The following is a 121,896-nucleotide window of genomic DNA, read 5'->3' on the forward strand; positions in this document are numbered from 1 at the left end:
GAGCGTGTGAAGGCATGACAGTCAATGTCATGCCGTGTGTCCACAAATTTTAGCTCGCCTATATATCGCCATGTATCATCACCAAAACGCCTCATTTTCATCAATCACCCATCGCAAAGCATCGTGAGCTGTAGTGTGACCGTAGCTTTAATTAACATGCGTACTCTGTGCATTTCAGATCATCACTGCCTTAGAAGAGGACACCACAGCTCAGAAGATGCAGCTTGGTTATCGACTTCAACAGATCGCAGCCGCGGTGGAAAACAAAGTGACAGACTTGTAATTAAGAGGTCATGATGAGTTGATTGATAGGAGGGAAAAGAAATAAGGAGAAGGTGAATGACATGGGTTGCACTGAAGAATGGACCTACTGTATGTAGTTACTGCAGAGAGTTGTGTAGAAGCAGCAAGTGAGAACCACAGCACTGTGGCTGTTGACTTCAGCGACGGAGTAAACACACTGCCACTTTACATAGGAAACGAGGACTCTGTGTGTGATAAGACTACATAGTTTGTGTCATTATTTGAGAGATTAGTGAATCGGAGGCTCTTCGGCATCCTCACAATGAGGTTCAGGAGGCAGATCTCTGACGGTCCTTCAGGAGAAAACGAGGAGGGCGTGGACCGCTTTGGTGGGACATGAGTGAAGTCACTGCAACAGGAACAGCCGCGTTGTCCGTCTCCTCCGCTACTCGATCAGGTGACTACTGCAAGTTTCCCAACACAAAGAGCGATTGTGGTCTCGCCAGTTCCAGCCGCTTACACCATTCAAAGTCAGTCCTGCAAGTTAATGCAGTTTTGTTCCACGTAGGCAGATATATACTGAGGAGGAACACGATACCTGTCGAATTAGAGACAAGTAAGGCTTTAAAAAGCCTGAAAATGACTTCTACAGGTCAAAAACTAAATCTGTGCCTCACAGAACATTTTCTTCTTCCTGCCGTTCTCTACCTCCTCGTGTGTTTCTCTTTCCGATTCTCTCGACGTCTTTCGTTCTGTGCGTGTTGCCAATATCCAGACTGCACCCTTCCATGCAGCAGTTACTGTGTGTACTAATATAATGAAGTGAGGGTTTTGTCTATGGTCATTGTATTTCTCCTGCCTGTTGGGAGCGAAAGACAAAATTTTCATGGTGTAAAACATCAATGCGGAATCTTGTCATTTTAGATTATTATTTATTTAACGTGTAACATGCGTCTTCTGTTTCTTCCACAACTGTATATATCATCCGTCCAGGTCATTAAAAGGCGCTCTGATACTAAAGGAAAAATGCAGTACAGGCAAAAGCTGTCAGTCATCTCTAATCGAGCACTCGGACACATTTCAACATTTTGTTTTAATGTATTTTCCATGTATGGCACTAAAGAAATAGCTGGTGATCGCACCACGTTTCACCCCACCCACCACCACATTTTAATTCATTTATTATTGTTTCTCGTACTTTTTTCATTGTATAAGAATCACTGGAAGGGCAGTATGCAGGAACACGACGCTGTAAACGTGTAAGGTGTAATGACTGAAGTATGCTCTGTTTTTGGACATTGTCGGTTCTGCTCTAACATTCCTTTTATGTGGTATGAGAGAAGCTGATCTCCAAATAATTAGCCTTTTAAAAGTATTTTTGCTTGTGTGGGTGTGTGTGTGACATGTTCGATTCATACTTAAGTATAGATTTAATATTTTGTTTTGCTGCATCGCTTCACATGCACACTAGATAGAACATGTTCAGTTTATGGAGCCGAGTTTTTGGTAACCTTCAGCTTATCATTTTCAGCAAGCGCATTGATCACTAGCCATTTTAATTTTAGTGGAGGTTTTTTTTTTTTTTTTTAACAAAAGCTGATTAGCATCCATCCTGAAACAGATGCATAGAAAGGGAGAGAAAACTTCAGGAACACAGTTGATTTAAAAAGAGGCTAATATGCAGAAATCTGGAACTAATGATACATAAATGGTTCAATGGTCCATTAAATGTAAGATACATGGACCACACATGTAATTAGTGGTGTGATGTAACGTGCAGAAGTTTCAGAAGGAAGTATAAAGCTGTAACTATCATTAGGTTCTGTAAATTATGTGTAGACTAGAGCAGGCTCTGTACGTTTTACAATATGTTGTTAATATCATCGTATGTAATGATTGTCTTTCGGCTGTAGCTTCTTACCAACAGTATGTGAAAAATTTTACAAATTATATGGAGATTTAATAAAATATTCTAAATGAAGTTGACTGAATTTCTAATCTGAAACATGAATTCAAATACTGTAGTTCTTTCGAGGTGTAACTTCATCTCATCTCATCTCATTATCTCTAGCCGCTTTATCCTGTTCTACAGGGTCGCAGGCAAGCTGGAGCCTATCCCAGCTGACTACGGGCGAAAGGCGGGGTACACCCTGGACAAGTCGCCAGGTCATCACAGGGCTGACACATAGACACAGACAACCATTCACACTCACATTCACACCTACGGTCAATTTAGAGCCACCAGTTAACCTAACCTGCATGTCTTTGGACTGTGGGGGAAACCGGAGCACCCGGAGGAAACCCACGCAGACACAGGGAGAACATGCAAACTCCGCACAGAAAGGCCCTCGCCGGCCACGGGGCTCGAACCCGGACCTTCTTGCTGTGAGACGACAGCGCTCACCACTACACCACCGTGCCGCCCGAGGTGTAACTTCTCTAGACTAAACATTACAATATTTATATAACACTTCAGTTTTTACGGCTGGTTCCCTTTTCTGCAGCTATACGTCATACTTTTGTAAAATATGGAAATCTCCTCGAATTACAATCATCCACTTCTGTGGGAAGCAGCTCATTATGGCTCCTCAACTAATCTTTTGTGTTGAGTGTTTAATTCATTTTATTTCCATCATAGGAGATGATTTTACATGCAAGAAGCTGAGAGTTAAGTTAGAAACCTGCATCCAGATGTTCTGTGAAAGGTGGGAAAGTGATCACTTTTGAGTCAGTTGAGGGGAAAAATGCTTCAAAATAATGTTCCCGAGCTCTGTGTGTTCGCACAAGTTGTCCTTCCTATCAAGACATCCAAAATATACAACGTACGGCCAAAAATATGTAGACAATTGGCCATCACGCACATGTGCTTGTTGAACATCCCATTTCAAAACCATGGACATTAATGTGTATTTTAATCCCCTTTGGTGTTATAATAACCTCCACTCTTTTAGGATGTCTTTCCACAAGATTCTGGATAGTGGCTGTGGGGATTTTCCATTCAGCATGTAGTGAAGTCCGGCACTGATGTCGAGTGAGGAGATCTGGTGTGTAGTCAGTTTTCCAGTTCATTCCAAATACGTTCAGTGGGGTTGAGGTCAGGGCCCTGTGCAGGACACTCGAGTTCTTCCACTCCAGCTTTGGCAAACCATGTCTTAATGAACTTCACTTTGTGCACAGGAGCATTGTCATGCTGGAACAGGTTTGGGCTCTTTGGTTCCAGGGAAGGGAAATTGTAAATCTACAGCATGAAGACATTATAGACGATTGTATGCTTCCAAATTTGTGGCAACAATTTGGCGAAGAACCATATATAGGTGTGATGGTGAGATGTCCACATACATTTGGCCATGTAGTGTAAATGCTACCTGCTATAGTTTTGTGCTGAAGGCATTTTCGGATAAGGTCACAGTAATAAAGTAGCACTAAATACTTGTGGTATTGTTTTATGAAGTATTATAAAACGCATGCTGTGGCAGGACAGTTTGATAAGGTAGAACAAACTGTTAGAGCCCCGGCAGTCTACCGTGTCAAGATGTAACGCCACCTTTTCCATGTACGCCGCCTCTGACTGCAGTGGTCTCAGTGCACCACCTGGTGCCAGTCGGTAATACTGTGCTTACATTGTGTTTAGGAAGAGAGATGACATCACCAGATGAAAACGGTATGGTTGATTTTAATCCCATTTAATTCAATTTTATTTGTACAGAACTTTTAACAATAGGCATTGTCACAAAGCAGCTTTACGAAAATTTGAATATGGATTTTGATCCCTAATGAGGAAGTCCGAGGCGACAGCGGTGAGGAAAAACTCCCTGAGATGACATGAATAAAACCTCGAGAGGAACCAGACTCAAAAGAGAACCTCTTCTGGGTGACACAGGATAGTGCGATTATAAACCATTACCTTCCACAGCTGCATAATATAAAGTGGAAAAAGTACTCGGTGTTTTGAAGAGATGTTCATTAAGAGCGTCAGGGTCTTTTATGATTGCATTACATTAATGGCATTTAGCAGACGCTCTTATCCAGAGCGACGTGCAACATGCCCAGAGCAGTCTGGGGAGCAGTTGGGGGTTAGGTGATTTGCTCAGGGGCACGTCAGCCGTTCCTGCTGGTCCAGGTAATTGGACCAGCAACCTTTTGGTCCCAAAGCTGCATGTCTAACCGTTAGGCCATGGCTTCCCCAGTAGATTGCAGTAGAGTTTTTAGCATTAGCGGCTCATGACCATAGATTTTGGTGTGGCAGGCCTGTGTTTTCAATAACATAGCCTCAAACAAAATTTGATAGGCTATTACACTTGACTTATGCTGTAGGCTACTATCTAGTAAATAACCCCTTAATAGCCAGTTGAGAGTCAACAACATGCAGTCACAACTCCGTACAATTTATTCCCATACAGTTCCATTTTAATATCAAGTACATACCTCTTTTGAGTGACCAATGATTTTAAACAGAATGTGATTTGACAGATATCATCTGACTTTTGCTTCCATTTCTAGATGGAGCACAGTCATGGAGCACTCTACTCACTGCCGCAATTAGCTTTCATAGAGTTTTTGTCATAATTGCATCTAGTGGTCCTATGATTGTGCAACTAAAGACCCATTGTGGTTTGTGCTGCCCAGCCCTTACATTGTTTCCCAAAGCAAAGGCTGAGGAAATGAAGAAACATGCCTCGCTTTTCCAGTGCTAACATTTTTGAGGGCTAGTTTCAGATCTTTTGTGTGTTTTTTAGATGTAGCTGGGCTGGAAATTTCACTGAAACCTGTCAGTGTTGGTTAATCATATCATGTCAAATAGTTGAATGAAGGAACATCATCCTCAAAAACCTCCTCTCTGTGTTCAGACACAAATATGTATTAATGCAGAAATATAAACCAGGCCATACACTTTTGACAATAGACTTTCAAAATATTATACGATTTATCGAGTGAAACAGGTCTTAGAAAAATGTACTGTGCTTTTACTGGAATGCTTTGGATTGTTGTTTCAAATGTATTGGGTTGTTTTACAATCAGGGTACGCAAGCTAAAAATCACATTTAACACTTATTATCTTCAATATCAAAAGGCTTGACTAAATATACTTGGTTGTTTATTGTAGCCCTGTGATAGCTCTATTTACCATGCAAAAAAAAAATTTTGGTGATAACGTTATTTTTGGTGAATGTATGGCAATATGTCATATTTAGCAAAATTACTCGTGTCATTTAGAAAAAGTGCTTTTTTGACCACAGGTAACTCCAAAAAGGATGCACTTAAATCATTCTTTATACCATAAAACACATATTTGGTTCCATATCATTGGAAACATAGTTAAGTTTTAATGTTGAATCCCAGTAAGTTTTCAGACTATTTTGATCAAATTAGTATGTAATTGTGCCAAAAAAAGTCCTCTCCGAGACAGCTAATTTTTCAATAACATATCTAAAATGATTATTTTCATCCTAAAATGTGGTCAAGATATTGGGACATAAATATTAGAGACAACTAACACAAAGCTTACAGCCTTATATTTAAAAGCCCTATGGAAGTAGTGGATTCTGAATTGTCAAAAAAAAAAAAAAAGTCCTCTCCGAGAATCACTTCATTTGTTTCTCCCAGCCCTGCTTAAAGCTACACTTAATCTTCTTTATCTTATAGCAGATTACACAAAACTACCATACACACATGTCAAAAAATTACCTGAAATCTGTTCTTTAACTTGTCCTTCACTTAAAAACTGGTACAAGAACCAGTTTGAATCAATTTGAATTTTGGACCCCTGTGGCACAAACTTTGTACCCTGATTGTAAAACAACCCTTGGCAGCAGCTGAAGTCGAGTTATTTGATGTCATGTATCTTTGCATACCAGTCAAAAATATCCGTTTTCTAATATGTGTATTTATTCTAATGGGTCAATTTCATATCCGTAAGGCAAAGTGATCTAAGAGTAGGCCAAACTATTACTGTGCTGAAACCGTGCAACACCCTGGTATAGTCGTCTAAAAATCTAAATGTATTCAGAACATTTCAATTCATACAATAATAACATACAGTAATTTTTTGTTTTAGTTACTACCCCGGAATAAAGTTATTTTTATGTGTCTGATGGATTTGTTAAACAGCTTTGTATGTACACTTGTAATAAATGATGTAATAAAGTTTAATTAAAATTACTTGACAATGGGTATAAATTTATTAACAATTTGAGTGGAAAGTGTACGGTAATAATGAATGTGCTCTGCACAAACCTCCATGCGGTGGGATTGAATAAAACTGCCAGTTGTATGAACCATACTGTCGAATCCATGTTTATTTGGTAAGATAACATGACTGTAGTTAGCCTGCTAGTTGTAGAGAATCCAAGCTATTATGTATTGCTTTGCTAACCACTTAACATTAGTTTACTGCAGCTAAACCACCTTCTTCTTCTTTTGGCTGCTCCTGATTAGGGATCTTTCGTCTCCATCACTCCCTGTCTTCCGCATCCTTCTCTACCACACCTGCCACTTTCATGTCCTCTCTCACCACATCCATGTATCTCCTCTTTGGCCTTCCTTGTTTTTGTGTGCCTGGCAGCTCCATCCTCAACATGCTCTGCATCTGTTCTCAGGATGTGCCCATACCATCTCAGTCTCATCTCTCTTAGCTTAATTCCCAAGCTCTCCACATGTGCTGTCCCTCTGATGTGCTCGTTCCTTATCCTGTCCAACCTTGTCACTCCCATCGCAAACCTTAACATCCTCAACTCCACCACCTCCAACTTTGCCTCCTGTCTCTTCGTTAAGGGTACGGTCTCCAATCCATCCATCACAGCTGGTCTCACTACTGTCTTATACATCTTACCTTTCACTTTTGCTGGGACTTTCCTATCACAAATGACTCCCGAAATCCTTCTCCAACTGCTCCACCCTGCCTGCACTCTCTTTCTCACCTCACTATCGCAGCCCCCATTTTCTTGCACAGTTGACCCCAAGTACTTGAATTCACCAACTTTCTTTACGTCTACTCCTTGCATCTTCACTACACTCTCATCCCCATTCTCATTGATGCACGTATTCTGTTTTGCTACCGCTCACCTTCATTCCTCTTCGTTCCAATGCATCCCTCCATCTCTCCAAACCCAACTCAACCTCCTTTCTACTTTCACCACTCAACCTCATTTCTACTAAATACGCTACAATAAAACACACTGAAATATGAGTATGTACTAAAATACAAAACTTATTGTAGTCATGTATTTTAACTGAAATGCATTACTTCCAGTAGTACCCTAGTTGCACAAAATGATTTACAGTATGTGGCCAAACATATGTGGACACTTCCACTGGACCTATGGGGCTGAAACCTGTTTCAGCATGGCAGTGCCCCGTACACACAGTGAGCTCCATGAAGACATGGTTTGCCAAGGTTGGAGTTGAAGAACTCAAGTGGCCTGCACAGACCCCTGACCTCAACCCCAGTGAACACCTTTGAGATGAACTGGAACAGCACTTGTGCCTCAGGCCTCCTCACTTGACCTCAGTGCCTAATGCTCTTGTGGCTGAATGAGCACAAATCCCCATGAAAATGTCCAAATTCTAGAGAAAAGCCAGTCCAGAACAGTCGAGGTTATAATAACACTGAAGGGGACTAAAATCTGGAATGGGATATTAAAAAAAGCAGGAGTGCATTGTTCCTATCAGCCAGGAACAAGAATCCGAGGCTACCATGGACAATGGTTAGCGAAACTGGACAGCTGAAGATTAGAAAAAATCGCCTGGTCTTAAATTCTTCAGGTGTTTAGTTTCAGTGAATCTGTGCCCATGCCAACTGTGCCCCAGTGAGTCTGTTGATAAGCTGGAGCCTATCCCAGCTGACTATGGGCGAGAGGTGGGGTACATCCTGGACAAGTCGCCAGGTCATCACAGGGCTGACACATAGAGACAATCATTCACACTCACGGTCAATTTAGAGTCACCAATTAGCCTAAACTGCATGTCTTTGGACTGTGGGGGAAACCGGAGCACCCAGAGGAAACCCACACAGACACGGGGAGAACATGCAAACTCCACACAGAAAGGCCCCCGTTGGCCACTGGGGTCGAACTCAGAACCTTCTTGCTGTGAGGCAACAGTGCTAACCACTACACCACCGTGCCACCTAAGTTGTAACTAGTAATTATTTTAGTTACTGTATCCTTCATTGCACTTCAAACCAATCTATTACCAGCAGGGTGTTTCCACAGAACTGTCGCTCACTCTGTGTTTTTTGTTTTTCACACCATTCTGAGTAAACTTGAGCGACTGTGGTGTGTGAAAATCCCAGGAGATCCACAGTTTCTGAAATACTCAAACCAGCCCAACAACCATGACACAGAGATGACATTTTTCCCCATTCTGATGCTTGATGTGAACATTAACTGAAACTCTTGACCTGTATCTGTCTGATTTTATACATTGTGCTGCTGTCACATTATTGGTTGATTGGATAACTGTATAAATGAGCAGGTTTACAGGTGTTCCTATTATAAAGTGACCAGGGAATGTATATATCTACTTAAATTACATTGTGCATGGGTTGAGGAACTTCTAAATAAATTAAATAAATCAATACCATATGCATACAGTCCAGAGGCGACTGTTCTAAGACTACAAGGGAAGCTCAGCTTCCTGTCAAATGTCATGAAAAAGTTTGTCTGTTAAATATGTATTTACATTACTTAGCTCTCTTATTCCAACTCGATATTTTATGCTAGAAAGTGCTCAGCTTTACGGCAAGTTCGTTCAGCAGTTATTTCTCGCTGATCGTCATAATCTGATCACGTGATTTTTCTCCATAGAAGCCTGTGGAAGCACGAGCCATTGAAAACCCATTGGTGCTCAGCATCTCTAGTTTAATGTCACTATGCTTTGATCTTAGTGCAGCAAAGCTAGACATTTATTGGACAATATGTTTTTAAAAAGTAATTTCTGGATACCCATCTTCACTGGGGGGCTGTAGAGAGTCGGCGACAGTAAGGCAGGACTGGATGCTGGGCTTCTGTATACTGATTGGAGGAACTCTCAAGTCTCTTTTGAATGTCATGTGACTGACAGCGTTTTAAAATTCTACGTCACATCGGAGGGATTCAAGCTCAGTCCATGCGGAGTGTTGACAAGTGAAGTAATGAGACTAACTGCTGCTCATTCTCGTTCTTTTCCTACTTGTTTGTGTATACTGTAAATAAAATTGTAAATATCAAGTTCATGAGTTTGTTACTTGCTTTCATTTCAGTTCAGTAAAGGCTGTTTATTTTACACACAATGAGAGGGAAATCTAACCAGCTAGCTAGCTGTGTGAAATAGCAAACATTGCTAATGTTGTCGACCTGATTTTGGAGAAGACGTTTGATGCTCTTCTTTACAAGGAGAGGCTCAAAGTTAAACAACAGGGCAGATCAATGCCCAAGATCAATTTAATTCGAAAGTCAGGGAGACACAATCATTCATTTCAGCTGTCTTGGTATGACAAAGTAAACTGGTAGTGCTTTGACCAAGAGAATGAACTGCTGGCCATCTCAGGGATGTGTTATTTGGTCAAAGCTGGGTTTTAAGTCAAGTCAAGTTTGTTTGTATAGTGCTTTTAACAATAGACATTGTCCCAAAGCACCTTTACAGAATCTGAATGACCCAAGGCATGAGTCAATTTTATTTCTAATCGATCCCCAATGAGCAAGCCTGTGGCGATGGTGGCAAGGAACAACTCCCTCAGATGACATGAGGAAGAAACCTCGAGAGGAACCAGACTCAAAAGGGAACCCATCCTCATTTAGGTGATAACAGACAACGTGACTAAAACATTAACATTAACAGTTTTAACATGAAGTCAGTTTCATTGACGTTATAAACTCTTCATTAATGGAAACTTGAGTGCAAAACTGTTCATGACAACTGCAGTCCTAAAGTTAGCAAGTCAACTGTAGTCCTCAGCCATAAAAGCATTACTGTAAGTGTCCAGAGCGTCTTCCAAGTGTGACTTTCAACATGGGGCCGTCCTCCACAGGAGCGATGTGATGAGACTCCGACCAGACGTAGGGCATCAGGATGGATCAGGCAGGTCCGAGGAGCAGAAGAGGTCAGCATCTCGATCTCAGGATTGACATGTAACTCAGAGGGACAGATTTTTTTTTGGGGGGGGGGGGAAGAGAGAGAAAACACAGGTTGTTAGGTATGCCTAATGTCACCTGAATAAGTAGGAACAGTATACATTTTGCGCTGAGTACAAGTAGGGACTCCGGCAAAACTAACTATGACAGCATAACTAAAAGGGGAGAGCCAGAAGGTAACACAGACATGAGGGAGCCCCAGGACATAAAGCAGCCAGCCACTACACCGTCAAGTAACTCAAGTGAGCAAGCAAGTGGGGACTGACAGCATCCATACATCCCAGTTTACCAAAACACTCTATGTCTGACGACCCTCCAGATCTACTCCTTTACCTCATAAACACATTAACAAAAGGCTTGACTAAACAGATATGTTTTCAGCCTAGACTTAAATGCTGAGACTGTGTCTGATTCCCGAACACTACTTGGAAGGCTGTTCCATAACTGTGGGGCTTTGTAAGAAAAGGCTCTGCCCCCTGATGTAGCCTTTACTATATGAGGAACCAGCAGATAGCCTGCACCTTTTGATTTAAGTAGGCGTGGCGGGTCATAAAGGACCAGAAGTTCACTCAGGTACTGTGGTGCGAGACCATTCAGTGCTTTAAAGGTCAATAGTAGTATTTTATAATCAATACGAAATTTGATTGGGAGCCAATGCAGTGTGGATAAGACAGGGGTGATGTGGTCATATTTTCTAGTTCTAGTAAGGACTCTTGCTGCTGCATTTTGAACTAACTGGAGCTTGTTTATGCACTTATTGGAACATCCAGGGGTGGCACGGTGGTGTAGTGGTTAGCGCTGTCGCCTCACAGCAAGAAGGTCCTGGGTTCGAGCCCCATGGCCGGCGAGGGCCTTTCTGTGTGGAGTTTGCATGTTCTCCCCGTGTCCGCGTGGGTTTCCTCCGGGTGCTCCGGTTTCCCCCACAGTCCAAAGACATGCAGGTTAGGTTAACTGGTGACTCTAAATTGACCGTAGGTGTGAATGTGAGTGTGAGTGGTTGTCTGTGTCTATGTGTCAGCCCTGTGATGACCTGGCGACTTGTCCAGGGTGTACCCCGCCTTTCGCCCGTAGTCAGCTGGGATAGGCTCCAGCTTGCCTGCGACCCTGTAGAAGGATAAAGCGGCTAGAGATAATGAGATGAGATGAGATGAGATGGAACATCCAGACAGTAAGGCATTACAGTAATCCAACCTGGAGGTAACGAAAGCATGAACTAGTTTTTCTGTGTTGTGTAGTGACATTAAATTTCTTATCTTAGCAATATTTCTGAGATGAAAGAAAGCTATCCGGATGATGTTATCGATATGCGTTTCGAATGAAAGACTGGGGTCAATAATCACTCCGAGGTCTTTTACTGCTGCACATGAAGAAATAGAAAGGCCATCCAGAGTTACTGTGTAATCAGAAAACTTACTTCTAGCTGCATGTGGTCCTAGTACAAGTACTTCAGTCTTGTCAGAGTTAAGCAGAAGGAAGTTAATAAGCATCCAGTGTCTAATGTCCTTTACACATTCCTCAATTCTATTAAGCTGGTGTCTCTCATCAGGTTTTGCAGAAACATACAACTGTGTGTCATCAGCATAACAGTGGAAACTAATACAATGTTTACGAATAATATCACCCAGAGGTAACATATATAAAGAAAAAAGCAGTGGACCCAAGACAGAACCTTGTGGAACACCAAACTTTACCTCAGTATGTCAAGAAAAATCACCATTTACATCAACATACTGATAGCGATCAGTTAAATAAGAGCTGAGCCAGGAGAGGGCCGTTTCCTTAACTCCCACAACATTTTCTAGTCTATCCAGAAGGATGGAATGATCAATGGCATCAAATGCTGCACTAAGGTCAAGCAACACAAGCAGTGAGACACAGCCCTGATCAGACGCCAACAGTAGGTCATTTACTACTTTAACCAGAGCTGTCTCTGTGCTATGATGAGGTCTAAATCCTGACTGATACATTTCATGGATGTTATTCCTATGTAAATATGAGCATAACTGCTGTGCCACAGCTTTTTCAAGGATCTTGGAGATAAAGGGGAGGCTTATTCAAAGGGTCTTAGGTCATTCAAAGTTGGTTTTAGAGATTTGGCCAACTTTGACAGGGCATACAAAGAGCATAAGAAAAGCAAGGAACACTTGAGTTCATGTGCATGCTTGACTTGGCAGATTCAGAGTTGAACATGGCAGAATTCACATGTAAATAACAACAAATTGACAAATAATTGAAAAAAATTATTACATAGACCTAAAACTGAGCTTCCCCTATTTCAAAGACCACCAGCCACCACTGATACAAACAACAGCAAAGGACTGAGCACACTTGGGGGAAAATGGCTCCTTAATAGTTAAGGATTCTATTCTTCTGGGCTCTCTTTCTGATGAGGAAACACTAGAACCTGCAGGGTTTCCCCAGAGTTGCAAGGAAGCTCAAGAACCTGTAAGGGTTCTAGATTAAACCTTTTCCATCCCAAGAGGGTAGCTCATGTGTAGTTTGTCTGGCAGGGTTGGCAGATTCAACACCCTTTTGAATTTCTGTCTTCTCATCTGTAGCAAATTCATGTTCAGACTTTTGGTTCACTCTGATGAGGCTGGTGCTCTCAGGGTCTTCTGGATCACTGGTTCATATAATGTATTATTCACTTCTGATAGATAGATGGATGGATGGATGGATGGATGGATGGATGGATGGATGATCCCGAAGAAAATTAAGGCACCCAGTAGCTTATCTGACACACATACAAATGCAAAAAAATAAAAAAACCTCACAGAAGACAACTGTGAGATTACAGATTCTTGGTAGAGCGGCAGCTACAATTATTGACAGTCCATAATTATCGACAACTTTTCAGATTTACCAATAAAAAACAATTTTACAAAGGTAAGTTTCAGTTACAACAATTATTATTGGTTAATTAATCAACCGGAAGACCCCCCTCACTCTTTGATCTTGTCATCTGATGACACAGCTCGTTACCTGAAATGCAATTTTTTTAGCATGATCAGCAATTTGAGGAAAACCCAGACGTTATCACCGCAGGTAAGCATGGTGGAAAGATCATGGACATGTTTTTACTGATCAAATTCATTGATATTTCATGATCTCCTTGTCAAAACCTACTTTGTTTCTTACTCTTTCCTTTGACAGCCGCCATTTTGTATCTAAACGTGCGTTTGAGAAGTCACGTGAGGTGTCGATAATAGTGATCACTTTCACCGGTGTCCACCATTATCGACACCCTGTGGAATTAAGTGACATTTACAACTGTTATGGATCGATCTTTGTGTGACATTGTTGAAGTAGATGAAGTACTTTCAAAAATAAAAGTGCTGTGATTTATAATATTTTTTTTTCTGATTCATAACAGAATGGAATGTTTTTAGAGTATTTGGAATCCTACTGCAATAAATAGAATTAGACCATAATTAAATTCCTAGCATATAAAACATTACATGCTTGAAATATTCAGATTTTTCTATTCCAGTCAGAAAATATTTTTTGCAGTTTGTTGTAAATACAGTATCTACCGTGTATTACAATATCAGCAGACATTTTATATTTTTAGATATAAAAATATAAAGTTTTGGTTTGAGGAATGACATGCGACCTTTGACCTGGATTTTCTTGTGGTTACAATATCAATTGCCTGTTGACATTTATTGGTAAACTACAAATGAATACAACAATGAATGAATAACAAAATGTGATCTATGAAAATACTTAGAAAGTGAAACAAAAAGATTTTATGACACAGGTTAAACATTATCAGTTCATTTGTTTACAAATATTAGAATTACTTCCTCATTTACGGAAACACCCACATCGATATATTTACAGTGGTGCTCGAAAGTTTGTGAACCCTTTAGAATTTTCTATATTTCTGCATAAATATGACCTAAAACATCATCAGATTTTCACACAAGTCCTAAAAGTAGATAAAGAGAACCCAGTTAAACAAATGAGACAAAAATATTATACTTGGTCATTTATTTATTGAGGAAAATGATCCAATATTACATATCTGTGAGTGGCAAAAGTATGTGAACCTTTGCTTTCAGTATCTGGTGTGACCCCCTTGTGCAGCAATAACTGCAACTAAACGTTTCCGGTAACTGTTGATCAGTCCTACACACCGGCTTGGAGGAATTTTAGCCCATTCCTCCGTACAGAACAGCTTCAACTCTGGGATGTTGGTGGGTTTCCTCACACGAACTGCTCGCTTCAGGTCCTTCCACAACATTTCCATTGTATTAAGGTCAGGACTTTGTCTTGGCCATTCCAAAACATTAACTTTATTCTTCTTTAACCATTCTTTGGTAGAACGACTTGTGAGCTTAGAGTCGTTGTCTTGCTGCATGACCCACCTTCTCTTGAGATTCAGTTCATGGACAGATGTCCTGACATTTTCCTTTAGAATTCACTGGTATAATTCAGAATTCATTGTTCCATCAATGATGGCAAGCCGTCCTGGCCCAGATGCAGCAAAACAGGCCCAAACCATGATACTACCACCACCATGTTCCACAGATGGGCTAAGGTTCTTATGCTGGAATGCAGTGTTTTCCTTTCTCCAAACATAACGCTTCTCATTTAAACCAAAAAGTTCTATTTTGGTCTCATCTGTCCACAAAACATTTTTCCAGTAGCCTTCTGGCTTGTCCACGTGATCTTTAGCAAACTGCAGACGAGCAGCAATCTTCTTTTGGGAGAGCAGTGGCTTTCTCCTTGCAACCCTTTCATGCACACCATTGTTGTTCAGTGTTCTCCTGATGGTGGACTCATGAACATGAACATTAGCCAATGTGAGAGAGGCCTTCAGTTGCTTAGAAGTTACCCTGGGGTCCTTTGTGAACTTGCCGACTATTACACGTCTTGCTCTTGGAGTGATCTTTGTTGGTCGACCACTCCTGGGGAGGGTAACAATGGTCTTGAGTTTCCTCCATTTGTACACAATCTGTCTGACTGTGGATTGGTGGAGTCCAAACTCTTTAGAGATGGCTTTGTAACCTTTTCCAGCCTGATAAGCATCAACAACGCTTTTTCTAAGGTCCTCAGAAATCTCCTTTGTTCGTGCCATGATACACTTCCACAAACATGTGTTGTGAAGATCAGACTTTGATTGATCCCTGATCTTTAAATAAAACCGGGTGCCCACTCACACCTGATCATCATCCCATTGATTGAAAACACCTGACTCTAATTTCACCTTCAAATTAACTGCTAATCCTAGAGGTTCACATACTTTTGCCACTCACAGATATGTAATACTGGATCATTTTCCTCAATAAATAAATCTCATCTCATTATCTCTAGCCGCTTTATGCTTCTACAGGGTCGCAGGCAAGCTGGAGTCTATCCCAGCTGACTACGGGTGAAAGGCGGGGTACACCCTGGACAAGTCGCCAGGTCATCACAGGGCTGGCACATAGACACAGACAACCATTCACACTCACAGTCAATTTAGAGTCACCAGTTAACCTAACCTGCATGTCTTTGGACTGTGGGGGAAACCGGAGCACCCGGAGGAAACCCACGCGGACACGGGGAGAACATGCAAACTCCGCACAGAAAGGCCCTCGTCCGCCACGGGGCTCGAACCCGGACTTTCTTGCTGTGAGGCGACACCGCTAACCACTACACCACCGTGCCGCCCTCAATAAATAAATGACTAAGTATAATATTTTTGTCTCATTTGTTTAACTGGGTTCTCTTTATCTACTTTTAGGACTCGTGTGAAAATCTGATGATGTTTTAGGTCATATTTATGCAGAAATATAGAAAATTCTAAAGGGTTCACAAACTTTCAAGCACCACTGTATATAAAAGATATTTTGTACTCAATATAAATCTATGTAAAATAAAATTTAAATAAAGACTATGTTTTGTTAACTTAATACCACATACTGATCTTTTTAATATAAATAATCATTTGGGTGTCGATAACTGTGGACAAAAGTGTCAATAATTGTGGAATGGTGTCATGTGCTCTAATATGCTAAGTAATCGGGAATCAACTCATTTTTTTTCCAGTGGAAGTTTGAGTAATTATTCATGCACAATTTACGTATTGAAAGTCTTTTCTACTTTTGCAATGGCCAAAAGATCGTTAAGGTGTTGATAATTGTAGCTGCCGCTCTAGTATGCATAGGCCTACTGGAAGCGGTGCAAGAGAATGCTATAGTAGAACAGAATGCGTATTATGGCGGTCGTGCAAAAAGTGAACAATGCAGGAATATACAGTGGTGCTTGAAAGTTTGTGAACCCTTTAGAATTTTCTATATTTCTGCATAAATATGACCTAAAACATCATTAGATTTTCACACAAGTCCTAAAAGTAGATAAAGAGAACCCAGTTAAACAAATGAGAGAAAAATATTATATTTGGTCATTTATTTATTAAAGAAAATGATCCAATATTACATATCTGTGAGTGGCAAAAGTATGTGAACCACTAGGATTAGCAGTTAATTTGAAGGTGAAATTAGAGTCAGGTGATTTCAATCAATGGGATGACAATCAGGTGTGAATGGGCACCCTGTTTTATTTAAAGAACAGGGATCTATCAAAGTCTGATCTTCACAACACATATTTGTGGAAGTGGATCATGGCACGAACAAAGGAGATTTCTGAGGACCTCAGAAAAAGTGTTATTGATGCTCATCAGGCTGGAAAAGGTTACAAAACCATCTCTAAAGAGTTTGGACTCCACCAATCCGCAGTCAGACAGATTGTGTACAAATGGAGGAAATTCAAGACCATTGTTACCCTCCCCAGGAGTGGTCGACCAACAAAGATCACTCCAAGAGCAAGGCGTGTAATAGTCGGTGAAGTCACAAAGGACCCCAGGGTAACTTCTAAGCAACTGAAGGCCTTTCTCACATTGGCTAATGTTAATATTCATGAGTCCACCATCAGAAGAACACTGAACAACAATGGTGTACATGGCAGCGTTGCAAGGAGAAAGCCACTGCTCTCCAAAAAGAGCATTGCTGCTCATCTGCACTTTGCTAAAGATCATGTGGACAAGCCAGAAGGCTATTGGAAAAATGTTTTGTGGATGGATGAGACCAAAATAGAACTTTTTGGTTTAAATGAGAAACGTTATGTTTGGAGAAAGTAAAACACTGCATTCCAGCATAAGAACCTTATCCCATCTGTGAAACATGGTGGTGGTAGTATCATGGTTTGGGCCTGTTTTGCTGCATCTGGGCCAGGACGGCTTGCCATCGTTGATGGAACAATGAATTCTGAATTATACCAGTAAATTCTAAAGGAAAATGTCAGGACATCTGTCCATGAACTGAATCTCAAGAGAAGGTGGGTCATGCAGCAAGACAACGACCCTAAGCACACAAGTCGGTCTACCAAAGAATGGTTAAAGAAGAATAAAGTTAATGTTTTGGAATGGCCAAGTCAAAGTCCTGAGCTTAATCCAATCGAAATGTTGTGGAAGGACCTGAAGCGAGCAGTTCGTGTGAGGAAACCCACCAACATCCCAGAGTTTAAGCTGTTCTGTATGGAGGAATGGGCTAAAATTCCTCCAAGCTGGTGTGCAGGACTGATCAACAGTTACCGCAAATGTTTAGTTGCAGTTATTGCTGCACAAGGGGGTCACACCAGATACTGAAAGCAAAGGTTCACATACTTTTGCCACTCACAGATATGTAATATTGGATCATTTTCCTCAATCAATAAATGACCAAGTATAATATTCTTGTCTCATTTGTTTAACTGGGTTCTCTTTATCTATTTTTAGGACTTGTGTGAAAATCTGATGATGTTTTAGGTCATATTTATGCAGAAATATAGAAAATTCTAAAGGGTTCACAAACTTTCAAGCACCACTGTACCAGTGCAATTACTCTATCTGATACAAAATACAAATGCACAATATACCAATACAAAAATGTAAACAGCAATAGAAATTAACTATACAAATCCTTTAATACTCTGTAAAAAAAAGAGAGAGAGAATTAAAAGATAAAAACAACAGGTTCAAATTTAGGACAATACAGACAGTCATAATTTATAGTTATCTGACTGTTTGACTGGTTGCTCGAATTTAATCCAAACTTCAGCCATTAAATAAATAAATTGTCAATTAAAAACCAGAGGTGGACAAAGTACCCAACTTCATTACTTAAGTCAAAGTACAGATCCCACTGGTCAAATGTTACTCCAATACAAGTGAAAGTTGTACAGTCAAATTTTTACTTAAGTTAAAGTGCTGAAGTATTTGCTTTTAAAAATACTTAAGTATTAAAAGTACAGTTTCTGTCAACGCATTATTGTATTATTGCCACAACACTTACAAAACCTAATGCCTCTGAAGCAACCGACTGGATTTACTGACTAACTTGTAGAACCTGTAGAATAAACACCTGGTAGAACGTTACGAAATGAAACACAACTTACAACCAAGCAGAATCATCAATAAGATGCTAGCTATTTTTTCTCTTTGGCTACTGGTAAAAAAACCCAAAACGTAGTAGCTATAGTAATTAAGCAAGGTCACAAAAGCTACAATGTTAACATTACCAAAGACCAAAATGAACGCATGCTGTGCCATCATGGTGGTTTAACGTTAAGCTAGCTCGTCGGTGTAACTCCACCTGACATGCGAGCAAACTCTTTTCAAACTCGAAATCATATTGAGTAGCTAACGCTACTAGAAAAGAAAGATTTCTACATTCTGTGTATTTGGCAAGATTATGCTAAACCATATTTCTGAAAGGACTTCAGATAAGTTAACGTTATTCATTTTAGCGCAAGTCCATTTTTACATGCTAACTAACAGTGTCCAAGTTAATTAGCTATAAGTTAACGTTAGCTGAGGACAAGGCGATGGCAACTTGGCGGGCAAATCCATAGAAAGTCATTTGACTAACCAGACTGCATAGCTATTGCAACGTTATCACTCGCTTTAAAAGCAGATACAACCTCATTGCAAGCTTTCTCTTGGAATAAAATGTTTACATATGTTTCTATAGGTTAGACGGCGAGTTTTTGGAGGCCATGATGTGGTTCATTTTAAGCAAACATTTAAAACAAAACAAATCTTTAATCCTTTCCCCAGAGCATTCCCCAGAAGAACCGCCTCCTTCCATTCAGCCATCAACTGATCGTGTTAAATAAAGCTGCTGAGCAGAGGTGGACAGTAACAAAGCACATTTACTTGAGTACTGTACTTAAGTACACCTTTTGAGTACTTTACTTGAGTATAATTTTTTTGAAAACTTCTGACTTTAACTTCACTACATTTGAAAGGCAAATATCGTACTTTTTACTCCACTACATTTCTATCAAGGTCCTCGTTACTATGAAGCAGCTTTGAAAGTGGATGGTTTTTCTTTTCTTTTCTAAAACGTGATGGTTTTTTCGCAGGTGACACTGAGACAGTCTACCAGTAATCACTAGGGTTACATCACGTCCATAGACTGGATAAAATCAAGTTCAATGATTTCTCAGCAGCATTATTTAACACGATCAGTTGATGGCAGAATGGAAGGAGGCAGTTCTTCTGGGTAACGCACGCACCCAGGGCTATAGCTAGAATCCATGTTTCAGTTTTCTGAAACAATTAAAGATTCGTTTAGTTTTAAATGTTTGCTTTGTTTGCTGAAAATGAACCACATCACAGCCTACAAAAACTCGCTGTCCAACCTGCGGAAGCATATTGAGGTGTGTAAACGTTTTATTCCAAGAGAAAGCTTGCAATGAAGTTGTCTGTGCTTTTAGAGCTAGCGATAACGTTGCAATAGCTATGCAGTCTGGTTAGTCACATGACTTTCTATGGATTTGCCCGCCAAGTTGCCATCACCTTGTCCATGGCTAACGTTAACTCATAACTAGTTAAATTGGACACTGTTAGTTAGTATGCAAACACAGAGTTATGCTAACATGAATAACGTTAACTTATCTGAAGTCCTTTCAGAAATATGTTTTCGCATAATCTTGCCAAATAAACAATGTAGAAATCTTTCTTTTCTAGTAGCGTTAGCTACCCAATATGATTTCGAGTTTGAAAAGAGTTTGCGAGCATGTCAGGTGGAGTTTCACTGACTAGCGAGCTTAACGTTAAACCACCATGATGGCACAGCATGCGCTCATTTTATGAAGTCACATTTCTGTCTTTGGTAACGGCGTTAAGTTTTGTAAGCGTTGTGGCAATAATACAACGATGCGTTGACAGAAAATGTACTTTTAATACTTAGGCATTTTTAAAAACAAGTGCTTCAGTACTTTAATTTAAGTCAAAATTTGATTGGACAACTTTCATTTGTATCGGAGTAACATTTGACCAGCGGGATCTGTACTTTGACTTAAGTAATGAACTTGGGTACTTTGTCCACCTCTGCTGCTGAGAAATCATTGAACTTGATTTTATCCAGTCTATGGATGTGACCTGACCCTAGTGATTACTGATTGGCTGTCTCAGTGTCACCTACGAAAAAACCATCACGTTTTAGAAAAGGAAATACATTTTTATATATATAAAAGAGAGAGAGAGAGAGAGAGAGAGATAGGGACAGAGACAACATTTTTCTAATTTTGGTTCTGTACATTACCACAATGAATTTTGAACAAAACAATTCAGATGCAGTTGAAGTTCAGACTTTCAGCTTTAATTCAGTGGGTTGAATAAAATGATTGCATAAAAATGTGAGGAACTAAAGCATTTTTTAAACACAATCCCTTCATTTCAGGGGCTCAAAAGTAATTGGACAAATTAAATAATTGTAAATAAAATGTTCATTTCTAATACTTGGCTGAAAAGCCTTTGTTGGCAATGACTGCCTGAAGTCTTGAACTCATGGACATCACCAGACGCTGTGTTTCCTCCTTTTTAATGCTGTGCCAGGCCTTTACTGCAGCGGTTTTCAGTTGCTGTTTGTTTGTGGGCCTTTCTGTCTGAAGTTTAATCTTTAACAAGTGAAATGCATGCTCAACTGGGTTGAGATCAGGTGACTGACTTGGCCATTCAAGAATATTCCACTTCTTTGCTTTAATAAACTCCTGGGTTGCTTTGGCTTTATGTTTTGGGTCATTGTCCATCTGTATTATGAAACACCGACCAATCAGTTTGGCTGCATTTGAGGACACAGTATGTCTCTGAATACCTCAGAATTCATCCGGCTGCTTCTGTCCTGTGTCACATCATCAATAAACACTAGTGACCCAGTGCCACTGGCAGCCATGCATGCCCAAGCCATCACACTGCCTCCGCCGTGTTTCACAGATGATGTGGTATGCTTTGGATCATGAGCTGCACCACGCCTTTGCCATACTTTTTTCTTTCCATCATTCTGGTAGAGGTTGATCTTGGTTTCATCTGGACAAAGAATGTTCTTCCAGAACTGTGCTGGCTTTTTTTAGATGTTTTTTAGCAAAGTCCAATCTAGCCTTTTTATTCTTGAGGCTTATGAGTGGCTTGCACCGTGCAGTGAACCCTCTGTATTTACTTTCATGCAGTCTTCTCTTTATGGTAGATTTGGATATTGATACGCCTACCTCCTGGAGAGTGTTGTTCACTTGGTTGGCTGTTGTGAAGGGGTTTCTCTTCACCATGGAAATTATTCTGCAATCATCCACCACTGTTGTCTTCTGTGAGCATCCAGATCTTTTGCATTGATGAGTTCACCAGTGCTTTCTTTCTTTCTCAGGATGTACCAAACTGTAGATTTTGCCACTCCTAATATTGTAGCAATTTCTCGGATGGTTTTTTTCTGTTTTCGCAGCTTAAGGATGGCTTGTTTCACCTGCATGGAGAGCTCCTTTGACTGCATGTTTTCTTCACAGCAAAATCTTCCAAATGCAAGCACCACACGTCAAATCAACTCCAGGCCTTTTATCTGCTTAACTGAGAATGACATAACGAAGGAATTTCCCACACCTGCCCATGAAATAGCCTTTGAGTCAATTGTCCAATTACTTTTGGTCCCTTTAAAAACAGGGTGGCACATGTTAAGGAACTGAAACTCCTAAACCCTTCATCCAATTTTAATGTGGATACCCTTAAATGAAAGCTGAAAGTCTGGACTTTATGTCCATTATATAACTATAACCTGAATATGTTTCAGTAAACAGGTAAAAAAAAAATTGTGTCAGTGTCCAAATATATATGGACCTAACTGTGTGTATATATATATATATATATATATATATATATATATATATATATATATATATATATATATATACTTTCAAAGCTGCTTCATAGTACCAAGGACCTTGATAGAAATGTAGTGGAGTAAGAAGTATGATATTTGTCTTTCAAATGTAGTGAATGTAGTCATAAGTTTCAAAAAAATAAAATAAAAATACTCAAGTATTTAAGTACAGCTATTCAAAAAGTGTACTTAAGTACAGTACTCAAGTAAATGTACTTCATTACTGTCCACCTCTGTTAAAAAGTCAATATCACTGTGTACAGTGTACTCATACGCTATAACAGGGGTATTCAATTAAAAGTCACTGAGGTCCAGTTATTAAATTTCGTCCAAGTAGAAGGTCCGACCCGAAGTCCAGCTTGTGTCTTATAGCCTTCCCCTATGTCCACATTTTCATATGGTTTCAACAATATTTATTGTTAATTTCCAATGCAGGAAATGAACTGAGTGCACAACTATCTCTTTTACCATAAATAAAAGTAGTCCCAGGAAAATAAATTCAAGGCCTTCATTTCAGATTAAAGAAAACAGAAACCTCAGAATAAAATAAATAAAAAAGTGCAAACAGAGTGGAATAACTCCTTTTTCTCTTAAATTAAAGCGGTCCCAACCTGAAGAATTGAAGGCCTACACTTCAAGTAAAAAAGTCAACTCAGAAAACATTAACTAAAAAGTGCAAACAGAGCATTGACTTCACATTTTCTCTTCTTTGTTCTTAAAATAAGGAGGTCCCAGCCTAAAAAAATGAGGGCCTACTTTTCAAGAAAAAAAAAGTCCACATCTTCAGAAAACAAGTGGCTTTTTTTGGGGGGGGGAATGCAAACAGAACATTTTTCTTTGAACTTTTCTCTTTTAATTCTTCTTTTACTTTTCTTAATGAGAAAAATGGGCATGTGGCTGACCTGCCAGTAATTTAAATCTTGGTTGGAGTGTCATTCTCATGCAGATATGTAGATGTTCATTGTTGAGCCTAGAACGGTACTTGGTTTTGACAATGTTCATAGTGGAAAAAGCTGACTCACAGCTGTAAGTTGATCCAAACATAGTCAAGGTGTGCAGTGCTACTTTGGTTAGACTAGGGAACACACTCTCAGGGTGTTTTCACACTTGGTCCCTTTCAGCCATCTAACCGAACTCAGATCGATGACTCAGCATTTTTTGCGCATATGTGAACACTCCAACCGTACCCAGACCCCTTTAAAGTGAACCAAACTGAGACCACCTCAGGAGGTGATCTCAGTACGGTTCGCCTAATCTGCGCATTGTGAACAAAAAGCACACCGGGTTCACTTCGCCTTTTTCACTGTAGTTTTAACCTTCTTCGTTTGCCGTAGTTGGTCACGTGACTGCAGCAGGAAAACTCAACTTCCTTTTGGAACTTACCACAGCCGCTTTACAGTTCTCTGAACTTACTGACTGATGAGTTGGCCACAATAATATAACTATATTATAAATAAATAAATACATACATTTATTTTCCTTAATCCACACTATTTTGATCAAAGAATACAGCAGGGCAAGCATGGCAGCAGACATTTTGATTTAAGAGAAAATTACCCAGAATTCCGTGCACTGGGGGTCTGAGGGCTCTAGAGGACCTGGTGTGAACAGAAAGAGGACTGAGGCCCCATCAAAGCTTAACTGGACCAGAAAGAGAACCCAGTCCTCTTTGTAATAAATTCACAGTGTGAACACAAAAAGAACTGAGTTCTTTTTCTGTTGGTCCACTTTTTGGTCCACTTAAAGAGGACTGAGTCTGGTTCCTTTAAAGGGGACCAGGTGTGAAAACACCCTCAGAAACAGTCTGTAACCAGAAAGTAGCAGGGTCAGTTGTCTCAAAATGCTCTCTTAAAGGAACAGTCCACCGTACTTCCATAATGAAATATGCTCTTATCTGAATTGAGACGAGCTGCTCCGTACCTGTCCGAGCTTTGCGCGACCTCCCAGTCAGTCAGACGCAGTCAGACGCGCTGTCACTCCTGTTAGCAATGTAGCTAGGCTCAGCATGGCCAACGGTATTTTTTGGGGCTGTAGTTAGAGGCGACCAAACTCTTCCGCGTTTTTCCTGTTTACATGGGTTTATATGACCAGTGACATGAAACAAGTTCAGTTACACAAATTGAAACGTAGCGATTTTCTATGCTATGGAAAGTCCGCACTATAATGACAGGCATACTAACACCTTCTGCGCGCTTCGGCAGCGCATTGATACGGAGCTCAGATATCAATGCGCTGCCGAAGCGCGCAGAAGGTGTTACGTAGTACGCCTGTTAATGTTAATGCTATTATGCTGAGAAATGCTGGCAAAAATGTATAAGATTTTTGATAAAAATCTTAAATCTTATAAAAAAGATAAATGTTGACAAAAATTGCTACATTTGTTGTTGTGAATGAGCAAGTCACCAGAGGTCCGTACGGTAGGATACAGACCCACTTGCCAGCCAATCAGAGCGCAGGATTTGATGGAAACCAGACCGTGAAAAAAATAAACGGAATCATGTGGTAAACAAAAATAAAAAATTAAAAAAAAAATTTTAAAAAAGGGTTGAAACAAAATGTTTCATATTTTAGATTCTTCACTGTCGCCACCGTTTTCCTTGATGACGCTTTGCACACTATTGGCATTCTCTTAACCAGCTTCGTGAGGTCGTCACCTGGAATGCTTTTCAGTTAACAGGTACCTCGTCAAAAGTTAATTAGTGCAATTTCTTGCCTTCTTAATGTGTTGATCAAACAGTAAATAGTCCGATTCCACAACTGTAATAATCCATATCATGTCAAGAACCGCTCAACTCAGTAAAGAGAAACAACATCCATCATTACTTTAAGACATGAAGTGACTTAATTAATAAAAATAAAAACACTGAATTAGAAGGCGTGTTCAAACTTGACTGGTACTGTATTCAACATTTCATTAATAAGCCAAATGTAAACACAATGAGCACTTTATTAGGAACACTTGTCATCAGGCCAGGATCATCACACAGGTCATCACAGGGCTGACACATAGACACAGACAACCATTCACACTCACATTCACACCTACGGTCAATTTAGAGTCACCAGTTAACCTAACCTGCATGTCTTTGGACTGTGGGGGAAACCGGAGCACCCGGACACGGGGAGAACATGCAAACTCCGCACAGAAAGGCCCTCGCCGACCACGGGGCTCGAACCCGGACCTTCTTGCTGTGAGGCGACAGCGCTAACCACTACACCACCGTGCTGCCCTGAAAATTACTTAATCTCGTGAATTTACCATTGGTCACGGGTCTGGACAGAACCATCACTGGGTCCGGATCCGGACTGAGGTCCGCCATTTGGTGATGCCTGCGCTCAGTGCTTGAAGTTGAAAAAAAGAAGTGCAGGAACCCTGATTTTCTGACAGTGCCATCCCGGTCATTCAAATAAGTTCAAATCAAGTTCAAATGTTTGAATTGAAAACTTCACAGTTTTTGTATTGCCTTCACGCATTTTGCAAAACTTGGCTCATAAGGACAATGCTCTACTCTTTTCATCTGTTGTTGTGCTACAGTATTTGTTGTTTGAACAGATGTGTTTTCACAATGACTCTCTGAGATATTATTTTTGAACGAAGTGTCTTAGTTTGTAGACAGCTGGAGTAAAAACAAATCAGAACTAAGAACCACAACCATATTGTCAAGTTGTGTATGATTTTCCCCAGTTTTGTGCCCCAACTTCTGTCTTTCTTGCTCTGTCATGTGAACAAGCGTGCAGTGCATTCAATGTGAGGTTGCAGCAGCATAGCATCCTGGAAGCCACGGCCTTGTCGTAGCGCAGACAACACATCGGGCAGTCGGTCAGCTCTTCCCCTGCCCCACCAGCCAGGTAACACGTGAATCGAGTGAAAATGTATTGTTTGCCCTCTAAGCCCAAGCTGTAATTATTTTTGTCGTGAAGTAGCCCGTCGCATACATAAACAACTGCACATAAGTATTATATTTTTTGCTAGACCATTTTCAGATTTAGGAAAACAAAAATTTCTTTTTCTATTTTGTTCAACTAGAGATTCCTGGCAAAGTCAAAAAGCCTTAATGTAATAAATTAACATTAAGTGGTTGTTTTACACCTTTAAAAACTAAAACGGGTCAGTGGCGACCCGAACACAAGAGGAGGGTTAAATCTCAGACTTTTATAATAAGGTGTTCCGCATGCGCAAAAAAGTGCCCTTTTTCCACCCAGAGCACTTGCCCCCCAAAATGTCTGTGCACGCCACTGATGCTTATGTTTGGTTTATGCTTATATTGAAACAAACAATTCAAATAGTTTGAACTACAGGAAGACTCAAACAGAATGTGTGTGTGTGTGTGTGTGTGTGTGTGTGTGTGTGTGTGTGTGTGTGTGAAAGAATTAGAGTTTATGTGTGTGTTTAAAAATATTAGATTGTGTGTGCATGAGTGCTTGCATAACTGTACAGTGTGTGTGTGTGTGTGTGTGTGTGTGTGTGCATATGTAAGAATATTAGATTTTATGTGTATGTGTGCATAGTAAGGCAAGGCAAGTTTATTTATATAGCACATTTCATACACAGTGGCAGTTCAATGTGCTTTACAGAAGTAAAAGCAAAACAGTAAACAACAGAGAATAAAATTACATAAAATAAATGGGAAAATATAATAAGAATTAAACAATAGTAGAAATAAAATAATAAAATGAAGTAGAAGTTCAAATAGGGGGAGAAAAAAAACAGCAGAATAAAATAGAATAAAGTTAAGTAAAATTTGAAACATGCAGGGCGGCACGGTGGTGTAGTGGTTAGCGCTGTCGCCTCACAGCAAGAAGGTCCTGGGTTCGGGGGCCGGCGAGGGCCTTTCTGTGTGGAGTTTGCATGTTCTCCCCGTGTCCGTGTGGGTTTCCTCCGGGTGCTCCGGTTTCCCCCACAGTCCAAAGACATGCAGGTTAGGTTAACTGGTGACTCTAAATTGACCGTAGGTGTGAGTGTGAATGGTTGTCTGTGTCTATGTGTCAGCCCTGTGATGACCTGGCAACTTGTCCTGGGTGTACCCCGCCTTTCGCCCGTAGTCAGCTGGGATAGGCTCCAGCTTGCCTGCGACCCTGTAAAACAGGATAAAGCGGCTAGAGATAATGAGATGAAACATGCAGAAACTGTAAAAGTACAGATTATAAAACATGTAAAGAAGACAATATTAATTATTTAACAGAAAGCATCTGAAAACAGCTTGGTCTTTAGTTTAGATTTGAAGCTGCCAACAGCAGGAGCATTTTTGATGTCCTCTGGCAGTTGGTTCCATAGCTGTACTGCACAGTAGCTAAAAGCTGCTTCACCACACTTTGTTTTAACAACAGGTTTTAACAGTAAATTTTTCTGCTGCGATCTGGTAGATCTGATCGGGTTAGGCCGCTGCAACATATCAGAGAGGTAATTGGGCCCTGTACCATTTAGAGATTTGTGCACCAGCAGCAATGCTTTAAAGTCAATTCTGTAGCTTACTGGAAGCCAGTGGAGGGACCTTAGAAAGTGGTGTGTGTGTGTGTGTGCGCACACATTTGGTATGGGGCATGTCCAGTCAACAGGTCAAGAGATGCTCCATTTCCCAGAGGGCTCTGGCATGTTCTCCACCTGAGTACACATAATAACCAAAAGAAAAGACAATGGATTTTAGTCAGCCACAGGCTGGTGTTGCAATGTATGGCAAAATGCCCAAGAGTTGGCACTGTTGGAGAAGTTATTTTATTGGAAATTATTTCCACTTGCAAGAAATAAAATGATAAAATACGACTTCACTTGTTTGCAGGCTGCGCTAGAACAACACATTTGTAAAAGAGGTTCTTTTACAGTTAAAAGGAAACTAAATACTTCCGGTCTGACCCGGAAGTCGAACAGGAGTTTAGCAGTATGGCGTGTCTGGAGATGCGCATTCGTATAAAAATATGCTGTAGCTAACAGAATAAACTCTTCAGTCAAAAGCTAGAAGATAATTAGAGCAGATATTTGGTTTTAATGTCACCGTATGCTTTGTTTGTTTTGGTTTTTTGGACAAAGTAAAAACGAGCAAAGCGCGTGACGGTGCTCGGGTTCAGTGTTAGCTGTAGCAGGTGTGTACCGTTAGCTCAAACAAAAATACGGTTCATTGCTCGTGTTTTATTGATGTGAAGCTTTTACGCAGAGGCAGAACCTGGTCCATGATCGCATCCCGTCTCACTAGTGGAGTGTGTAACATGAGCGTGACTCAGTGGTAGTGATTAGAGAGAAGTGCTAATAGCGCATGCGTGCTGTTTGCCGAAGCGAATTAAACAGGCTGGCATATAACTGGGCTTTTATTTATGCATGATTGTGATTTTCAGGCTTTATGCAGCTGTGTTTCTTTCTTGTATTTGTCACACATCCTTCTAGCTCCGATGCATGGTGAGTGTTGGCCAGGCCATCCCTTTAACTCCTAGTCGTGTGTTTTGTGCAGAGAAGTGAAGTGATGGAGTCATCTGAGCAATGTCCTCCGGACTCCGTCCATCAGGAGGTGAACCCGGTCTTCCTCCAGCAGCTCAGAGAACTGGATATCCCTGAGGAGGCAGCCAGACAGGTCTGCATCAGCCACCTGTCTGACAGCTCACCAGTACTGCAGCTGTGCACGCTATCACAAGTACACAGCATCGACAGCTTGTGTAGACTTCATTCATTCGTTCATCTTCAGGAACCACTTTATCCTGGCCAAGATTGTGCTGGATCAGGATCTTATTCCTGGGACACACCCTGGATGGGGCACCGTGCGCGCACACATTCACATTTAGGGAGAACTTGGCACAGCCAAACCAAACCAGGGATCCTGGAGCTATGAGAGGCGAATGCTAGATAAAATAGGATCAGAAAAATTCAGTTAAGACTGCATTATAAAATCCTCCAAGTCGTAGCCTTGATGTCATATTTTTGTGCTATTCGGTTTATAGTAAATGATAAATATGCATTTTATTTTAAACATTAGATGGTCTTGGTCCATTCTTCTTGGATTAATAGCATAATATTGCATGGGGAGAAAAGTTTTCAGGTGCGTAGTGGTCATCACTGTCGCCTCACAGCAGGAAGGTTCCGGGTTTGAGCTTCGTGGCCGACAGGAGCCTTTCTGTGTGGAGTTTGCGTGTTCTGCCCGGGTTTCCTCCAGATGCTCTGGTTTCCCCCACAGTACAATGGGGCCACTGTAATTGGTGCAAGCTGTAGTGGTTTCCCAGCCATTGTGTGTGTGTGTGTGTGTGTATATATATATATATATATATATATATATATATATATACACACACACACACATAGCTTTGCTATAGCAAGATTGATTGATATACATCTTGCTATATAGCAAAGCTAATACATCAAATAAGAAAAAATCAAAAGAATATCAGTTCATGTTTCAATTCTAAGAAAGTCTTTTTAAACAGTTAGTCACAAGAAAATAACAGACTTTCATTGTGGTGCCATTCTGCTTTTTTGTTTACTGGTGTGTGTGTGTGTGTGTGTGTGTTATCTGCTTCTCTTAGGCACTCCTACACACAAGGAATGTGTCTGCTGAGGAGGCGGCAATGTACTACTTCAACAAACTAGAAAATGAGGTCTGTTGTTGATTACACACTTATACAGCCACATTAATGCAAATTGCCCTCGTCTGTCTGTTTCTGAGTGCATTTGTCTTGTCCATCGTCTCAGGAAGAAGGGGATGAAGATATGATGTTCAAGATGGTTTTTGTTGTGAATATGGAATTGTCCATGGGAGTTGGGAAGGTGTATATATATATATTTTGTTTTAAATAAAGTGTTGAGTTGCCTAAATGGCCTAATGTACAATGCAAAGTGAGCTGAAATGCTGAGAGTTTCATTGCGCCCCCTCCAGATGGCAGCGCAGGTAGGCCATGCAGCTGTGGCTCTGTACCAGGCCATGCAGGAGAAGAATACTTGGAGAGAGATGGCCTGGAAGTGGGACCGTACTGGGTGAGGCAGCATCAATCAATCCTGAATAACTCTTGAAATATCTACAAAGTCCTTAACTCTTACAGAGACTGTTGATCAAACAAGTTCAATAGTCTCTTTGCAGGCAAAGAGATCAATCTGTCTGTTTTCATGAGTGAAGTTGAAGTCTCTCGAAAATTCTCAAATATTTATGGCCATGTTTAAAGCTCAAGACAGCTGAAAATAACCTTAATAATTTAACCAAGGGATTTTGTCCTTTTTAAATGGGTATATCTATAAGATTGTGCTCGTTTGTGTATATCCTTTTTGTCCTCCTGGGGAAATATGACCGAACGCCCTGTCCGAGTGATACTGTATGGCATTACCGGAACTAAAGATAATTGAATTATTAAGGTGAAACATACAGGGCAGAACTAGTTATAACCTTGATATTCACTAGTCCTGTGGTTAAAAAAAACCCCAAACACAACAAAATAAGGGATGAACATCATAAATGTAAATTAAGTAACATATCTATAAAATAACAAAAGGAGTAATAGATAATCAGGGGATTAAATAAATGTATCACACAGCAAAAATGCAGTAAAGCTTAAGGCCCCGTCACACTTATTCGGAATTAGCAGGAATCAAGCAGAACCAGCCGGAATGAAAAAATTTTTCAAAACTCGTGCCACATTCGGGCGGGAATTTCAAACTGACCAACATTCTAACAGCTTTGTAAGAATGCCGTTCGAATACGTTTCGAACCCGCCTCGAATGATTCTTGCGCATTCTGGGTGTATTAGCTTTCGAATGCAGTTCAAATGTAGTGGGAACACAGTAGGAATACCTAGAATGCAGTAAGAATATTAAGAATGCACTTCGAATGCCGTACGAGTGCGTTTCAATTGCTGCCTGAATACCACCCGAAGTCTGGTCGGAAGGTGCCTCGAATGCTGTACGAATTCACCTCAAATGCAGTCAGAACGCTCCCGGAATAGCCGCCGAATATGTTTCGAACGTGTAAGAATTCAAAGAGAATGTAGCTCGAATACTTAGAATGTACTTCGAATATCTTGGAATATGTGAAGAATTTTCATTCTGACTAGGGATGGCGAAAACTAAAAAAAAAAAATCTTGACTGACCACCGAGCCTCATTAGCCGGTTAAAGTCGGTTAACCTATGAAATTCTAGAATTGGAATTATTAGAATCTATTCTAAATCTAACCGCGAACATCCGCACATTCAGTCCCAGTCGCTGCCCTCCACTCACATTACCTTTTCTACAGCGCGAAACATTTAGTCAAACGCGGCACTGATGTCGAGGGGTTTGTATTGGAGCGGAGGACAAATGGCTCCAGCTTAGAGACCGTTTCAGTTGGCCATGATGGCGTTGAAAATAAAGGCCCTGTCCACACGGCAACGGATTCAGGTGACTCCGATACAATTGCTTATCGTTTAGGCCTGGCGTCCACACGGCACCGGCGTTTTGGGTGCCCAAAACGCAGTCTTTTTGAGAACGGGTTCCAGAGTGGAAAGATCTGGCAACGTTGCCGTTGTGAAGTCGTCTGGATGAATAGAACGGATTTGTTTACGATGACGTCACAACCACATGCCTGTGAGTGCTTCACGCCGGGTAGAAGTGTAACGAATATCACCAGGAAAAAGCCTTACAGAGCACTAGTGAGAGTGAAACACGAGCTTGGATATTATTATTATTATTATTATTATTATTATTATTATTATTATTATGTTCAGTGTTAGTTCACAGTAGTAATGCAAGAAGCAGAATAGTGACAGTAATAGTGAAGCAAAAACATGCAATTGTACAAACACTGCAGCTCTACAGCAAAATATTCATTTATGAAATGGTCTGATTCTTAACACCAGTAGTGCCAATGATCTCTTTGCGATGCGAGTTGTCAACAAATCTTATAACTTGGTTCATGAAACGCACTTACAAAATATTTTCACTGTGAATATTTATTGTGTAATGGTGCAATCCCGCCAGCAAAAATAGGGAAAAAAAGGAGCGATCTCACCTCTTCAGATGTTGATTTAAGTCCGACAATACATTCCTCAAAAAGGGCGTAGAGGAGCAAATTAATCCAATTTATTCCGGACCATTAAAGACGCCGCCTTCCGCGTAGAATCATACGTCATCCTCGCTGCCATATTGGATAGGTCAAAGCGGAGAATAAAGATTCATGTGCTGCCTTTAACTGTACCAACAGGTTTACCGTCCAAACGAGATCACATGGGATTACCTTTCACAGGTGAGAAACAAATTAATCCATCAACGTGTAGCATTCAATTTATTCCGGACCATTAAAGACGCCGCCTTCCGCGTAGAATCATACGTCATCCTCGCCGCCATATTGGAGAGGTCAAAGTGGAGAATAAAGATTAGCTGCGTTTAACTGTACCAACAGGTTTGCCGTCCAAACGAGATCACATGGGATTACCTTTCACAGGTGAGACTGGAAAAATACTTTTCATTGTATTTGGTCATTATAACGTAATTTTACAAACAGATTTTCCTGACTTTGTGGCTAATATGAAGTCTCGCGCATTATGCGCATGCGTCCTTACTACTTCTATTGTTCTGGTCTCTCCGAAGGGACCGTCTTACAGCGCCCCTAGAGGTGTGGCATGTGTATTGCATCGTTTTCAGCAAGCGTTGCGTTGCCATATGGACCTGACATTTTACTGATTGTTGCCCATGTGGACGCGATATATTTTTAAATAACATCTCGTTGCCGTTGTCGTGTGGATGTAGCCAAAGTCAAGTGCTAGAAGAAGTACATAACATTCAGTGATGGGAATAACGGCGTTAAAATAAAGGCTGTTATAACGCCGGGTAATCTAATTAATTAGCTACAATCGTTATAACGCCGTTCCCAATATCAACACGCCATTACTGCATGGTATTGAAGTTGCTCTGAAGCCGTCACCGACTTGGCTCACAGACATAAAAGCTGCGTTTGTCACTCCCCCTCAGACACCGCTGTCATTTCATTCTCTCCCCTTCCCTCCAAAAGTCGGCATCTGCGCCTTTAGTTTGTGTGGAGAGATATGATCTGCAATAACATGCATTGTTGGCTACAGACCGAAACATACTTTCAGAATGCACTGGCCAAGGCAGGACTAAACTCCATGTGCCTTCTAATAATAATTAAAAAAAACAGAATAGTAATTTGTAAGCTAAAAAGCCTGTGTCTACACTTTTCTTTCGCCGAGTGGCGGCAGGAGGGCGGGACATGACTGAATGGGTGTTTCTGATTTGTCAGCTGTCGTCCTTACACCGCATGGCATGCCCCAAGCATTTACAACACAGAATTCCAGGTTCTCCGCTCCAAAATCGGCAGCTTCAAAACGATTTATTTTTTTTTTTAACCGACAACCAAAAAAAAATTAACCGGTTGACGTTGATTCGGTCAAACGGTCATCGGTTAACATCCCTAATTCCGACGGCATTTCTGCTCATTCGAGGCACATTCGGGACATTCTGACAGGATTTGAAGTGGCTTGCCATTTCAATTTTTCCCTCGAACATGATCAGAATGTTTGGAATGCTGCAAGAATATTTAGAATGCAGTTAGAATACACTCTGAATGCCGTTTGATATTTCTCCTCTTTGAGTGCACCTCGAATGTTTTGAGCATGAGCAAAACATTCGGGCCAGCCACAAGAATGGGCCCGAATGTTTGGAATGCAGTCAGAATTTTTAGAATGCACTTTGAATATCCCGGAATATACGAAGAATTTTCATTCTGACGGCATTCCGGCTCATTCCACCTCTAGTGTGGATACCCTTAAGGAACTGAAATAGACTTCCAGGGCAAATAACTTTGTGACTTTGGGATCATTGTGTCAAGGACACAGCTGAATGTCATGGATAAAGGGAAAAAACCAGCATGATGTAGTGGTTCAATTAAATACTCTAACTCACTGACCTCCATATTTATCTCAGTGGTGGTGATGGATATGGCTTTCTTGTTGTGTTTGTTTACACCTTCAGAGCTAAGAAGATTGTGCTACAGGGCACCAACATGGCGCACCTCTTGGAGTTGCAGGCTCTCGCTATGAGTCTGAGCCTTCCGACAAAACTGATACAGGATGCCGGACTCACACAGGTAGAACCAACTTATCAATGACATTTGAAAACAAATAAATAAATTGCAGAGACACGGGAACTAATCAAATTCCAAGACAATGTTGGTTTTTCTTGAATGAAAATTGACACAGTCTGAGATATTTAAGATAACTAGAAGGCTATATATTATAATACACATTCACCAAACACTTTATTAGGAACACTATGCTGCTGCTACTACTACTACTGCTAATAATAATAATACTTTGTCACATATAGATATTACAGCACAGTGAAGTTGTTTTTGTTAGGAAGTTGGGTTCAGAGCGCAGGGTCAGCCGTGGTATGGCTCCCTTGGAGCAGAGAGGATTAAGGGCCTTGTTCAAGGACCCAGTAGTGGCAGCTTGGCGGTGCTGAGGCTTGAACCCCTGACCTTTTCATCAGTAACCCAAAGCGTAAATCTTTGAGCCACCACTGCCCAGATCAGCCAAGCCACCCCTGCTCTACCCATACTGGATTTTGCCTCCTTTTCCATTCAGAACGGCCTCAATTATTCATGGCATAGAGATGATGTTTCCACAAGATGTTGGAAGCATCTGTTGGGGATTCTGGTCCAAGTTGACATGATTCCATCACAGTTCCAGCCCAAAGTGTGCCAAAAATTATTCCCCGCACCATTACACTGTTGGCACATTGCGGTTTGGGTCCATGGATTCATGGTGTTGGTGCTGAATTCTGACCCTACTATCTGTGTGCCTCAGCAGAAATCGAGATTCATTAGACTGGCTACGTTTTTTCTAGCCTTTATCTGTCCAGTTTTGGTGAGTCTGTGTACACTGCAGTCTTTCTGTTCTTGGCTGACAGAAGTGCAACCCAATGTGGTCTTCTGCTGTTGTAGCCTGTCCATCTCAAGTTTCAATGTGTTGTGCTTTCTGAGATACTTTTCTGCTCAGCACAATTGCACAGAGTGATTGAGTTACTGTAGCCTTTCTGTCAGCTTGAACCATTCTGGCCATTCTCTGCTGACTTCTCTCATCGACAAGGCATTTTCATGCGTGGAACTGCTGCTCACTGGATGTTTATTGCACCATTCTGAGCAAATTCGACACACTGTTGTGTGAAAATCTCAGGAGATCAGCAATTATAGGAAAAACTCAAACCAACCCATCTAGCGCTAACAACCACGCCATAGTCAAAATCACGGACACCCATATCTGCATGATTTTATACATTGCACCGTTGCCACACGATTGGCTGGTTGGATAATTTGCATGAATGGTGTACAAGTGTTCTTAATAAAGTGCTCATTGTGTTTACATTTGGCTTATTAATGAAATGTTGAATACAGTACCAGTCAAGTTTGAACACGCCTTCTAATTCAGTGTTTTTATTTTTATTAATTAAGTCACTTCATGTCTTAAAGTAATGATGGATGTTGTTTCTCTTTACTGAGTTGAGCGGTTCTTGACATATGGATTATTACAGTTGTGGAATCTGACTATTTACTGTTTGATCAACACATTAAGAAGGCAAGAAATTGCACTAATTAACTTTTGACGAGGTACCTGTTAACTGAAAAGCATTCCAGGTGACGACCTCACGAAGCTGGTTAAGAGAATGCCAATAGTGTGCAAAGCGTCATCAAGGAAAACGGTGGCGACAGTGAAGAATCTAAAATATGAAACATTTTGTTTCAACCCTTTTTAAAAATTTTTTTTTTTTATTTTTGTTTACCACATAATTCCGTTTATTTTTTCACGGTCTGGTTTCCATCAAATCCTGCGCTCTGATTGGCTGGCAAGCGGGTCTGTATCCTACTGTACGGACCTCTGGCGACTTGCTCATTCACAACAACAAATGTAGCAATTTTTGTCAACATTTAACTTTTTTATAAGATTTTTATCAAAAATCTTATACATTTTTGCCAGCATTTCTCAGCATAATAGCATTAATTCTACAGCATGGATAGTGATAACGGGGCGGCACGGTGGTGTAGTGGTTAGCACTGTCGCCTCACAGCAAGAAGGTCCGGGTTCGAGCCCCGGGGCCGGCGAGGGCCTTTCTGTGCGGAGTTTGCATGTTCTCCTCGTGTCCGCGTGGGTTTCCTTCGGGTGCTCCGGTTTCCCCCACAGTCCAAAGACATGCAGGTTAGGTTAACTGGTGACTCTAAATTGACCGTAGGTGTGAATGTGTGTGAGAATGGTTGTCTGTGTCTATGTGTCAGCCCTGCGATGACCTGGCGACTTGTCCAGGGTGTACCCCGCCTTTCGCCCGTAGTCAGCTGGGATAGGCTCCAGCTTGCCTGTGACCCTGTAGAACAGGATAAAGCGGCTAGAGATAATGAGATGAGATAGTGATGACGACAGTGTTCACAGCGAAAGCGAGTTTTACTACCCTGAGGAAGAAGAAATAAAAGAAAACATTTCAGGAGAAAGCTAAAAACCTGTAACGGTTGCTAACGCCGAGCAAAAACCCCAATTTTGTATAAATAGGGGACTACATAGGCGGCAAAATGTAGTTTTTTTTTCCCTGCCATGGAAGTGCACTTTTATACCGAGGAGGAAGCAATTTGCATTACAGCTGTGAATGAGGATTCAAAATGGCGGCTTGGCTCGGCTTTCCCTTTCGGGCGCTCCCGTTTTCTATTAGAATTTGGGAAAGAAAGAAAGAAATGTATTATTTACCAGCTTAAGGTCGGTCCTTAAGGAGAAATACCTTGACCTCGGCCTTGAATACTGACCTCGGCCCAGAGGGCCTCGCTCAGTACTTTCAAGACCTCGGTCACGGTTTTTCACGATACGGCCCTCCCAGCTGGTAAACAACATATATATGTGTGTGTGTGTATGTATATGTATGTTCCATATGTTATTTCATGGTTGTGATGTCTTCAGTATTGTTCTGCAATGCAGAAAATAGCCAACATACAGAAAAACCTATGAATGAGTAGGGGTGTCCAAACTTTTGACTGGTACTGTATGTTCAGATGACGTGACAAAACTGTGAATAATCACTTTCCATTTGAAGTTATTTAAGCACGATGGTAACCATCAGCCCCCTGGTTTTAGGTGGAGCCTGGCTCTAGCACTGTGCTGGCCATCATGGGAGAGGAAGAAATGGTCAATAATGTTACAGGAAGCCTGAAACTGCTTTGAGTACTGAAAAAAAGCGACAATGGAAATGCAGATGTGTAAGGTGCCACTGTGTGTCCACAGGGGGGCAGAACAGTCCTACAGCAGCAAGACTGCACGAAAACCACAGCATAATCTATGGCGTTCACATACTTCTACTGACACATTCTTTTACACACACACACACACACTTAACAGTAATGATATCTGAAGTAGGAGAAGAGCTGCGCATGTGGGTGGGTGCCTGGATGTATCAGTTCTGTTTCATTTAACATTTAAAATGTATCTGCATTCATTCAGTTATATAAGGGTCTTTGAGTCTATAGAAAAACATGAAAATGTGTGAAACCACATTATACATTTAAATAATAGATCAAATGGGTTTAGGGTTATGATGCCAACTTGTGTCCTATTACATAAATAAATATAGCCCTTAGAATATATATTGTTTTGGTGATTGTTGGACCAAATGTCATTGTAAAAGAATTAAATGAAATGTAACACTACATGTAAAGCATCCTCTTCAGATGTAAGCACTCCTGTGGTGAGTTTATTGATCTACAAAGAGCCTTCCTTTGTTGAGTTGTGATGTACAAATCTACGTTTGTCTCGACTTATGTAAGTGTGATGATGCCCCTTTCTATCAAGCCTTGTTACAGAACATGAAAGCATACTGATAAAGAAGGGGGGGGGGACGCAAAATCTTAAAGCCATATGTTTATCGTGGAGTGCCATTGTTAACAATTTCTGCTACTTTTTGACTATTTATTTTTTATGCATCTGCTTGTTGTGTCTACTATATATTGACTGTGGGTTCTAGGACTAAAGTTGGCTATTTGCAATAATATTGACATGCTTTCTGTCTGCCTCAATTAAAATTTCATTATAGTGGTACAAGATCAGAGCTTTGTGTTTAGACCATGATGCATTACTTTTGAAAAGAAAATGAATATTGTTTACGATGTTAAATATGGCTACAACGTGTCTCAAGAGTTAGAAACTCTACCATCACCATGTCTTTTTTTCCCCCATTATGTTTTTAGCTGAAGTAATTGGACGTGTAGTTCATTGGTCAGTAATAATCACAAACTTGAGAAAATTTGATTGATAATTGGGACTGGTATTTTCTTTGAGATTTCTGAATCATGGATCAGTGTCAGATGGAAGCTATGGCCTAAGGGTTAGAGAAGCAGCTTTGGGATTAAAAGGTTGCTGGTTTGATTCCCTGCACCAGCAGGAATGACTCGAGTGTCCTTGAGCGAGGCCCCGAACCCCCAGCTGCTCTGGATAAGTGTGTCTGTCTGCTAAATGCCTGTAATGGAGGATTTGGGGAGGAAACACATGCATGTTTGGGAATAGTTTATGATCTGTGCTCCAACTATTTCTAATACTACTTCAGTATTCTCTGAATCTGCTCTATTTTTTTTTTATCACATAAAAATGATTGGCCACTGAGCTGCAACTTCCCACTGAGTAAATGCACCCACGTTTTGAGACGCAGACCAACAACCTGATGTTGAGAGGAAGCCGCCATTATCATAAGGAGATTTACAGGCCGCCATTTTTGTTTTGGTGCTCGGTGGAACGACTCAGCAAATCTGAGCGCTGGAAAATGCAAGAGAGTTCACTATCACCCATGGTGAGGTAAACGAGTCTTCATCACGTAACGACTCGTGAGAACAATCACGTTCATTCTTCTCTCTCTCTCCCGGTGACTTGGCGTTCTCTTGGCCGGGTATCACGTGAGCTGAATGTGGGGCTGAAGGCTGTGCGGCGGCGGTACAATAGCAGCGCTGTAAAAGCGGCCTCGGCCTGCCGCTGCTGGACTCAGGGAAATTCCGACTCTTTCCAGTGAGTCGGATCATTGAGCCGACTCTTTCATCTCCCAAAATGTTCATTGCTGGCTTTTTCCCCTCTAAAACGGACAAAGCGTTGGATAATTTGACTAGTGGTGGTTTTTCTTTGAATAACTATGGCTGTAATTCTCTCTCTCTCATATATATACTACATAACATTACCGTGCATTCTCATCTCATCGTATTTCATAAAATCCATTTAAATTATATACATATTTTATATATTGTACTGTATTTGCACTACTGCTATTTTGTACATTGATTTTAGAGTGTATTTTTACATATATATTAATCTGTTTTACAAGTAAGGTGAGAGAGAAACGGCATTTTGATTCTCCTATATGTCCTGGATATATAGTGAATTGACAAATCTTTGAAGCTTGAAAAAAAAAAAAAAAATATATATATATATATATATATATATATATATATATATATATATATATATATATATATATAATATTACACACACACACGCATATACTATTTTATTATATATTAGATTGAACTTTATTGATCCCTTTGGGAGGATTCCCTCAGGGAAATTAAGATATATAAATTTTTTTCAAGTTTCAAAGATTTTTGTCAATTCACTATATATTCAGGACATAGGAGAATCAAAATGCCGTTTCTCTCTCACCTTACTTGTAAAAACAGATTTATAAACATATATATATATATATATATATATATATATATATATATATATATATATGTATATGTGTGTGTGTGTAAAAATACACTCTAAAATCAATGTACAAAATAGCAGTAGTGCAAATACGGTACAATACTGTATATAAAATATGTATATAATTTAAATGGATTTTATGAAATACAATGAGATGATGAGATGAGACAATGCACGGTAATGTTATGTAGTGTGTGTATATATATATATATATATATATAATTTTTTTTTTTACAAGTAAGGTGAGAGAGAAACGGCATTTTGATTCTCCTATATGTCCTGGATATATAGTGAATTGACTAAAAAAATCTGAATCTTGAAAAAAATATATAGATATGTGTATATTACATATTACTACCATAACATTACCGTGCATTTCATAAAATCATTTAAATAATTGGCACATTTACAAGGTACTGCGAATATGAGAATCCTTGCATTGCGCTTGATTAAGTAGATTCATTCGACCTTGACTCCAGCTGGGGAGGGGAAACCACGAGAACCGATTCAAAGATACCGAGTTGTTCATTCGTTGCTGGGAAACAGACGATCACGTGCTTTCCATCCGACCTGAGCGCGCACGAGCAGCTCTTTTGTGCTGACGTGGGAGTCAGTGATTGGCCAGTTCCTTTCTTCCACCACTAAACCCCGGAAACACGTCTTGTGTCATGGAAAAAACGGCAGCTTTTATAAGAATCAGCCAAGTGTGTGTGTGTGTATATATATATATAGTGGTGTTTGTATGGGAATGTGAGAAGTCGTCAGTCATAAAGCTCCATGATTACGTGGAGTTGATTACAGCGTAATGAAGTCGTGTCGCTCGGAGGTTACGTGCGCTCCTGCTTTCGCACTATGGCGGTTACTCCGGTCACGAGCTTTTCCTGCAACAAGGTGCGGTTGTTGGACCTGAACACTGTCCCAAATCAAACAAACAACCACTAGCATTACGTATCAGAGCGAGTAGCTACTAATTTTAAAACACGCTTTCATATACCAGTGGCAGGAAAGGCAAGGTCCTTGGTTTAAACCCTTAATACTCTCCAACAGCCCACATGACTATAAAATACATTATCATTGCTCAAATTCATTTATTTATTGACCATATTTTTTTGAAGGAATCAAATGGTTCGATCTGAATAAATCAGGAGCTAAGTCAATTTTCCAATTTGAGTTTAAATATCTAACTCACAGATCTAAATTCAAATGCATTTTTTTTTTTGGTTAAATAATCCTGTAAAAATAAGCCTGCCTTCCATTTCCGGCCTGAGTACAGTACAGTACAGCTCACTGACTGTGTAACCACACCTCCTCAGAAATCATTGCAACAAATGACGTAACGAAACTGATTCAGCCAATCCGTGCGCGCCTATCATCCCACGTGACCTGGAACAGAAATACCAGCCCAATCGCATATTCTGTTGTTCATGTGCAGAGACATTTCACAGCTGTGCTGCCTCAGAGCAAACTGAGATAGAGAGACGCTCATCGTTTCTGAAACACTGCGCATTTCATGGTACCATATTGCAGGTTTTACCGGTTGTTTGTTCACATTTATGGTACGGCGATTAAAAAAAACCAAACAAAAACAGACACGTAGTTAGTAAAATTGTAACTTGTTTAATAATATATCCATCATGGTGTATGAATTCACTCATCCCTCTTGTGAAAGAATCAAAACCTGCGCCGTCTGAACGGAAATGTTGCCTTTTGTATGAAGTGAACACAGTCAGGAAATGTATAGACAAGTCGATATCCCTGTCCAATCCCATGCCAGGTCCCATAAGACCGACACTTCATATTCCATTCATACCGGGGTTAAGGTGGGGCTGACCCTACCTCTAATGCCGTAGTCCCTGGTAAGGGGCCCCGGAGACCCCGTGCTATGGACAAACAGCTGCTCTATGTCTAACCCAGGCTGAGGGTATTCCCTTTAGCGCTGAATAGATTTTGTTTACAAGAATACAAGAAAAAAGAATAATCCCTTTCTGAAAAGAATTGAATATTCCACGGCGTGTGTATTTAATAACGTGACCACTGTTCCCATAATATCCACATTTACTTCTTTCGAATATCCGTTTAGCTACTAGGTCTTTTCTCGTCGTCTGCGTTATTCACTCCGTCCACCCTTTCACCGAGCGGTGCACAAGTGACTACTCGTTCCACCCCTCCCAAAAGCCAAGTCCTGCCCCTGTTTCGGTCAACCAACACGTTTCACTTTTCTTATCCAATCAGATCGCTGTGTTTGTTTGAGCACAGAGATCGACATATTTCCAGCCAATAGGAGTTTAGCGGGCTGCACCTCGACGCTGGGAACGCCTCGTTATCGCGCCCCTGCACGAGCTGCACAGAAACCCCGTGTTATGGTTGTGTGTCAGTTTCGCTGGCAGCCACGGTCGATGCCGGTGAGGAGGGGGGGATGGGCGCCGCTGCAAATGTTGAAGACCTGAGCTAGAATCACAGCCTTGTAACACACAGAGCTGTACCTACCCCAAATAAATAACGACTATAATTATTATAAAACATTATAAATGGATGCAACCAGCCGGGATTCAAAATAACACTTGAAGGAAGTGCTATGACCCAAACAGAAAAGGGTATGAAACTTTCACCCACTGCGTGAGGGACATTGAGAAGTTTGGAAGGTACCCCGGGAGAGGGAGCTGCCTCTCGGCTTACAGCTCGCAGGAAACGCCGAGGTCACAAGAAGAGGCCTTGTAGTCTGATTCGTTTTGATGTGGGAATATTTAAATACAGCCACTTATCTCAGTAGGATATTTTACCTGAACTGAGCTGGCATGAAGGGCTGGGTAAGTTTACATGATTTACCGGGGGGTATTTTGGAGATAACAGCATGTTATGAGTCTCTAAAGGCAAAAGTTGCAGCATAGCCTAACTTGGCAGCTAGCTATGCTAGCTAGCTTTCTATTTCTGTCTGTGTTGTAGTGTCTCATCAGATATTGTTATTGACATTTATCTGGGATATCATTATAAATCAAATGTTTTCAGTGTAACCTTAGTTTATGCTCACTTAACTAACTGTACAAGTTAACTACTTGGTTAGCTCCATGGCTAGTAAATTGCTATAACCAGTACTCAATATTGAGAGCAGTTCCTCGTGCTGCGAAGCCTGCATTTTTTCACAAGAGCTGGCGATGTAAACATTTGCTGTTTGGACTAATTATGTGCTTATTTGTGATTTTTATATCGGTACATAATGTTTACAACACCATGGTGGTTCAACACGATGAACTGTGCTCATATACATGGGCTTTCGGTAATTGATTAAAGGTTTTATTGCTACTGATAGTGTGATACTGGGCAGTTTCCTTTTACTTGGCGAGGTTAGCTGGATGGAGAATGCTGGCTCATTCTTTGCTCCAAAGACTCGTGTGTGTGTGTGTGTGTGTGTGTCAGCGGTGTAACATTCAAATTGGACATTTTTTTGCCACACAGTGGGTTTTATAAACCGAGGAAAGACCGTGCTGAACATATTCATACTGGCTTGAGATTCTGGGGCATCTGAGAGTGTCTGCTTGGTTTTTACACCGGTCTTCACTCATGTGGTTACAAGTAGGTTAGCTCATACTCAAGGAGTTTGTAAGGCTAGTTAGCCATTAACCTTAGCGTCCAGGTCAGCAGAGTTGTACACAAGGCTGTATTTCCAGTTGGAAGTCGTGTTAAGTTTGAAAGGGTTTTCTGGACTCGATGAAGCACTGTCTTCCAGACAGAAGTGTGTGTGTGTGTGTGGGGGGGGGGGGGTTATTTATTATTTTTTAAAATAATTATTTTCTGCAACTACTACCATTTTATATCATATGCGTTATCGTTTTGTTTTAATACACGTCTTCTGTTTGGAGATTTGGTTGCATAATTGTTTCCGGAAGTATTCCTGTTTTGTATTTTTAGCATTGTGTTGGACTGATGCAGTTAAGATCTATTTTCATTTTGGTTCGCTGAACTTTTCAGGGAGGTTAAAGGACTCGTAGGTTTTTGTGTGTGTTGAACTTTCTCTCTTTCGTGAGCTAACATTGCCAACTCTTTGAAGGGTGACTTGCTTTTCTCAATCTTCCCCCCCACCTTCCCCATGAACCAACCCCCGAGCTCTTCGGCGGCCATGAGAAATGGGTGGTATTTCTGAGGGGAGCTCGCGTTTCCTTTTTTAGCCTCCATTTTTATTTCAACAACAAGTGAGTCGGAGAGAGAGAGAGAAGGGGCAGGCTGCAATGGCTGGCTAACGATTTGCTGCCGCTGTTTCCGTCCAGCGGGGAATTTCCCGTTTAATTATTACTTGCGTCGACATTTTTAGTCAGTTTCGAGGGAAAAAACCCCCTGCTGTCCCAGAATATCTCGGCGTCCAAACGCCTTGTCGTGTGTTTATTCGACACACGGTCTGTTGTGTGTCCACATATCACCTTTGTTAGCCTGTGGTGTGAGGCAGTTGTTTTCTGGTAATATTTCACGGATGATAAACACACTGAGGAATGAGTGATCTCATGCCATTATGGAGGAAGCCAGCGTTGCTAGTCGCTCTTGAGTAGCTAATTAACAGGACCCCTGCTTCCCTTGACCGTGAACAAAGGGGTGTCCAGAACAGTGCCTGAAATATTTGTTGTGTAACACGAACAAAATAAACATGTCTCCCCGAGCCGTGCAACATCAGCACAGCGCCACTGCGTTTAGACAAGACCGGGGGATGGAGGGTGTTTGTGGTGTTCAGCAATCACTTACAGTATGGCTCCTGGCAAATAGAGGAGCTAGTGTTTCCCGTTTTCCTGGGAGGCCTTGCTTACATTCAGTTTTCCCATTTTTAGGGGGAAATTTGGCGGGTTTTTTTCCGGTTGAATTGTTGAAGTGGTCCTGGATTATCAGCCCGTCTGTTTTGTAAATTCACACAAGCCCGTTTTAATGCTTGAACATACAGCACGAGAAGTCAGGGCTGAACTCTGTGTGTGTGTGAGAGAGAGATGGTAATAAGGCCAGTGTAAGCAGTCATCTAAAGCCTAATCTGAAAACATGCAGTATACAGACAGTGTCTGTCTGTCTGTCTCTCTCTCTCACATGCTACAGCAAGAGAAGTCAGGGCTGAACTGTGTGTGTGAGATAGAGAGATGGTAATAAGGCCAGTGTAAGCAGTCATCTAAAGCCCAATCTGAAAACATGCAGGTTACAACTGCAGTATACAGACAGTGTCTGTCTCTCTCACACACACACACACACACACACACACGCTACAGCAAGAGAAGTCAGGGCTGAATTGTGTGTGTGTGTGTGTGTGTGTGTGTGTGTGAGAGAGAGAGAGAGAGAGATGGCAATAAGGCCAGTAAAAGCAGTCATCTAAAGCCTAATCTGAAAACATGCAGGTTACAACTGCAGTATACAGACAGTGTCTCTCTCTCTCTCTCTCTCTCTCTCTCTCTCTCTCTCTCTCTCTCACGCGTGCTACAGCAAGAGAAGTCAGGGCTGAACTCTGTGTGTGTGAGAGAGAGAGAGAGATGGTAATAAGGCCAGTGTAAGCAATCATCTAAAGCCTAATCTGAAAACATGCAGGTTACGACTGCAGTATACAGAGAGTGTCTGTCTCTCTCTCTCTCTCTCTCTCACACACGCTACAGCAAGAGAAGTCAGGGCTGAATTGTGTGTGTGTGTGTGAGAGAGAGAGAGAGAGAGAGAGAGAGATGGCAATAAGGCCAGTAAAAGCAGTCATCTAAAGCCTAATCTGAAAACATGCAGGTTACAACTGCAGTATACAGACAGTGTCTCTCTCTCTCTCTCTCTCTCTCTCTCTCTCTCACGCGTGCTACAGCAAGAGAAGTCAGGGCTGAACTCTGTGTGTGTGAGAGAGAGAGAGAGATGGTAATAAGGCCAGTGTAAGCAATCATCTAAAGCCTAATCTGAAAACATGCAGGTTACGACTGCAGTATACAGAGAGTGTCTGTCTCTCTCTCTCTCTCTCTCTCACACACGCTACAGCAAGAGAAGTCAGGGCTGAATTGTGTGTGTGTGTGTGAGAGAGAGAGAGAGAGAGAGAGAGATGGCAATAAGGCCAGTAAAAGCAGTCATCTAAAGCCTAATCTGAAAACATGCAGGTTACAACTGCAGTATACAGACAGTGTCTCTCTCTCTCTCTCTCTCTCTCTCTCTCTCTCTCTCTCACATGCGTGCTACAGCAAGAGAAGTCAGGGCTGAACTGTGTGTGAGAGAGAGAGATGACAAAAAGCAGTCTGACAAAAGCAGAAATGCTTAAACTTAAATCAGGATATTCTATTAAATGTGGTTCTGTAAAAGAGTAAATGTTGAGTGTTTCTCAGTGTGTCCTCTAGATTTGAGAATTTGTCATTCAGTTGTTTTTGGTTTTTTTGATAGAAATGAACTTGTACGCTTTGGAATGAACGATAGTATTCTGTAATATATATTTAAAAATGCTGTTCAGCTTAATAAACTACTGTTTGCCTCTGCAACTAAGGCCAGTGTAAGCAATCATCTAAAGCCTAATCTGAAAACATGCAGTATACAGACAGTGTCTGTCTGTCTGTCTGTCTGTCTGTCTGTCTCTCTCTCTCACATGCTACAGCAAGAGAAGTCAGGGCTGAACTGTGTGTGTGAGAGAGAGAGATGGTAATAAGGCCAGTGTAAGCAGTCATCTAAAGCCCAATCTGAAAACATGCAGGTTACAACTGCAGTATACAGACAGTGTCTCTCTGACACTCTGTGTGTGTGTGTGTGTGTGTGTGTGTGTGTGTGTGTGTGGTTATACGCCACACATTTTCTGAATGTTTCCGTGTTATTTTAGTCACTCTGCTTTTCTGGCCATCTTTAACTATGTGAAATTTGAGCTCTAATCCCCACTCACCCAACTCGCTCGTCTCAGTAAACCATAATGCTTTATGAAGTGTCAAAAGCTGAAGCAGTCTGACAAAAGCAGAAACGCTTAAACTTAAATCAGGATATTCTATTAAATGTGGTTCTGTAAAAGAGTAAATGTTGAGTGTTTCTCAGTGTGTCCTCTAGATTTGAGAATTTGTCATTCAGTTGTTTGTTTGTTTTTTTTGATAGAAATGAACTTGTACGCTTTGGAATGAACGATAGTATTCTGTAATATATATTTAAAAATGCTGTTCAGCTTAATAAACTACTGTTTTACACTGCCTCTGTAACTTTTATTGAGAGGGAAAAAACTGCTCAAAATATCAAGGTCATTAGTTTTATCCTCCAGGATAACGACCTCTTGACAAAAGGGTATGTGGAGGCAGGTGTTGCTGTCAGTAAGGGTTACAGACATTTTCTCAGAATAATTGAGGAAGGTTGGTGGTGTTGGGGTATTATAGCTGGCGTGTTAGCAAAACAAAAATGAAAGCTTTGAGTTTTTTTTCACAAGGCTTTCAAACATCAGCCACTGCATAGATTGTTCTGAATTTATTCATGTCTGTTGTTGCCCCAAGTGCGGGCCTCCCTTTTTTTTTTTTCTTCTCTCTCCACTGAAACATGATGATCTGAAGGAATGTTCAGTCAGAGCAGATAGTTTTCAGTTCTTTCACATTCTCACTCTTATTCCCTTGTTCTCTCACTCACTTACGTTGCTTCTGCGCCCTTTGATATGCGTGCTTGTGCCGTTTCCTGTCCTTTCCGGAGGAAATTTCTTTGCAGTGATATGGACCTAAAGCTGAGGAATAAACAATATTTGACTGGGTAACAGAAGAGAGACGTGACGGCTTTCCATTAACATGGTCACTGTATTATTCGAAAGTGCATGTTTATCTGTCTAGCCTTTACATTCACTCGAACATTTGCTTTCAACCACTGGAAAAAAACAGTCTTTTTGGGTTAAATCTATAAATAGTTGTAGTGTGGAAATGGGAAATGTTGCTCTTTTGAAAATGGACACATGGTCATGTGATTGTAATTTCACTTGGCCAACCCCATTGCATGGCAGTTTTTTGCATTGGGTATTTTTGTTTGAATGCCTTGTATAGTATACAAGTGGCACAGAGTCGTGCAAGAAAGCACTTGTGTTCATGTTGTCAAAAAAAAAAAAAGTGTGAATGATTTGAGGCTCATGTGTCTGACACCAAGGGCGAATACACAGCATGAAACTCATGTTTCATTGTGAACTGGAAGCTTGGGGGGCAGAGACTGAAAATGCAAATGTGACCAAAACACAATCTACCCTTTTTTTTTTTTTAAATATAAATGTGCCCGTGTCAGGACCTGTTATTTACACTTATGCCTCTTATTTATGAAAAGAGCAGGACACAAAGATGAGTTTCTAGCTGAATTAGGCTAATTGGAGGCCAGATGATGGTCTGTTTTTCACTCATCAGATGGAATTTAAAAAAAAAAAGGCTGTGGAAAGGCAAGAGTGAGTCAGGTTCATTATGTGGTAAATCGTGACTTTTTTTTTTTTTTTAAGCACACTGTATTCCTAAGCCTATATATGTTCACGACACTTCCAAGCTCTAGAGCCAGTTTGAGTACAGCTGTGCCTTGCAGTACAATAGGGTTAAAACTTGGCTGTGTGACGCCTGCCACTCTGCCTTTTCAGGATTGGAGCGTTTTCTGATTTTCTCAACCAATCATAAGACCCATGTCCTTAGATTGGACTGTGTGTGCACATGTTTGTATTTTAAGGCCGGTGGGGGTGGTGTTTTCATGGCTGTGCTCTGCAGTGAAGAGCAGAAATGCTTGTGAAAGGGTGGGAATAAAAATCTTGAAACAATTTGCATCCCTCATCCACACTTATTAGCCTTAGGGGCAGTCTAATGAACAGTAGGCTGACATGGGAAGAGCTGCCATCAAGGCTTAACAATTTTGTCTCAAGTGTGTGTGTGTGTGTGGGGGGAAATGTTACTTTAAAGCCTGTGTCCTTTCCTCCCGTTTCTTGTGTCCGAGGTACACATCCCTGTTTACTGCTTTTCATTCTCTTGTTTTTCTGTCGTTTTCCCCCTCGAAATTAAGGAAGTTTGATGGTCTGTTATTCTCTCATTTCTTTAGTCGTAGTGAATCAAGCGCTAAGCAGACTTTTTTTTTTTTCTTTTCTCAGAGGAAATGGTCCGGCATTGTGCACAACATGTTGACTTAAAGGGTGTTGGCATCGCATGGAATGCGAGCATACCAAGATCTTTTGGGTTGTATGCAGGTGAATTTAATCTGCGAATGTGATTTGAGCAGTTTCCAGTGAGAAGGTTTACTACAAAATCAACATCATACTAGTAAAGGTAATGAGGTTGTGCGTGTATATAAAAGGATTTCAGAAGGGTACTTGCTCGTTATTTGAATTCTGTATTTTATAATTGAACTTCAAGTTGAACATCTAAGTTTGACTGCCACTTTGATATCTCTTTGCCTTTTTTTTTTAACATTTATTTATTACTTCCTGCTGCATCAGACAAGGGAACATTATACATTGTTCCCTGAGGCAAAATGGCTGTCCCAGATAGTATGAACCTTATTTGTGTTTGAAGAAGTCAGTGATGTGGAAAGACTGATGTCATCATTTGTGCTCAGGTGACTGTTTTGTGTTAGAACTGAAGAGGTTTGTGATTAAGTTAGTGCGATTTAAGAGAATCGCTGTAATGTTTGCGTTGTAGTCATAGCCACAAATATGTCCAGACCGTTTTCCTTTTTGTTGTTTTTGTTCTGTAAAAAGCCCCATTATGTGCATTACATGGTTCTGTGTGTTGACTGCTGTGCAAGCAGCACCCCGGTCAACTGAATCTAATAGTATTAAGATGAGTTAAATCACATTAGCGTGTTTTGTCTCTAGGGCAGGTGATCTCATTTGAACATTAGTTTTATGTTAGTAACTCTATATAAATACGCAGAAACCGAGCAGTTGTGTAACAGGTAACATGCATGTCTTTGAGCATGTTTTTTGTCTCCTTGATTTGAGAACCAAAGGGTAGAGAAAGTGTGCGCAGACAGGGTAGGACATTACAGTGGAATTTGGGGTAGGGGGTAGGGCCTGTCTGGCTTAGTGTGTGGGTTGTCTTGTTTCCATCCTCTTTCTGTGCTGGGAGAGATGATGTCATCTGTGTGTGTCAGGCTAGATATTCGAGCTAGGTTGAGCACTGTGGGTCTTATTTGGGAATTTGCCTTTTTTAAATGGTGCAGCTGCCTATGTTTTTGTAGTATACTGCTTTTATTATGATGTATTGTTTCTCACTCGTATATTAAAAAAAGGGACACGTGTGATGTCACTCATGAGGAAGTCAATGAATTGGTTTGATAGATTTGGGTATTTTGTGTCTCATAAAAAGAAAACCACACACTGGCATATTGAAGATATCAGGGCTGTGAAAAATCCGCGGATCCGCGGAATTCCGCGAATTTGGCCGCCAAAAATATCATTTTAGTAAATCATCTAATTTTGCAATAAAAATGGGGAGGGAGGTTTCTTTTGCGACAATGACAGTCCGGTTTACGGCATTTGCGCCATGCTTACAAACCACGGCGCGAATCTTGTGCTCTTTAAACACGCTTTCGATATCAACGGTTTTGAAAAGGAGAATTTCGCGGTATGTCCGTGTCATGGAGGGACATCGTTCAGAGGGAGGACGGTGAGGCCGACGATATCGAAAACATTTGACAAGGAAAACGGCATCAAAATCCATGGAATTGGCGACAGCTGGAGTTTAAAGTCGGTAGTGAATGAGCACATACGGAAGATAAAAGAACCGGGGAAAGCTTACTGCATCTTGTGCCATCAGGATGTGAAGTACGGTTCTGGTGGAAGAACGCGTTTGGTTGACCATGTTAAAGGAAAAAAAAAACATGCGGAATTGGTGAAATTGAAGCTGTTGAACTCTAGATTACCAGGTAGACCATCTTGTTCACATTTATATATTCAGTTTATAATAATAAACAATTCAAATCAAGTTTATTTGTATAGCGCTTTTAACAGTAAACATTGTCGCAAAGCAGCTTTACAGAATTTATAGAAAAAAAAATCATTCGTTTGCTTTGCTCACTCGTGATGTATTCATTCACCACTCAAAGATAAACTTCATATCGTCATACAACTGTCTAATGCTCTTTATATTATATGGACACGCCCACAAAAATTACGCAAGTTAATCAAGAGTTTTAATTTTGAACCGATTTGCCATTTTGACAACGTATCTAGTCTAGGGATGGCGAAAACTAAAAAAAAAAATCTTGACCGACCACCGAGCCTCATTAGCCGGTTAAAGTCGGTTAACCTATGAGTTTAAACAGGGATGCAAACGGCGCGCCTTTTGGCGGATGCCGCCTTTTTCACGGCTGAATCGTGCAGATCCGTGTTTTTTTTTTTTTTGTTTGTTTGTTTGTTTGTTTTTTTAGGGGGGCGTTGGAGTGTCTGAATAATTTCATCAGAGTAAATTCTGTATTAAAATTACTAAGCAAATGCCGTTAGTCCATGAAACATAGGAAGTATAAGTATGAGAAGCAAATGTGCGCAGCTTTCTGATTTACTGTTTTCTTCTCATACTTATACTTCCTGTTTCATGGACTAATGGCATTTGCTTATTTAGTAATTTTAATACAGAATTTACTCTGATGAAATTATTCAGACACTCCAACGCGCCCCCCCCAAAAAAATCGGATCTGCACGATTCAGCCGTGAAAAAGTCGGCATCTGCGCCTTTAGTTTGTGTGGAGAGATATGATCTGCAATAACATGCATTGTTGGCTACAGACCAAAACACACTTTCAGAATGCACTGGCCAAGGCAGGACTAAACTCCATGTGCCTTCTAATAATAATAAAAAAAAAAACCCAGAATAGTCATTTGTAAGCTAAAAAGCCTGTGTCTACACTTTTTTCTTTCGCCGAGTTTTCTTTCGCAGCGGGAGGGCGGGACATGACTGAATGGGTGTTTCTGATTTGTCAGCTGTCTTCAACTGGGGCGGGAGGGCGGGACATGACTGAATGGGTGTTTCTGATTTGTTAGCTGTCGTCCTTACACCGCATGGCATGCCCCAAGCGTTTACAACACAGAATTCCAGGTTCTCCGCTCCAAAATTGGCAGCTTCAAAACGATTGATGTTTTGTTTTTTTTTTAACCGACAACCAAAAAAAAATTAACCGGTTGACGTTGATTCAGTCAACCACCGGTCAAACGGTCATCGGTTAACATCCCTAGTCTAGTCGTTGAGAACACTGCGAGTGACATCATCGGAGTGAAATATTGGAAGATGTCACTCAGAGCCGTGATGTGTTTTGTATGAAAAATGCAAGTTTTTCAATACGAGAAGATAAACTTCGTCTTCAAGCCAACGTGTGATTTTCTTTATTACAACCCCAATTCCAAAAAATTGGGACACTGTCTAAAGCAAACAGAATGTGAAGATTTGCAAATCTTGGAAACCTTATATTTCATTGGAAATAGTGCAAAGACAACATATCAAATGTTGAAACAGACATTTTATTGTATTTTGAAAACTATATGCATTTTGAATTTGATAACGTTTCAGAAAAGTTGGGAAAGGGGCAACAAAAGACTGAAAGTTGTGTAATGCTTAAAAAAAAAAAACCACCCTAATTTGGTTAATTGGCAACATGATTGGGTATAAAAAGAGCACCCCAGAAAGGCAGAGTCTCTCAGAAGTAAAGATGGGGAGGGGTTCGCTGCTCTGTGAAAGACTGCATGGGCAAACAGTGTGACATTTTAAGAAAAACATTCCTCAATGAAAAATTGCAAATAATTTGGGGATCACATCATCTATGGTACATATCATTAGAAGATTCAGAGAATCTGGAGAAATCTCTGTATGCAAGAAACAAGGCTGAAAACTGACATTGGATGACTGTGATCTTCAGGCCCTCAGGTGACACTGTATTAAAAGCAGACACGTGTCTGCAGTGGAAATCACTGTATGGGCTCAGGAACACTTCAGAAAACCATCGTCTGTGAAAAGTTAATTACTGCATCCACAAATGCAAGTTAAAACCAGATATAAACAATGTCCGGAAACACCGCCATCTTCTCTGGGCCTGAGCTCTTTTACAGTGGACTGAGATCTGACGAATCAAAAGTAGAAATTCTTTTTAGAGATCATGGACACCATGTTCTCCAGGCGAAAGAGGAGAGGGACCATCCGGCTTATCAATGCACAGTTCAAAAATGAGCATCTATGATGGTATGAGGGTGCATTAGTGCACATGACATGAGTAGCTTGTACAACTGGAAAGGCATCATTAATGCTGAATGATGTATACACATTTCAGAGCAATATGCTGCCATCCTGACAAAATGTTTTTCAGGGAAGGCCTTCCTTCTTTCAGCAAGCCGATGCCAAACCGCTTTCTGCACGTTTTAAAACTGCATGGCTACGTAGTAAAAGAGTCCGGGTGCTAAACTGGCCTGCGCCATCCAAACTTTTTTGGAAACGTGTTGCTGACATCAAATTCAAAATGAGCATATATTTAAAAAAAACAATAAAATTTCTCAGTTTCGACATTTGATACGTTTGTATTATTTTCCATGATGTAGGGTTTCCATGATTTTGCAAATAATCACTTTGTTTTTGTTTCTTATTTACAGTTTACTCTAAAGTGTCCCAACTTTTTTGGAATTGGGGTTGTATGTAGACACACTGACAAAAAGTACTCAAATATATCAAAACAATTCACTGATTTCCTTACGAGTGACATGGAGAAATGTCACGGTTTTGGGTCTCCATATCCCGGATATAGCTCGTATTGGGGGGGGGGGATACGAGTGGTGTATTTCCCAGTAAACGACTCCTGTCTATGTATGGCCCTTTTCCACTACCCTTTTTCAGCTCACTTCAGCTCGCTTCAGCTCACTTCAGCCCGACACGGCTCGCGTTTCGACTACCAAAAACCAGCACGACTCAGCTCGTTTCAGCCCTGCTTAGCCCCTAAAACTCGCACCGTTTTGGAGTGGGGCTGAAGCGAGCCAAACCGTGCTGAGTGAGGTTGGGGGCGTGAGCAGACACTCCCCTGTGCACTGATTGGTGAGGAGGAGTGTCCTCACATGCCCACACACGCCCCGCGAGCGCGCTGGGATCTGTAAACACCGCAAACCCGGAAGGAGAATAATTACGAATTACGAGAATTTCTGAAGCCTTATGCGCCTCGCCTCATCTATACGCTCTTGCCAGTATCTGTTGGCGTTGTCGGTGACAACAAGCCACAGCACCAAGACCAGCAACACTAACGACTCCATGTCCTCCATGTTTATTGTTTACTATCCGGGTCGTGAGACTACCGCTTAAAAGCTCACTGAATCAGTGACATACAGAGCATCGTGGATGAGTTCGCGGAGCGCAAGGCTCGCCGTATGCCCTTCAAATAATGCGCGCAGTAGGCTATTGATGTTTTATTATGAGCCATGTACAGTATGTCACCTAATGTTTTTTTGTTTCTGAGTTACATGTTCGTTTGAAGGACTTAATGTACAAAATAACATAGTTGCACCCCGGAGTGTTGAAATTGGTAAACACAGTGCATTCAGTGAGGTTTGCACCGCCCTCCTTTTATTTCTGACTCTTCCTGTCACCGTTGCAACCTCTGAGCGCTCATTCGTATGCCCTTCAAATAATGTGCGCAGTATAGGCTATTGATGTTTTATTATGAGCCATGTACAGTATCCTAATGTTTTTTGTTTCTGAGTTTCATGTTCGTTTGAAGGACTTGATGTACTAAATAACATAGTTGCACCCGGTAGTGTTGAAATTGGTAAACACCGCAGTTGCGGACATTTTGTAGCCTAAAATGATGTTATGATAAGCTTTAATAAAGGGCCCGGTCATTTGCCCCGCCCCCGGCCCGGCTCTGACTTGTTCCGCCACTGTCACTGATGTCACTGTTTGCGCTGCTTAACGACATCACCTGACGTCCACCCACTTTTGCTAACTCCACCCAATGTGTCCACCCACTTCCAGCCAGCACGGTTCAGCGCGGTTGTAGTCGAAATGCAACTCCAACAGCCCCACTCAGCTCGACTCGGCACGGCACGGCTCAGCCGCGTTTGTAGTGGAAAAGCGGCAGTAGTGTGTGTGTGTGTGTGTGTGTGTTGAGAGATCCATCCATATTCACTGGATATGAGCAATCGTGTGCTCTGATAGCCTAGTAGTAGAGTAGCCAATCAGCTCATATACCGTGAGTAGAGAAAAACAAAATGGCAGTGTGTTGTTGAAACAACTGAGGACAAAATAAAGGTTCTCCTCAAAAACCCTTAAATTATCAAGTATGTAAAAGAAACAGAAGTGGCTAAAAGGATAGTCATCGTGTGCCACCGCCCAGCCCCCAATATCTCCTGTTCCACAAGCAAGTTTTGTATAAAGTCTTTATCACATTTGCAAGGAATAAAAATGCTCAGTTTGTCAAAATCCAGTGAATGTGGATAGAATAAAAGTTATTCCACTCAATCTTGTACATGACTTACTATAGCCTACTCAGTGCTACGCAACTCAATCTATCAGCTCATGTACGACTCAATTTCGTGGAATAACTGTTAAATATATAATTTGTGTCTGCATTATACAGAGTGTTAAATGCAGGGGTGCTGATTATAGTAGCACTTTTTTTTTTTTTTTTTTTTTAAATTATGTCTGGTTGAGGGATTTGATTTTCTCTGAGGATTTTTTTTTTTCCAGTTAAAAGGTTGGATTTTTCATTTTTATCCCCCGCTGGCCGAAAGGCCCGAAGGGGGATTTTATGTTGTGGCAATGTCTGTCCCAGGAAGAATACTCACTTTCTGAAATCAACCCCTCTCACAATTTTGGAGGAATTTCACGAAACTTGGCAGGCTTCTTTGTTATGTCAGTAATACGTATATTGCAATTTCGTTCAATTCCGAGGCTGTCCACACGGCAACGGATTCAGGTGAATCTGATAAAATTGTTTATCGTTTCGGCCTGGCGTCCACACGGCACCGGCGTTTTGGGTGCCCCAAAACGAGAACGGGTTCCAGAGTGGAAAAATCTGGCAACGGCACCGTTGCGAAGTCGTCTGGATGAGTAGAACGGATTTGTTTACGATGACGTCATGACCACATGACTAGAACAAGCAGCACTCTCGCTGTTTTGTATGAACCACTGCATTGCATTCACTTTTGTATACAGCTTTTCTTTTAAATAAACAAGTAACAACCATTTCTTGAATTTCTTTTTTTATTGGATAAGACTGCTTTTCAAAATGTTCACACACACAATATAAAAAGTTATATAAATTATATAAAAATGCTTTTCAAAATGTTCACACACAATAAGAAAATTAAGTTATATAAAACTATGCACACTAATCAGGGCCGGCTCTAGGTCTTTGGCTGCCCTAGGCGAGATTGAGTTTTGGCGTTCCCCCCCCCCCCCCCCCCCCCCCAAGAAAAAAAACCCTCTAATAACATCTAAATAACACTTTAATCTAATCACTCTATTACTATTAAACAATGTATGGTGCATGGACAATAAACAAGAAGTCATTTTTATCTTTTTCATTATTATTATTGTTATTATTCACATAAAGTGTCACAAAGTAAAATGACCACACAAATTCAATACATATCTCCATATAATGGGCAAAAACTCTTCCGCACCCTGTTCAAAGTGTAGTGCATGGACAATAAACAAGAAATTTTTAGTTTCTTTTTTGCTATTAAAAGTTAAGTCATCTCTGAAGAATTAACAAATTAAATGAATAAAAAAATTATACAATTCTAAATTGTGCAAACTTAAGCACCCTGTTAGGACATCAATGGGCTGTATTTTCAAACAAAAGTGCTATTATGGGTACTTTGTTATTGAAGTAACATTACAATGGGACTCGTCTGGTCTTCCTAATGGCAAATTCCTTGATATCATCAAATGATATTTCTCTTGAGATCTCTTGGTTGATGCTCATCAGAGCAAGCCCATTCAGACGTTCTTGACTCATTGTTGACCTTAAGTATGTCTTCAGCAGTTTTAATTTTGAAAAGCTTCTTTCAGCAGAAGCTACTGTCACAGGTAGTGTAACACAGCAGAGGTAAGGAGCGCGTATTTCTACATCCCCAGCCGCATCAGAGGTGTTGTAAAAAAAAGGTTTTCAACCTTTCATGAGCCAGGGCGCACTTTTTTCAATGAAAAAATCTCAAGGCACATCACCAATAGAAAATGTTGACTGAAACTAAAACGCTGTTGCCAATATTTACAATATACAGTCATTCTGTAATTTTCCACGGTACACTTGGTGATCTCTCACGGCACACTAGCGTTCCGCGGTACTAGAGTTCGGCAGCACAGTGGTTGAAAACACTGTACACCACTGATGCACTTGGTGACATCTCCATTCAATAACTCCATCCCTCCTTTTTGGTGGGGTTTTGGTCGCCCTTGGCGCCCCTGGGCACACTTTGTGCTCTAGGCAATTGCCTAGGTCGCCTATAGCAATCGCCGGCGCTGGTAAAGAGAATACATCTGAGTGCTTGTTTCGTTTCCCTGCAGTCTTGACGCACTGAGATTGTTTCTTGTTTTCAACGTGTTTATTTTCCTCCAGGAAGCTCTTCGCAACATGGTTGCTTGAATGAGCTGCTAAACTGTCATTTTAATGAGAACACAGATCAACAAAGCAACTTTGTTTTATTAAAAAAAAAACGTGCCAGGCACCATTGGAATATCTCGCTGCGAAATGTGTTTGGTGCATAAAAGACCTTTACTTCATCCCAGACTGCTCAACGACACCGACAGACTGCTCCAAGTGCAGCCGTATTCAAAACAAGCAACAGATCTATGTCAGTTATCTACGTTATGCAAAAACACTCTTTAGCCAACAACACTTAGGCTATTACATGGCCAAAACAGAGAATAGCCGCGGATGTGCACTTGCGCGCCCGAAGACACACTATAGACAGGGCGAACCACTGTTGAGCGCTTATTGTTTCATGATTAACAACCACCACCCCACCCCGCTTTTTTTGACAAATCGCACCCTGACTACATGCTTTGCTGTACAATTAAATTAGGCTAAGACGTTATAATGCTGACTCGTTTTCAGAATAGTGGAAGTCATAATTTTTCTCCCCCCGTTTCTGCGCCCCTGGATGGACGCAACGCCCTTAGCATTTGCCTATATTGCCTATGTCACGGGCCGGCTCTGACACTAATAAAACTAATTTGTACACACAGAAGGCACGATTTCCTCGCGTAGTCAAAGCCATCTTCTTCGTGTTGTGTGTTCCTGTGAGTGCTTCACGCCAGGTAGAAGAAGGGGTTTATGCGCATGCGTCCTACTACTTCTATTGTTCTGGTGTCTCCGATGGGACCGTCTTACAGCGCACGTAGAGGTTTGGCATGTGTATTGCATCGTTTTCAGCAAGCGTTGCCATATGTACCTGATATTTTACTGATCCGTTGCCCATGTGGACTCCTATCTATCTATCTATCTATCTATCTATCTATCTATCTATCTATCTATCTATCTATCTATCTATCTATCTATCTATCTATCTATCTATCTATCTATCTATCTATCTATCTATCTATCTATCTATCTATCTATCTATCTATCTATCTATCTATCTATCTATCTATCAAAATCTCGTTGTCGTGTGGATGTAGCCTCAGTCGCATTTTACCAGAGTTATGGCATAGTTGCCAGCGGGGGATGTTGTGCTCTGAGCACTCTTGTTTTCAGTATTGGATGAAGCTACTTCACCAAAAGCTGAATTTTGTCATAAGTCTTTTATAATTTTTACAAGGGTTGCCTGCCAGTAATCATGGGAGGGCAATTTGTTAGTCAAATCAGAATGCTAATTAGAAAATTCAGATTATTGCAAAACAATAAAATGTATGTACTTGGGTGTGCAGCAATGTACAGCGACTGCCAAAAGGAAAATGCACATGCTAAATCTCTTTGACGATTTGTTTTCAGTGTTTAAACTTGTATGATTATACCATATTGAAAAAGTAATAGTCAGTCCATTTGCTATTGCACATGCTCATCCCTGCACTTAAAATAAAATGCTTTTGCAACCCTGCTTGCATCTGCTGTCAGTCAAATGCTGTGGGTCTGGGAAATCCCTAAGATTTTAGTGAGGAAGAGCAAACACAGATTGATAGGGGGATGAAGAATGATGAGCGAATTCGGGAGCAGATCTGTGACGATGAATGACAATTATGACACATGACTACTTAATGTACAACCTCAAATTGGAGAAAGTTGGGACAGTAAAGCATTTACCACTTTATAACGTTGCCATTCCTTCTCACAACACTTGAGACTGAAGACATCAAATGAAGTGTTTCAGGTATTTTGTCCCATTCTTCCTGAAAACAGGTCTTCAGGTGTGCAATAGTACAGGGTAGGGATGTTGACCAATGACCGGTTGACCGAATCAATGTCAACCGGTCAATTATTATTATTATTATTATTTTTATTTTTTTTATTTTTTTTGGTCGTCAGTTAAAAAAAAAATCAATCGTTTTGGAGCCGCATGCCATGCGGTGTAAGGACGACAGCTGACAAATCAGAAACACCCATTCGGTCATGTCCCGCTCTCCCGCCCCAGTTGAAGACAGCTGCCACTCGGCGAAAGAAAAGTCTCAGTGTTGGATTACATTTTACTACGATGTTAACCAGGTACGTAACATCAAGGAAATTCTTGACTATCAAAGAAACAAGAACACGGCGCATGAATGAAGTCGATGGTTGATTAGTCTGGTGAATATTAATGTCAACGTAATAATAATACACAAGATCTGAACTAAAACCTGGTTACTCACTGATGTTACTTAGCATCAGACAGTTGCTATATTAGTTTAGCGGCTAATCAGCTCAGCTCCAGCTATCCCATTCCCAATGGCTGTGCACAATTAGCAGCCATGTAACCGTAATATCAGTAGCTGGAAAACAATTGCAGTATGAGGTCTCTGTGGCTCACTTACAAGAAAAGTGCCGAGTCCGTAGCAGTATGCAATATCAACACACAGCCTACTGCAGTTAACTGTAAACACCAGGGGCCGTATCGCTAAAACGTCCTATCTTCAATGAAAAATTAAGACGGGACAAGCGTATGATAGGATTGTTTTCAATAGGCTACTCAGTGCAAGCAGCGGTAGTGACTGAGCTGAAGCTTGCCGCTTAGAAAATGACGGCAATTTATTGAGAACATGTTCACACTGACATTTTTAATGCCAAGTTGCAACTTAACAAAAGTGCGTGCCCCTTGCTGACACGGCCATTTGTCCTCCGCTCCAATACAAACCCCTCGACATCAGTGCCGCGTTTGACTAAATGCTTCGCGCTGTAGAAAAGGTAATGTGAGTGGAGGGCAGCGACTGGGACTGAATGTGCGGATGCTCGCGGTTAGATTTAGAATAGATTCTAATAATTCCAAGTCTAGAATTTTAAACTCGTAGGTTAACCGGCTAATGAGGCTCTGTGGTCGGTCAAGATTTTTTTTTTTTTTAGTTTTCGCCATCCCTAGGACAGGGACTTTGTCTCGTTTTTTGTTTCAAAGTTCTCCACACATTCTCATTGTTAACATGAGGTTTCCTTTTTGCGCAGTCCAGTTTTAACTGGCATTTGTGGAAGTAACTCCGTACTGTCATGCTTGATAAAGGTTTGCTAAAGTAATCCTTAGCCCACGCGGTTATCGGCTATCGATGAATGACGGTTCTTGATGCAGTGCCATCTGAGGGATCAACGATCACAGGTGTTCAGCTTAGGCTTGTGCCCTTGCCCTTTACACACCAAAATTCCTCCACATTCCTTGAATCATTTAATAATATGCACTGTAGAGGGTGAAATGTCCAAATTCCTTCTGGTCTTTGTGGAATATTTGTTTTTAAACATTTCAGTGATTTTTTTTTTTTCCCCCCTCCCCTTCTTTTTTTTCTTCTTCCCCCCCCCATGCATTTGTTGACAGACTGGCGATCCATGGCCCATCTTTGCTCCTCAAAGCCAAGGCCTTTCCTGGATACTGATTTTGTACTAAATCATGGTTGGCACCACCTGTTTCAAATCACATCATTATTTAATTGTTTTACCTCATTACTAGCCCTAAATTGCCCCATTCCAACTTTTTTTTTCGAATGTGTTGCAGGTGCGAAATGCAGGAATGGCTGTATATTCATAAATGAAGTTGACCAGACAAAATATGAAATATGTTGGGTTCATACAATCTGCACTGAATTGCAGGCCAAAATAAATTTAGAAGTCACTGCTTTCTCTTTTATTTGCATTTTCCATACTGTTCCAACTTTTTTTTTTTTTTTGATTTGGGGTTGTAGTATACAAGGACTCCGTGGATATTGTAATAGTGGTGGCTTAGTGGTTAAGGCTCTGGGCTACTCATCACAGTTGTGAGTTCAAGAACTGGCCACCACCAAGGTATAACTGGGGCCCTTGAGCATGGACATTCAAGGAAGCTGGATAAAGGGCTGTTTATTCATTTTCAGGAACTGCTTTAGCCTGGTCAGAATCACGGTGAATCTGGAGCCCATCCTGGGAACACTGCGCGCGAAGCAGGAGAATTCATGCCAGATGGGATTCTAATCCATAGCAGGACACCACAGCCACTTTTATTCACACACTAGGGGCAATTTAGCATAGTCTGCCGTCATAGAGATTTTTGTCTCATGAGGGGAAAATGGGAAAACCCAGATGAAAACATGCAAAACGTCTGTGTTATCTACCGGTCTTACCATGCTGGTCATGGCTGTTTTGTCTACTAAAACCTAAAAAAACAAACAAAAAAAAACACTCCATGCTTTTGAAATTTCTGGTTATCATGTAGGGAGGCTGTTATGTTACATTTCAGTAAATTGAGGTACTCCTAAGGAATTTGCTCTTCGTGTTTAGTGCAAAATGCAAGTAATTAATCACACATGGGGTGTGTAAAGAGCAAGGGCACAAGCCTAAGCTGAACACCTGTGATCGTTGATCCCTCAGATGGCACTGCATCAAGAACCGTCATTCATCGATAGCCGATAACCGCGTGGGCTAAGGATTACTTTAGCAAACCTTTATCAAGCATGACAGTACGGAGTTACTTCCACAAATGCCAGTTAAAACTTGACTGCGCAAAAAGGAAGCCTTATGTTAACAATGAGAATGTGTGGAGAACTTTGAAACAAAAAACGAGACAAAGTCCCTGTCCTAGGGATGGCGAAAACTAAAAAAAAAAAAAAAATCTTGACCGACCACAGAGCCTCATTAGCCGGTTAACCTACGAGTTTAAAATTCTAGACTTGGAATTATTAGAATCTATTCTAAATCTAACCGCGAGCATCCGCACATTCAGTCCCAGTCGCTGCCCTCCACTCACATTACCTTTTCTACAGCGCGAAGCATTTAGTCAAACGCGGCACTGATGTCGAGGGGTTTGTATTGGAGCGGAGGACAAATGGCCGTGTCAGCAAGGGGCACGCACTTTTGTTAAGTTGCAACTTGGCATTAAAAATGTCAGTGTGAACATGTTCTCAATAAATTGCCGTCATTTTCTAAGCGGCAAGCTTCAGCTCAGTCACTACCGCTGCTTGCACTGAGTAGCCTATTGAAAACAATCCTATCATACACTTGTCCCATCTCAACTTTTCATTGAAGATAGGACGTTTTAGCGATACGGCCCCTGGTGTTTACAGTTAACTGCAGTAGGCTGTGTGTTGATATTGCGTACTGCTACAGACTCGGCATTTTTTTCTTCGAAGTGAGACACAGAGATCATATGATCTGGCGCAATAACCGGTTTGTACACACTGTTTGTAAGCCTGTAGACATGTATGCAGCATATCTTGCCACTTCAAAAATGTTCTCTTGTTAATGCGACCTTTTACCATGAATGCATAAGCACAGTTGATGCCTACAAAGTGCATGCTTTTTAGTTTTGGATAGGAATGCTACAAATCCAATTTTTATTTGCATCATAGGTCTGTTTTGAGTAAACAGCAAAAAAGTAAAACAGGAAAATGTCTGTTTTGGTTTTAAAAAAGAAGGTTGGTGAGCACTCCCATGGATGTTGATGTTTTTATAAAGTTTCAGTTCTAAACCAAGAAAAGACCTCCTTCCCAGAGTGAACGAGTGATTGATTGAAAGAAACCTGGGGACAGCTATGAGCTCTGATGGATGACTTCAGAATAAATATATAAATTTAGGGATGGAGAAAGTGTGTGTGAGAGACTTATTTATACACACACACACACACACACACACAATATTTTATATATATCACATACAGGGTGTTTCAAAAAATTTGATATCGCTTTGGAATATTTACATCTCAAATAATATAAATTTTTTTGAAACACCCTGTATATAAATAATATAATTAAAATAAATACGTCTGGGTTTCCCCTAAAGTCATAGCGGAGCAGCCCCACTACGCTTAATTTGTTGGCCGATAGCTACGCTTAATGACATGCGGCTACCTAACAAATCATCACCGCGACACAATTTAGACCTATCAGGGATTGTGTTAATGTAGAAAACATGCGTTTTTGCACACACAAATGCATATGTTCAGAATTTGAATGCGTCCCGGGACGCAGGGCTCGTGCTTGAATTTTTGCCGACTGCCTTGGCAAATCTGTTGGATTGCTACTATTTAACAAACAAAGCAAAAGTGAACCGAACGAAAAGGTCACAGCGTCGTGGTTGCTTTTACATGACGTCATCGCAACTGCGGATATATGCACGTGGGCTTTGGATCTAATTATATTTTATTAGACCTAATGCTTGGTTCAACTAGCAGCATGTTTATGTACTGATAATGTGTTTTCGGCTCAACAACATGAGCTATGTGAGCTCAAGGCTCTGGCTTGTTTATTGCTGTTAAGTCCATGCCTGAGCTTATCTTTTGTCATAATAAGGTATGTTTCTTTTTTGGGAATTTCGTAGGCATCTGTACTTTTGTCTGCCTTTAGCATCTCCGGTGTATTTAAAAGTCGCAAATCCTAAGTAGTTCAGAATGTCGTAGTGTCCCAAATCCGGTAGCTGGTTTGCCAAACACTTCAGGGGGAATAAAAACATTTGTGGGTAAATTAAGAACAACAAGCCTTTTTTTTTTTTAATTTTTATATATATATAATAATTTTTTTGTCTAATGTAAACAAGCACAGCAAAATACCTCCTCTGCATTTTACCCATCTGAAGCGGTGCACAGGCACGCACTACACTTTCCAGTTTTTCTAGGGGAAGGTGTGTGTGTGTGTGTGTGTGTGTGTGTGAGAGAGAGAGAGAAAAAAAGTGTAAAACGTATGCATTTGTGTCACCACACATGACCTTGCTCTGTCATAAGTCGTATTTTGTATTGGTTGAAACTGGGAGTCAGTGTAGTTTATGGAGTGATGCGAGCTCCTGGATGGTTTCGACAAGTGACAATATTTTCACTCCGTTTCTTGTAGTTGAGTAGTAATAAGAGCATGGGCCAAAACTGCAGCATTCAGGGCAGCACGGTGGTGTAGTGGTTAGCACTGTTGCCTCACAGCAAGAAGGTTCCGGGTTCGAACCATACGGCCGACAGGGGCCTTTCTGTACGGAGTTTGCATTTTCTCCCCGTGTCCGCGTGGGTTTCCTCCGGGTGCTCTGGTTTCCCCCACAGTTTAAAGACATGCAAATTCAGTACAATGGGGCCACTGTAATTGGCGCAAGCTGTTGTGGTTTCCCATGCCATGATGTATGTACATATATAGATCTTCCTATGGCAAAAGCTAAATAAATAAATTAAATTGTTTTTGGCGAGTCACAGAAGTGAGCAAAATGAGTGGTGTGGGTCGTTCGGGTTTTTATTTTGTGTGCCCAAGTTTCGTGCCACAAAGAGGGGTTTAATAATGTTTAAATAAATATAGGTTTCCTGCATTTGTTTTAGATGAGCTTGATTTTCAAAGTTCTCACACTTTTAATGTGAAAACTGTAAATATTTAGCATGTCAGGGTTTCAGGATTTGGAGAAGCCTTTCATGTTACTATTAATTTTGCTTTGTTATACCCTGTCCACACTAGGGGTGGGTATTGGCAAAGAAGTCACGATTCAATTCGAATCACGATTCGCATGCTACGATGCGATACTATCACGATGCATCACGATTCTTGAATTATTGCGATGCATTGCGATATATTCAACGTACTTCAGTGAAAATGTAAAAAAAAAAAAAAAACAGAGCATAATTACCAGTGGCTGTGTACGATCTGGATAGTGTCTCCAACTGATGCATAACTCAGAGCAACTCAGTTCATAACTGAATTTATTGAAACGACTTTGGAGGTAGTTGCCATTAAAGCAAATATCACTGTTTCCATACTTAACAAGTGGACACACTAATGACAAAAAGTGCAGAGGATTTATAAAACTAAAAATAATAAAAGAAAACTAATAGCAGCAGTTTTCAGTTTCTTTGCAGCACCTGCAGTATGGGAGGACAAGGCAATAATAAATATCAAAATATATATACTATATTACTCTGTACATTAAATTATCATCATCATCATTATATTATTTGTTACATTACTTTACATTATATTTAAATGCCTTATGCATTTATAGTTTGTGGAGCATCCTCAAATTAGGAAACAATACACTCACTTAGCATATTTCTTTTAGCATGTTGTAGTACCGCAGCAGTTATGTCAGACTCGGCGAGTGTGCAGATGTCCTTCTCAGATTTACGTATTTCTGCAGACAGGAGTGCAGCGTGGATGGCAGGCTGTTGCTCTAAAAAGCGCTCAAGCATGTCGTGCGCGCTCTTCCAGCGAGATTTGTAAACAGAGTCGCAGTCGCATATGATGTCTATGCAGAATGTCTAGGTCGCAGTAGCCCGCCGCCGGAAATGCCACTGGCATGAAGGCAGCGGGCGTCAAAAACTCCACGGCGACATCTACAGGACTGGAAGTTGTATTCTACTCGTTTTTGGCTGATGTTCGCCAACCATTCATACAATTTTATTCATTTTTTAAAATTAATAATCGATATTTGGCGTCAAGAATCGATGCAGTATATCGTGAAAGTTAGTATCGCGATGCATTGTCATGACGATTATTTTGCACACCCCTAGTCCACACTAGGGATTTTGTACCGATACGATACTACTTTCGTACCGCAACATCTGTCCACACTAGCAACTATACCGGTACTGTAGCGGTATAACTGTATCGGTACGAAACCCACAAATGTATGGGTTTTGTACCGGTACTGTAGCGCTTCGCTGTAGTGTGGACAGATGAAGCGGTTCTGTATCAATACAAATCTAATGCGCATGCGCAAAGTCACACACCTCAATCGATGTCTTCGCTGAATAAAATAGTGAAGAACGGAGATTTGTTTTCTTTGTTTCTTTCTCAACTGCCTCACGCGTTTTATACGATTCGACTGAATAAATGACCACCAGAAATACAGACTGTACATTGACAACAAAAAGCACACACACGTTGTTTCATCCGCCATATATTCTCAGAAGGAAGTTACTCGGTAACCACGGAAACATTTCGCGCACGCGCATTTCAACTACCGTGAAAGAAAAGCGCAAACATTTCTCGCTAGTGTGGACAGATGCACTAAACTGTACCGGTATACTTTGTATTGATACAGTTATACCACTATCGTACCGGTATATATGTGAACACAGCATTTGAAATATGGATGCGAGTACACATGGACAACTTCCCAGCAAAAGCAACACATTTTTCATAACTGTGCTTAGCCCTGTCGACAACCCGGATTCCAAAAAAGTTGGGACAAAGTACAAATTATAAATAAAAACGGAATGCAATGATGTGGACGTTTCAAAATTCCATATTTTATTCAGAATAGAACATAGATGACATATCAAATGTTTAAACTGAGAAAATGTATCATTTAAAGAGAAAAATTAGGTGATTTTTTTTTTAATTTCATGACAACACATCTCAAAAAAGTTGGGACAAGGCCATGTTTACCACTGTGAGACATCCCCTTTTCTCTTTACAACAGTCTGTAAACGTCTGGGGACTGAGGAGACAAGTTGCTCAAGTTTAGGAATAGGAATGTTAACCCATTCTTGTCTAATGTAGGATTCTAGTTGCTCAACTGTCTTAGGTCTTTTTTTTTTTTTTTTGTCGTATCTTCCGTTTTATGATGCGCCAAATGTTTTCTATGGGTGAAAGATCTGGACTGCAGGCTGGTCAGTTCAGTACCCGGACCCTTCTTCTACACAGCCATGATGCTGTAATTGATGCAGTATGTGGTTTGGCATTGTCATGTTGGAAAATGCAAGGTCTTCCCTGAAAGAGACGTCATCTGGACGGGAGCATATGTTGCTCTAGAACCTGGATATACCTTTCAGCATTGATGGTGTCTTTCCAGATGTGTAAGCTGCCCATGCCACACGCACTAATGCAACCCCATACCATCAGAGATGCAGGCTTCTGAACTGAGCGCTGATAACAACTTGAGTCGTCCTTCTCCTCTTTAGTCCGAATGACACGGCGTCCCTGATTTCCATAAAGAACTTCAAATTTTGATTCGTCTGACCACAGAACAGTTTTCCACTTTGCCACAGTCCATTTTAAATGAGCCTTGGCCCAGAGAAGACGTCTGCGCTTCTGGATCATGTTTAGATACGGCTGCTTCTTTGAACTATCGAGTTTTAGCTGGCAACGGCGGATGGCACGGTGAATTGTGTTCACAGATAATGTTCTCTGGAAATATTCCTGAGCCCATTTTGTGATTTCCAATACAGAAGCATGCCTGTATGTGATGCAGTGTCGTCTAAGGGCCCGAAGATCACGGGCACCCAGTATGGTTTTCCGGCCTTGACCCTTACGCACAGAGATTCTTCCAGTTTCTCTGAATCTTTTGATGATATTATGCACTGTAGATGATGATGATGATGATATGTTCAAACTCTTTGCAATTTTACACTGTCGAACTCCTTTCTGATATTGCTCCACTATTTGGCCGAATCCCATTTCACCCCTTGGACCAACCCCTTAGCCCTTCCCCTCCATTTTGCGCGTTCACGTGAAGGGGTAGGGGCATCCCAATCCCAGTTAACGCGGAGGGGTAGGGGAAGGCGTAGGGCTTCTGTACCCCTCCAAACGGAGATTTTCCTGGAGCAGACTCCGAACGAAGGGGTTTGAGTGATTTCCCACAATGCCATGCGGATTTCAGCGAGATTTCATGCGGATTTCAGAAAGATGGCGGTTCCCGCGGCGAAAGATTGTCATAAATGTATTTTCTCCATTATTTACGTGTTTTAAGTTGTTATCCAGAGGAAACACGCCGCTTGATTCGCTTTCGAGCTGAGAATGAGCAGCGATTTCTGAAATCCAAGCTGCTGCTAAAAAGCTTTGGGAGTGAGTATTGTTTTCGGTTGCTTTACTGCGTACGTTTTGTTCTGTTATTCTCGCTTTTATTGTTTACATGAGTGTTCTGACACCTCATTCTGTCGGATGTGGTGCACGAAGCGCCAAAGATATCCCATTCAGTGGTGTTAGTTAACAAATCACACCCTGCCAGCAGAGATTTCTGCCTCTGGCTCTGACTGTAGCGGCTGGTCGCAGCCAATGACGCGTCGCGTTTTGCTAACGTAAACGCTGACGGAGGTACGCGATGACGTATGCGATCGTTGAAGGGCTATCCCAATACGTAAGGGTTGAATTTCAAGCCCTATCCCTTGTAGCTCAGTTTCAAGGGGAAGGGCCAAGGGGAAGGCGGAGGGGAAGGCGGAGGGGTAGGGGTAGAAATTAGAATTGGGATTGGGCCTTTGTCGGTGCAGAATTAGGGGGATTGTTGATCCTCTTCCCATCTTTACTTCTGAGAGCCGCTGCCACTCCAAGATGCTCTTTTTATACCCAGTCATGTTAATGACCTATTGCCAATTGACCTAATGAGTTGCAATTTGGTCCTCCAGCTGTTCCTTTTTTGTACCTTTAACTTTTTCAGCCTCTTATTGCCCCTGTCCCAACTTTTTTGAGATGTGTTGCTGTCATGAAATTTCAAATGAGCCAATATTTGGCATGAAATTTCAAAATGTCTCACTTTCGACATTTGATATGTTGTCTATGTTCTATTGTGAATACAATATCAGTTTTTGAGATTTGTAAATGATTGCATTCTGTTTTTATTTACAATTTGTACTTTGTTCCAACTTTTTTGGAATCGGGGTTGTATTTGGTCTTGTTGAAATTTGTCCATTGTCAGGACTTAAGGTAGTTGTTAATCCTAATATGGTTACTCATATTCAAGTGCATGCATGCATTTGTGATTAATCTCGCAGTATATATGTATAATGGGATGTAACTAAAAGGAAAATGCAGTGTGCTGCCCCCAGCCCAGTATTACAAACCTAATATGGCCACTGGGCCAAAAACCTCACCCATCCCTGTACTAGACTGAAGTCTGTGTTGCATGGTCTCAGAGTATAGGGCACAGTGGTTGATTTTGAAGCATAGGCATTGTCTCATCCCCAAAATGGCCTCTTGAGGTGTGTGGTGGTGGTGGGGGGGTATAGAAAGGCAGCCTGACAGTAATCTGAAACTGGCTTTCAGGAGAGACTCCATGTGAAAGATGAAGAAAATGAGATTTTATGTTGGGGAGAAAAGGTTATTACTTGCAAAAAGTCTTTTGTATTTGATCATTAAGCAATGTTTTTTCCAAGTTTTGGAATAATTCAGCATTGTGAAGGATCCTAAACATGTAGCTTCTATGTTTAGATTCAGTCTCATTTTCTGTCTCTAAATATCCATTTAGAATTGCATGATGGGTAACTGCAACTGGACAGATGGGTGTTTTTATCAGACAGCTTTCTCACAAATTTCCTTGTTTCAAATTTTTCACTAAAATAGCATTGATCTTGCTTACTTGGAACAAATGTGTTTTCCGTGTTCTGCTGAGAATGATTTTAATAGTTTCAACGATTTAAGAAATGTTTTGCAAAAATCTTGCGAGCCTGTCCTTTGGCATGTTTATAGACGTTTGTTTTCAGGACATTTTGAGATCAAGTCCATAAGTGACCAGTTTATTGTTTAACTTCAAAGAGCTGAGCATCTTTTAAGGGATGTGCGTGTTCTTGGGCAGTCATGGCGAGCATGATGGGTTTGTAATGACACACATGCAGTCAGCCATTAACTTACTGCATGTTCCTTACAATCCTCAAATATCTATTACATTAAACTTCAATTGAAAAATTACAAACATGCAAATAATTCTGCTTCATGTGAATGTAAACTATGAAAACTAAAGATGAGAAATTTAGTGCGTTTCTTCCATCAGCAAGGAGAGGGAACTCTTCCCATTTAGGTTGTACTTTCTCACTGTGTGGTCTGGGGTAGCTTAGCTAATAAATACTGATGTATAATCTGTGCAGTCGTATTAATCAGGTTTAAAAATTTTTAAATTAAAATAAATAAATAAATAGTAGTTGACCTGCTTCAAACAAGGCAGGGAATCGCAAGCATTACTCTAAAGCCCTTTTTACACAGATATTCTGTAATATTGGCCTAAAGAGGACACTTCAGTTTTCCAGCTTTGGATGGTTACACTGAGCTAAAGAAAGGTGTGTGTGTGTGTGTGTGTGTGTGTGTGTGTGTGTGTGTGTGTGTGTGTGTGTATACCCGTTGCAAGCCAGCATTCCACAACCAGTGGTGTGATGTGTCACAATGGGGCATTGGTGTCTAGGGTGATGTATCTGTGCATCATAAATATGAGCACCCCAATCATACCGGTGCTGCTTTCAAAGCAATGGTGGATCAACTGAATGTGTTTTTGTTAACCGTGCACATTTATACCACTGTTCAAGCACAAAGTTGCTAAGCATCATATGCAGCATGTAATCATTTCTGCTAAATAAGTCATGTTGAAGGGAAAGAACAGTGTGTATATATATGTGTGTGTGTGTGTGTGTGTATATATATATATATATATATATATATATATATATATATATATATATGTGTGTCTGTGTGTCTTAAGGCCAATTTATGCTGACAACCCAGTCCTCGCAGACCGTGTCTGCGTAGCCCCCCCACCTTCACAGACGCTCTGCGCGCACCTCCCAAAAATTGTGACCACCGCAGAAGCCTCGCAGACAGCGTCGCAGACAAGAGGGCTCTGATTGGTCCACTCTACATCCGCTGTACACGCACTTCCGCTTCCCTACTTTCCCGGTTTGTTTTGTTTTCACGACCGGCATTTTTAAAAACACGAGCGAAGATGGAGCAGCATGAAGAGCGGTTGATTGAGGAAGTACGTACATCTATACGACTCCAGTTCTAGTCATTATAAAAAAAAAAAAAGTTCTAGTCATTATAAAAAAAAAAAAGTTCTAGTCATTATAAGTAACCGGAGGATAAACACTCCACTAACCACACCCACCAACTACTCCTAGCGACTTCGCGCCCCCTTGCGTTGTGCCGGTGAATAACATCGCGCACGCCTATTCCCCCGCTCAACAATAAATTACAACTGTCTGCGAAAAGCTATCTGCGAAAGCCTTGTCGCAAGAGCATGCAGAGGCCTTTAGCCAAGCTGGCTTTTGGGGAAAATAAAGTCCATCACAGAAAACTACACACAGAGAGAATCAGAGTGGAAGGTAATGAGGAAAAGAGAAGTGTTTTGTTTTGTTTTTTGGGGGGGGGGGGGGGGGTTGTGTTCAATCAGAATCATGTTTGAGGAGAAAGTGAAAAGTAGGAAGCAGTTTGAGGCAGAAAGGCACAAGGACCTTAAACACCATAGACAGATGTTTTGAATTTGTGATGGTCTCGGAAAGAAGTGTGTTAAAGGTAGACTGCCTTTCAGATTTTTCAAGTTTAGGTCATAAAAAGGAATTTTTCCTGATACCCAGTTATTTTTGTTTAGTGGACTGAAAGTTAGAGTTTGAATCACAGACTTCCAATTTTGAGGTTTTTTTTTTTTGTAAGTAGAACAGTTAATGAAATTAGGACCAAGTGGCCCTAAATTCTCTTTTTTTTTTTTTTTTTTCCCTGCTTCACCATGACCCAATTCAAGAGACTACGTCATGCATCGCATGATGGGGCTTTCCCCGTTTGCACAAGGCATTGTGGAAAACAAATTTGAAACAGGAGAGAAAAATGGAGGATGTGTGAGACTGAATTGTGAAAGACCAACTTCAGTAACAGAAAGCAAGAAGAAAAGGCATTATGTTGCGAAGGAAAGGAAACGCAGGACCAAACTAATAAATGTCAGCAAGCACCTCGGTGTGATCAGCTGTTCATATAGTGACAGAATGATGTAATCGTTAGTGCACGGTCAAAGGTGAACCCGTAGATGGCAGTAATGCAACACTGAATGCCAGCTGCTGTAAAACCCAAAAGAAGGTAAACCTGCGCATGCGCACACCGATTTCCTCTGTCTGCTCGACTATGTGAAGCGAGCGATTTCATGGGCATTATTTGCAAGGGAGTCTCCTCAAATTAAACAACTTCCCAGCCACAGAATGGCCTGGTGTTTGAGATGTTACAGAAAACATATCAGAATGACCAAATTTCAGAGGGGACTACATTTCACTTTTTTTTTTTTTTTTTTAAATATAAAATGAAATCAAAAGGCTGTCTAGCTTTAAGGTCAAAAACGCCACACACCTGTCTCATCGTGCCACCTGTCCCTTTTAAGGCTTGGTTTCACAATAACGAGAACTAGAATGATCACTTAAATAAATCAGTCCTCCGCAGTTTGTGTTTAGTGGTCACGCCAGATCGACAACGATACCTACAGCCCAGGCCTGGGTTTATCAGTATTGTGGGATTGCTTCCGGAGTGGGTCGGTGTCTCTCTCTCTCTCTCTGACCAATCAGGTAATTGTTTACCTGTGACATTGTCTGAGCACATGCTGTTTTCCCCGGGCATCTTTGTGCATCCTTGTTGCATCATAGTTAGGGCTGCACGATTATGGAAAAAATGATAATCACGATTATCTTGATCAAAATTGTAATCACGATTATTAATCATGATTATTCTTGATGTTAGGGAAATCACTTAAATTTTATTTCACTATATTCAAACAAACAATATGAACAGCTTTCAGTGCAGAATGAAATTTAAAAAAGAGATTCTGATTTCCAAATGACAAATAAATGAAATTTATCCAAGAAATTACCAAAGGATGAAGGAACTGAAAACTCAATTGCAACAATTATATAGCATTATGCTGAGGCCTACAAGTTTTTAGCTAGAAAGACCAGCCTATCAGCATGCTCTGGCTTTAAACATGAGCGAAGGCAGGTCACAGCATTGCCTCCAGTGCTAAATACGCTCAATCTGTTACCTCCTCTCACGCTATCACCCCTTGAAGAAGATACCGCCAGTGTTGCCAGATACTGCTGACGTTTTCCAGCCCAAAATATGTTCAAAACCGCCCAATCTGGCAACAGTGGATACCACTGCACTGAAGCTCTGCGCACTTGGCTTGCTTGCTTATTTAGGCGGAGTAATGAAACCTTACATGCTTCGGTTCGCCCCCTAATGGTTTGGCGGAGTACTGGTCAAAAAGTGCTTGATCAGATATGCAGCAGAGCTCGCATTTTAAATGGAAATAAATCGCGATTTTCATTTAATTTAATCGTGGCAGCCAAAATCGCGATATTTGATTAATTGTGCAGCCCTAATCATAGTCATTGAATATGGATTCACAGAAGAAGAAAAAAATAATACAAAACACAGATCTTTTATTAACAGATGTGATATTTTCTGTGAAATACCAATCATAAATTATTAAACATATAAATGCAGGTAAGATATTTTAATTATGAACTTGGGCAGTACAAACATTTTAATTGTTTGATGACTTAATTTTTTTTTTTTTATCCGTGATGCGTCATCCGTATGAAATTGGTAATCAGTCTGTAATATGCTGAAACGTTCGTGACCAGTCCGTAAATTATTAGCATCCCTGATGCATCCGTATTAAAATCTGTAATCACTCTGTATTTTATATCCTTTTTTTTTATTTATATTTCCATAATGCATATCCTATCTGTATTATATCGACCACCGGAGTATGTGCATGGGTCGTTTTGAAGTCCAAGCTGTACAGTATGACCCGGAATAATGTGCTACAAGTTGGAAAAAACTTCCATGACTATTCCTAAGTTGCATGTGTTTATTTCCCTGAGTGGCAGGACCAAGCGATGTTCTAGTCGGGATTATAGTTGTAGTGTGACTGCTCCAGACTGGAACTAAATTCAGATAGAGGGATGGTCAGAGTTATTGGTGTTGTGGGACCGGGCCCTTACACAGACATAAATCTGTTAGTACCAATTGTTCCAGCTCAGAGGCGGAACAACACAGAACCCTGTTCTGCACTTGGACGTTTTATACAGAACAAGAGGTGCAATAAAGGTGTAAGATTCCCATGTTGTATAAAAAGGGCTCAAGTAAAAAATGTAATCCTCAGAAGGGTAGGGATATGTGACCATAATTATGGCTGTCAAACGTTGCTCACCCGACCATACAGCCGAAAATATTTAAAAATCAGTAACTTTTTTTTATTGGCCAGTAATAAGTTGTCGCCTTCCCGTTCCTCCATCTTTTCAGCACACAGAACACTTTTTTTTTTTTTTTTGTGCGTCTCGAACTAAAGGAACCATTTCTAGTTGGTTCATTTGAAAACATCTTTTATTAATCATCTTTACTACTGTAAATCCAAGACTAGACCTGATGAGTACCTTAAAACACAAGTTGGGAGTGGTACTACTTGATGGTGTTTGGTAAACTGGTAGGTTAAAAGAGAATTGGGGATAATGTATTATTGGCTTCTTTGTATGGTTGTTTAGAGCTCGTAGCTCACTTCAAAGTGCTCGTCTGCTGTATCTACGGACTGTTGGCAACTGTATCTGTTAGCAACATGAACACCATTCGTGTGGGTGCGAAGATGTTTCCTGATTTGAAGTGAAAAATGTCCATCTACAGATGTGCAGACAGTTTGGTTGTGCTTAGATTGCTGTAACTGGCTATTGAATGACTAATCACTTCTGGAAGTTTCTGGGTTAAAAGTTTAAGAAAAGACGTCATATTGGATGGTTCTGGTGTTGTGGGTGTGGTTGTTTGTTTTTTTGTGAGATGGCTTATGCCTTGCATCACCTTTTAACTTTCTCGCTGTTCCTGTATTTAAAGCTATTGTTTGTTTGAATAGCCATGTATTGTAAAGAAGGGTATACATTCTCCAAACGTTGTAAAAATCATCACGTCAGAAACTGACGACTGGATAAGATTGGGAATTAGCATTTTTGTCCACCTGCCCCTGTGTCTGGTGAATTCAAAAATTTAAATAGAGGTGTGTAACTGCATGTAAAACAATAATACAGCATCATTCAAGCATGATTATTTGCGGAAATGGGCCATTTTATTTTAGAAGGTAAAAATTGCTGCTTTTCCACTACCAACGCAGCTGAGTTGGGCTGAGCCGTGCCGTGCTGAGTGGAGCCGAGTGGGGCTGTTGGAGTTGCATTTCGACTACAACTGCGCTGAACCGTGCTGGCTGGAAGTGGGTGGACACATTGGGTGGAGTTAGCGAAAGTGGGTGGACGTCATGTGATGTCGTTAGGCGGCGCAAACAGTGACATCAGTGAGCTTTTAAGCGGTAGTCTCACGACCCGGATAGTAAACAACAAACATGGAGGACATGGAGTCGTTAGTGTTGCTGGTCTTGGTGCTGTGGCTTGTTGTCCCCGACAACGCCAACAGATACTGGCAAGAGCGTATAGATGAGGCGAGGCGCATAAGGCTTCAGAAATTCTCGTAATTCGTAATTCTCCTTCTTCCGGGTTTACGGTGTTTACAGATCCCAGCGTGCTCGCGGGGCGTGTGTGGGCATGTGAGGACACTCCTCCTCACCAATCAGTGCACAGGGGAGTGTCTGCTCACGCCCCCAGCCTCACTCGGCTCGGTTTGGCTCGCTTCAGCCCCACTCCAAAACCGTGCGAGTTTTGGGTGCTAAGCAGGGCTGAAGCGAGCTGAGTCGTGCTGCTCTAAGGTAGTCGAAACGCGAGCCGTGTCGGGCTGAAGTGAGCTGAAAAAGGGTAGTGGAAAAGGGCCACATGTAAACTCTTAAGGAAAATACTGACTTGTATGCACATAGTGTGTCTATACATACAACTGTGAACTGATGGAGGTAAACCATCAACTAATGTGCTGTTGTGTTTGAGTGGAATACAGGTCAAATTATTTACAAATCATTCAGTTTTTATTTAAAGATACCGTCCCAACTTTTCAGATTTGAGGTTGGAGTTCTTGTGTGCGTGTAAAAATGCGACTTTTATTTACCCACCACCGTGGCTGGTAAGCTGAGTGAATTCGCCTACCACTACACAAAATCAGACATGTGGTGGTGCTTAATTTCCAATGCTGTTACTGGAGGACAGAATTTTGACTGGATGATGCAGGTTTGAGTCGAAGCCTTATTTTGATAGCTGAAAACGTGCAAGTGCTTCAGTCATGTATCGCCCCCTTCTGTATAAGAGAGTTATTGCATCTGAATGGAATTTAAAAAAAGTCAAATTTGGACACCTTCTAATTCAGTAGTTTTTTTTTTCTTGATTTTTATTCATTAAAATGATACTTCATATCTGAGTGATGATGGAACCTGTCTTCAGTATTCTATAATGTAGAGAATAACTCAATGCAGAAAAACCTATGAATGAGTAGGGTGGTGTGGGATTTTTTTTTTTAAATATATACATGTACACACGCACGTGTATGTGTATAGGGGTGATTGTGTACGTATATGCGCGCACACAGTGGTGTTTGAAAGTTTGTGAACCCTTTTTAGAATTTTCTATATTTCTGCGTAATTATATCATCAGATTTTCACACAAGTCTTGAAAGTAGATAAAGAGAACCCAGTTAAATGAGACGAAAAAATATTATACTTGGTAGGCCTATCACAATGACAAATTTCGTTGGACGATATATTGTCTCAGGAAATTATTGCAATAAATATTATTGTTGATGTCTTTTTCAAGACAATTTTATGCCACTAGTAAAATAATCATGCAATTACACCCTTTCAAAGAACAGTAAACTTTTTAATTAGTAATTCAGCTTATTCAATTCAACAGTGGAACGTAAAAAATATAAATAACCTAAAGAAATAAAACAACCAAACAAAACCACTCACAACAAAAACAATAAATAAAATACAATCTATGGCTCTTAATAATTGCACTTAAGTAAATATTAACTTGGCGCACAGGGTAATAAAGACATTCTTTTCTTCACAGGCAACGTTCTGCCAATCCAGTTTCTCAAAGATTTGTACCCAGATAAACAAAGTGCAAAGTAACAACGTATTGCCAGCTGTCATTTGGATAAAAGTAACAACAATTAGAGTGAGATAACGTGTAGGCAAGGGCGGAGGTTTGGTATTCACATTGGTGGGGACAAAAACCCAATGCCAACCCCCAGTGGTGCCAACTTCAGGTCAACATTAGAGGCTCACAATATTTTGCTCCGTTGTGTTCCACCAAAAGGGATCCATCATCTCTCCAAAGTCCAGACTTTTAAAATTTGAAGTTCAGAACTGTAGTAATTCATAAATAATAATAATACATTTGATGAATTGCAAATCCTGCATGTGATTAACTCATTCTACCAATTTGCAAATGTGTTTTCCAAGCGAATAACGCATGGACTGTCGGGAGGGTGTGTGTTCCTTTCCCTCATAAATGGCGTTCCATGAGGCTGGCAGGGGGAGGGGGCTCTCTTCTGTCTGATCTTTAACTAGTTTTAAAGGAACAGTCCACCGTACTTCCATAATGAAATATGCTCTTATCTGAATTGAGACGAGCTGCTCCGTACCTCTCCGAGCTTTGCGCGACCTCCCAGTCAGTCAGACGCAGTCAGACGCGCTGTCACTCCTGTTAGCAATGTAGCTAGGCTCAGCATGGCCAACGGTATTTTTTGGGGCTGTAGTTAGATGCGACCAAACTCTTCCGCGTTTTTCCTGTTTACATAGGTTTATATGACCAGTGATATGAAACAAGTTCAGTTACACAAATTGAAACGTAGCGATTTTCTATGCTATGGAAAGTCGGCACTATAATGACAGGCGTACTAACACCTTCTGCGCGCTTCGGCAGCGCATTGATCTAGTACGCCTGTCATTATAGTGCGGACTTTCCATAGCATAGAAAATCGCTACGTTTCAATTTGTGTAACTGAACTTGTTTCATATCACTGGTCATATAAACCTATGTAAACAGGAAAAACGCGGAAGAGTTTGGTCGCATCTAACTACAGCCCCAAAAAATACCGTTGGCCATGCTGAGCCTAGCTACATTGCTAACAGGAGTGACAGCACGTCTGACTGCGTCTGACTGACTGGGAGGTCGCGCAAAGCTCGGACAGGTACGGAGCAGCTCGTCTCAATTCAGATAAGAGCATATTTCATTATGGCAGTACGGTGGACTGTTCCTTTAAAATGCGAGTTTAAGCTGATGTGTGATTGATCTAACGCTAAAACAGGACGAAGGCTCAAGACCTTTTTTTTGACATGTTGAAAGGTGACAATTTTACTTGGCAACAGAATGTATCTGAATTCTGATTGGTTGTTGTATCTGAATTCTGATTGGTTGTTATAATATTGCCCTTTTATTGTCTTCTTGAGAGGAGGAGGTAGTGACAGGGTTCTACAGAGAAGTTTTCAGCCTACCGCTTTCAAATGAACCCCCTCGAAAACCAATCAGTTCAGCGCATGTGTGTACTCGGTATGTGACCGTTTTCAAAAGAGAGGCGGGAGTAACCAAAAACTTCTGATGAAGACGGAGGCTGTTATGCTTATTACGTGAAAATGTTTTATTTGATTGTTCGTGGCCCGACACCTTTTAATGTCCACGTCACCATCGGGTTGTTGTTGTTGTTGTTGTTTACATGTGTTATGTTACACGAACTCAGTCAGGGCTCTGCAGGTCTTAACTGAAGCACTTCAGATTCAGGGTTAGCAGGCTGCTGAAGTTTGCAGGCACTTCACAAGCAAGACTCGGTGTGCAATATTAGCCAACGTTGGCACAATCTGATATGATTTAATAATTTCTTTGTTACCTTAATGAACACCGGTTGTTGTCATAATCAAGTTGGATTATTTACATGCCACACAAACTTAGAAAACAGTCATATTCGTATGTTGTCATTTTTACACACTGAATACGAACTGTTAACGGATTAATTTTACGAGCTAATCGAACGTTACATTCCTCAAGGACCGTTTGCTAGCTAGCAGCCGGTCACTGCACTGCAACCGCACTTGCTAATTGACACGGTAGCCAAACTTGCTTGCTGTTTTCGCAACCACGCCCCCAGAGCGAATATTCATGAGCAAGTTATGCATGGTTTCACCCAGTGGAAACCTACAGTAACCATTTGTGTACCGCGCACGGAGTGTGACTTCCCTCCCTTTGATCAGAAATATTGGTAGGGACCCGTCCATACCCAATTCTACACCTGTGGTCTGTACAACGGAGCAAAATGTTGTCTTTTCCCCATTCAGTGGATACCCTGGCTGGATAACTGTTGCATGCTGGGAGGCCCCGCCTCTGACAGAGAACCGCGCGAGATGACAGAAAACAGCACTGTGTTTTATTCAGTCAATGGGTCAAGCTAATACTCTGGCGACTTCCCTATGTCGAGGTACAGCACATAAATGACAATCGTGGTAAAAAAAATTACCAAGCTCATTTTCATTTACGGTAAGATAAGTTGGTATATCGAATATTGTGACAGGCCTAATATTTGATAATTTATTTATTGAGGAAAATGATCCAATATTGGGTATCTGTGACTGGCAAAAGTATGTGAACCTCTAGGATTAGCAGTTAATTTGAAGGTGAAATTAGTCAGGTGTTTTCAATCAATGGGATGACAATTAGAAAGAAAGCAAGCACAACTTTATTCATCACACACTTGTGAAATTCCTCTCTGCATTTAACCCATCTGAAGCAGTGAACACACACGTGAGCAATAAGCGCACGCGCACATATCCAGAGCAGTGGGCAGCCATGCTAACAGCACCCAAGGTGCAGTTGGGAGTTAGGTGCCTCGCTCAAGGGCACCTCAGCCCAAGGGCACCTCAGCCCAAGGCCATCCAATATTAACCTAATCGCATGCCTTTGGACTGTGGGGGAAAACGGAGCACCTGGAGGAAACCCACGCAGACACGGGGAGAACATGCAAACTCCACACAGAAAGGCCCCTGCCAGCCGCTGGGCTCAAACCTAGAACCTTCTTGCTGTGAGGCAACCGTACTAACCACTACACCACTGTGCTGCCCACTACCATCCTTTTGGTTGTGAGTGGGCACCCTGTTTTATTTAAAGAACAGGGATCTATCAAATTCTGATCTTCACAACACGTTTGTGGAACTGTATCATGGCACGAACAAAGGAGATTTCTGAGGACCTCAGAAAAAGTGTTGTTGATGCTCATCAGGCTGGAAAAGGTTACAAAACCATCTCTAAAGAGTTTGGACTCCACCAATCCACAGTCAGACAGATTGTGTACAAATGGAGGAAATTCAAGACCATTGTTACCCTCCACAGGAGTGGTCGACCAACAAAGATCACTCCAAGAGGAAGGCGTGTAATAGTTGGCGAGGTCACAAAGGACCCCAGGGTAACTTCTAAGCAACTGAAGGCCTCTCTCACATTGGCTAATGTTAAATGTTCACGAGTCCACCATCAGGAGAACACTGAACAACAATGGTGTGCATGGCAGGGTTGCAAGGAGAAAGCCACTGCTCTCCAAAAAGAACATTGCTGCTCGTCTGCAGTTTGCTAAAGATCACACGGACAAGCCAGAAGGCTATTGGAAAAATGTTTTGTGGATGGATGAGACCAAAATAGAACCTTTTGGTTTGAATGAGAAGCGTTTTGTTTGGAGAAAGGAAAACACTGCATTCCAGCATAAGAACCTTATCCCATCTGTGAAACATGGTGGTGGTAGTATCATGGTTTGGGCCTGTTTTGCTGCATCTGGGCCAGGACGGTTTGCCATCATTGATGGAACAATGAATTCTGAATTATACCAGCGAATTCTAAAGGAAAGTGTCAGGACATCTGTCCATGAACTGAATCTCAAGAGAAGGTGGGTCATGCAGCAAGACAACGATCCTAAGCACATAAGTCATTCTACCAAAGAATGGTTAAAGAAGAATAAAGTTCATGTTTTGGAATGGCCAAGTCAAAGTTCTGACCTTAATCCAATCGAAATGTTGTGGAAGGACCTGAAGCGAGCAGTTCATGTGAGGAAACCCACCAACATCCCAGAGTTGAAGCTGTTCTGTACGGATGAATGGGCTAAAATTCCTCCAAGCCGGTGTGCAGGACTGATCAACAGTTACTGCAAACGTTTAGTTGCAGTTATTGCTGCACAAGGGGGTCACACCAGATACTGAAAGCAAAGGTTCACATACTTTTGCCACTCACAGATATGTAATTAGATCATTTTCTTCAATAAATAAATGACTAATTTTGTCTCATTTGTTTAACTGGGTTCTTTTTATCAACATTTAGGACTTTTGTGAAAATCTGACGGTTTTAGGTCATATTTATGCAGAAATATAGAAAATCTAAAGGGTTCACAAACTTTCAAGCACCTGTGCACGCGTGTGTGTGTGTGTGTGTGTGTGTGTGTGTGTGTAGTATACACACACCGTGCCTGAATAATTGCATCTGTGTGTTCTGGTATCACATTTGCAGCTTTAAATAAAACATTAAATTAATAGGTCAAGTGTGACTTTTACTGCTCGTGTAGCCGTTACCCTTTTTTATACCCCCACAAAGTAAGTTGTGGAGGGGGGTATATAGGACTCCCCCTGTCCGTCTGTGCATGTGTCTTGTAAGCGCAACTTTCTAAACAGTTTGATAGATTTTGATGAAACTTGACAGTTACAGTATACCATCTGAAGATGTGCATGAAGAGAAATAATCCCGAACCAAGGTCTTAAAGTGCCGTTCCACCATTGGATGTATTCTTTGGCATAAAATACAATATATTTTATGACAACATGACTAGACAGAGAAATCTTTTAGCTTCAAAATGATATATCAAACATAATTTTTTGACAACGACAAGTATATTAATTTTGCGACCAAAGTCATCTACCCTTTTAATTTCCGCGCGGTAGTGAAACGTGATATCATCGGCAGGTTCCCCTTCTTGTGTACCACGTCACGTGTGACGTGGCACAGATTATCAGCAATGGCGGATAGAACGCGATTTCCACTTGTCGATTGCTGTGCCGATATTCACCATCGACCGTCTCCTTTGGGCATCACTTGCTATTTTCCTTCGCTTCTTTTCTGAAGCTGACAATCGCGTTCTATCCGCCGTTGCTGATAATCTGTGCCACGTCACACGTGACGTGGTACACAAGAAGGGGAACTTGCCGATGACATCGCGTTTCACTACCGCGCGGAAATTAAAAGGGTAGGTGACTTTGGTCGCGAAATTAATATACTTGTCGTTGTCAAAAAATTATGTTTGATATATCATTTTGAAGCTAAAAGATTTCTCTGTCTAGTCATGTCATAAAATATATTGTATTTTATGCCAAAAAAATACATCCAATGGTGGAATGGCACTTTAAAGATGCTTCTTTTTCTTACGTGTGTCGTTATCTGGCGATGTGGCTGGTGTTCCACTCCATGAAATTGTACCAAATGGATTTCGACCCCATAGATTATTGAGATGAATGACTTTATAGGAATTTGATTCATGGTGTTGCAGGAGAACCTTTTTTTTTTTTTTATTTTGTGTAAAAGTTCATACACAGTCCCAGTTGACTGTTTTGTTGTGAATGGGGGGTATTCTGTCGTGAGTTTATTCACAGTTCTAGTTTCACATCTGAATGCCCCCCCCCCCTTTTTTAATAAAGTCAGAGACCAGAATGGTGGATGTGATCTATATAGACCAGCATAAATTTTAAAATTTATTTATTTATCCCCCCCCCCCCCCCCCCCCCCCCCCAACCATCATCTCCCGTATTCACTGTCTGTCTCATGGCAGTTATTTAGTATTCCCCTTATTTCTGGGTTGTCACTATATGTCCGGCTCCTCCTCAGACCTGTAATTAACATTGTGTTTCGGGTGATCTAGTCACAAATGGACAGTGTTAAGTGTAGCTGCGACCAGCGTCAAATGTGTCTTGTGATCCAATTACTCAAACTGCTGTCCTCGATCACCGATGACAGGGGTTAGGTTTTCAAGTGTCTGTGTCTGACAAGCAAGGTAAAAACATTTTTTCACATGGAGTGCTCTTACTTATGACTTAAGGAATGCTGTCGTACAAATAGGAAAGTATTTAAGAAGAAGCTTTTGTCACATGCACACTTGAGCACATAGTGAAATTCATCCTCTGCATTTAACCCATCTGAAGCAGTGAACGCGCGCGCAGACACTCAGAGCAGTGGGCAGCTATACTACAGCGCCCGGGGAGCAGTTGCGGGTTGGGTGCCTTGCTCAAGGGCGCTTCAGCTCAAGGTCGCCCCATGTTAACCTAACCTGCATGGGGGGGGGGAACAGAGCACCCGGAGGAAACCCATGCAGATACGGGGAGAACATGCAAACTCCACACAGAAAAGCCCCCGTCAGCCACTGGGCTCGAACCCAGAACCTTCTTACTGTGAGGCGACCGTGCTAACCACTACACCACCATGCCTTTAATGTAAAGCTTTAATGTAATGAAGCTTCTAGTCCACAAAATCAACCAAATTTGATAAAAATAGTTGACAAAATTGTGATTAAATGGCCTATACGCCATGTGCTGTGATGCATGCTACATCAGTTTGCTACAACAAATTTGATTGAAAATGCCAGAGAACAGAGGAAGAACAAATTTCTCCTAAAGAGGTTGAACCCTGCATATTAAACTCCATTGCTGGGCTCAAAACTTGTTTTGAATTAAGGACTTGGCTCGTCGCCGTCGTTCATTCTTTGATCATCGTTAATTATTCGTTTGGGACCAACATGACTAACAGTGGATGCGCAATGTTCTGGGCAAAATCATGTTTACAAACCACCAGCTTATTTTGGAACCGGCATTTGTCTTACTGGCTTGTTGAACAGTATCGACCACTTATGGTCGTGTTTGTCCATCTTTTCTGCTGCTTCCAGAAAATATTATTGTGATACTTTACCAGAAAGGCAGTAGTTTGTATAATGGTAATGGATTGAACATGGTCTCAAATTAATGATTATTCTACGAAATAACTGTTTTCTCACTTTGAGACAACTAATACTATGAAGTCAAACTCAAGCTCATCTTCATTATCTGTAGCCGCTTTATCCTGTTCCACAGGGTTGCAGGCAAGCTGGAGCCTATCCCAGCTGACTACGGGCGAAAGGCGGGGTACACCCTGGACAAGTCGCCAGGTCATCACAGGGCTGACACATAGACACAGACAACCATTCACACTCACATTCACACCTACGGTCAATTTAGTCACCAGTTAACCTAACCTGCATGTCTTTGGACTGTGGGGGAAACTGGAGCACCCGGAGGAAACCCACGCGGACACGGGGAGAACATGCAAACTCCGCACAGAAAGGCCCTCGCCGGGCACGGGGCTCGAACCCGGACCTTCTTGCTGTGAGGCGACAGCGCTAACCACTACACCACCGTGCCGCCCAAACCCAAGCTTTAAGTCTTATTCATCTTTTCCAAAATTGATTTATTACCTTGCACTAATGGCACACACGTGGCTCAGAATGTACTTTATGCAGCTCTAGAAAGTAGTGTTACCACCAGTAGTGAAGCTGTGTCTGTGAGCTTGGTAGTTGGGTAAACTAAATTTTTTGTTTTGTTTTTTTTTGGACCCCTGTTGATGAAAACGCAACATCGTTTTGTTTCCTTAACCTAAAAAAAATGTCTTGTTTTGTGTATGTGCTGTGTGTCAAGTGGCTATTGTGCTTTCAGTTCACACGGAAGGTGCTGGGAGTCGAGCGCAAAGAGAGCCGCAGTGATGAAACGGACACTGAAATCAAAGTCAGCCGCAAAGCAAGAAAAATTAAGATCAGAATTTCAGACACAGATCATGGCAGTGAAATGCAGATACGATCCTTTCTCACTGATCAAGACCATTGGTCTGTTGGTCACACTGAATTTAAAAAAAAAAAAGTGTGCGGAATTAGAAAGAAAATGTACGAATGTAGAAATTGTGACTGAGTATTATTTTGGTCGTTTAATTTGTCTGAATGTTCACGTGCCATGACAGGTTTCCTGATTAAATGCTGATGAAACAATTATCTAAATAACCATTAGTTTACAGCCCTAATCTAACTTGGGGGGGGGGATTCTGAAGGCAACATGTTACTTGCTGTGTGGAATTTTATATACTGTATGATGGAGATCCTTGGGGACAAGAATTGTAAATCCGACTATTACTCTTTGTAGGTCTCCTGATGTGTGTCGGGTGGTGTGAGCAGCATTGCGGCACCCCACCTCAGGAGTGGACTGTCTCTGCCATCCGGATTTCGTGATTCCCTCTTCCCTCCCCCCTCCTCTCCTTTCCCCCTGTCCCTCCATCCCTATTCCCCCTCCCTCCCCCCTTTCCCCCCTCCCTTGCGGCGCTGTGCTTGAAGTCATGAGCATAGCAATCGCACTGGGAGTCACCACACCTGAGACACCTTACACAGACATGGCCGCCGGATCAGAGTGAGTACCGCGAACTGTTTTGACAGTCTCTCTTGCACTGTAACAAACTTCTGTTCTCCCCAGTTCTAATTATGCTCCCATGTAATGGACAAATTTATTGCGAATATTTCTTTCAGTCTAATCAAGATCACTGTTGTGTGGGGTGTGCATTCTGCTTAATTTTAATATCCATGTTTTTGTATACATCACAAATTCTTTGTCACTTGATTGACATCGCATGCATTATTCTCTGGGCGTATTGTTGAAATGCATTGGCAAAGTGAAGCATGTGTGAGTGTGGTGTTACAGGGTTCTAACTAGACCAAAATATCAGCGTGGTGGCACCAGTCGTAACGGCAAGGGTTTGTGCTTTAGGCCCCTGAAAGCTCATGGGTTCTATGTGCTTGGCAGTGCATTCTAGTGCATTTCTTGGCACTTGGAGGCCTCCCTGAAAGTCCCTTTTTTTGGGGGGGGTGCGCCCCCCCCCCCCCCCCCCCCCCCCAAAAAGTTGCTGTGATTGTTTTTGATTGAAGATTTATTATAATTCATATTCAACTGTTTGTGACATTTATGCAATAAGAATAAAACGACCAGTTGACGTTCAAGTGTCCAGTTTTATTTTCAGCTTCAGCCATTCAAATTACAGCACACGATTATCCAGATCTAACTCGTATCATACCCTTCCTCTACTGACTGCTACTCTGACGGTTTCAATGCACCGTGTTGCGTCATAAAAAAAAAAAAAATTGCCAAGGACCTGTACGTGTTATGTGCATGGCGTGTAAGTGCCTCTTAACACGGATGGTACTTTACTGCGAACACAACACGAACGAGGTAAACCAGACTAGCATGATCAGTGACTATCTCCACACGGAACTATTCGAGCAGTTGCACTGGGGCATGGACGGGCCATGGGTCCACAAAGCGGGCACAGAAGCACTGCCACACAGAGAGCTGGACAACCCTGATGCTAAAAGAGCAACGAGCTCACTGCAGTCCACAGCGAGGAGCACAGGCATCACCTACAGCAGACCAAGGCCTGAAGGAAACCAACGCTCAAAGCTGGGTCCGGAGCTACGCCGCAACTGGCGGACAAAACACCCAAACAAAGAGCAAACATCAAACCATACAAAAATAAAGGGGGGGGGGGAGTGCTTCAATGAGAAGCAGCAGCCAAAATGTGCACAGCGTTATCTCAACCGGAAACGGGGGACGGACGATCTAGTAGAAGACTTGGAAGGAGAAACCTTTATTTGTCACATGCACAATGAAATTCATCGTCTGCATTTAACCCATCTAAAGCAGTGAACACATGCGCACACACCCAGAGCAGTGGGCAGCCATACTACAGCACCCGGGGAGCAGTCAGGGGTTTGGTACCTCGCTCAATGGCACTTCAGCCCAAGGCCGCCCCACGTTAACACCTAACTGTATGTCTTTGGACTGTGGGGGAAACCGGAGCACCCGAAGGAAACCCACACAGACACGGGGAGAACATGCAAACTCCGCACAGAAAGGCCCTCGCCGGCCACTAGGCTCGAACCCAGAACCTTCTTGCTGTGAGGCGACAGTGCTAACCACTCACCGCCGTGCCGCCCAAGACTTCTTGGAGTCATGCAGTGTTGTTTTATTTTTTTTTTTTAAGATTTTTTTTGGGCTTTTTTTCACCTTTATTATTGGATAGGACAGTGTAGAGACAGGAAATGAGCGGGAGAGAGAGACGGGGAGGGATCGGGAAATGACCTCGGGCTGGAATCGAACCCGGGTCCCCGGATTTATGGTATGGCGCCTTATCCACCTGAGCCACAACGCCCCCGGAGTTATGCAGTGTTAATGAAAACTTTTGTGGACTTGCGCGCGCTCATAAAGCATATGCAGCCACTATTTATCATAATTTGTGGGTAATCGTACAACCTTATAGCGGTCACTATTCTGCTTATGTCTGAACACACAGGTTTGTTTGTAAATAAGCAAATTGTAGGTATACTTGACAATTAACAATCTGGGCTTCTTTTATATAATACCTGCCCTGTTATATAAAGTACCCATATCTTATTTTGTTGTATATGGTAATGCAGAAAGTGCAAATTCTTCCTGTTTGAAACACAGTGGGAGGCTTCTTGTGTGTTGTCTTAAAGTGCTATTGCCATCTAGTGGTCAGCTCGGCAAAGGTTTCGTAATTTGAATGATGAACACTGTTGTATCGTTCTCTGGGAACTTTGTATTTACAATTACATCGATCTCTGTGATGTTTAATATTGTACTGTTTCTCTCAGTCCTGAGTCAGTGGAAGCGAGCCCTGCAGTGAATGAGAAGACATACTCAAACCACAGCTGTGGGAGCGCACAGAATCATGGATACCGGGGCCTTCCATATGCTGTGAGTATTGCTTCACTTGCATGGCATGAGTATTAGTCATAGTATAGCAGTAAGCAGATGTGTAGTGAATGTAATCCAGAATAACTAGTGTGCTGTGCTTTAGCTTGTGTTTTCATTCTAATCATAATTTTGTTGTGAGCTGCTGGTAACTGAAGTTCTATTACAACCCCGATTCCAAAAAAGTTGGGACAAAGTACAAATTTGTAAATAAAAACGGAATGCAATGATGTGGACGTTTCAAAATTCCATATTTTATTCAGAATAGAACATAGATGACATATCAAATGTTTAAACTGAGAAAATGTATCATTTAAAGAGAAAAATTAGGTGATTTTAAATTTCATGACATCAACACATCTCAAAAAAGTTGGGACAAGGCCATGTTTACCACTGTGAGACATCCCCTTTTCTCTTTACAACAGTCTGTAAACGTCTGGGGACTGAGGAGACAAGTTGCTCAAGTTTAGGGATAGGAATGTTAACCCATTCTTGTCTAATGTAGGATTCTAGTTGCTCAACTGTCTTGGGTCTTTTTTGTCGTATCTTCCGTTTTATGATGCACCAAATGTTTTCTATGGGTGAAAGCTCTGGACTGCAGGCTGGCCAGTTCAGTACCCGGACCCTTCTTCTACGCAGCCATGATGCTGTAATTGATGCAGTATGTGGTTTGGCATTGTCATGTTGGAAAATGCAAGGTCTTCCCTGAAAGAGACGTCGTCTGGATGGGAGCATATGTTGCTCTAGAACCTGGATATACCTTTCAGCATTGATGGTGTCTTTCCAGATGCGTAAGCTGCCCATGCCACACGCACTAATGCAACCCCATACCATCAGAGATGCAGGTTTCTGAACTGAGCGCTGATAACAACTTGGGTCGTCCTTCTCCTCTTTAGTCCGAATGACAGGGCGTCCCTGATTTCCATAAAGAACTTCAAATTTTGATTTGTCTGACCACAGAACAGTTTTCCACTTTGCCACAGTCCATTTTAAATGAGCCTTGGCCCAGAGAAGACGTCTGCGCTTCTGGATCATGTTTAGATATGGCTTCTTCTTTGAACTATAGAGTTTTAGCTGGCAACAGCGGATGGCACGGTGAATTGTGTTCACAGATAATGTTCTCTGGAAATATTCCTGAGCCCATTTTGTGATTTCCAATACAGAAGCATGCCTGTATGTGATGCAGTGCCGTCTAAGGGCCCGAAGATCACGGGCACCCAGTATGGTTTTCCGGCCTTGACCCTTACGCACAGAGATTCTTCCAGATTCTCTGAATCTTTTGATGATATTATGCACTGTAGATGATGATATGTTCAAACTCTTTGCAATTTTACACTGTTGAACTCCTTTCTGATATTGCTCCACTATTTGTCGGTGCAGAATTAGGGGGATTGGTGATCCTCTTCCCATCTTTACTTCTGAGAGCCGCTGCCACTCCAAGATGCTCTTTTTATACCCAGTCATGTTAATGACCTATTGCCAATTGACCTAATGAGTTGCAATTTGGTCCTCCAGCTGTTCCTTTTTTGTACCTTTAACTTTTCCAGCCTCTTATTGCCCCTGTCCCAACTTTTTTGAGATGTGTTGCTGTCATGAAATTTCAAATGAGCCAATATTTGGCATGAAATTTCAAAATGTCTCACTTTCGACATTTGATATGTTGTCTATGTTCTATTGTGAATACAATATCAGTTTTTGAGATTTGTAAATTATTGCATTCTGTTTTTATTTACAATTTGTACTTTGTCCCAACTTTTTTGGAATCGGGGTTGTATGAAAGAAGTGCACAAATTATAATGCTATATGCCCATTTTATTCATTTTAAAACTTGGCCTACTGCAGTTTTTTTTTTTTTCCTTCCCCCAGCCATTCTTGTATACCATACTGAAACTACTAAGTCCTGCATGATTTTTGAATGCCACGTTTTATTTTTCATTCCCACCTTCTTGCTTTCCCTCCTTCCTTCTTCTGTGTCTTGTCCTCTGTCGTCTTCTTTCTCTCTGATACCTGAACACCATTGTTTGAAGATGCAACAGTCTTCCATTGTGTGTTGTCAGGATCATAACTATGGAGCGCCACCCCCTCCTACCCCTCCTGCCTCCCCACTCTCCCAGACCATCATTCCCCGCTTGGAGCTCAACGGCGCCCTCAGCCGTCCCCGACCCCGTTTCCACAACAACGACCCTGACAACTCGGCCGACAGCGACAGCTCATCAGAGGAGGAGGGTGCTGTGCCGTCAGGCTGGTGTCAGTGCCGCCTGACGTCAGATCGCTACCTCATAAAATGCGAGAGCTGCAGGTAGGACAGCTCAGTGTTTAAGGTTCTCTGTATATATGGTCAGTGGTGGTGGTGTTTATTTTTTTTTAATTCAATATGTGTGGCAACCTGAGAACCCTTCACATGGTGAAATATTTACATTTTCTGCAATATGTTGGTCTGAACCCGAGAGTGTTTCCAAAAATATCTCAAAGATCATAAGTTATAGCACTAGTTTGTTTGCTATTAAAACTGATAAAACGTCTTGAAACGGACTGAATGCTTTTTTTTATTTTTATTTTAGCTGCATCAAATAAACAATTTTTGTGAGGCCAGCTATTTACTGATCTAATGTGAGCTCTGCAGAAGCATAAGGGAAGATGAGAGGCCATTTTGATAACTTCATTAAAAAAAATAAATTTTCTTAAAGCAAGACGGCTTTTTGATTTCATAAAATTGGTGAAATTTAGTTCTCTCTGAAATTTGGTCATTGTGATGTATGTTTATTTCTGTAATATCTCTCAAAAAATCAGGCCATTCTGTGGCTGGCAAGTTATTTAATTTGAGGGGATTCCCGAGCAAATAATCTCATCTCATCTCATTATCTGTAGCCGCTTTATCCTGTTCTACAGGGTCGCAGGCAAGCTGGAGCCTATCCCAGCTGACTACGGGCGAAAGGCGGGGTACACCCTGGACAAGTCGCCAGGTCATCACAGGGCAGACACAGACAACCATTCACATTCACACCTACGGTCAATTTAGACTACGTTCACACTGCAAGGCTTAATGCTCAATTCCGATTTTTTTGTGAAATCCGATTTTTTTGTGAGGTTGTTCACATTAACAAATATATGCGACTTGTATGTGATCCTCAGTATGAACGAAAAGCGACCTAAAAGTGTTCCGCATGCGCATTGCAGGATACGACGACGTCACACGCAGTGAGCATGGCCAGTGTTTACGGAAGTAACCTAAAGTTTCCTGTGTATAACAGTAGCCAGCATGGAGTACCTGGCGATGATGCAGTTGTTGTTGCGACGGAGCCAGAACATGCACAATAGCCTGATGTTAAGGAGGAGGTTGAGAAGGAAGAGGGCAAGGGTTTTGGCTCAGGCGTTCTGCAGGGTAGTGACTGCAACCTCCGTTCAAAGGAACATCAAAGCCATGTTGTTGTAACTTTTTTTGAGAGACCCGCCGCCTACTTCAGCGCAGAATAGTGACGTTTGTGGCTTGTTGATGACGTGTAAGTCGGATGAATGCGACCTGGCGGTTCAGACTGAAGTCGCATATGAAAAGAGCGGATAGGAATCGGAATTAGGACCACATATCCAAACGGCCTGGGTCGGATTTGAAAAAATCGGATCTGTGTCGTTCATATTGTCAATAAAAGATCGGATACAGGTCACCTATGGGCGAAAAAATCGGATTTGAGTCACTTCAGCCTGCAGTGTGAACGTACACTTAGAGTCACCAGTTAACCTAACCTGCATGTCTTTGGACTGTGGGGGAAACCGGAGTACCCGGAGGAAACCCACGCGGACACGGGGAGAACATGCAAACTCCGCACAGAAAGGCCCTCGCCGGCCCCGGGGCTCGAACCCGGACCTTCTTGCTGTGAGGCGACAGCGCTAACCACTACACCACCATAGTGGTGGTGTAGTGGTTAACTACAGACAGAAGAAGTCCGTGTGCGCATGCGCTGGTTCACCTTTGACCGGGCACTGACAGTTGCATCATTCTGTCGCTAAACGAATAGCTGATCACACCGGGGTGCTTGCTGACCGCTGATATTAGTTTAGTCCTGCGTAGAGCTGGGCGAGATGGCCTAAAAAAAAAAAAATTTAGATTTTTTTTTTTTCACAAAAAAATCTGATTTTTGGACATTGATCGGGGTTTTTTTTTTAAACACCCCCCACCCCCACCCCCCGACTAAAAATCAAACTACAGATGACAAAGAAATGGCTCAAAACAAGTTTTACCTTTTTATTTTGTTTTCACTTAAATTTCCCCTTTGGGGTTAAAGTGCAACCAGAAACCAAAAAGAAGCCAAAAAGGCCCTTACCTATAGCACTGTGCAGTCTGTGTCCAAAGCACTGGAGACTAGGCCACTCGTTGTCTTTCAGAGCTTTGATCATATTGGTGCTGCTGTCTGTAGTCGTACAGCCGAGTCGGTCTTCGGCTCGGTTCCAAGAGCTCCAAATATCTTTTAGCCCTTGGGTGATTACTTCACCCTTGTGATCCTCGGGAAAGTACGCCGTTTGAAGGCAGATGCTTCGCAGAGCCGAGGTGTCGTTAACGAAATGTACCATCAAACTCGTGTAGGGCTGGACCACAGGTCAGTGGTGGCGGCATAATACGACACGTCCTCCTCCAGCTCTCTAGTGATTCTTTGGCGTGTGTTATACAGTTGTGGCAAGGCAACTTCAGAAAAATATTTGCGGCTTGGTAGCACATACTTCTGGTCTAAAACTTTCAACATATTAATGAATCCTGACTTTTTTCCACTGTATGTATGCCATGTCTTTTTGCAATAAACATCGCGATAGCATCTGTGATTGCCTTCCACCATGCCCCATTCTTATCATAAGGCACACAGTTTGAAAATGTGTCCGGGACGGTTGCTTGCTTTACTTTGGATGGTGCGCTAGTGCTGTGGCTGTTTTCATTCGGCTGGGAGTAACACTTCTCCCACTCCGCTGCAGGCTTCTATTTAAGGTGTTGGAATAAGTTCGTCGTACTGCTTCCTTTGGAAGCAACCATTTTCAAACACACCTTACAATGAGGACTTGTTTGGTCTGCGTCCGATGCCGCAAAACCGAACCAATTCCAGGTCACGGAGGAAGTTACTCCTTTCTTGGGCACAAGTTACGGCTTTCCCCCAATCGCTGCCATGTTTGTGTGTGTCTATGGCGAGTGCGCAGGAGGAGGGCTATAGTGTCAGTGCCCAATCCGTTCTGCACATGCGCAGAGGGGAGCGTCAGTGGCGGAAGTTAAAACTGAGAGAAGACCGATTTTCATAACGCATCGTCCTAAACTGTAAATTCGAATTAATCGATAAAATCAATTTATCGCCCAGCTCTAGTCCTGCGTTTCTTTTCCTTCTCACTTTCCGTTAGTCAGTCTTCCACGTTTCATTCACACACTCATCCTCCATTTTTCTCTCCTGTTTCAAATTTGTATCCTACAATGCCTTGTGCGAACGGGGAAAGCCTCAGGACGTGATGCATGACGTAGTATTTTGAATTGGGTCGTGGTGAAGCAGGTAAAAAATAGTGGAGAATTTAGGGCCACGTGGCCCTAAATTCATTAATTGTTCTATTGGGAGGGGAAAAAAACCTAATAAAATTGGAAGTCTCTGATTCGAGTTCAGTAGCTTTCAGTCCACTAAACAAAAATAATCAGGTGTCAGGGGAAATTCTTTTTATGATCTACACTTGAAAAATCTGAAAGGCAGTCTGTCTTTAATGTTAAGGTATGCAAGTATGATCTGGACAGACAATTTTGGTGAAAACTAGATTTTTAGTTGTTTGCCAGAATTCAGGTGAAATCCAAATGGGTTTTTCAGTCAGCCAGCCACACGTGTTAACCATTTTGATCCTGTTAATACCATCGAGTTCAGTGCAGTTGTATGCAGTCTGTCTTAATGGTGTGATTTGTACAGGGGTCTGGACAGGAGGAAAGGACTGGATGGGCAACGTCGGAAACCAGACAATGTGTCGGGTAAGCTATAGAACACAACCTCGTACAAGCGTGGTAGTGTCGGTATTTTGCAACGTCTGTGTATGTATTTGGATCTTTTTGTCTTGATAGTAGGAGAGAGCAGTGCTACAGAAAGTGGAGATGAGGAAGTCTCAGCTGCCACAGTGTCGTACACAGCCACTCAGCACACACCCACCAGCATCACCCTCACCGTTAACAGAGTTAAACGCAGCAAAGCCAAGAAGAGGAAGAAGAGCACTGAGAAAACACGAGCTGCCCCCAAGGCAAAGAAAGTCAAGGTATATACAAGCAAATGCGCACACTACTGTTAACAATGGTGGCATTATTCAGATCAGTATTCTAAACAGCATATATGCTGCATTCATTGATACAACTTGTTTTATTCCACAGGCCTTTAGAGAAGGTTCCAGAAAATCCTTAAGGATGAAGGTAAGACTGTTATTAGGTGTGTGTATGTATAAAATACTAGTGCATCTCAAAAAATTAGAATACCATGAAAAAGTAGGTAAACTTTCATATATCTATATTCATTACATGTAAAGTGAAATATTTAAAGCCGTTTTTGTTTTAATTTTGATGATTATGGCTTATAGCTCATGAAAATCAGAAATCCAGTATCTCAAATTATTGGAATATTCCCGAAGATCAATCAAAAAAAGGATTTACAATACAGAAATGTCAAACTTCTGAAAAGTATATTCATTTATACACTTAATACTTGGTTGGGGCTCCTTTACCATGAATTACTGTATCAATGCGGTGTGGCATGGAGGTGATCAGTCTGTGGCACTGCTGAGGTGTTATTGAAGCCCAGGTTGCTTTGATAGTGGCCTTCAGCGTATCTGTATTTTTGGGTCGGGTGTTTCTCATCTTCCTCTTGACAATACCCCATAGATTCTCTATGGGATTCAGGTCAGGCAAGTTGGCTGGCCAGTCAAACACAGTAATATCATGGTCAGCAAACCATTTGGTAGTAGTTTTGGCACTGTGGGTAGGTGCTAAGTCCTGCTGGAAAAGGAAATCAGCATCTCCAAAAAGCTTGTCAGCAGATGGAAGCATGAAGTGCTCTAAAATCTCCTGGTAGATGGCTGTGTTGACTTTGGACTTGATAAAATACAGTGGACCAACACCAGCAGATGACATGGCACCCCAAATCATCACAGACTGTGGAAACTTCACACTGGGCTTTAAACACCTTGGATTCTGTACCTCTCCACTCTTCCTCCAGACTCTAGAACCGTGATTTCCAAATTAAATGCAAAATGTACTTTCATCTGAAAAGAGGACTTTGGACCACTGAGCAACAGTCCATTTCTTTCTCTCCTTAGCCCAGATAAGACACTTCTGACACTGTCTCTGGCTCAGGAGGAGCTTGATATTAGGAATGTGAAAGTTGTATCCCCTTTCTTGAAGATGTCTGTTCGTGATGGGTCTCGATACACTGACACCAGCCTCAGTCCACTCCTTGTGAAGCTCTCCCAAGTTCTTGAATCAACTTTTCTTGACAATCCTCTCAAGACTGCGGCCATCCCTGTTGCTTGTGCACCTTTTCCAGCCACCCTTTTCAGCAATGACCTTTTGTGGCTTACCCTCCTTGTGGAGGGCATCAGTGATCATCTTCTGGACAACAGTCAAGTCAGCAGTCTTCCCCGTGGTTGTGTGTACTGAACTAGACCGAGATACTGTTTTACTCAAACTCGAAATGAAATATTCTAATATTTTGAGATGTTTTTTTTTTTTTTGTACTGTATGTCATACTGATTAAAATAGAAAAATGCTTGAAACATTTTAGTTTGTGTAATGAGTTTATAATATATAACATTTTCACTTTCTTAAATAACTGATGGAAAACATTGAACTTTTTCACAATATTCTAATTTTTTGAGATGCACGTGTGTGTGTAAAAAATTTATTTTTTTAGGCCTTGTCTCAAAGCGGCACTCCCAAGTGTAAGATGTTAGTATATAATCCCACATTATTTTATTTATTTTTTTAAAGCAAATTAAAAATAAGTGCTGGATAAAAACCCGTCTATCTTGGGTAAATAACGATTACATTTTCGTTGTCCGGTGGTCAAGTGTTTGAGATGCGTTGCCTTACACTTGCAGTCAGGTTCCCTGTGGTGGTACATGTTTGTCATTCATACAGTTGCAAATGCCATCAAACATCAGGTCAATGCATTACTGTATTCTCTGAAGCATGGAGCTTCGCTCTACTATATCCATTTCTGTCTATCTTTTGCTTAGAACTCCACCAGTGAAGCGAGTGTGTTGGATGAGAACACAGCTGAAGGCTGGGAGACGCGTATCCGCCAGTGGACGGATCAGTATGAAGAGGCTCAGGCAAATCAGTACAGTGCTGATGTTCAAACACTTCTCCAACTCCATCACTCTGCCACCAAGAGCTCGCCAAACCCAGCAGCCCTTGCAGTGGACACAATCAACCGCACAGAGTTGGCCTGCAACAACACCGTTTTGAGCTCTCAGATGCAGGTACAGTACTTTCACTGTCAAAAGCAGATGTGCACACGAAAATTATTTTAACAAAGTGACACTTTTGTACATGTAGTTACAGCTGGGCCGTGTAACACGAGTGCAGAAACACAGGAAAATCCTGCGAGCAGCACGGGACTTGGAGCCTGACACACTCATCATTGAGTACAGAGGCAAAGTCATGCTTAAACAACAGTTTGAGGTCAATGGGCATTTCTTCAAAAAGTGAGTGCACTTCAAGAATATGTTTGAGAAACAAATGCCGGGGGGCTTGACCGTGTGCCCAACTGTTTCACTTGTGTATATGGACATGCATCCAATCACTTGTACTTTCAGAATAGGAAAGTTTTGAATGTTTAATTTGTTGTATACAGCCAGCCTTTTATTTATTTTTTATTTTTTAAACTTAAGTGGTTTGCCATGTGCTGTTTTTCAACTGTTAAATAATCAGCTAAAAGTTTATTGTAACTGGCCTAGCTATTTATAAGCCCTGTGTTGGCTGTGTTTGTGTGCATTTCTTCAGGCCCTACCCATTTGTCTTGTTCTACTCTAAATTTAACGAGGTGGAAATGTGTGTAGACGCACGGACATTTGGGAATGATGCTCGCTTCATCAGGAGATCCTGTACGCCCAATGCTGAGGTGAGTAGATAGTTGAGGGGTGATCAGAAGGACATGCTGTACAGGGTCACTGATCTAACTAAATGAAGTTGACACTGCAGTAGCGATATTTGAGTAAGTCAGTTGAGTATTACTAACAATAATGTATAACTCATGACCAATGAAATTCAGTTTTGACTAACACCCCACCCCCACCCCTTTCATACACCCTCAGGTGCGGCATATGATTGCAGATGGGATGATTCACCTGTGTATTTACGCTGTTGCTCAAATCTCCAAAGATACCGAGGTCACAATTGGCTTTGATTATGAATTTAACAGCTGGTCAGTGTGTAAAGTCTACCACACTCATTCCCCCCCCCCCCGTCTGATTTGGAATCTTGGAATATTGATGTTAAATGGCTAAGCACAGCTGGATTAATTCTTTTGTATCTCCTTTGGTAGTAACTACAAGGTGGACTGTGCATGTCATAAAGGCAATCAGAACTGTCCCGTGCAGAAGCATAATCAGAACCCATCTGAGGCGCTTCTGCCCCCACCTCAGAACCCACTACCTACTCTGCCCGGGGCAGAGACTCGCCGAAGGCGGGCACGGCGAAAAGAATTAGAGGGCAGCGGGCTGATTGGAAGCGTGTCTGATGATAGCAATCAGCTCCTGGATGAACATGGGGAGCATGGAACTAGCGAAGCAGAGGTAGGTGTCTGCATGTCATGTAGAAGATCTGCAAACCTGATTTTAGACAAGAACTCTGCTAACCTCCAGGTCCTAGCATTATTATGCTACTGAGGAGAGCTCTGTGTTGTAATGGTCAAAATGACAGACCTGCCAAGATCTAAGGTTTAGCTGTAGCGTTTTTTATTTTTGCCACCTTGCTATTAGCAATACCTGAAAGCTAAACTTTTTTTTGCTTTCTCAGCTAAAGCTCAGAAACAAAGTGAACACACAAAATTCACCCAGCAGAAAAACATGCATTGAAAGGGTTAGAATAGAAAAGAAGACACAGCAGGACTGTTTGGATGGTGAAAGAAAAAAAAATGGAGCTGCTGCTTTATTATTAAGCATCAGTCATATCAAATTTTTGCTGTGTGTATATGGTACACTACCATTCAAAAGTTTGGGGTCACTTTGAAATGTCCTTATTTTTGAAAGAAAAGCACTGTTCTTTTCAGTGAAGATCACTTTAAACTAATCAGAAATCCACTCTATACATTGCTAATGTGGTAAATGACTATTCTAGCTGCAAATGTCTGGTTTTTGGTGCAATATCTCCATAGGTGTATAGAGGCCCATTTCCAGCAACTCTCACTCCAGTGTTCTAATGGTACAATGTGTTTGCTCATTGCCTCAGAAGGCTAATGGATGATTAGAAAACCCTTGTACAATCATGTTAGCACAGCTGAAAACAGTTTAGCTCTTTAGAGAAGCTATAAAACTGACCTTCCTTTGAGCAGATTGAGGCTACATCCACACGACAATGGCAACGAGATGTTATTAAAAAAATATCGCGTCCACATGGGCAACGGATCAGTAAAATATCAGGTACATATGGCAACGCTTACTGAAAATGATGCAATACACATGCCACACCTCTAGGGGCGCTGTAAGACGGTCCCTTCGGAGACACCAGAACAATAGAAGAAGGACGCATGCGCATAAACTATTATGCGCGAGACTTCATATTAGCCACAAAGTCAGAAAAATCTGTTCGTAAAATTACATTATAATGACCAAATACAATGAAAAGTATTTTTCCAGTCTCACCTGTGAAAGGTAATCCCATGTGAGCTCGTTTGGACGGTAAACCTGTTGGTACAGTTAAACGCAGCACATGAATGAGGCATCTTTATTCTCCGCTTTGACCTCTCCAATATGGCGGCGAGGATGACGTATGATTCTACGCGGAAGGCGGCGTCTTTAATGGTCCGGAATAAATTGAATGCTACACGTTGATGGATTAATTTGTTCTTCTACGCCCTTTTTGAGGATTGTATTGTAGGACTTAAACCAACATCTGAAGAGGTGAGATCGCTCCTTTTTTCCCTATTTTTGCTGGCGGGATTGACTCTGCCCTAACACACACACACACTCTCTCTCTCTCTCTCTCTCTCTCTCTCTCTCTCTCACACTTTGCACCATTACACAATAAATATTCACAGTGAAAATATTTTGTAAGCGCGTTTCATGAACCAAGTTATAGGATTTGTTGACAACTCGCATCGAGTTCATTACACTTCTACCCGGCGTGAAGCACATGTGGTTGTGACGTCATCGTAAACAAATCCGTTCTACTCATCCAGACGACTTCGCAACGGCGCTGTTGCCAGATCTTTCCACTCTGGAACCCGTTCTCAAAAGATTTCGTTTTGGGGTACCCAAAACGCCGGTGTCGTGTGGACGCCAGGCCGAAACGAGAAACAATTTTATCGGATTCACCTGAATCCGTTGCCGTGTGGACAGGGCCTGAGTTTCTGGAGCATCACATTTGTGGGGTCGATTAAATGCTCAAAATGGCCAGAAAAATGTCTTGACTATATTTTCTATTCATTTTACAACTTATGGTGGGAAATAAAAGTGTGACTTTTCATGGAAAACACAAAATTGTCTGGGTGACCCCAAACTTTTGAATGGTAGTGTATGTATGTGATATATGGTGTGGCAAAAATCCTTGTGCTCGTGTTAATAATAAACACTTGTATAAAAAGCAAGCTTACATGCTTAGCTGGTTGCTTATAAATCCAAAAATATGCATAATGCAGTTAAATATCTGTTCAAACAATACTTTTTTTTTTTTTAATCATGTATGCTGTTAGCATAGGGCTGTGTTGTCAACCAACATGTACTCTGGTTCTTGTGGTAAAATGTAGGGGGGGGTTTGGGTTTTTTTTTTTCGTTGTTGGTTTCTCTGACCGCTGATTTTCTTAATTATAAAGTTGATTCTGGAGTTAAACTAATTCTCTTGCTGCATGGGTGGACATTTAATGCCGCTTTTCCACTACAAACGCGGCTGAGCCGTGCGGTGCTGAGTTGGGCTGAGTCGAGCTGAGCGGGGCTATTGGAGTTGCATTTCGACTACCACCGTGCTGAACCGTGCTGGCTGGAAGTGGGTGGACACATTGGGTGGAGTTAGCGAAAGTGGGTGGATGTCACGTGATGTCGTTAAGCGGCGCAAACAGTGACATCAGTGATCTTTTAAGTGGTAGTCTCACGACCCGGATAGTAAACAATAAACATGGAGGACATGGAGTCGTTAGTGTTGCTGGTCTTGGTGCTGTGGCTTGTTGTCACCGACAACGCCAAGAGATACTGGCAAGAGCGTATAGATGAGGCGAGGCGCATAAGGCTTCAGAAATTCTCGTAATTATTCTTCTTCCGGGTTTGCGGTGTTTACAGATCCCAGCGTGCTCGCGGGGCGTGTGTGGGCATGTGAGGACACTCCTCCTCACCAATCAGTGCACAAGGAAGTGTCTGCTCACGCCCCCAGCCTCACTCAGCTCGGTTTGGCTCGCTTCAGCCCCGCTCCAAAACCGTGCGAGTTTTGGGTGCTAAGCAGGGCTGAAGCGAGCTGAGTCGTGCTGTTTTGAGATAGTCGAAACGCGAGCCGTGTCGGGCTGAAGCGAGCTGAAGTGAGCTGAAAAAGGGTAGTGGAAAAGGGCCATAACATTGATTGTCAATATGAATAAGTATATTCTCTTGAAGATGATTTTGTTTGGGCTCCACAGGAGGGTCTGATCGATGGTGTAAAGCAGGAGGAGGGCCAAGAGGAGGTAGACGAAACAGGGGCACCCATATCTAATAGACGGGTAAGGAGGACAACAAGAGCATGGAGGACAAATGTTAACTGGGGGAGACTGAATATGACTAATAGATGTACAGTACTGGGCAAAAGTCTTAAGCCCCCTATTTTTTTCATACAAACTTGGTTCTAGATTTCTGTTTTTTGACTTCTACATTATCGATCAGTACAAAAAATGTTCAAGTTCCAAACATTTGTTTTCCAGCACAAAAATGTTACAGGGGAAAAAAGTTTGTATCTGAGCAGCATATTACATAAGGGACCATTTTTCAGATTAAAAAGAAAACATAATGAAGGCTGTTGGGTTTAGTTCAAAATTAAGAAGCAAGTGTGACAGTGTCCAGAAGAACTGTGGCTGGTTCTGTAAGATGCTCAGTAAAGCCTACAGCTCATTTCTTTATAAAACTGCACTCATTGTACTGGAGACTACTTTTTTAAAAATTAAATAAAGCAGAGGGTCGTCTCACACAAAATATTGACTTTTATTTATGATGTTGGGTGTTCTTTTTATAAATGTTGAAACATTTCAGGTGTTTTTTTTTTTTTTTTTTTAAAAGCCATTTTGGTCGACAGCATTTCTTTACATTAGCCCAAGACTTTTGCACAGTACTGTATATTCCCCCTTCCTTTTTTGATCTTACTAATAGTATTTTTGTATGCTTTTTTTTTTGTGGGGAGATAAAGAAAACTCTACTGAGGAGGCCAACTAAAATTGACAGACAAAAAAATGTAAATCCTCCAGACAAGAGTTTTTAGCTGCCTATAGCACAGGCAGCACAGTGGTGCAATGGACAGCATTGCCACCTCACAGCTCCAGGGTTCCTGGTTCAAAGAAATGCTAATTGTATTTATTCTATGGTAGAACTTATTTCTTTATAATTGAGTCAGTTACTGTCCTGATTGTTAAATTTGGTCATTTTGGCAAATTTGGTCTTGAATAGAAGTGGTTGTTTTCTGTGCAACTAATGTTGCTACCGGTCATCTCTACTGCAGTCTCGAGAGGATCGAAAAGCACAGGCTATCATGCATGTGTTTGAGAATTTGGAAAGGAGGAGGAAGCGTGTATCTCAGGGTACAGAACGTGTTGGGCTTGATGACCTCAAACAGGAAGGGGTGGGGCCTGAAGAGGGTGGGGCCTCCTCTCCAACAGGGGCTAATCCAGGTCAAAATGCAGGATTGATGGGAGGAGTTAGCACACGCCGCACATCTTTTGCCACAGTGAGTCGTTCATTGTGGTTTCATCTCTTTTTTTTTTTTTTTTGATTTTCCTGTCTTTTCTGTTTTAACCATCACTTAACCACCAATTTTGTTGGGTCTGTTTTTTGGCCTTTCTCTCGAAGGACTCTGTGGTATCCGTTGAGTCAGAAAAGCCTTTGTCCGCTAACCTCGTCGCTCCCAAACCTCCCCCAGCACGCCCCAAACCGCGGCCCAAGAGTCGCATCTCCCGTAATCGGGCGAGCTCTGCCCAGCGGGCACGTCGCCAGAGGCAGGCTCTTCTAGCACAGCAGGCAGCTGAGGCAGGAGCAGCAGGTGGAGAAGAGGGAGGCACTGCAGCTGGCACAGGCGAGTTGGGCCTCGGTGACGGAGCTCTGGGAATTGGACAACCTCAGGATGGAGAGAGCTGTGGAGTCTCCTCTACAGTCCTAGGAAGCAAGACAAGTGTGAGGTGTCCCAAAACAAAAAAGGTAAAATATTTTTCATCTTGAATACTTCTACTGCACTGTTAGTCTGGACTCCATTTTCAAGAGCTATCGGAACAGTTCTGGTACTGGTCAACTAGAATGTGTTCAGAGTATTATGCTATGATTTTAGAAAACAGTACACATCCTATCTCTCTGTTAATTCTTTTATTAATAATAATTACTAGTTTAATTTGTAAAATTATTTGTAATAACACTGCATGTTCCTTTTTGAAATTATGAACCCGAAAACTTGAATATTTAATAAAATAAGCCAAATAAGTCAGCTGACAATACTTTTCATTTCTGTTGTGCTTTGTCGGTATAATCTAAGCAATTAAGAAAATACTAGCTGTTAAATAATCATGGCAATTGAGATATATAAAAATAAAAAATTTGAAAAATGTGTATAAAAATGTGTGTCGTGGGGAAAATAAGTATTTGATACATTGCCAATTTTGCAAGTTTTCCCACTTACAAAGAATGGAGTGTTCTGTAATATTTATCGTAGGTACACTTCAACTGTGAGAGGCAGAATCTAAAAAAAATTCCAGAAAATCACATTGTATGGTTTTAAATAATTAATTTGCATTTTAGGGCGGCACGGTGGTGTAGTGGTTAGCGCTGTCGCCTCACGGCAAGAAGGTCCGGGTTCGAGCCCCGTGGCCGGCGAGGGCCTTTCTGTGCGGAGTTTGCATGTTCTCCCCGTGTCCGCGTGGGTTTCCTCCGGGTGCTCCGGTTTCCCCCACAGTCCAAAGACATGCAGGTTAGGTTAACTGGTGACTCTAAATTGACCATAGGTGTGAATGTGAATGGTTGTCTGTGTGTCAGCCCTGTGATGACTTGGCGACTTGTCCAGGGTGTACCCCGCCTTTCGCCCGTAGTCAGCTGGGATAGGCTCCAGCTTGCCTGCGACCCTGTAGAACAGGATAAAGCGGCTAGAGATAATGAGATGAGAAAAACAGAACTTTGATATTTGGTACAGAAACAATTACAGAGGTCAGACGTTTCCTGTAGTTCTTGACCAGGTTTGCACACACTGCAGCAGGGATTTTGGCCCACTCCTCCATACAGATCTTCTCTAGATCTTTCAGGTTTCGGGGCTGTCGCTGGGCAGCATAGAGTTTCCCTCCAAAGATTTTCTATTGGGTTCAGGTCTGGAGACTGGCTGGGCCACTCCAGGACCTTGAAATGCTTCTTACAGAGCCACTCCTTAGTTGCCCTGGCTGTGTTGCAGGTCATCGTCATGCTGGAAGACCCAGCCACGACCCATCTTCAATGCTCTTACTGAGGGAAGGAGGTTGTTGCCCAAAATCTCGCGATACATGGTCCCATCCATCCTCCCCTCTATATGGTGCAGTCGTCCTGTCCCCTTTGCAGAAAAGCACTCCCAAAGTATGATGTTTCCACCCCCATGCTTCACGGTTGAGATGGTGATCTTGGGGTTGTACTCATCCTTCTTCCTCCAAACACAGCGAGTGGAGTTTATACCAAAAAGCTCTATTTTGGTCTCATCTGACCACATGACCTTCTCCCATGCCTCCTCTGGATCATCCAGATGGTCATTGGCAAACTTCAGACGGGCCTGGACATGTGCTGACGTGAGCAGGGGGACCTTGCATGCGCTGCAGGATTTTAATCCATGATGGCATAGTGTGTTACCAATGGAAATCTTTGAGACTGTGGTCCCAGCACTCTTCAGGTCATTGACCAGGTCTTCCCGTGTAGTTCTGGGCTGATCCCTCACCTTTCTCATGATCATTGATACCCCACGAGGCGAGATCTTGCTTGGAGCCCCAGACCGAGGGAGATTGACAGTCATCTTGAGTTTCTTCCATTTTCTAATGATTGCGCCAACAGTTGTTGCCTTCTCACCAAGCTGCTTGCCTGTTGTCCTGTAGCCCATCCCAGCCTTGTGCAGGTCTTCAGGTCAAAAAAAGTGTTTTTTTCCGGTTACCCGACCGACCCTAATCCGTACTGCCCGACCCTAAACTTTTTTTTTCGTTTTTTTTTTTCCCAGTCGCGACTTTTACATATAACCCAACCGCGTGAACCGGAAGTTTTTGTCACTCACTGGGAAAATCAGGGCTTTCCACAAGCGCCGGCTGCCGGCCATACAGCCGACTACACAATTAAGTCCAGCCGGCTACTTTAATGACTTATTTTTGTAGCCCACAGGCTCTAAATATTAATTTTCGATTTTAATAAAATTAAATGTTTATCTAACGGACTGACAATAATGTCAAACTGAACCGCACTCATTTAAGTTGTGATTCGCGCTGTTTGTACCGATAATAACCACAAATTCCCCGCAGACTCGTTGATCAGGGAGAGTAACTCATCCGCGGCCCCGACATGCGGTGTGCGCGCGCACTCTGCGGAGGCAGTAGTGTGTCGGGGCCGGCGGAGGGAACAGAAGCAGAGATGACGCTTATTATGTCTTTCACCTAGAGACATGATTTAAACTTTAAAACGGAGACAAAATTCTCCTGTGTGGATCTGGCATTCAACTTTTTTGCTGGGTTCTATACTTTTTGATCAGTCACAGATCAAACACCATGAGCACATCTGGAGAAATTCCGGCTTTATAATGGGTGTCTATTGCGTTACACACCAGCGGCGCTCAGGAGTTTAGAGTGTAGGCAGCTTGAAAAAAAGCTCTAACTTTCTCATTTAAACTGTTTTCTCAGCCACAATTTTCACTCTACACACACAATTTTCTCAAAAGTTGTAGTCACACATTGTGTGAATCAAGACGAGTGTCTCCCTGAGCGATAGGATTTACAGTTTTTGAATGAGAAGCCTGAAAGTAAGGAGAGGAGAGCCGCGCTGCCTCATAGACTCACATAAATGTGGCAGCGCTTTTACTGCAAAATCAGAAAAGTCACTTGTTTTTAACTCGCTCTAGTGTTTACATTTTTTACACTAGGGACAAAAAAATACATTAGTGTGTTCATGGGAGCCTTGTAGCACTCAATGTGAAAGAATTTTGTGAATAGCTCCTTCCGTTTCCATGTAAATCAGCGTTGTTCGAGGAGAGGGAACTCTGAGAAAAGGCGCTCTTTGCTTGTTATATTGTGTCTTTTCCCTGCACCGTTACCAAGGCGACGAGCTGCACTCAGGGAGCAGAGAGGGGCGGGGCTGCTCTCTCTCTCGTGGTGTATTGAGCTGTTATATTTACAGAAAAATTCATGTTAAAAGGTGTCTCCTGCTGCATCAGATTCATCAGAAGGTGGTAACTTGGGTGACCTGCAAAGAAATTCATTATATTTTGTGAAATTATTCCTGTCTAAATATAGGTTATGGCAGCCATCTTGAGAAAAAAAAAATGCCTGCCTACCGACCCTAGTTTTGAAATCTACGTAACCAGAAACACGCACTTTTTTTTTTTTTTTTGGCCTCAGTTTTGTCCCTGGTGTAGACAGCTCTCTGGTCTTGCCGATGGTGGAGAGGTTGGAGTCTGATTGTGTGGGCAGGTGTCTTTTATACAAGTAATGAGTGGAGAATAGGAGGGCTTCTTAAAGAAACAACTAACAGGTCTGTGAGAGCCAGAATTCTTGCTGGTTGGTACGTGATCAAATACTTATTTCATGCAATAAAATGCAAATTAATTATTTAAAAATCATGCAATGGATTTTTTTTTTTTAGATTTTGTCTCTCACAGTTGAAGTGTACCTACAATAAAAATTACAGACTTCTCCATTCTTTGGAAGTGGGAAAACTTGCAAAATCGGCAGTGTATCAAACACTTTCCCCACTGTACGTACATACGTGTGTGTACACACTCTCATATATTCAGAGCAGCAGGTTATGAATATCTTCTCCCCCCTCCCCCCCTTTATTACAGTGGTGCTTAAAAGTTTGTGAACCCTTTAGAATTTTCTATATTTCTGCATAAATATGACCTAAAACATCATCAGATTTTCACACAAATCCTAAAAGTAGATAAAGAGAACCCAGTTAAACAAATGAGACAAAAATATTGTACTTGGTCATTTATTTATTGAGGAAAATGATCCAATATTACATATCTGTGAGTGGCAAAAGTATGTGAACCTTTACTTTCAGTATCTGGTGTGACCCCCTTGTGCAGCAATAACTGCAACTAAACGTTTGCAGTAACTGTTGATCAGTCCTGCACACCAGCTTGGAGGAATTTTAGCCCATTCCTCCGTACAGAACAGCTTCAACTCTGGGATGTTGGTGGGTTTCCTCACATGAACTGCTCGCTTCAGGTCCTTCCACACCATTTCGATTGGATTAAGGTCAGGACTTTGACTTGGCCATTCCAAAACATTAACTTTATTCTTCTTTAACCATTCTTTGTAGAATGACTTGTGCACTTAGGGTCGTTGTCTTGCAGCATGACCCACCTTCTCTTGAAATTCAGTTCATGGACAGATGTCCTGACATTTTCCTTTAGAATTCGCTGGTATAATTCAGAATTCATTGTTCCATCAATGATGGCAAGCCGTCCTGGCCCAGATTCAGCAAAACAGGCCCAAACCATGATACTACCACCACCATGTTTCACAGATGGGATAAGGTTCTTATGCTGGAACGTATTGTTTTCCTTTCTCCAAACATAACGCTTCTCATTTAAACCAAAAAGTTCTATTTTGGTCTCATCCGTCCACAAAACTTTTTTCCAATAGCCTTCTGGCTTGTCCATGTCATCTTTAGCAAACTGCAGACAAGCAGCAATGTTCTTTTTGGAGAGCAGTGGCTTTCTCCTTGCAACCCTGCCATGCACACCATTGTTGTTCAGTGTTCTCCTGATGGTGGACTCATGAACATTAACATTAGCCAATGTGAGAGAGGCCTTCAGTTGCTTAGAAGTTACCCTGGGGTCCTTTGTGACCTTGCCGATTATTACAAGCCTTGCTCTTGGAGTGATCTTTGTTGATCGACTACTCCTGGGGAGGGTAACAATGGTCTTGAATTTCCTCCATTTGTACACAATCTGTCTGACTGTGGATTGGTGGAGTCCAAACTCTTTAGAGATGGTTTTGTAACCTTTTCCAGCCTGATGAGCATCAACAACGCTTTTTCTGAGGTCCTTAGAAATCTCCTTTGTTCGTGCCATGATCCACTTCCACAAACCTGTGTTGTGAAGATCAGACTTTGATAGATCCCTGTTCTTTAAATAAAACAGGGTGCCCACTCACACCTGATTGTCATCCCATTGATTGAAAACACCTGACTCTAATTTCACCTTCAAATTAACTGCTGATCCTAGAGGTTCGCATACTTTTGCCACTCACAGATATGTAATATTGGATAATTTTCCTCAATAAATAAATGACCAAGTATAATATTTTTGTCTCATTTGTTTAACTGGGTTCTCTTTATCAACTTTTAGGACTTGTGTGAAAATCTGATGATGTTTTAGGTCATATTTATGCAGAAATATAGAAAATTCTAAAGGGTTCACAAACTTTCAAGCACCACTGTATTTTGGATCCATGTAATATTCATGATACCATGTTGTTAACCCCTTCAGTACCTGGTGACAGAGTGGCTGAATGACAAGGCCCCAGACCGTGTGGAAGAGCCAACAGAGCGACCCCTGCGCATCACCACAGACCCCACTGTGTTAGCTACTACACTCAACATGCTGCCAGGCCTTTCGCACTCGTCCTTCATCTGTACCACCCCAAAACACTACATCCGCTTCGGTTCTCCATTCACCCCAGAGAGACGTCGCCGGCCGCTTGTCGTTGATCCCACCTACGGCTCCTGCAAGAAAGTTAGTGAGCGCATGTTGGCAGCATGTTTTCACAAGTAGTTTTTATATAAAAAAAAAAAAAGCCCTCTGTGCATTGTTTTGTAGTTGATAATTGAAAAGCATCTGGCTGTTTACTGCTAGTGATTCGAGTGTACTTCTTTCTTTTGTTTTGTAGAGGTGGATAAAACAGGCGCAGGATGAGAGCATGTCGTCTCTTTCCATAGAGGATGGAACAGAGTCCAACTCTTCACACCAAAGTAACAGCAGCAGCACAGCCTCCAGATCTGGTAAAAATAAAAAATAAAGTGTCCCTTTTGAGGTTTTGTACACAGTATTTTTTTTAAAGGTCCCATGGCATCGTTTTTTCATTAATTGTGCGGTGGTCTCTAGTATGAATGAATGCCCTGTGAGACGGTTTTGGTGAAAAAAAAAAAATGCCGTGGTTCTCCTGTTTCAGGCTGTTCTAGTTTGGTGGAGGAGCGGGTGGCGGGAGAGCGACAGGATTTCAGCTCTTATTAATATTCATGACATGTAAACGTGTTACCTCTGATTGGCTAACAGCACTGTGACGCTGCCTCCAGTGGGTCAGAACAAGCGGATGTGGGTGTCTTACTATGGCAAGAGAGAAGGAACAAACCGCGAAGGGAAAAATACCGCGCGCTGATGTCATTAAGGTGCGACGCGAGGAAATAAAATAAATTCAACAAATGTTTGGGTTTTTACTGAACAAACAAACAAATAAAATGAACGAGTGACTTAAAAAGAATGTGGGTGTCTTTGTAAAAACTGTTTTGATTGGCTATTATAACAGAGCATGCTGCATGCTTTTTGGTTTTTGTAGCACAGAGTACCTGGCTAACTGCAGGAAGCGGTTAGCTGCACAGCTAATGTAGCCATTGCAAAGCTAACGCACCGATTTTAAAACACGGCAAAACGACTTAACAGTTATACACTTACTTGTTCGGTGTTTGTGGCTGATGCGGCAGGGATGCTTGGTACGGACACAGGCTTCAGTGACAGTTGATGTGCAAAACCTGCCCTGTACTGTCCCAACATTCATCAGGAAAATGCTTCCGACAAACATACACCGTCTTAGGTAGACTCGACGGCGTATTATTGGAGTAAATAAAATTAAGCCACTGCGTCTTCAGGGGCTCTCCCGCCGGCAGTAAAAACAGACTCCTTTCTGTGTTGTCACATCCATGTACAGCGCAACTTCCATGTTTGTAGGCAACTTTTGAGCTGGGCAGGCAATCCATACAGTGGGTGGGAATCCAGAGGGGGGGGTGTGGGGATCATCTCCCTTGCTGACGTAGTAAAGGGAAGAGCCTATCAACGCGCCATTTTGACGCGCCATTCTCAAATGTTGACAAAGGGTGGGCATAGTTTGGTTTACACATTATGAAATTTCTAGCCACTGGGGTGACTTAAGAAGGTCAGAGGAACTCATTTTAACATTATAAAACCTCAGAAAGTGAAAATTTCATGCCATGGGACCTTTAAGAATCATATTATATCTAGTTCCACTGACTCCATGTTTCTTGTCTCAGAGCTAATAGCACCCTTTAAAAAGAGGAAGTCGAAGTATACGCCAGAAACGGTTGCACCACCTCCTGAACACTTGCTTCGACCTTTGTCCCCCATCACACCGCCACTGCCATCTGAGCCCTCTGTGAGCTTGCTGCACCCTCTGCTTTCTTCCTGCTCACTGTATTTAGGAGCTGAGGAAGAGAGGCAGAATGGTGCTGTGCCACCGTACTCCCCACTCCCATCTCTTCCTGCCAGCCGGTGCAACACACCTCTGCAGTTTGAGGTAAGGACATGTCTGCTCACAGCTTTTTTTTGTTTTAATACACACCAAGCATGTAAACGAGCAGCCTAATTTCTTTTGCACCAACAATTGCCACTTATCTTAAAAGATGACTTAAGACGTTTTTCAACCTAATCTATACATCAGCCATAAAATTAAAAATGCTGACTGGTGAAGTGGATTTCATTCATTATGTTACAGTGGCACCTGTCAAGGGGTAGGATATGTTAGGCAGCGAGAGAAGTCAGTTCTTGAAGTAGATGTGTTGGAAGCAGGAAAAATGGGCAAGCATGAGGACTTGAGCAACTTTGACAAGGGCCAAATTGTGATGGCTCAGTGACTGGGTCTGAGCATCTCCAGAATGGCACATCCTGTGGCATGTTCCCAACACACCAAATTCAAGAACTGACTGTTCTCTTGCTGCTTTATATGTTCCACCCCCTGATGGATGCCATTGTAATGAGAGAATCAATATACAGTGGTGCTTGAAAGTTTGTGAACCCTTTAGAATTTTCTATATTTCTGCATAATTATGACCTAACACAACATCAGATTTTCACACAAGTCCTAAAAGTAGATAAAGAGAACCCAGTTAAACAAATGAGACACAAATATTATACTTGGTCATTTATTTATTGAGGAAAATGATCCAATATTACATATCTGTGAGTGGCAAAAGTATGTGAACCTCTAGGATTAGCAGTTAATTTGAAGGTGAAATTAGTCAGGTGTTTTCAATCAATGGGATGACAATCAGGTGTGAGTGGGCACCCTGTTTTATTTAAAGAACAGGGATCTATCAAAGTCTGATCTTCACAACATGTTTGTGGAAGTGTATCATGGCACGAACAAAGGAGATTTCTGAGGACCTCAGAAAAAGCGTTGTTGATGCTCATCAGGCTGGAAAAGGCTACAAAACCATCTCTAAAGAGTTTGGACTCCACCAATCCACAGTCAGATATATTGTGTACAAATGGAGGAAATTCAAGACCATTGTTACCCTCCCCAGGAGTGGTCGACCAACAAAGATCACTCCAAGAGCAAGACGTGTAATAGTCGGCGAGGTCACAAAGGACCCCAGGGTAACTTCTAAGCAACTGAAGGCCTCTCTCACAATGTTCATGAGTCCACCATCAGGAGAACACTGAACAACAATGGTGTGCATGGCAGGGTTGCAAGGAGAAAGCCACTGCTGTCCAAAAAGAACATTGCTGCTCGTCTGCAGTTTGCTAAAGATCACATGGACAAGCCAGAAGGCTATTGGAAAAATGTTTTGTAGACGGATGAGACCAAAATAGAACTTTTTTTGAGAAGCGTTCTGTTTGGAGAAAGGAAAACACTGCATTCCAGCATAAGAACCTTATCCCATCTGTGAAACATGGTGGTGGTAGTATCATGGTTTGGGCCCGTTTTGCTGCATCTGGGCCAGGACGGCTTGCCATCATTGATGGAACAATGAATTCTGAATTATATCAGCAAATTCTAAAGGAAAATGTCAGGACATCTGTCCATGAACTGAATCTCAAGAGAAGGTGGGTCATGCAGCAAGACAACAACCCTAAGCACACAAGTCGTTCTCCCAAAGAATGGTTAAAGAAGAATAAAGTTAATGTTTTGGAATGGCCAAGTCAAAGTCCTGACCTTAATCCAATCGAAATGTTGTGGAAGGACCTGAAGCGAGCAGTTCATGTGAGGAAACCCACCAACATCCCAGAGTTGAAGCTGTTCTGTACGGATGAATGGGCTAAAATTCCTCCAAGCCGGTGTGCAGGACTGATCAACAGTTACTGGAAACGTTTAGTTGCAGTTATTGCTGTACAAGGGGGTCACACCAGATACTGAAAGCAAAGGTTCACATACTTTTGCCACTCACAGATATGTAATATTGGATCATTTTCCTCAATAAATAAATGACCAAGTATAATATTTTTGTCTCATCTGTTTAACTGGGTTCTCTTTATTTTTCGGACTTGTGTGAAAATCTGATGTTTTCGGTCATGTTTATGCAGAAATGTAGAAAATTCCAAAGGGTTCACAAACTTTCAAGCACCACTGTAATTCACTTCACCTGTCAGCATTTTTAATTTTATGGCTTTATTTGTAAAGTGAGTGTGATTTACCACAATTTTGCTAGAAATCCTGTACAAGGAAAAGAATGGGAAACTTATTTACTGGAAACCTCTGTATAATGGAAGCCCTGGAGCACTTAATGTGTTCAGTCCTCAGAAGTAGTTCCATCTCTTAACTGTAGAGCTGTGCTTTTTTTTTTTAAATATATATATATATATATATATATATATATATATATATATATATATATAAATGCTATTGGCAGAGAAATTGATGCAAGTTCAAGTTTCAATGATTAGCATATGACTTCCATTAGAAAGTTCCCTTTTCTCCTTTACAGGAACAAGTCCTGTGTTTCTTTTGTAATCACGTTTAAGTGACAGATTTGGTAGCTAGATATTAGGTTGAATAAATACTATATTATTATATCCAAAGTTTGTTTGTATGTGGGAATCATTAAGTCAATAAAAATGTGTCTTCTGCATAAATTTATGAAGTTTTATTCTGAGCTTTCAGACCTCTGGTCCATCGGGGACAGAATAAATTGTAGATTTGTGAATACCCTTTCCATTCTGTCCCTGATGATGGACCATAGGTCCGAAAGCTCAGAATAAAACTTAATAAATTTTTGTGGAAGACATGTTTTTATTGACTTGAATGCTATTGTTCTTTGTTAGCAAGAGTAGCTTTTGCTATTATCCTAGAGGTGTTATGTAATTGTGTTGCTTGTGAATGTAGTAATACAATGGAATAAATCAGCTGTGCGTTTTTCCACAGAACATCTCCTCTCCTGAGGCATCGCCTGTACACAGACCAGAGTCTCTTTCTCCAGAGGTATGACATTGTGTTGATCTTTTGTGAGTGATGGTAGCTGTGTGTGTGTCTGTGTGTGTGCGCGCGCTTGTTTGACAAGCTCTGCACCTCTCTCCAGCCCTGTTTGCGACCAGACTTTGATACATCACGGATCACCACCTTCCCTGAAACTTCCGTGACCTCTGCTATCGGCAGTCCAGCCCCCCCATCGGATGACTTTCCCCTGACCGGACCCGAGTCTCTGACTGGCTCTGGAGATGGTGTGTGTCTCACACCAGCCCCTGTATCTAACGCCAGTGATGCTTCATTGGGCTCACGCTCAAATGAGGCACAGGTTCGGGAGCAGGTCTTTAGGACAGAGTTCAACCTCATCTACACCTGCTCTCCCCTCAATGCCAACCTGACCACTGGTCCTGTGAATGACCGACGGCATTCCCAATCAGAAGGCAGCTTCTCTCCTGCTGAATCCTACTTCAGCTCTGTGAGTGGCCAAGGCTTAATGACTGAGCCAGGGTCTGGTTCTTTTTCACCCTACCCTGAGCCTCAGTTTGGGAGTGGCACGCCTCCTCATACCAGCAATCCACCACAGAAGAAGAAGGCAAGTTATCCTAACTCCAGTTGTCTTTTATTTGAATTTACTTTTTCAAGGTATTGAATCACAGGAAGAGTTTATAATGACTTGGCATATGAATTGCACGGTTTGGGAAAAGTATTACATTCTGGAGAATTTATACACCACCGCTTATGTCTCCCTCTACTGAGCACTGAATTTGGTGCACTTAAAGCTTATTTGTGCAGGCTTTTTGCAACTGCACTGTGGACTTTCTCATTAAATGATAAAATCTGCAGTGAACGATATTTTACCTGCTAACAGGATATAATTCGAGGCATGAACACTGCCATGTTGTACTGTCAGTCCAGAATTTTCTATTTGTAGTATTGATCGGCACAAGTCAGATCCCACAGTAAAACAACATGGAACTCATGACTGCTGGATTTAGGGGGAAAAAATAATTTTGGCAGCTATTTCCGGAGAAGAAAACTATATATAGATATCATCTGAAGGCGGAAGTAATTAAATAAGTAATTTGCATTGAATAAATTTGAAGACCAAAGCCTAGACAGATATTTCCACGATACTGCATCACTTGCAAAGTGATATCTTGTCTCTTTGTGTGTCAAGCCAAATCAAAACCGTCCCCCCCACCCCCGTTCCCCTCATATAACCCTCTCTCGTGCCATTCCTTGTTCCTCGAAAACTATTGCAAAGTCTTTTCTTCTTCACTTTTTTCAAGGCAGAGGGCCATGGGAAGTGGCGTTAGTCAGCTGCCAGGCTTGCCTAGTTACCAGGCACTAGCTGTAAGACGTGAATTCAAGCCAGGGCAGAATATGGTGAATATTAAATACATGGCCTCCATCTAGAAGTGTGCATGTGGATATTGTTTGCATTAGCATACAGTACCCCTCCCTTACTTGTACTGCCCAGAAACATTTTAACATGCATAAAACCATTACATATTGTTTCTTTTACAGACATTGCAACATGTGCATCATTTATGTTTTGAAAATGTACGTGTCATGCACCCCTTAGTTCTTGATAAGTGTTTATTTTTAGTGATGCACTGAAATAATAATAATAAAAAAAAAAATCTTGGCCTAACTGAAGCTCAGGACAGTGGGTTTTTTTTTTTTTTGGTATAAAAACATGTAATGCTGCTATTATTATTATTATTATTATTATTATTATTATTAACCCCGCCGACAGTAGTTGGAGGGGTAATTATTTTCACCTGCGTCAGTCTGTGTGTGTATCTGTCTGTCTGTCTGTCTGTCTGTAAGATATCTCAAGAACCAATGGATCGATTTGGACCAAATTTTGTACATGTGTTGCCAATCACCCAGGAAGGAAACCATTAAATTTTGAAGGTCAAAGGTCAAGGTCATGGCAGAACTTCGAAATTTTCGCCCAATGTATTTTAATAGGGAAAAGGCGGGGTTTGCACTCGTTAGAGTGTCCCTGTCTAGTTATCATTATTATTATTATTATTATTATTATTTGATTATTGATAAAGCACAAAGGAACAACATCCCTCTACACAATTATTTTAATAGCATAAAGTACTGATTTAACACTATGAGCCTACTTGTTCTAGAGGTTTTCAGTTGCCAGTCATGTAAGATATATTTGTGGTGCTGATTGAACACTGTTGGAAAATGAAATGCAAACTGCACTTTTAAAAACTTTTCCTGCTTCAAAGTAAAATATAATGCTGACCTTTTTCTCAAAGTAGTAAATTTTTTGGGGTTGGGTTTTGTGTGTGTGTGCGTGTGTTAGTGATTTCAGAAGTGCAGTTGTAGGTTACTTTGCAGACAAGTTGCTGGAACCGTTTCAGCAGTCTGGTGCAGGAGTGTTTTTCATTAGCATTGAAGTTATTTAAATGGTTATATTTTCATACATTATGTTAAAGCTCATGAAAAATGGAAACACTATAACTGTGTGGTTTTTTTTGGCCTAAAAAGCATAAAAATGCTGAACATTTAGTGGAAATGCAATTTTTACTATTTTGACCAAATAGGTTCTGGTGGGGGAGCGGCACGGTGGTGTAGTGGTTAGCACTGTCGCCTCAGAGCAAGAAGGTCCGGGTTCGAGCCCCGTGGCCGGCGAGGGCCTTTCTGTGCGGAGTTTGCATGTTCTCCCCGTGTCCGCGTGGGTTTCCTCCGGGTGCTCCGGTTTCCCCCACAGTCCAAAGACATGCAGGTTAGGTTAACTGGTGACTCTAAATTGACCATAGGTGTGAATGGTTGTCTGTGTCTATGTGTCAGCCCTGTGATGACCTGGCGACTTGTCCAGGGTGTACCCCGCCTTTCGCCCGTAGTCAGCTGGGATAGGCTCCAGCTTGCCTGCGACCCTGTAGAACAGGATAAAGCGGCTAGAGATAATGAGATGAGATGAGGTTCTGGTGGCCAAAATTTCAGTGCATCCCTACTGAATATATGCTGAGAATGTTCATGAATTCTGTCACTGTGTGCGCTTGTGTGCAACTAAACAAATGGGGAAAATCGGTTATATACAGTGATATCCATCTTGAAACGAAGTTTGTAAGCAGATTATTATTTTTTGGTTAAATATAACAGTGCTGGTTTACACTGCATGTTCTACCATTCTCATACTCATCAAGTCTATGGATGGTGCCATCTTGCATCCTGGATATTTTGGTAATTTATTGTGTGTGTGTGTAACAGGCAACCCACTCATGCAGATGTTGAAATTTTTCTAAAACTTTGTTCAAGGTTTTATTTAATCATTTTCGCTACATAGGTATCTTTGCTGGAATATCGAAAAAGAAAGCAGGGAACACGGGACCCTGAGCCGCTGGGTTCTGCTGGTGGCACCGTTGGTACCCCCATGCGCACTGGCTCTCTGTGCCAAACTGCTGAATCCCCTGGTGCGCCGCGCTCACTCCTGCAACCACCCGCCTCCCCACACAGCTCCTTCTCCTCTCCAGCCCATCAGCCATTCCCACAGATAGAGGAGGTCAGTCCTCCTGATCTCAGCACCACCATAGGGAATCACTCGCAGACATCCAGCCACTGGTAAGAACATAGACAAGCAGGTCAGAAATGTACACATGCACTATGAGTGAAGGTAAGCACATACATTTTCTGCGTGTTGTAGGATGGTGCCAACATCAGTGGAGAGGCTCAGAGAAGGGCAGGGCGTTTTAGAGCGTGTTCTGAGGGGCAATATGAAGATGGAGCGGATCCTTAAAAGGTCGGATGGTGGAGCTATTGAGCAAGGTAGTAACCGAGACAAAGATATAGGTATGGAATAGCCCAATGAGTACAAGTGTTTGTACTCCTTAAGAAATTACAAATTTTATGCATTGTGTGGATGTGTGTTTTTGTGCATCTGTGAAGTAATTGCAATTTTTGTGCGCTCGTATGGACAGATGGACTGGAAGAGGATAGATATGCTCTCCAGAGCTCATCTTTGGCTTCCCCTGTGAGGAGTCCTCAGAGGTACAGCCCAACTGTTCACCCACACCAGGTAAGCTTGTTATTAAATGCTTTCACTGTGTTCAAGTGAGAAGTGTAAAATATTTTTCTATCTTATATTTATTTTTCTATGCACGTGTTTGACCTTTTTAAATCCTTTTGACGTTCTTTAGGTGCAGCCTCATTTGGCAGAACCCGATCTACATCTGGAAAGCTCCACCTATCACCAGCAGAGTAGCTCATCTCCTTTTCATCCCTCCTTCAGCGCCTCTCCTTCACCCTCCTCTTCATCAGTGGTTCAGGGCTACCATCCTTCTCGCCTGACAACACCTGCTTCTCTAGCCCAGGACGTGCTCTCCTCCTCCTCCTCCTCCTCCTCAGCCCCTCCTTCAGTGGACTCCAGGCACACAGGGGGTGCTCTACACCATCATAGTGGAGCAGCAGCGATGGACCTGTCGCACCTCTACTCAGGCAGCCATCTTAAAACCAACCTGTTAAACAGCAGCACTCTTTCAGGGTCTATGAGTGTGTCCTCCAGAGGCCAGGTCCACTCAGACAGCTGCACTGCCATTAGCAGCCAGGCCTCCCATGTGTCCAGACTAGCCCAGTCATCCACAGTGCGAAACCGAAAAGCGGCCAGCCCAGGTCCCTCAGTGCTGCAGGCCAGCTCCAGGCTTCTCTCAGCCAGTGGAGCTCAGCACTACCCACAGCGGCATTTACAGCAGCCCCCTATGCAGGGTTCAGGTGTACGGACGCATTCTGGGACCTACTAGGACTGTGTGTGTGTGTGTGTGTGAGAGAGAGAGAGACCCTCAGCTAAACCTGTGGATATGTTCTGGGTTAGGGGAGGGGACATGATGTACAGACGTCAGAGGAGTATGGACTCGGCCTCTTGTAATTGCCTCTTACTTTCTTTATTGTTTTCCTATTTTTTTTTTCCCCTCTTTCACAAAAAAATCCTGCATTTCTGCATTCTATAAGAAGTCTGGCATGGATTTCATTCTAATTTTACAGTCCATGAAAAATAAATAACCAGGTTGGCATGGGAAAAAAAAGCAAGATTTAAATCATGTGTAACTTTAAATTTACCCACATGCTTTGAAAATATGTTCACACAATTTACGTGGCAGGTGAAGGATTGAGTCAGACACCTGTGCTGAAATCGAGCCGTGCTGATGCTCTGCAACCAGGTTGGAGTTGTTGGATCAGTTTGAGCGTTTGGTGCTTTTCAATTTGCTCACTCATTAAATCCAGGTCAGTCTGCTAGAGCATTTGCTGACAGCTGAATTTTCTTCAAGCAAAGTGTGTTTAGATTCATTCACTTGGGTATGTAGGTAACATTTACTTAGTCTCTCTTCCTCTTAATCATTCCATTCAGTCTGTCAACTGTCGCTAGGTTTCTAAGATCATCCCTTCTAGGCATCCATTTTTTGTATAGACTCCTTCTGTAATACTTGACAAACAGATCTTATGGTGCTGCAGTTAGCTCAGTCTTTGTTTGAACTGACTTTTGGGTTTTCTGAAACCCAGTATCATGTCCAGTAACAGTCTGTTCTGATGTATAGCGATCATGTGGGACTGGTTTTGTTTTTCATTTTTTAAAAACTGGGTTCTAGTAAATGTTGCTTTGGTGACTAGAAATGCACAGGACTGTTTTGAGAAGTAAGCTGCAGAAATATTTTTTACTCCGTTATAGGATTTATCCCCCTCACAGTTGTTGAATCCTGCAGGATTTTTTTATTTTCATATTGTTGAGAATTTATTTTTTTCTCCCTTTGACCAATCCTTGCATTCCATACACCACTCGAGGAAGGAGAAGGGGGGAGGTGTGGCTGGATGGTTTGATTAGGACAAAAAAAAAAGACAAATATAACGTGGAAAAGATCGCTGCTGGGGTCTCATTCTAAGTATTTTTCATGCAAAGTGCTGCTTTCAGACGGTTTTCTTTTATTTTTTTATTCTTTTTTTTTTTTTAACAGAATGCTGTACTTTTGTCTGTCTGATTCATCACAAATGGTGAGGTCACCTCGTTGTGCCATGATGACAGGAACTGAACATCAAATCTAATGCAATGGATACCACTGTTGTATCATGGGAACTGTAGTTTTTGTCTTGATTGTCTGTTGGGTGGACTCAAGATGGACTAAATTTACAGTGATCCAGAAATCAACTGAAACAAGTTTTTGTTTTCCTCCCTCAGTCAAAGGACCTTGCAGGAGATGGAGAAATGAACAGTTTCGTTTGATCAGCTTTTGAGATACATATTGACCTTTGGCATTTTCTGCCAGAGTTCCTCCTCCCCATTTAGGAAAAGACTCAAGGGTACTCACTGATTTAACATGAATGTTTGTCTTTTCACAGAAGACTTCAAAAGAAAAAGATTTTATGACCAGAAATTTACCAGCACCTTAATTACAAAGGAAAAAATGTTAACAAGCAAGAAAACATTTATGTATGATCATGTGTACTTGCATAAAATGTGTTATATACTGTTCCAAGAAAATATAGTACACTAAATTTGCCGCATGATTTTTTTTTTTTTTCCTTTTTGGGTTGAATTAACAGCTGAAAGTGTGGATGTTCCATCAAAAACTGGACATGTTTCAAAAGTTTTATTTTTTACACAAATCAAAGTTTGGACCCCTCCTACTCCTTTAAAAGACAGTAAGCAGAAGATATGTAATGTCTTTTGATAATAAAATAGTCATGACAATATACTTTGGAAGTGGCTGTAGTATTAAAATTATACATAATGACACTGATGTAGTGAAGACCATCGGGGACCTGAAATCAAAAGTGATGGGTGGTGTAGGTGATGCTCAGATTAAACCGGTTAAATTTGAGCCTAATTTCATCTCTGCGCATATCACCTGCAATATTGTACTTTGTTCATTTGATTAGTACACAAGAAGTCAGCTTAGTCATTTTAATGAAAACCAAAAAAAAAAAGGGAAGTTCTGCATTTGCACACAATGGTTAATGACTCATTCAGTGTTTAAAACACTACACGAAAGTCTTTTAATTTAATGAACCCGTTCTGATGGTAATTTCATTAACAGGCTGTACGTCATGAAAATATTTTGCAATATGGTTCTTACATGTTGCTGCTGAGCTGTCACATCTGGATGTGACTCAAGATTAGCTAACTCGGGAATATGCAAGTTAGCAGGACTGCTGTGTGCTTTCCGCAGTGTGTGAGGGGCGGTAGGGCTCAGCCCACATCGCTAACTCTGTGTCCGAAATCGCTCCCTACTCACTATGTACTGGGGACCCCATTTTGTAGTGCTGTCCGAAACGATAGTGAGGATTATTACACCCTATATAGTGCACTCAAAGCATCCCACAATGCATCACGAAAAGTAGTGTACAACCGATGGTCACTAACCAAGCAATATATCCCATCATGCATTGCAGTCATGCTGAAAGAAATCAAGTCTCAAATTTGATTTAATAAAAGGCAGCGTTAAAGAAGAGAGTATTCAGCCTTGATTTAAAAAAAAAAAAAGATGCAGGTACTTTGTATTGATTGATGTGGGAAATGCGCTCGGTATAATACCGGGTGTACTTTTCACAAAAATGCATGCATGTATTTATTATTTTGAAAGCCTACCAGCCGACTGATCTGGTACGTTTTAATTGTGCGACAGTAATGACGTAAATACCAGCGCAATGGACTAGTGTCTGAGAGTGTTTTTTTTTTCATTTTACCAATGAGCTCACTATCTATAGTCCTCAATATACAGTTGTGCTCATAAGTTTACATACCCTGGCAGAATTTTTGCTTTCTTGGCCTTTTTTCAGAGAATATGAATGATAACACAAAAACTTTTTCCCCACTCATGGTTAGTGGTTGGGTGAAGCCATTTTTTGATAAACAACTGTGTTTTCTATTTTTAAATCATAATGACAACAAAAAACATCCAAATGACCCTGATCAAAAGTTTACATACCCCAGTTCTTAATACCGTGTATTGCCCCCTCTAACATCAATGACAGCCTGAAGTCTTTTGTGGTATTTGTGGATGAGGCCCTTTATTTTCTCAGATGGTAAAGCTGCCCATTCTTCTTGGCAAAAAGCCTCCAGTTCCTGTAAATTCCTGGGCTGTCTTGCATGAACTGCACGCTTGAGATCTCCCCAGAGTGGCTCAATGATATTGAGGTCAGGAGACTGAGATGGCCACTCCAGAACCTTCACTTTGTTCTGCTGTAGCCAATGACAGGTCAACTTGGCCTTGTGTTTTGGATCGTTGTCATGTTGGAACGTCCAAGTACGTCCCATGCGCTGCTTCCGGGCTGATGAGTGCAAATTTGCCTCCAGTATTTGCTGTTAACGTGCTGCATTCATCTTTCCTTCAACTTTAACCAAGTTTCCTGTGCCTTTGGAGCTCACACATCCCCAAAACATCAGCGATCCACCTCCGTGCTTTACAGTAGGAATGGTGTTCCTTCCATCATAGGCCTTGTTGACACCTCTCCAAATGTAACGTTTATGGTTGTGGCCAAAAAGTTCAATTTTGGTCTCATCACTCCAAATTACCTTGTTCCAGAAGTTTTGAGGCTTGTCTCTGTGCTGTCTGGCATATTGTAGGCGAGATACTTTGTGGCATTCGCTTGGTTTTAACAGAGCCCCTGATTTTCCATTTGTTAATCACAGTTTGAACACTGCTGACTGGCATTATCAATTCCTTGGATATCTTTTTGTATCCCTTTCCTGTTTTATACAGTTCAGCTACCTTTTCCCGTAGATCCGTTGACAATTCTTTTGCTTTCCCCATGACTCAGAATCCAGAAACGTCAGTGGCTGGAT

The 121,896-nt window shown here is 41.6% G+C and overlaps 3 protein-coding genes across 9 annotated transcripts in view; all 3 read left to right on the forward strand.

The window, feature by feature from the left end:
* The window catches only part of plxnb1b (plexin b1b), a 249,472-nt gene extending 247,248 nt beyond the window's left edge, over nt 1–2,224 (forward strand). For all 3 annotated transcript variants that reach the window (XM_060919473.1, XM_060919475.1, XM_060919474.1), the window contains one exon: nt 179–2,224. In XM_060919473.1, coding sequence (XP_060775456.1) covers nt 179–283 — 105 coding nt within the window. In that variant the 3' untranslated portion in view covers nt 284–2,224. The remainder of the gene's footprint in view (nt 1–178) is intronic.
* A 26,157-nt stretch (nt 2,225–28,381) lies between these two features.
* Nucleotides 28,382–38,561, forward strand: si:dkey-19e4.5 (UBA_like_SF and PTH2 domain-containing protein). 2 transcript variants are annotated; one of them, XM_060919477.1, is made up of 7 exons: nt 28,382–28,606; nt 28,905–29,088; nt 30,032–30,103; nt 30,198–30,272; nt 30,382–30,479; nt 34,460–34,574; nt 37,600–38,561. In XM_060919477.1, the coding sequence occupies exons 2-7, from the start codon at nt 28,981–28,983 to the stop codon at nt 37,684–37,686; spliced, it is 555 nt and encodes a 184-aa protein (XP_060775460.1). In that variant the 5' UTR covers nt 28,382–28,606; nt 28,905–28,980; the 3' UTR covers nt 37,687–38,561. The 2 variants fall into 2 exon arrangements, with proteins under 2 accessions (XP_060775460.1, XP_060775459.1); XM_060919476.1 differs by having other exon boundaries at nt 28,969–29,088.
* Nucleotides 38,562–42,586: 4,025 nt separating this feature from the next.
* Nucleotides 42,587–119,610, forward strand: setd5 (SET domain containing 5). 4 transcript variants are annotated; one of them, XM_060919478.1, is made up of 24 exons: nt 42,587–43,013; nt 85,495–85,755; nt 88,011–88,113; nt 90,138–90,409; nt 94,029–94,087; nt 94,178–94,365; nt 94,478–94,516; nt 96,334–96,579; nt 96,656–96,804; nt 97,103–97,220; nt 97,414–97,523; nt 97,644–97,893; nt 100,920–101,000; nt 101,987–102,211; nt 102,334–102,678; nt 108,176–108,421; nt 108,576–108,687; nt 109,951–110,213; nt 113,058–113,114; nt 113,212–113,691; nt 116,413–116,687; nt 116,770–116,915; nt 117,044–117,141; nt 117,263–119,610. In XM_060919478.1, the coding sequence occupies exons 2-24, from the start codon at nt 85,685–85,687 to the stop codon at nt 117,860–117,862; spliced, it is 4,533 nt and encodes a 1,510-aa protein (XP_060775461.1). In that variant the 5' UTR covers nt 42,587–43,013; nt 85,495–85,684; the 3' UTR covers nt 117,863–119,610. The 4 variants fall into 4 exon arrangements, with proteins under 4 accessions (XP_060775461.1, XP_060775464.1, XP_060775462.1 ...); XM_060919481.1 differs by having other exon boundaries at nt 110,119–110,213; XM_060919479.1 differs by having other exon boundaries at nt 94,181–94,365.
* Nucleotides 119,611–121,896: the final 2,286 nt, after the last annotated feature.

The sequence above is a fragment of the Neoarius graeffei genome, chromosome 4 (genome assembly GCF_027579695.1).
Source record: "Neoarius graeffei isolate fNeoGra1 chromosome 4, fNeoGra1.pri, whole genome shotgun sequence".
Taxonomy (NCBI): domain Eukaryota; kingdom Metazoa; phylum Chordata; class Actinopteri; order Siluriformes; family Ariidae; genus Neoarius; species Neoarius graeffei.

Bases quoted from the DNA above. Each gene is read 5' to 3' on its own strand.
- si:dkey-19e4.5 (XM_060919477.1), top strand. From the start codon at position 28,981: ATGGAGTCATCTGAGCAATGTCCTCCGGACTCCGTCCATCAGGAGGTG. The intron at 30,104-30,197 runs GTCTGTTGTTGA...CCATCGTCTCAG, and splicing joins TCAACAAACTAGAAAATGAG to GAAGAAGGGGATGAAGATAT. The intron at 34,575-37,599 runs GTAGAACCAACT...CCCTGGTTTTAG, and splicing joins AGGATGCCGGACTCACACAG to GTGGAGCCTGGCTCTAGCAC.
- setd5 (XM_060919478.1), top strand. From the start codon at position 85,685: ATGAGCATAGCAATCGCACTGGGAGTCACCACACCTGAGACACCTTAC. The intron at 88,114-90,137 runs GTGAGTATTGCT...CATTGTTTGAAG, and splicing joins ACCGGGGCCTTCCATATGCT to ATGCAACAGTCTTCCATTGT. The intron at 97,894-100,919 runs GTAGGTGTCTGC...TGGGCTCCACAG, and splicing joins ATGGAACTAGCGAAGCAGAG to GAGGGTCTGATCGATGGTGT.